The sequence below is a fragment of the Microcebus murinus genome, chromosome 7, assembly GCF_040939455.1.
Source record: "Microcebus murinus isolate Inina chromosome 7, M.murinus_Inina_mat1.0, whole genome shotgun sequence".
Classification (NCBI taxonomy): Eukaryota; Metazoa; Chordata; class Mammalia; order Primates; family Cheirogaleidae; genus Microcebus; species Microcebus murinus.
Window position 1 is genome coordinate 26,915,473 of NC_134110.1, and position 121,896 is coordinate 27,037,368.

General features: G+C 58.0%; 1 protein-coding gene across 2 annotated transcripts; it reads right to left on the minus strand.

Moving 5' to 3' along the window:
* Positions 1-33,988: 33,988 nt before the first annotated feature.
* Positions 33,989-121,135, minus strand: ADGRB1 (adhesion G protein-coupled receptor B1). Of its 2 annotated transcripts, none has more exons than XM_076004972.1 (31): positions 120,507-121,135; positions 106,944-107,938; positions 96,542-96,703; positions 95,585-95,695; positions 94,995-95,159; positions 94,416-94,580; positions 93,861-94,025; positions 93,306-93,470; positions 93,023-93,124; positions 91,375-91,481; positions 90,968-91,162; positions 88,985-89,053; positions 88,204-88,312; positions 84,605-84,748; positions 83,971-84,046; positions 83,661-83,763; positions 82,082-82,125; positions 64,926-65,067; positions 58,326-58,429; positions 55,751-55,853; positions 54,601-54,751; positions 54,020-54,089; positions 52,149-52,215; positions 50,062-50,147; positions 44,526-44,697; positions 42,054-42,149; positions 39,874-39,913; positions 36,763-37,448; positions 35,615-35,650; positions 35,272-35,379; positions 33,989-34,761 (listed from the first exon to the last, which is right to left on the minus strand). In XM_076004972.1, the coding sequence occupies exons 2-31, from the start codon at positions 107,716-107,718 to the stop codon at positions 34,564-34,566; spliced, it is 4,716 nt and encodes a 1,571-aa protein (XP_075861087.1). In that variant the 5' UTR covers positions 107,719-107,938; positions 120,507-121,135; the 3' UTR covers positions 33,989-34,563. The 2 variants fall into 2 exon arrangements, with proteins under 2 accessions (XP_075861087.1, XP_012607205.1); XM_012751751.3 differs by having other exon boundaries at positions 33,989-34,764; positions 39,859-39,913; positions 120,507-120,660.
* Between the last annotated feature and the right edge of the window lie 761 nt (positions 121,136-121,896).

Here is a 121,896-nt window from a genome sequence, read left to right on the forward strand (position 1 = left end):
CATCTTTTTTACCAAAACTATTAATATTTATGTCTTCTAAAGCTTTTTATTAAATATTTTTTCATAAAGAATTGTTTCCCTTCTATCTAGAAGTCTCAATTACATATATTATAATATCAACTCTGAGAAAAATTTGGAAAGTTGAAGTAAACTGTCATGAGTCACCAATTTTATTAGCATTCATAACTATATTTGAAAATAAGATATCAAGGTATATAAATTTAAACTTATATTTGAAATATTTTAGTATTTGATAATTGACTCAGACATACCACGATCATCTTAATATAACATGACATTGAGATTTGAAATTATATGAAAATTTCATTTGTTTTCCCATTCATATTTATCTCTTTATTTATTTTGGTAGTTCACTTAGATTCCAGTTATTACTAAATTTTTTGTTAACTATTTTTATACCCTGTAAATTAGATACATAGTTCAGAGCAGGGATCAATATAGTTTTAATTGTTTTTTTTAACTCATAAATATTAACCAAGAAAAACGTGAGTATTTTAATGAGACTTTTGTTTTAAACAATGTAATATCATTTTAAATTTTATAAATATAGTAGACATTTTAGAATACATTCTGTTTAAAAGGTATTATTTATTTAGATCCATTCAAAAACAAAATTTACAGATTTCACAGGGATCAAAGTGTCCCTGGCCCAAAGTTTAGGCAAACTGTATGGAACACAGGCCAGTGTTCCCATAAAGATTTGCTGAAAGTTTTACTGACATTAAGATTTACAGGACAAAACTACAAACTTTTACACAGATGCCTTGAGGATGAACACTTGAAGAAGCAGGGGAAATTGTTCATTTTTATGTTTAAAGTATGGACAGCCATGTGAAATATCATTGGACAAAAAGGGCATGAGCTAATTCTAACAGGCTGAGTGGAACCAGCAAGGCCCTTCTGTCTGGATTTTGTTTGGCTCCTTCTGAATGTGCCTTCCTTCCTTCCAGGTGTAAGGCAGGGCCCTTCCTGGAACGGGGGTCTTACAGTTAAACAAAGTAGGTCAGATAATTACTTTATGGCCAGTTTTTACATAAAAGAATTTTAAGGTTTCATGGCTAGCTCTCAGAAAAAGGGGTTCTGGCCTTTATGTCTTGTCTTGGGGCAGAGGGATTTTGTTTCTGTGGCTAGCTTCAGGGAAGAATTGGAAGAAGCCTGAGGCAGACCGGGCAAGGTTAGATAATTTTTGCATCTGAAGCCTTCATTTTAGGATAGTTTTCTGAGCCCCATCAGCTTGATGTCCCTTGACTTTAGGCTGAAAAAACCCTTGAGTACCAATTTTTAACACCTCAAACAAGGACACAAATTTGTAACATATTTTTTTACATGAGGATCAAGATTAAGCTGTTTTAAAAACAATCAAAATAGTCTCAAAACATTTTTTCTCAACTTGGGTGTAAACTTGAGTACATGCACTATTTCTAAAGAGTAAGACTCTTTTGAGATTCTCTTTGGATTTTAACAATCACTTATTTCTTTTTCTTACCATAAATTATAATATAAAAGTTAATAGTGTAGGAATTTTTTTCCTAGGCAGAATCTATGTTACAGCCACATATGTACACATAACTGGCTAGCTTGTAAAGAAAGAGTAGGAGAAAAAGTGGACAAGACCAAGGGAAAACTAAAGCTTCCAATTTAAGCTCCTTTTAGCTACAACTTCTAGGACAGCTGTGAATCCCCAACAGGACTGTTAATCTCAGATGACAGAAAGAGTGAGTTAGAAACACATTTCTGTACCTTTCCACACACATTGAAAGCAGTGGAAATAAACTGTATCTGCAGTTAGGATTAATAGACCAAAACCAAAACAGTTTCATAAACCTTTGACCATAAGTTTCTGCTTTTGTGCTCTATCTACTTGGTGTTTTATTTATTCTAATTTGTTGATAAATAGGCATGTCTACATTTTTATCTTAAAGTTAAACCCACAGGTATTTTTCTGTGTCTAACTTGGGAGATTTAGCTATTATTAGACCAACAGTATTAAATTTCCCTACTTATTAAAAATCATACAAAGACAGATCATTTTGTCTTTTGCCAAGTTTGCAGTTTTCTAACCTTTATGTCAAATCTCAACACCTCAAGAACATAAAGATGTCCAGTAAAACCCAGGCAAAATCAAATGTATGCTGATAATTTAAAATCATTTTTACTATTACTTTACCAATAATACCTTTTTTCAAAATAATAATAACCCAGCGTATTTACCAAGCTTACTAAATTCACATGAAGAATTTGGGTTTAATTTATTCATGAGCACTCCTGTATTTTTAAGCCAGTGCGAAAACATGTAAGCACAAACATGTAGTACATGGACAGACACAAAACATAGCTAAACATATACACTCACAAACAGTGGGACACAACAGTTTTAATAAGTTTTACCCTAAATCTCTAGCCATGAGATGGCAACACAACTCACCAGTTCCTAAAAAAGACCATTGGATCCATTTTGCTTCTGAGAAAACCTGCACTTGTTTACATGTCAAACTTTAGTTGCCCTGATTAGTAACCTAATTAGGCCTGTGGATCAAAGTTTTGGGTAAAGCAATTTCCATGGCAGTTTGATTTTAAGAAACTTCTTCAGTCCTTTTTTTCCCCCTTCAGTTGAAAATGAGTTTTCAGTTTGCATTTTAGCTAGAACTGGCTACAAGGATCTCCAGGTAGACTTTCAATTGCAAATACTATATAATCAATGAGTTATCTCAACATCAACATAAAAAGTTAGCAGGTTTTAGGGTAGCCAGAAAAGAGAAAGCCTGAGAGACATTTTAATTCTATATTGGTAGGTCTACCATTAGAGCTCCGAATTTTCCTTGATGTAATTTGCCCTTTCCTAAAAACTTGTACATAAGAATTGGCTATAACCAGCTGGAGCCCTAGAAAGCCTGGCATGCCTTTGAACCTTTTCATGTACACAAATACTTGCAAGAACAGGTGCCATAAATTAGTCAGGGTTCCTAAGATGTCATTCTCTTTGTCTTTCCTCATTTTTAAAGGATCTGTTTCCCATTTTTCTTTAAAAGAAGCAACTGAACTGTAGTGTAGGATTTTGTGTCATGGATCAGAGTGTGCTGATTGTGGGTGGGGCTCCTCAATGTTTCACCACTGAGTTGGTCCCAGCCTCTTTCATGTCTCAGTTTCTTCGATGTCTAGTACCTCTGAGAGGGCTCAAAATGCTGAGTGATCAGCTCTTATGTGCGTTTCCTTGAAGAGCCTTCTTTTAATTTTTTGTTGGATCATTCCCTATAGGGCCACTCACACCTGTGGGAATCACTCCCTGCAACTGCCAATCAGGACCCCAGTCACCCTGGGATTCCTTTTGGCTGTGAGCAGTAAAATGCCTTTTGTTCTTCAGAGCTCAGAAACTTAATCTCTCATTTTCAACCAAAACGGTTCTGTTTCCTCTTTCACATATGCATGGAAAAGCCAACTGAGATTAATTTTAGGATAAAAGACAATGGAGAAGACCCTTCAGAATGTAACTCCAAATCTAAATTAGGATCCCAAATAATAATTCACAGGTAAAGAACCAGCTCTGAGTAAAGGAAGACCATTAACCAAAAACTAGGAGGGCTGGAGCTCAGAAGGACTTACCAATTCCACCAGAGGGGAAATGCAGAGTCAGGGGTACCAAAAGGGCTGAGTCAGTACCTGGCGATGATTTTGGGGGACTCCTTCTGGGAGCCTTAGTCTTCTTTGAGCCCCACATTGGGTGCCAATCTTGTCAACTCTGTAAAATAATTTAAAGAGGTTTAATCTGAGCCAAATATAAGGACCATGACACAGAGTCATGCCACAGAAACCGTGAGGAAGTGGACTTGCTGATGTTGGGTTACAGTTTGGTTTTATACATTTGAGGGAGACAAGGGTTTCAGGCAAAGTCACAAATCAGTCTGTAGAAGGCATACATTGGTTTTGGCCAGGAAAGTTGAGCCATCTTCAGCAGGGGAGCGCCTACTGGTTATAATTGGGTTTAAAGACTCTTTGACTTGTAACTGATTAAACACATGAAGCTTTTGTCTAATGGCTTGGAAGGTTTCGATAAATAAGACTTTACATCAGAGACAAGACACTGAACATGTATTTGTTGTGTAAATTGAGGACTTGCAGCTTTGTCCTTATGCCTGTTAATGGGTGACAAAGGATATCTCCATGAAGGAGAGGGCATGGTGAGGCATGTCTGACTTCCCTCCTCCTGGCAGGCAATTTAGTTTTAGGATATCCCATTAACCAGGAGGAGGTCCATTCAGTCAGCCAGTAGTGGGGGGGGGGGCTTAAGCGTTTATTTTAGTTCATAATTATCTTCAATCTTTTCATTTCTTTCCCATAAAGGAACATTCTTGGTATTCTTTTCTGAACATGTTTATGTTTTAATCTTTTGATATATGTCACCCAGAACTAAGTAAGTATCAGAGTCCAGGTGTGGGTTCCATAACCAGTGGGTCTAAATCTCTCTTTTTGTGCCTATGGTTCTAGTTATCTTTTCTTGGTTAATCAAACATTTCAAACACTTCTTAGTGCAAGAAATAAACTGTTTTATTATGTCCAAGGATTCTTCTGGTAAATAATATGGACAGGACAGAGCAGTAAGGCCTGTCTCTGCCCCAGGATGCCTGGACCCTCAGCTGGGAGGACTCAAGTATCTAGGGATGACTCTGATACTTGTCTTTAGAATCTGGAAGCTTCTTCACTTATAGGTCTAGTGTTTTGACAGGATTGGCTGGAAGTCTAGGTATATCTGGGAGTGTCCACTGGACCACCCACACATGGCCTCTCCATCTTGGCAGCCTCTGGGTACTCAGCCTTCTTGTATGCACTCAGGGCTCCCAGGGAGAGTGTTCTGGTAACTGAGGAAGCTGGAAGCCCTTTCTTGGAAGTTGTGCATTTTACCCCCAGTGGTCTTTATGGCTTTCTTCCTCACCGCTCTTCCTCCCAGTGCTGATATTTCAGCCAAGCTGGAGTAAAATGTAGCACAATGAAAGGATCTGGTTTTTCCTTAACGAGTTCTTGCTAATTTGTGGGGGATCCGGATTCTGAGCAGCTGATCTTTGTACTGGGTAAGAACCCATGTGAGGCATCCCCCACAGAAACCCTTGCCTTTGTGGGAAGAGTGGACCATTCTCTTTGATTCTCTGGTTTCCATCAAAATAATAGATCTGAAAATTAATTCAAATTAGAGGAAAAGAACCATGCTTTTGGTTAACTAAAAATCATGTGTTTACATGCACACAATTGAAAAATGGTGACAAGGAAGTGAAAAATGTGAGTGGCAATTGTGTGACAGGGACTCGGGGTGTTCATTTCCTGTCCTGGGGAGCAGGCAACATAATGGTGAAGGACATGGACTATGAAACCAGACCATCAAGTGCAAGTCCCAGCTGTGCTGTCTACCAGCTGTGTTCCCTTAGGCAAATGACTGAAGCTCTCTGTGCCTTGGCTGCCACTTCTCTAAAGTGGGAATTGCTACTGTGCCTCATGCTAGGATTGTTATGAGAATGGATATATGTAGACAGCACTTGGTAAGGATTCACCCTTAGTACTGTGTTCTCCTCAAGCTTTTCATGGTAAACATGCATTACTTATATACGCAGAAAGTTTATATGTGAGTATATTTTAAGAGTCCCCTAGGAAAGATCTGGAAAGAAGCAATAACTGCTGAGATGTTTGCCTATGAGGGAGGAATACTAGCGACAACTTATGTTTATTGAGAAAATACTCTGTACCAGACACTGTCTGATGGATTGCCACCACCATTTTGCAAATGAGGGGAAGGAGGCACAGAGAGGTGAGGAGACTCACCTGAGGACACACAGCCAGTGACTGACAGCCTTGGTGCTCCCAGGGCAGTAGGAGAGCTGAGCACATTCCGCAAGTGATGGGACTCCACAACTAACAGCCTGCAGTGGTGAGTCCACACCCAGCCGAACTCAGGATCTTCTTGCTCTGCATTCTAAAAGCAAGGAGACATGTGAAGGGGAGTCTCAGGTATTTTGAAATGTGCAGGAAATTCTCCTCTGTTCTTGCACCCTGCTGTGCAACAGATGTCAGGGCTTCTTCCTCCTCTTTGTCTGAAACTCTGTGCCCTGTGACTAACTACTCATGCCCTCCCTCTGCTACTTCCAGCTTGTCATCACCATCAAACTGCTCTACTTCTGTAAGATCAGCTTTGCAGATTCAACACATAAGTGACATCATGCTGCATTTGCCTTTCTGAGGTGATGGACATGTTAATTAGCTTTATGTCACATTCCAATAGTGCACATATACCTAAACTTAATATTGTACCACATACTTGTGTGCAACTCGACTTGTCAATTAAAAATAGTATTAATAGAACTGTAATAAATAAAATGAGATGTAGGAAGTGTGGCAGGACCGCCCCACATACTTGTGTCTTTGCTTCTGCCATCTACGGCATTTGCCACCACCACCTTGTTTGCCCGTTTGTGGCGGATGTGTTGGGCCGGCAGGAAGCAGTGTATTTTCAATGTGAAGTTGGCAAGTCTCCCAGTGAGCATCTTCCAGAAGGAGAACTGAAATTTCAGAATATTACCAGTACTATTATGCTAATAGTCACACAAATCATATCATATTTGTTAAAAGTACAATTTCTTCCTTGATTGTCCTCCTTCATATTTTTATTTCTTTTTTTAAAGCTTCTAGAGAATGAGAACTATGGGTCCCTAGAAATAAAGTTACTTCACAAAATAATTCAAATGTATTTGAATCTCCCATATTTGCATTGTAATCTCTGATGCCAAAAAAACCCCAAGGCATTGCTGAAGGTTTGAGAGCCAGAAAAGGGGAGGGGAGGGGAGGGGAGGAGAAAAAAGGGAAGGGAAGGGAAGGGAAGGGGAAAGTGAAAGGAAGGGATTTTAAGGACAGCAGCACTGGGTGACCACTAATAAAGGAAGCATAAAGAAAATCCATACAGGGGAACAAAGTGGACCTGGTTGGGGCATATGGGTTCTCTTGTCTCCAGGGTTCCAGGCAACGCTATAGCTCACTCTACTGTGGGTCGGATGCCTCTGAAGGCTGCAGGGTTCTTCTTGCCCACTCCCACCCACAGTTCGCACAGGGTGTGATCTAATCTCACCCCAAAGCACCATCTACTGGCTCAGAGGCTAAACTGGGTGTGTCATTATCCAACAAAACAAACAAAAATCCAACCGTAAGAAGCAACAGCTCTTCCAGATGTGAAGGAATCAGCAAAAGAACTCTGAAATATGAAGAATCAAGCTGAAAGGACACTCTAAAAAGGAATGCCTGTCGTCTAGCCATGGATATCACCCAAATACAGAACACTAAAATGACAGAAGAATTTCAAATACAGATTGTAAGGAAACTCAATGATATGCAACAGAAAATGGATACCCAACACCCATAAACCACACATAAAAAAAATCCAGGACTTGGAATTCACCAAAGAAATTGAAATATTAAAGAAAAATCAAGCTGAACTTGTAGAAATGAAGAATTTATTCAAGGAATGACAAAACAGTGGAATGAGTGAAGAATATGGTAAATCAAACAGAGGAAAGAATCTCAGGGATTGAAGATAACACCTTTCAATTAAACAAGTCAGTCACAGAGATACAGCAGAGAAATAAGGGAGAATAGCAGAGCCTACAAGATATGTAGGTTATGTGAAGAGGCCTAACATGAGGACTTGAACAATGGACTTGCATCCCTGAGGGTGCAGAAAAAAATACACAAGGGTTGGATAAACTATTTGAGGATTTAAGGGTTGAAAATTTTCTAGGCCTTGCTAGAAATCTATATATCCAGGTACCAGAAGCTCAAGAGGCTCCTGGGAGATTCATTGCAAATGGGAAGACACCACGACACATAGTCATCAGACTGGCCAAAATAAACAAGAAAGAGGCCCTTCTGTGAGCTGTAAGGTGAAAGAAGTAGGTAATTTGCAAAGGAAAACCCATCAGACTAAGTGCAGACCTCTCAACTGAGACCTTACAAGCCAGAAGAGACTGGGGCCCCATTCTGACTCTTTTTAAACAGAGTAATGCCTGGCCTACAATCTTGTTTCTTAAAAAACTAAGTTTCTTCTATGAAGGAGAAATAAAGACCCTTCTCAGGCAAGCAAAGATTGAGAGAATTCATCAAAACAAGACCTGCCCTCCAGGAATACTTAGAACAATGTTACACATGGAGCTGCACAATAAACATCAGTGTAAAATCATCCAAAAGTTAAAGATCAAAGGCCAGATACCACAGTGACTCAAGAGAAAAAACAAAGCAACAAAGTTCAACTTAACAGGATAAACAGAAATCTGCCCCATTTATCAATGCTTTCAATAAATGTAAATAGCTTGAACTGCCCACTAAAGAGACATGGGGTGGCCAAATGGATAAATATACACAAGCCAGGTATCTGGTGTCTTCAGAAAACACCTCTAACCCACAAGGATGCATTCAGACTCAAGGTGAAGGGATGGAAAACAATATTCCATGCAAATGAAAGCCAAAAGAAAGCTGGCATAGCAATTCTGATTTCAGATAACTTAGTCTTCAAATCAGAAATAGTAATAAAAGACAAAGATGGACAGTATATAAGCAATTCTAAATGTTTATGCACCTAACTCAGATGCACCCAGACTCATAAAGCAAATGCTACTTGATCTAAATAAAATGATAATAGCACCGTAATAGCTGGGGACTTCAACACCCCTTCAACACCCGTAGGAGACAGGACAGATCCTCCAAACAGAAAATAAACAAAGAAACAATGGACTTGAACAGAACTCTAGAACAAATGGGCCTGAGTGACAATTACAGAGCATTCTACCCAAATATCTCTGAATATACATTTTTCTCATCAGCTAATGGGACATTCTCTAGCATTGACAATATCCTAGGACACAAAGCATGTCTCAAAACATTTAAAAATATATGCATCTTCTCAGACCACAGTGGAATAAAATTAGAAATCAACTCCAACAGAAACTCTCATCTCTACACAAAGTCATGGAAACTAAACAAACTTCTGCTGACTGATTATTGAGTTAAGGAGGAAATTAAGATGGAAATCAAAATATTCTTTAAAGTAAATGATAAAGAAGACACAAGCTATCAAAATCTGTGGGAAACAGCTAAAGCTAAAGCTGAGAGGAAAATTTATATCCATAAATGCCTACATCTACAAGACAGAAAGATCACAAATCAACAATCTAATGAATTGTCTCAAAGAACTGGAAAAGAATGAGCACGCCAACCCCAAACCTAGCAGAAGAAAAGAAGTAACAAAGATCAGAGCAGAACTAAATGAAACTGATAACAAAAAAGCTGTATGGAAGATAATAGAACAAAAAGTTGGTCCTTTTAAAAAATAAACAAAATTGATACACCTCTTGCTACCATAAGCAGAAAAGAAAGGATACTAATAAGCTCAATCAGGAATGGAAAAGGAGAAATTACAACTGATACCATGAAAAGACAAAATATCATCTATGAATATTATAAAAACCTCTATGCACATAAACGTGAAACATGGAGGAAATGGACAAACACATAGAAACACACAACCTCCCTCAGCTCAATCAGGAAGAAATAGAATTCCTTAAGAGACAACTATCAAGTAGAAATTGAAGCAGCAATTAAAACCCTTCCTAAAAAGAAGAGTCCCAGACCAGATGGTTTCACACCCAAATATTACCAGTCCTACAAAGAAGAACTGGTGCCTATCCTGAAGAAATTATTCCACAACATAGAGAAGGAGGGAATCCACCTGAACATGTTTTGTAAAGCCAATATCACCCTGATACCAAAGCCAGGAAAGGACTCAACAAAAAAAGAAATCTATAGATCACTATCTGTTATGAATATAGATGCCAAGATTCTCAATAAAATCTTAGCAAATAAAATTCAGCTGCTCATCAAAGACATAATCCATCACGACCAAGTGGGCTTCAATCCAGAGATGCAGAGATGGTTCAACATATGCAAATCTATGATAGTAATTCACCACATAAATAGAAGTAAAAACAAAGACCATATGATCCTCTCAATAGATGCAGAAGAAGCACTGGACAAAATTCAGCACCCTTCCATGTATGACAAACTCACAGGCAACATCATACTGGATGGGGAATAGTTGAAAGCATTCCTACTTAGAACTGGAGCCAGACAAATTTGTCTGTTATCACTACTTCTATTCAACATAATGCCAGAAGTCCTAGCCAGAGCAATCAGACAAGAGAAAGAAATCAAGGGCATCAAAATGAGAGCAAAAGAGGTCAAATTATCACTCTTTGCCAATGATACAATCTTATATTTAGAAAATCCCAAATATTCTGCCATGAGACTACTGGAATTGAGAAACTAAGCAAAATCTCAGGTTCAAAATCAACTTACAGAAATCAGTAGCATTCCTATATACAAACAACAGTTAAACTGGGACCAAATCAAAGCCTTAATACCCTTCACAAAGGCAACAAAGAAAATAAAATACCTAGAAATATGTTTAACTAAGGAGGTGAAAGACCACTACAGGGAATAGTATGAAATACTGAGGAGGGAAATAGGTGGGGATGCAAACAGGTGAAAAAACATACCATGCTCATGGGTCAGTAGAATCAACATTGCTAAAATGCTATACTACCCAAAGTGATTCTACAGGTTGAATGCAATTCCTATTAAAACATCAACATCATTTTTCACAAAACTGGAAAAAATAATTCTATGCTTCATATGGAACCAGAGAAGACCCCCTATAGCAAAAGCAATCTTAATAAAAAAAGAACAAATAGGGATGAATCAATTTACCAGACTTCAAGCTATATTACTACAAGTGTATAAAAGCTAAAACAGCATGGTATTGGCACAAGAATAGAGACATACACCAATGGAACAGAACTGAGAAACCAGATATAAAACCATCCTCATATATCCATCTATTCTTTGATAAAGCAGACAAAAACATACACTGGGGAAAATAATCCTTTTTCAATAAATGTTGCTGGGAAAATTCAATAGCGACATGTAGAAGACTGAAACAGGATCTGCTCCTTCCACCTCTAACAAAAATGACCTCACTGTAGAGAGAATCCTACGCATGAAACAATACAAATTCTAGAAGAAAATGTTGGAAAAACTCTTACAGACATTGGCCTAGAGAAAGAATTTATGAAGAAGACCCCAAAGGCAATCACAGCAACAACAAAAATAAATAAATGTGACCTGATCAAATTAAAAAGCTTCTGAACAGCCACGGAAACTATCACGAGAGCAAACTATCATGAGCTACTCTGGGGGTGAGGCAGGAGGATCGCTAGAGCCCAAGAGTTTGAGGTGGCCGTGAGTTAGGCTGACACCAGGGCATTCTAGCCCAGGTACCAGAGTGAGACTCTTTGTCAAAAAACAAAAACAAAACCAAAAACAAAAAACAATAAGCGTCGGTGAAGATGTGGAGAAATTGGAACTCTCATGCACTCATGGAGACAATGTATAATGATGTCACTGCTGTTGAAAATAGTGTGGTGGTTCCTCAGAAAATAAACAGAATCACTGTGTGATCCAGCAACCCCACCTGTGGGCATATATCCGAAGGTATCAAAAGCACCATCTCAAAGAGGTATTTTTGTCCACTCATGTTCACAGCAGTGTTATTCACAATAGCTGAAAGGTGGAAGCAACCCAAGTGTTCACCAGTGTCGATGGATGAACCAAACATGGTCGATACACACAGTGGACTGTTACTTAGCCTTAAACAGGAAGGGGACTCTGACGCATGCTACCACATGGACGAACCTGGGGACGTTGTGCTGAGTGAATACATCCATCACAAAGGTAAATGCTGTCAAATTCCACTGATATGAGGTACCCAGAGTAGTCAAACTCATGGAGACAGGAAGTAGAAGGGTGGTTGCGGGGTGACGGGAATTGGGGAGTTGTGGCTTATTGGGTAGAGTTTCAGTTTAGGAGACGAGTTGCGCAGACACATGGTGGTGATGCTCATAGTGTGAGTGTCCTTCACGTCACTGAGCTGTTCATGTGAAAGTGCAAAGCTGGGAGGTTTTCTGTTATGTGTATTTTATCAAACAATAAACAAGGTTGTAAAACTTTAATTAAAACATTGGTGGAAAATAAAGGCAGGGATATAGGGAAACTGTTAGTAGCAGTTTCAGTTCATGGAAGCACTTTGAGAAAGCTATTTGGCAGTAACCGCTCTTCCATGCAGGCCCCATGGCCTGGGAGTCTCACTTTTAGGGACTCCCCCAACAGAAATGCCTAAGCCTGTCCCCAGAAAGGATGGTGCACAGGTGTCATTTTGTGGGCATGTGCGCTTTTTGAAACAAATAGGCTTTATTTATGTAGATTACACAATTATAGGTTCTCAGCAAAATTGAGCTGTGTGAGAGTCCAGAGCTCCCACATCGCCCTCCCCCCACAAACACACAGCCTCCCCCACTACCCACATCTCCCACCAGAGAGGTACGTTTGTTCCACTCAAGGAACCTGCACTGACACATCATTGTCACCCGCACTGACTCCTGTGTCATTAGGGAATGCTCTTGCTACATCCCTGATAACTGTTCTTGCTCTGAACTCTGCGGTGATCTGATTTCTTTTGATTAGTGTTAGTGCGATGTATTCCTCTCCATCCATTTACTTTTCATGTCATGTGTCTTCGTATTTAAAGTGGGTTTCTGGTAGACAACCTGCAGTCAGATCTTGGTTTTTGATTCACTCTGACAATCTTTGTCCTGTTTTAAACATTGACAGTGAAAGTAATCATTGATAGAGTTGGATTAATATCTGCTACATTTGTTACTGTTTTCTATTCACTGCCCTGGTTCTTTGTTCTTATTTCTGAATTCGCTTCCTTTTTTGCTTTTTGAAGTTTCAATTAATCATTCTATATGATTACATTTTTTCTCCTTTCTTAAGATACTTCTTTTTAAAACTTTTTTGTTAATTGTTGCTCTAAAGTTTGCAACTAGTCCAAGTCAACATTCAAATAACACTGTACCCATTCACGGATGGTACAAGTACTTTTTAATAAAAAAAAAAATTTCTGATTCCTTCTTCCTGTCCCTTGTATCACTGTTGTCATTCATTTCATATAGACATAAGCACACACACACACACACACACACACACGAATCTATTTACAGTGAATGCATGTTGCTACTATTAGCTTCAAGAAACTTATCTGTTAGATCAATTAAGAATAAGAAAAATAGATGTTTTTATTTTTCCTTTAATTATTTCTTCTCCAATATTATTCTTTGTATAGATTTCAGTCTCTGCCCTATGTCATGTTCCTTCTCTCTGAAGAATTTCTATTAACATTTCTTGCTAGGCAGGTCTACTGGCAATAAATTCCTTAGATTTTTGTTTGTTTGAGAAAGTCTTTAATTCTACTTCACTTTTTAGGAATAATTGTGCAGAGAATAGATTTCCAGAGTGGTGGCTAATTTCTCCCAAAGCATCCAATATTTCCCTCTACTCTCGCCTCTCTTGCATGGTTTCTGACAAGAATCTGGCATAATTCTTACCCTTGTTTCTCTATAGATAAGGGTTTCCGCCTCCCACCTCCCAGACCCTTGGCCTCATTTATTTTCTGAGACAGACTCTTACTCTGTCACCCAGGTTAGAGTGCCCTGGTGTTAGCCTAGCTCACAGCAAGTTCAAGCACCTGGGCTGAAGGGATCCTCCTGCCTCAGCCTCCCGATTAGCTGGGATTATAGGAGTGAGCCACCACGCCTAGCTAATTTTTTTTCTATTTTTAGTAAGATGGGGTCTTGCTCTTGGCTCACGAGGGTATCGAACTCCTGAGCTCAAGCGATCCTCCCACCTCAGCCTCCAAGAGTGCTAGTGTTACCTTCGTGAGCCAACATGCCCAGCCTTCAGCTTTGATTTTCTGCATTTTGAATATGATATGCCTGGGGATGTGCCTGTGTGTGTGAATTGTTTTTGTTTTTACATTTTTCCTGCTGGGTATTCTCTGAGCTTCCTCGATCTCTGGTTTGGTGCCCTGGCATTAATTTTGGAAATTCTCAGTTATTATTGCTTCCAGCATTTCTTCTGTTCCTTTATTTCTTCTTTTTCCTGTATTCCCATTATACAGGAAAACGGGAATACAGCTTTTGTAGATGACCCACAGTTCTTGGATTTCCTGTTCTATTTTTTGCAGTCAATCCTCTTCCATCTTAGTTTTGGAAGTTTCTGCTGGTGTGTCCTCAAGTCCAGCGATTATTCCTCATCTAGTGTCCAGTCTAGGAATGAGCCCCCCAAAGGCATCCTTCACTTCTGTTACTGTTTCTGATCTCTAGCATTTCTTTTTTATTCTTTCTTAGAAGTTCCAACTTTCTTCCATTTTACATCTGTTCTTGCATGCTGTTGGTCTTTTTCCAGTAGACCCCTTATAGTATATTTATTGTAGCAGCTTTATATTTCTAGTCTGATAATTCCAACATTTCTGTCATATCTGAATCTGGATCTGATACCTATTTCATCATTTGAAACTGTGATTTGATTTGATTTTACTTTTGCCTTTTACGATGCCTTATAATTTTGGTTGAAAGCCAGATGATGTCCTGGGTCAAAGGAACTCCAGTGAATGGGCCTTTAGTGGTGTGACCATATGGTGCTGGGGGAGGGGAGGCACTCTGTAGTTCCACAGTAGGTCTCAGTGTCTTGGGGAACCTGTGCCCCTGAGCTGTGACCTTCCCATATGCTGCTCAGTCTCCTCCCAGCCCCCTCACGTGGAACAGGATGGAGAGAGTGGGCTGGAGTTGGCACTTTCTCTTCCCCTAGGACATTCAGGCTCTGACAAAGCCCAGTGGGTCGGGCCCTGATTAAATAGTTTCTCATGAGCGGCCTCGTGAGGAAGGACAGAGCGCTCTGGCTTATTTCCCTTCCCCCTGTGAGGGGCACCAGGGGGATTTTTCTCCAATAGTCCCTGTATGAACCTGGTAGGACTCCTAGAGGTAAACTCACAAAAGAGTGGGTTCCGCTCTGAATGGGCCTCCTTGGAGTGTGGAACTCTCAGACTTGTCCACACGGAGCCTCCAGCGATGTGTCAGCTGCAGGTTGGGTTTTCCTGACCCGGTCCTGGTTCTTGGGGAGGTGTCTGCTCTTCGGTCTGTTCTGGGAACTTGTGATCTCTGCATTTGCCTGTTTGTCTGTCTCCAATTTTGGAGGCAACACTTTGCCCTGTCACCTCACTTCTCTGCCCGGTCTAAGAACAGTTGTTTATTTTTGTTTGTTCCACTTTTGACTCTTCCTTAGGACAGAGTCATGACTCCCAAGCTCCTTGGACTGGAAACTGGAATATGCACTTATTTTGCTTCCTAGGGATGAGACTGTGGGATCATGAGGTGTGGGCATATTTTTACAGTGCTGCCAAGGAATTTTCCAAAGTGGTTGTGCCACTTCACATTCAGTAGTGTGGAAGAGTTCCAGTTACTCCACATCCTCACTAGCTCCTGGAACTGCTAGATTTTAATTTGAGCCACTCTGTTGCGTTGTGGTGGTGTCTCATTGTGTATCTGACTAATGAGGTTGAGCACATTTTCATTCCATGCTGTATTTAACTTCTCTTTAAGCCCTTTCACTTTGGACTTACCGGAGACTCTTCTTGCTTTCTGAGGTTAGGTCTATTGGTATTTGGCTTACATTTCCTCTTTACCTTACGCCTGCTACTCTTTGCCTGCTCTGCCCACTGAATCCTGCCCCAGTTTCTGGGGAACTCAAGCCTCCTTGTGCTCTAACTACCTGTGAGAATAATTAAGAAAGTACCAAATTCCAACATCCTCTTCCTATAATGACTCACACCCTCTAACCTAGGGGTCCTCAAACTTTTTAAACAGGGGCCAGTTCACTGGCCCTCAGACCCTTGGAGTTTGCACACTATGGGCCTGGGAGGAGTAGGCTGCTAAGCCTGACAGTGACAGGCAGCAGTGGCAAAAACACGCTGAGGGCCAGATAAATGTGCTAGGTGGCCCACATGTGGTCTGTGGCTGTAGTTTGAAAAAGCCAGAGTCTAACCTCCCAGCAAAGCTCCTTGGATTCCCATGTGAATAGACCCTTAGGAGCCCAGCTGGGTCTCTTGACAAGCCTGATTAGGCCCAGGGCTCATGCTGAGTTCAGCACCATCTCAAGCTGGGGCTCTGCTATGCTTTGCTAAATCAAGGCACAAAGAATTTCAAATTGTGATTCTGTGGATTTTTATTAACCAGATAGTACTAGAGATAGAAACTGATTCTTCTTTGTCATGGCTATAGGTTTCTTCTGAAACACAGTCAGAATTTGACTTCACAAATACCCTCAACCAAAATGTAACTATTGAGTGACTGTCATGAACACCTGACATGGGGAGCTGGTTATTGTGAAGCCACAGGCTTGATTAAGGCCTCTAGATAGTTGAAGTTGTCATGTACCATTGTGGTAATAAAAATCTATATCTTAACTCCAACAGAAACACTCTACAGAATGTTGTACAAAATAAACAACCTACTGCTGAAGGATTATTGAGTCAAGGAGGAAATTAAGATGGAAATCAAAACATTCTTTTAACTAAATGTAAATGGAGACACAAGTTATCAAAATCTGTGGGACACAGCTAAAGCATTCCTGAGAGGAAAACTTATACTGATAAATTCCTACATCCAAAAGACAGAAATATAACAAATCAATAATTTAATCAATCATCTCAAAGAACTGGAAAAGGGTCAGCAAACCATTCCCAAACCCAGTATAAGAAAAGAAATAACCAAGACCAGAACAGAACTAACAGAGAAATTGACAGCAAAAAAACTATATGGAAGAATAATAAAACAAAAGTTGGTTCTGGGCCAGCATGGTGGCTGACACCTCTAATCCTAGCACTCTGAGAGGTTGAGGCAGGAGGACTGCTTGAGGTTAGTAGTTCAAGGCCAGCCTGAGCAAGAGAAAGACTCTGTCTCTACTAAAAATAGGAAAATTTAGCCAGACAACTAAAAATAGAAACAAAAAATTAGCCAGGTGTGGTGGCGGAGTGCCTATAGCCCCAGCTACTCTGGAGGCTGAGGAAGAAAAATCATTTGAGCCCAGGAGTTTGAGGTTGCTGTGAACTAGGCTGACTCCACGGTACTCTAGCCCAGGCCACACTCTCAGGTGAGCCCAGGTGAGACACTCTCTCTCTCTCAAAAAAAAAATTGATTCCTTGAAAATATAAACAAAATTGACTTACCTTTCTCTAGATTAACCAGAAGCAGAAGAGAAAGGACATCAATAAGCCCCATCAGGACTGATAAAGGAGAAATTTCTATTGATACCCTGGAAAAACAAAATATCATTTATGAATACTATAAAAATCTCTACACACATAAACTGGAAAACACAAATAAAATGGACAAATTCTCAGAAACACACAGCCTCCCCAGGCAAAATCAGGAAGATAGAGAATTCATGAACAGATCGATATCAAGTACTGAAATTGAAGCAGGAATAACAAACCTTCCTATAAAGAAAAGTCCTGGACCAGATGGTTTCACACTCAAATTCTACCAGAACTTCAAAGAAGAACTGGTGCCTATCCTGCAGAAATTATTCTATAACATTGAGAAGGAAGGAATATTCCTCAACACATTTTAAAAAGCCAACATCACCCTGATACCAAACCTAGAAAAGGACTGAAAAAAAAAAAAAAACTACAGACAAATATTCCTTATGAATATGGATGTCCAAATTCTCAGTAAAATCTTAGGAAATCAAATTCAGCTGCTTATTAAAAAAAAAAAATCAATCATGACCAAGTGGGCTTCTTCCCAGAGATGCAGGGATGGTTCAACATACGCAAATCAATAAATTTAATTCACCACACAAATATAAGTAAATGTGTCTGCAGGAGCGTGAGTGGACCTGGAAGGTCCTCTGAAACCATGTCACACTGAAGGAACCAGCGCCTCTTACAGCAGAGGGAGAAGAGGTTCCAAAGTCCTGACTTCAAGTCCCACACCTGCTACCTCCCGGCTGGGTCTCCCTGAGGAGATCACTCAGCATATCTGAGCCAGATTCTTTAATAAGAAAAGCAGAGATTAATAACAACCACAGAAACCATCTCAGGGATGCTGTGGGGCTACCTGACGCAGAGGATGTGAGGTACTTGGCTCACAGAGAATGCCAGTTGGCTTGGGGACCCAGAGAGTGAAGCTGGGTCTCCCCTACGGTCAACTAGCTAGCCGTATAGTCAACTCTCAGATCAGATCATGCAGCTATGGAGTGGACTTCCCTAGAGGTAGTGAGCTCCCTGTCACCAGAGGTATTCAAGCCAGATTTAGATCTGTACCCTCTAAACCGGGAGCCACCAGCCACATGAGTGCTTGAAATGTCAGTAGTCTGAACTGTGATGCGCTATAAGTGTAAAACAAAATTCAGATTTCAAAGATTTATTACAGAAAAAATATAACATATCTCAGTATTTTATATTGATTACATATTGAAATGATGTACTTGGGATAAATTAGATTAAATAAAATCTTATTAATTTTTACCTTTTTGATGTGGCAACTAGGAAATGTCATATTACATGTGTGGCTTGTATTGTACAATATTTCAATTGCACAGCCCTGCTCAGAGTCCGGGGTGGTCAAGGTGTGTTTCCCGGAGCTGCAGCATCCGCATCACCTGGGAACTGACTGGAAATGCAGACTCTCAGGTGCCGCCCCAGCCCCACACACGGAATCGGAAGCTGCATTTCCACACACTCCCCACGGGATTGTGTACACACTAAAGTTTGAGAAGCCCGGCAGAGACCTTGCTGGAGGTCTCAGAGGGGTCCCCATCTTCGCGCAGAGGGGGTGGGAACACCTGGCCTGAAGCCCAGCCCGAATCATGTGACCAGTCCTCTCTCCTGAGAGATGGCTGGGTGGGGCTCCCAAGCCAGGCCAGCAAAGGCACTGTTGCTGGAAACTGTGATGGTTTGGGACAGACACACCACAAAAAGTCAAGCCCCATTAGCTGATTCCATCAGAGTGAACCTTAGGATGTTTGCACATGGTGCTGGGGAAAGGCCAAGACTCCTTCTGGGGGTGACTTGAACCTGGAAGTAACCTTGGACCTGCAATGGCCATTCTGCTGCCCCGAGAGGTGGCCCTGGGGTTGCTGGAAGCCAACACTGCCTCTGGTCCAGAACATCCCCTGGCTCCTCGGTTCCTCAGGCCTCCATAAAGTCCCCCTTTTCTGACACGCCTTGAACTGGGTGTCAGTTTCTAGCACCCAAGGGGGCCCTGCCCACTGCACGCCCATGGCCTGCTCCTCAGATCTATGCAGGAAAACCAGAACACTCAGAGGGGAGACAGGGCCACCAAGCACAGGCAGAGCTGGGGACCTGACTGGAGGGAGAGGCAGGGGTTCAGGGTGAGCCTTTAGGTCTCTGCATGGGCTGGAGAGCCCTTCCTCCTCAGTCCCAGAGCCTTAGCTGCTCTCACAGGTGCTCTGACTAAAAGACTACATTTCCTAGCATGCCCTGCAGGTATATGTGGCCATGTGACTAAGCTCTGGCCAATGAGATGTAAGCAGAAGTGTGGGTTGGAGATTCTGGGAGCCTCTTTGAGGGAAGGTGGTGGGTCGTGTTGGTCAAAGTCAGGACTTGAGGGCCAGAGCTCCAGAAGCCAAAGACTACAGCCCTTGTCCTCACCCCAAGAGGCAGTCCATTCCCAGAAGGTCATTAGCAGGTCATTCCCAGAAGGAAGCAACCCACAGGGGTCAGAGCACTGGTGAGGAGCCTGTGACCCTAAGTGTGAGGCTTGCTGCTTGTAAAGGTAGCCTGGAGCAGGAAATCTGTTTCTATAGCAGGAAACCAAAGCTCAGAGGGAAGTGACTTCGCAGACTGACAGGGTCTCACTCCACTCCTCTCCCTCTGGTCCCACAGCCACTACCTTAGAAGCCCAGCCCAGGATGACTCCTTCCTGCTGGCCTGTGGGCCAGCTTCCCTTCATTCTGGCAGCCTGCTTCTGAAACAGCTCTCCACGGCCAGCACTGAGGCCCAAACTTGAGAAGGGGAGGGCCCAGGGAAAGCAGACGGCTCAAGGCTGGAGTGTTCTCAGGTGCATTGGCAGCATCACTGAAGGGCTGTCAGCAGGACAGCGACATGGTCCGATGGCCCCGGCTCCCTGTGGGAAAGGACTGGGTGCCAGAGCAGGAGCAGGGGAACAGGCAGACCAGAGGTGGTGGTGGCTTGGCCTGGTGGCAGTGATGGGGATGGCCACAGGTAGAGCTGGTGGCCTGATTGTGGTGGAGTAGTTGAGGCAGGCCCGTGAGGAGATCAGCTGCTTCTCCCCACGGAGCCAAGTCCCTAAGATAGGGGTCGCCACAGAGGATAAGGAGATTGATAGACAGCAGAGAGAAATAAAATAATACACAGAGACGAAGGTATAGTTTATAGTTTTATATATATATAAAAAGGTCAGATATAACATAGCGAGGACTACCCAGGAGACTGGGGCATCTCCACAAACGCCAGCAATATGGTTAGATTCATACAGGTTTTTATAATCGCAGACATCAATTACCAGTTGTCAGGGCAACATATTTGCATATCAGGGAATGCAGTTGCTAGGGGATACAGGTAGTGGGTTAGGGTCAAAAGTCCTCTCAAGGGGCTTCTAATCTATCTAGGTGAACAAACAGGTACAAAGTCTTTCAGGGGCTAGCTTCTAAGTTATAAGAGGTAGTTGTCAATTAACAAAGGTAAAACTAAAGAGGTATAGTGACTCTATATATCTTTGATTAGTTATGGTGGACTTAAAGGTAGACAGACAGGAGAGAGCAGGAAGCCCATCTCTATAAAACAGGCTGTTTATAACAACCGGGGCGCATCTCTGGGCAAAGCGCACTCATTGTCTCCGGCTCCCATCCTGTGGGCCATATTTGCCTTGTCTTTCAAGACACAGGGAAGCTCACAGATTTTGAGATACCGGGAAGCCTTCCTGGAAAACATCCCTACCGGAGATTTGAGAGCTCTCCCATGATAGCAGCCTCTAATAAGTGAACCATTGAGTCCACACATTCCTTCAGGGCAAAATCCTGCAAACTCCTGTTTCTGCCTTTAATATAGTAATGTAGGGTTATACAATAAAATAATGGTCTTATGAGCCACATCTCATTAATTCCTCAATCTTATTTCTTAACACCTGATGGACAGGGAGGGGTCAGGGAGGGACGCAGAAGGTGCAAGCGAAAGAGAGGCCTCAGTGTCACTGCTGGGCATCTGGCCTGCTGGTGGCGCCATTTCTAATGTGAAGATACCCCCAAACCTTCATCAAGAGAACTTTTAAAGAGAAGACCCCTCTCCTAATGCCTCACTTTGGTTATAATAACAGGAGCTTCGCTTACTGGGGGCCACTGCCAGCTGAGAGGCAAGCACCTCCCCCTGGGTCTCCACTGCGGGAGGCTGTTCTGGAATTGGGATTTGTCGGGGCAGGGCTCCCGTGTCAATGACACCCAGAGGTGACGTGGACCCACTGCCCTCCAAGTGCACACCTGACCACTCCTGCCTTGTTTCCTTGGGCTCCCACCACACAGCAGCCTTCTCCCAGCCATAGGCCCGTTGTCCTGGCTGGCCCTGTCCCTGGAAGCTCTCTCAGCCCTCGTCATCACCAGCTTGGCTTCTTGCTGTCATACACATTACCTCAAGGGTCTCCTCCCTGACCATCCTAGCTAAGGAAACTTCCCTGCCATACCCACCCTAATAACTTTCTGTCACAGTCTCTGTTCTGTTTCCTTGATACTCTTGGTTATTCATGGTCTTCCGAAATGCTTTTATGTGAGTGTTGTTTTTAACTTGAGTGCTCACTTGTTTATCGCCTGCCTTCCTCATGAGACAGTGAGCTCTTTGAGTGCAGGGAGGCTGACTGCTGGTTCATAAAGGGCTCCTGAATGAATGGATTGTGGCACTTCAAAGATGTCACTCAGGCTGAGTACCTATTACATAGCAGGTGCCCCAAAAATGCATACAATGCATCCGTGGGCTTTTGGGGCATTCCTACCATGTGCCAAGGCAACATGGCAGGTCCTGCCACACATATCAGTTCATTTGAACTTTCTAAACAGCCCTGTGGACAGGAATCATGTCCATTTCACATATCTGGAAACTGAGGCTCGCAAAGGCTGAGACCTGGAGGAAGGCACTCAGGTAGCAGGAGGTAGAGGTGGAAGAGCCAGGCTCTGCCACATGCACTCATGCCCAGGCATAGGTAGGGGCCATGTGTCAGCGCTCTGGTCCACAGTCCCAGGTGAGATCAGCATTGGGGTCACCCAGCCTGAGTGCCAGGCATGTGAGTGAATGTGCCACCAGATGATCCTGGCAGCCCATTATCAGGTCATCCTGGCCTTCGAGTCTGCCCAGCTGAGACTTTGTGGACAGTTGCCTGTGTATCAACCCCAGTGTGTCCTGCCCAAGTTCCTGAGCCACTCCCAGGGAGCTCAGTTCCCAGACCCAGAGAGGAACTCTGTACACCGAGGCAGGGACACTGCGGCTCCTAGAGACTGGACAGTCCCCAGGTGGCAGGCAGGGCTGGTCCGTGCAAACAGGGAACAGGTACTTTGAGGGAAGGATGTTTGCTGGCAAAAGCAAAACCGCCACTCAGAGCTCTAGCAACACCCACTTTCCAGGGACCCTCAGTCTCCCAAAGCTTCTCTGGCCAACTGGGACAGTTAGGGTGCGGGTGAGGTACAGAAAGGAAGGAAGGATTTGGCTGTGGCCCTGGCTTAGTGTTCCTGCTGGACCTGGTGTCCCTAGGCCCGATCTGAAGGGTCCTTGGGATAGACTGACCCTTGCCAGCAGCTGGCCCTCTCAGAGTCCCCCAGGCTGGAGCGTCCCTGCTGGCTGTCTCATGTTCTGGGGGCTTCCACATTCACAGGTTCTCAGGTTGGCCGGTGGCCCCTGCCGGAAACTCCTGGGGCATCGCCTGCGGGATTAATTTGTGCGCCCACTGGGCCTCTGGGAGAGGCTGAGCAAGCTGGTGGCCGGCAGCAGCTGGCGGGCGGCACACCTCCCTCCCGGCGTGCCAACGTTGCCTAGACACAGGGCAGGGCGCACAAGCGGCCAGTACCGGATCCCGAGGTACTCCATGCCCAGGCTGAGAAAGAGGTGGTCCAGGCCACGCCCCCCTTTCCTATTCATAGTCCCTGCTCTGGGTCAGGTGAGCTGATCTCTGGGAAGGTGAGCCAGGTTGGGCTCAGGTTGGAGCCGGCTAGCACCCGCTCACACCTACCGGTCACCCTTGTGCATCGCGGGGCCAGCGGGTGTGCAGAGGCTGCCCTCGGGTGGAGGGGATCAGACTGGGCCCACAGCCCTCGTGCCTTGGCCTGCTGGCCCGGCCCATCCGGATCAGGGATCTGGAGTTGTAGGGCACACCGGATTCCCCGCCCCAACCACAGTCCAGCTTCAGGGGAGCGCGCCCCTTTCCGCGGAGCTGCTGGCAGAGCGGGTGTAACTGGCTCAGCCTATTCCTGCCCATTCCTATCGATTCGATTCGAGGGGCGCGGGCTGCCTCTTCTGGGGTCCCGCTGTCAGCCCGCAGCCAGAGCGGGCCGGGGCCCGGTTGCCCGCGCAGCGCAGCCCTTGGGCCTCCGAGCGCCCCGTGTGCGGGCGCTGCGGCCTCTCCAGCGCGCTCGGGCGACACCAGGCGGGCGCGGCGGGTGGTGCAGCTCGGCCTGGCTCCCCGGGAGGGACGGCTCCAAGCATCCTGGCTGACCTCTTCCTTCGATGGACACCGCGTCCAGGGAGCTGGGGGTATCGGACTGGGCTCCAGGTGGGAGGTGGGCGCTGGAGGACCGAGCAGAAAACTCAGGCTCAGGCCACCTGAGCAGCACAGGGCGGCTGGGGAAGGGTCCGTGCTGGGCGCCCAGTGCTGACTTACCGCTGTTGGGGTGGAACTAAGCCTTCGGACACTTTGCAGGGCTTGGTTAGCCCTGGCTTGGGGTCTAAGAGTGTGGCCCCCATGGGGGAGCGAGGCACAGGGAAGCAAGGCCACTGTGCCAGACGTTGGCCATTTGTCGCCAAGATCTGCTGACCACCCTCCTCCAGCCTGCTGTGTGTCTGGGGAGGAGGCCTGTATGGCTGTCACTGGACTCCCTTACCCTCTGGCTTGTGTTAGGTCTGCCCAGTGGGGAGCCCTGGCAGGATGTAGAGTGAGGGGGAGAGATGTTAGTGTACTTAGTCTCCCAGCTCCCTCCCTCAGGGTCACCTGGGCTGGCTGCATGCCTGGACCACAGGTGACAGCTCCTGTCAGGGGTCCTCTCCACACAGGTGTTTCTGGAAACCGTCTCCTCTTCCCACGCCCTTCAGGGCTAGGGGTGGTAGTGAGGGAGTCCCTGCTTTTGCTTGCCGTGGGGAGCTGCACCCTCCTTTGAGGCTTCCCTGCTCCTGCCCACACCTTTCTAAAGTGCCCCTTTATTAAGCCCTCTTCAAATGGCAGGGGTGGCCCTGGGGTGCTGGCTGCTCCAGTCCCCCAGAACCGCAGGCCAGGGAAATTGGAAAGGGACCCTGGAGCGGGACAGCGGGGCCCTGACTCGAACTTTGTCCAGAGTCTGACTCATCTTCTCCCCCTTGATTTATCTATGGGACAAGCGGGGCCTTCTCCCTCCAGAATTCCCAGGTTGTATTTCTGGATCAGGTGAAGAGGAGGAAGAGGGGAGGAAGACCAGCCAGGCCTGGGAGATTTGTCTTCTGAAAGGGGGCCCACCTGGCTTTGCGGGTCACAGCGCCAGACACCAGAGCAGGGGCTGCAGACTAGAGCACCCACGGCGGCCACACAGGTGGGACTGGGGACTGCTCTCGGGTCTAGAAGGGACAGCCTCACCTGGCTCCAGCCCTCACTCCCCTGGTAGCATGTGGCCCAGAGAGGCAGCCCTCCGCAGAGGAGTCAGAAAGCCCGACTTTTGCATGAAATCCCTCAGTTTCTAAATACTGGGATTGGTTCGAAGAGTAAATTATTTTAAATATAGATTTAGGGGGCACAAGTCCAGTGTCATTACATGGATGTGCTGTATAGTGGTAAAGTCTGGGCTGTTAGTGTGGCCGTCACCCAAACAGTGTGCACTGTACCCATTAAGTAATTTCTCACCTCTCACCTCCCCACCCTCCTGCCCTTCCAAGTCTCCAGTGTCCATTGTCCCACGTTCTGTGTCCCCGTGTACCCATTATGTAGCTCCCACTTACACATGAGAACATGCAGTATTTGACTTTCTGTTTCTGAGTGATGAGGTATTTCACTTAAGATAACAGCCTCCGGTTCCATCCATGTTGCCACAAAGACGGGATTTCATTCCTTTTTCTGGCTGAGTAGTATTCCATGGTGTATACACCCCACGTTTTCTTTACCAATCTTCCACTGATGGGCATAGGTTGATTCCAAATCTTCGCTATTGCGACTAGTGCTGTGACAAACATATGAGTGAGTGCCTGTGTCGTTTTGATACAATGATTCCTTTTCCTTTGGGTAGATACCCAGTGTGGCGTGGCTGGATCCAAATGGTTGTTCTATTTTTAGTTCTTTGAGAAATCTCCTTACTAGAACAGTAAATTTTAAACCCTGTTTCAGCCAGATCTGAATCCCTGGCCACCACTCTGTGACTTGGAAAATATAAGTGCCCTGACGTTGTTTCTGATCCTGTTTTCTTGTGGGGTTCCCTGCTCAGAGTGTGGGCTGAGAGCCCCCAGGAGACAGTGAATGTGAGAGCCCAGAGCCTGGGCTCACCTGGGGGATTTAGAATCCCACTGGCACCTGTGCGCACAGTTGGAGCCGCTGGTGGTCCTGATTTGGAAATGCCCACTCTGCAGACTGCCTGTCTGCATGGTTAGCCACTCCAGCCACTCCAACAGCCCCAGCTTCCCTGACCCCTTCCCAACACCAAAGCTCTCAGCAGCCACCACCCAGAACTCCTCTTAGCAGTAAAGGCAGAGAAAGCCAGAAGCAGATCTGGAAGCTGCAATTTGGGCTCATTTCCTGCTGGTGACGCCCCCTCCGCAGGCCACTGTACCTTGGCATAATATAGTCTACCAAAAGAGAAGTGTGCTTGGATTTCTAAATGTCCTTTTGAGATGAAGAGCAATATTCCTGTGCAGGTTATGTAGCTATCATTTCAATCATTCACACTTTAGTATCTTTTAATGATTATTTTCCAATTATCATGTCACAGGTCAGTGCCCTAAGGGGTTTTGTTGATCTGAGGCCTGAGAAGGGGAACTGTGTGTGTAGGCTTGCTCCGAGCTGACTCTGGAAGCCCCATCTTTGGCCCCTGTCACAGTCCGTGGGGCCTCTGTGGGCTAGCCTGACACCCTCACCACCACAGCGTCCCTGCGAAGGCCTGCTTGACGGCTTCCAAACATCTGTTTACAAACTAGCATTTGGAGACACAGCCCCTTTGCCTGGGGGGCTGCCCAGAGTTCTCTGGGACAAGCCAGCAGATACCCTGCCAGTGGCCCTGGGTTGCCACTTTCCTTCCATGGGGTGGGTGTGTGCGGAGCTGGCTTTGTTCTGGGCAGAACCACTGGCTGCCCTGGGGGTTGATGGGAAAGCACCTTCCCCTGCCAAGAACCCTCCGCTCCCCACGACCTGTCACAGTGCCTAAAACAACACCATTGTGTCACTCTTTGGAAGAGGGTGAGGAAGCAGCTTTGAAAGCTTAGTGGCCCAAGGCCAAGAAAAGGGGTAAAGATAGAGACAAACTTCCTTTTGGTGTCTCTGCCTGCCCTCCCACTGTCCCAGTCCAGTTCTCAGGGTGGGGTGGGGTGGGGGGAGGCCGGGTGGGCCTGCACCCAGTGGAGCAGAGAGCACAGCTCCCCAGCTGCTCCTGGAGACTGTGGGGGGCGGGGCATGAAGCAGGTGCAGCTTTGGAGTGACGCAGCCGTAGTCACCTCCACCTGAGACTGCCCCGGCCTGGCCTGGACCCAGGCAGACTTTCCTTTCAGTCAGCTCTTCAAGAAGTCCAGGCCCAGATATTTTACGTCGCATGAGGTCTTACTTCTTGTTTTGTCTTTAGTTTGGAAACGGAAACTGCTCTATTTTTTCCGACAGTGCTCCACCATTACAAATACCTTGTGCTTGGTGTCCCTCCTGACAGGTGTGCTGCTGCGGCCTGACGCCTGTGTGCAAACCCCCACACCGGCTTCCGCCTGCGGCCTCAGGCACGTCGCCCACCCTCTGCCTCCGTGTCCTCTTCTGTGAAGGAAGGGCATGATGATAGCACCTGCTGCCCCCGAGCCTCAGCCCCTCATAGGTGCTGTGGTAAGGACGCAGGTGGCTCCTGTCCTCACCGAGGCCCCCTTCTTTGGGAGCTTCCACCGGGAGCCCCAGTGCTACCCCCAGCGTCCCTGCAAGCCTGGCGCATGCACGAGCGGTGCTGCATCAGACGAGCGGGGCCTGGCGCCGCTGCCCTTCTCAGCCTGGCCCCACTGGCCTCTCCGTGCCGCCCACCCGCTCACTCTGACGGCCGCTCCTGCAGTGGTGGCCTGTTCCTGGCACATCGCAGGTGTGCCTGGAAGCAGGGAAGGTGGTCTGTGGACCGTCCCCAGTGTGCTCTGGTGGGCCCCTTCCAGTCCACCTGCAGTCAGATCCCACAGGCCATGGCCCACCCTGAGGGGGACCAGCCCCCAGGCCAAGGCCTGGTGTAGGGCATATGGTGACTTTGGAGGGACTCAGAGCCAGGGGTGGGGTGAGGTCAGACCCGTGAAGAGGGAGCCCCAAGCCTTGGTGCCAGCCGCCCTCTGGCAGCCACAGGCAGAATCGCCCAGAGGCTGGCGAGAGTCAGGGGTGGGGGACAGGGATCCAGGGATCAGGACATTTGGAGGATTGGCCAAGCAGGGATCCAGGCCCCAGCAGTGTGTCTCTGGCCATAACCCTTCCTAGTGACCTGTTAGTGACCTGGGTGGGCCAGAGCAGCACCCCGGGGGCAGGCCTGAGAGCTGGGCCACTCTTCCTGCCCGGCAGGTGGGGCTCTGTGGAGCACCTCAGTCCCCTAGACCTCCGAGGGCTGGCGCCCTCCTGTACCATCAGCAGCAGCCTCCAAACCTGCCCCTGGTGCCGCCCACCTCCACCTCCAGGCTCAGCCCAGTCCCCTGCTCCAGGAAGCCTGTAGGGTTGGGGGCCTGTCCTTGCTCTGCACCCCTTCCTGCTCTCCAGCTCCCGTCCCCTGGCTGTGCCCCTCTTCCTCTCTGACAGTGCAGGCCCCAGGACCTGTCATAGCTCCCCTTTCCTGCCCTGGACCCCCAGCCTCCTTGTCCACAGGGAGGTGAAGCGTTGTCCCTTGGGGGGACTGGTTGGAGTCCATCACTTGCTTTCCCTCTAATGGCTGGGGGTCCCTGAGCCTCAACATGGGCTGGGAGGGCTCAGGGAGGACAGAGAGGAGAGGTGGGTGGGGGCAGGTGGAGGAGCACCCCACTCCCGTGCACACCAAGAGACCAGCCAGGGACTGGCCCCTGTGTCACCAGCACCCAAACCGTCCCGGATTCCTGGTATGTGGCCCCTGGAGTTGCAGGGGAGAAAGCCCAGGAGGCTGCTGAGGGGGTGCTGCTTCCTGCCTCCCTGCCACCCCCTCCTGGGCGGGGTCCATATGGTGTTCCCAGAGAGCTGTCTTGAGCCCACAACACCTCCTCTGCCTTCCCGGGACAGCTGGCCCGCGGGGGCACCCAGCTGCCTCGCCACTCTGAGCTGGGGTCCCTCTTCTCCCAGGAGGCCGGGCATGGGTGTGGGGAGGGAAGGCCACCTGCCCTCAGGAGGTCCTGTGGCCGTTTGGAGCCAGTGTCCTCTGAGATTGGGGCAGATGTCTGATTTTGGTTGTTCTAAGATTCCATACATTTAAATAAAAGTTTCTAGAATAGTAAATTCTTAGATTCCATAATTATAAATTCCAGAATCCCAAATGAAAAGAGCTTCCATCCCCGGTGGGCTCTGGACACTTAGAACGAGCCAGACTTGCCAGGCCCCCCGACCCAGTGGCCCGGACTCTGCGTGAGACCCTGGGGTGCTGGCAGCTGCCATGCCTGGTGGCGGCTCTGGCTGGGCTTCCGGCTCTGCCATGGCCTTATTTGGTGCCGTTTCCGCTGCGCACGAGGCGGGTGACTTGTTCACGAGCTATTCGGGGATGTTCCTGCCTCCTGGTTATTTTTGGGCCTGACAGGGTACTCCGGGAGCCCGCTGCTTCCTAACACCTCGACAAGTGCCGAGTCACAGACTGCTGGCCCTGGAAGGCTCTCGGAAACCAGCCAGACCTTCTCCTGAGGCTCCTGTGGGGAAACTGAGGCCCAGAGGGGGAGGGCCTGAGGCAGGGCCAGAAGCGGGCCTGGCCCCTAACTGCAGCCGGCCCCGGGTGCCCAGGTGGTGGGGGCACAAGGCTGAACTTCCCACCCAGGCCCCTGTGCCAGGGTCTCACCTTCCTTTGGGCCCCTCCGTGGGCCACTCTGAGCAGACCCAGCTGGGGACACAGGATGTCCCGGTGGATAGAGGCACACCACACGGGGTCCAGGGAGGGGACCTGCACCATCTCTGAGGGGGACCCCAGTTACAGGTGGGTCCAAGGCCCCCCAGTCCACAGGAAGCAGGAAGCAGAGCAGTAATGTGGCGGAGGCCTGGGGCCCCTCCTGGTTCAGTGCGCTCCAAGGCCTGGGAGCAGCGCTGTGGGGCACTCCTGGCTAGTGGAGGGTTCTGGAACCAATCCTGGAGCAGGAAGCACACTGCATTTGCTCCTGTCTGGAGTCAAGCCCCATGGGAAGCAGGGCCAGGGGAGGTGGGTGGGCTCAGCATGGAGGGTCCAGGAGAGGTGGGGGGTGGACCCTCTAAATGGGCATGGAGCAGCCACACATGGGTGAGAGGGTGGCCAGTCGGAATGTACAGACAGGATGAGTAAGAACTGAGGAAGAGAATCTGCTGAGGGGAACGGGAGCCCTCTCAGACTGCAGTGCAAACCATGTAGGTCAGACTTAAGGAAGGACTTCCTGACAGCAGGCTTGATTGCTGCTGGGTGGGGGCCAGGCAAGTGGGGTAAGGGAGGTGCCTGTGAAAGGCTTCGTCAGAAGGAGCCTCTAGCCTGCCTAGAAGCAAGGCCACTCGGGGCAGGTGCGGGGAAACCTTAGGCACTGTTTGTGTCGGTGACAGGAAGGAGAAGGAGAGACAGAAGTCAGGTGAGAAGGAGCTTCCTCCACATCTCAGGAGTGTGGGTGCTGACAACATGCACAGTGCCTGGGCGGCTGCTGCTCCTGTTGGCTCCACCCCCCAGGTGACTCAGAGACTCTAGTCTTTGTCCTTATGTATCCTTCCTTCCATTCCTCTACCCATCCATCCATCCATCCTTCTATTTATTCATCTACCCACCCATCCACCTACCCGCTCATCCATCTATCCATCCATCCATCCATCCATCCATCCATCCATCCATCCATCCATCCATCCATTGATCTGTCCATCCATCCATCCACCTACCCACCCATCCACATATCCACCCATCCATCCATTGATCTGTTCATCATCCATTTACCTACCCACCCATCCACATACCCATCCATCCATCCATTAATCTAACTAGTCATCGATCCATCCATCCATCCATTCATCTAACCATTCATCCATCTACCTACTCACCCATCCACATACCCCTCCATCCATCCATCTATCCATTCATCTGTCCATCCATCCATCCATTCATCCATCCTCCAGACACTCTGTCTGTAGAAGTGGGAGACAGAGTAAGCTGGTGAGATAATCATTTCCAATCCCATAAGCACCAGCACCAGCAACGGAGATCATGGTGACTGCTGTCTTAGGCATTGCCACCACCAAAATCTCTCTCCACCACCATCACTACCATCACCACCATAATCAGTTCTATCACAATCACCACCACCACCACCATTTCCTGTCCCAGATCTAGCCACAAATCTATCACCACCTTTGGCCTCCCAGTGTTCATGCCACTCATGGTGGCCACCACCATTCTCAGGCTCATGGCCCTCCCTAGGGCGGGGTTAGGTGCTGATGATGGCAGGGGAGGTGCTCTCAGCTTCAGCAGTGACAGGCTGCCAAGGAGGGTGGCACTTACACAAGGAGGCCGAGACAACCAAGAGAACACAAGGCCCATGAAGATCTTTCTGATGATGTGGCCAGCTCTGGAGTCCATGGGAGAGAAGTGGCTTCTGGTGGAGGGAATGGCAGATGGAGATGCCACTGCTGGTCTTGGGAAAGCCAGCCATTGTGGGGATGGTCCAGAATTAGAGCCAGGAGAGCTGGGTTCCTGGTGCAGCCTTGCTCTCCTGCCTGTGGGACACTGGCAGCATCCCTTGGCCACCCTGAGTCTGGGTGTCCTCAGCTATAGTTAGGATCATGGTCCCTGCCTGGCTCAGAGCACATGACTCTGAACAGCTGGCTGAGGTAGAGAGGGAAATCAGCCCCAGTCTGAGGGGAGGCACCTGCCTAGCTCTGAGCATCTCCATGGCCCTTGACCCAAGCACCAGCCAGCTGTGCCACAAGGTGACTGTGCAGACCCGAGCAGGGATCAAGGGTTTCAACAAATCCTGTGGGGCCATCTCTGGCTGGCTCCCTGCTCTGAGAGACACGGAACAGACAGTAATTTCTGTGATGAGTCATCGCGAGAGGATGTCGTGGAGTGTCGAACCGCTGTGAACACTGGGGCAGGGACATGGGATGTAGCCTCTCCCAGCACAGACCCGGCCTCCTGGGAGGGAGGGACACATTGGAGGAGAAACCGGACTCTGGCCACAGACTGAGACTTGACCATGCTGACACAGAGTCCTTACTCCAGTCACACACTGAGCCCTGATCCTGGCCACACACTGAGCCCTGACCCTGGCCACACACTGAGCCCTGATCCTGGCCACACATTGAGCCCTGATCCTGGCCACACACTGAGCCCTGATCCTGGCCACACACTGAGCCCTGACCCTGGCCACACACTGAGCCCTGATGCTGGCCACACACTGAACCCTGACCCTGGTCCTGCACTGAACCCAGATCCTAGCCACATGCTGAGGCCTGGCCCCAGCAGTGCACACTGTCCTGAGTTGTTCCCCTTGAGTGCAGGAAATGTGTGGTTTGGGTCCTTGTTGCTGTTTTTTTTTGTTGTATTTTGTTTTGTTGCAGCTTCAGTTGCAAGTGGTGCTGGGTGTGAGCAGGGGCTGGGGAGGTCAGGGAGCTACCCTAGCCACTCCACGAGAACAGTGGTGACCCGAGTGCAAGCCCAGCCCTCAGACCCTGGCCTGTGCCGTGTGCTTTCTTCCGCAGGAGGGGAGCCGGCCCTGGGTGCTTTCTCCACATGCCCCCAAGTTCCTCTGTAACTGCAGAAAGATGAGGACATGACCGTAGCCCACAGCTTGGCACCGGAAACCCAGGGACTGATGGGTCTGGGATTCGGGATCTGTCTGGGTTCAGAGAGAGAGTGCGATGTGTGTGACATTCACTGAACATCCTGGAGGGGCCACAGTAACCTACGTGAACCTCCCTGCAGCCCATGGACTCGTGCATTCTGGGGTTCAAAAGGACTATGTGGAGCCTGGCTCAGTTTTGGTCAGGTTTTGTTGCCAAATCTCACCAAACATTCAGGTTTGGGGGCGTTTTGATCTGTGGCTCCGGGACTGTGCTTTCTGACTGCCACCACCGGGCCTGTGCACCGTCTCCTCTGGCCACTGCAGACACACTGCCCTCCCTCCCTGTTGTCCACTCACCACTCTCCCACTCAGCGCGGTCACCCGTGGTCACCTTTGCTCACTGGTGATCATCCACGATCACCCTCAGTCACTGTGGTCACTGCCCACCATGCCCACCAGGCACCTTCCCCATGCCGTCCCCACTGTGGTGAGCCCTCGGGGGTTCACACCCATGTCCACACACGGGACATGCACAGGCGCTCGACAGAGAGGGCGTGACGAGGCCCCGCATGGCCTCAGAGGGCCGAGGCCAGGCCGTGCCCGCCTTTGTAGCTGGGCTTGGCGATGTTTTCATTTTGGATGACATGGTTGGGGGCCAGAGTCTTGGGGTCCTGGGGCCTCCCAACGGTCCACCCTGCACACCCTCTGTCCTCGGCTGGCAGCCTCTGTCCACTGCCTCTAGGGGCCCAGAGGGAGCTGGGAGTTGTGGGGTTTGAGGAGGGGCCCCACGGGGTCAGCCCCTGCCTGTCTAGGCACAGTTGCTCGGGCCCTGGTGACCCCCAAGGTGGGGAGCACGGTCTGAGGGAGGAGGCCTGGCTAACCCTAGTGTCCCCCAGCCTGGCTGCTCCTCCTGCTCCCGCCCAGCCAGACTTCCTGCCAGGGCTCAGCCGCCCCCTGCTGGACAGGCGGAGAGAAGCAGGACGCGCATCTCAAAGCTCCTCAGAGACCTGGGGGCCCTGGGACAGGATGGGGTGGGGCAGGGCAGGGAAGCACCTCTGATGTGGGGGCTCTGGGCATGTTCACATGTGCCCCTCACACCCGCCCCCAGGCAGACAGGATCCCGGCCTGGGGACAAAACTGCCCAGGGATGGAGTTCGCCTGGGGCAGGCAGAGCAGGGCCGGGGGCCACGGGAGATGGGGACCCACTGAGGATGGTGGGATGCAGGCAGGAGCCCTGAGGCTGAGGCTCCTCCCCCCACTGGCACCTGCTCCTGTGCTTTGTCTCCACTGTTGACTGTCCCTCCTGAAAATGAACTCAGGGGACAAGGATGTCAGATGTGTCCCCACCGAGGGGCTGAGGCTGCCTGATGCCCACATGCTGGGGGACAGGAGGGAGGAGTGGGGCTCCCTGGCAGATTGGACACCTGGGGGGCCACATGACTGCTGTCCTGGGAGTCCAAAGCCCAGATGTCCCGGCCCAGGGCAGGGCGGCAGGAGCTGCAGGGCCTACCTGGCCTCCCCTGGCCCTACCTGCGGAGGACAAGGGGACACCAAGGCCAGTCAGCGAAGCTCACCCCGGCAGCCAGGGCCCTGCCAGGGCATGCTAGCTGCACAGAGGAAAGCCACACAGGGAGGATGTGGGTTTTTAATTCCTTTTATTGAAGAAAAGAAAAGGAGAGAAAAAATAGATTCCCCCCTGCTTCTTCCTGGAGGGGGCTCAGTCCTGCCCCTGGGGGCTGCATGGGTCAGAGGGCTGTGCTCTCCGCCTGGGTCTGGGGGCCCAGGGCCCTGGAAGGTGTAGGGGCTGGCTGCTTCCCGAGGGGTGGGGGTGTCTAAAAAACGGTGCCAGGCCGGCCGGGCTGAGCAGCAGCTGCTCGGGCAGGCATCCTGGGGACGCTGGCCACGCTGGGCCCGTCCACTGTCCTCGGCCGCCAGCCCGCCTGCCTACCGGGGCTCGGCCCGAGGAGGGCAGAGTCTGAGGCACCTTTGGCCTCTGGAGCCCTGTGACTGGCCTGGCCACCGCCTCCTGTCCTCCATCTGGCTCTGGTCCCAGCACTGCGGGCCCTCTGCCTGGCCACCTCCGTCCGAGCGCCCTGAGGCTGGGGCGCGGGCTGGCCCGCCGCCCGTGAGCGTGTCTGTGCCCGTCCTGTGGCACAAGTGGGCAGAGCAGCATCCCTCCTCCGTGGCCCAGTGCGTGGCCGCCGCCCGCCCGCTCAGACCTCGGTCTGGAGGTCGATGATGTCCTGGCCCACCAGCGGGATCGTGGCACCCGACTTCTCCCACTCCACGTTCCTCAGCTCCATCGGGGAGGGCGGCAGTGGCTCCAGCTCCTTCTTCACCCACGTGGGCGTCCCGTGGGCTTTCCGAAGGCTCTCCCAGGGCCGCTTGTTGGGTGTCTGCTGTTTTTCTGGCTGCTGGGGTCCCGGCGGTGGATGAGCAGGAGACAAGGGAGGTAGACAGGAACCACGAGAGTGAGGAGGGACCAGAGCCGGCGGGAGGATTGCAGGGGCGGCGGAGCAGAGGGGCAGCGGTGTGAGCACATCACCCCCCAGACTCTGCCAGGGGTGCAGCTCCCAGGACTGGGGCAGGGTCTGGGGGGCTTGCAGGGAAGGGCAGCCTGGAGGCCCCACCCCTGTCCAGCCCCCGTATAGCCCCCTAGCCCTGGGAGCGGGCTCCTGCCCAATCAGCACCTCCTGCCCCAGCCCTGGCGTGGCAATGGGCATCGTGTGCCTTCCTGCCCTGCCACACCTGCGTGCCCTGCTCTCCTAGCATGGCTGGCACAGGCCCGTCCTCAGGAAAGATGGAATGAATGACAGCAAGTGAATGAGTGAAGGGAGTAGGTGGGAGTGGGCAGAAGTGGGGAAGAGGGAAGAAGGCAGCCTGACCCAAGGGATCCCCCACCTGCCCCCTGCCCTCCAGACCTTGGTGTCCGGGCCCAGCACCTCCTTGTCCTTCTCTGCAGCGTGCTGCAACTTCCGGTTCAGGTCCTGGAACATGTCCTGGTGCCTCTTCCGGGTGTGCATGATCTTCTGCAGGCGGCAGGGGTCAGGGTGGGGGGCTGGCAGTGAGTCCTGAGCCAAGAGGGGGGCACCGGCCTATCTGCCCCACCCACCCTGCCCCTGGCCCCTGGGGACTTGGCCCTCAGCCCTTCTACATCCTGTCTCCCCTCCCCTCCGCGCCTGCTGGAGTTGCCTGAGCTGCCTGGCCATGGGGGTCAGAGCAGGTCTGGCCCTAAGTGCCTGGGGAGGCGACTTCAGGACCCACCTCAAAGTCCAGTTCTGCATACCGAGACTTCCGCCGCTGCAGGGAGAAGGGGCTCGTGAGCATCTGCAAAGGGCTCCCTGAAGTCTCCCAGACCACAAGTCCAGGGCTCCCTTTGCCCAAGAGTGGAGACCAGAGTCCCTCTAACCCTTCGTCTGCGTTCAGGAGACCTGGGGATGTGTGTTCTGGGTACACGCCAGGTGCCCAGGCTCCAAGGCAGGCTCCCTTCCCCGGAGACACAGGGAGCCCAGCCAAGGGCTGCGGGCACAGGGTGGAGCCCCTGGGGCTGCAAGAAAGGTCAAAAGACGAGGCCCCAGGTGATAGGGACAGGTGGCAGGTGTATGTCCCAGGGCAGTGCCCTCCTCCCAGGCCAGTCTGAGGTCCTCCTAGGCCAGGTGACCACAGAAGCCCTTGCCCTCCTCCCCCTCCAGCTCAAAGGGGCCTGTGTGCCTCTAGGCCACCCCCCACTTGACGCAGCCCCCCCAGCTACACACTGGGTGTCAGGGACCAGCACCAGGACTGAGCAAGGGTCTGGTTTGGCCTGCCCGGGACATGTTCCCCAGGGCCAGGGAGTTCTTGACGCAGAGCCACATGCTGGGCCCTGATAGAGAACTTGGGGACACAGGGCGGCATCACCAGAGGCTGAGAGACAGGAGGTGGAAGCTGGCCTAGGTGGGGCTGGGAGCTCCCCAAGGTGCCGCCTCGTCTCTGAGCCCCATGTCCTGCAGGCTGGGTGAGGCTCAGGGACGCTGCAAGCTCCGGGTCATGCACACAGACTTGCTGTCCTGGCCGCCCAGTGAGCTAGACTTGCTCCTCACGCAGGCGCACACTTGGCTCGGGAGGCCCTTGAGCCCCTCTGAAATGGGGCAAGACCACCCTTTCTGGGCCTGGGGTGGGGACCACATTACAACAGGCATTTCAAGCACGTGCTGCACACAAGCTCCCCATGCTGAGGGCCCCGCAGGGCCTGGGAGCCAGGCTGGAAGGCAGAGAGTGTACACTTGCGTCCCGGGCTAGGGCCGGCCACTAGCTACCCCACGTATGCCTGTGCCCCTTCTTACTGGCAGGGGTGACCCTGGCTGCCACAGGCAAAACCCTCAGCGGCCCCACCTGCCCTGCTGGCCGGGTCCACCCACCACCCTGCCCCTCACCTCCAGGGAGCTCACGGACAAGGTGGAGACATTCTCGTTCTTGGTCCCCGTCCCCGTGCTGGGTCCTGGGTGGGCTGCAGGCTCCCCTCCTGCCTCCCCCAGGCTGGGGGGTGCAGGCTCCAGGGTGGGTGGTGGGGGCAGGGGCTGCTGGGGTGGCGGGGGTGGAGGTGGCGGAGGTGGTGGAGGCTGGGCGGGGGGTGGCTCGCGGGAGGGTGGGCTGCGGGCAGGCAGGCCGGCGTCGGGCGCCGTGCTGAGGTGGATGAGGCGGGTTTGGGGCATCTGGTCGATGTTGATGCTGTACTTGGTCTCCTCCTTGGGCTTGGGCCGCAGCGTGGCCGTGGCTGTGGGCAGGATCACGTAGCTCGTGTCCAGAGCCTTCTCCTGGGCCCGGCTCAGCTCCGAGTCCAGCTTCTTAAAGATGTCCCCATCGCCGACAAAGGAGGACTTGGGCGCCTTGTCCTTCTTTAGGGTCAGCGAGTGGTTGGGGAAGTCGGGCAGGGGCCCGCCGGGGTAGCGGGGCGAGCCGTGCAGGTGCAGCTTGGACACGTTGGCTGGCAGGCTGTTGAAGTTGGTGGGTGGCCCCTTGGTGTGGGCCAGCTTCAGCTTCTCCTCCTCGGGCAGCGACGGCCGCTTTAGCGTGCCTGTAATGGTGGCTGTGCGGCAGGCCGCGATGTCCTTGTTCAGCACTGCAGGGGCCGTAGGGAGAGACAGCAGGGACAGGTGGAGGGGGTCAGGGCAGGGCAAGCGGTCCCCAGCAGGAGATGGACCAGTCTGGCCCCGTGCTGCTGCCTCCTCCTGAGAGCCCTGGCCAAGTTCTGCTGGGCCCTGGCTTGGGGGCTGGCCTCGGGCACGTGTCACCCGCTTGTGCCTGAGGCTTCGGCATCTGTGGTTCCATTGCCTTTTCAGATGCGACTGTCACATGGGGTGCCTCTCCCGGAACGCTCTCCAAGAGGACAAATGGCTGTCACTCACACACTGCCCTCCCCAGCAGTCAAGGGTGGCCCTCGGTGCCTAGAAGCGCAGGAACACGGCTCCCCATGGTGGCCAGAACAGCCTGTTCCCATGGGAGAGGCCCCGCCGCCCCCGCCTGCTCCTGACGCCCACGGCCCTGGCACCACGCTCTGAGTCAGCGAGGGGAGGGTGAGCCCGGACTGGAGATCAGCAGCTCCCCAGGTGGCTCTGAGGCCCGGCTGGGCTCCCTGGGGCCCTGTACCTTCCGTCACAGCTCCTCCTGTGTCAGCCACGCCTCATGGCCTGCAAGCCTTGGCCTTGCTCTCAGACTCCGCCCTGAAGCCCACCTGGTCCTAGGAGGCGCGTCCCCCCTCCTGCACCCAGCAACCTCTCTCTGCGCAGTGGCACCGGGCCCAGGCTGCCCTGACCTGGGCTCCGGTTTGCCCCACATCCCACCTGCCAATCAAGTCAGCTTCCACTGGCCAGCAGGGAGAGCCCACAACTGCCACCCCCGCCCGATGGGTGCCCACCCTCCACACCTTCTCCTCTCCAGGGTCCCACTCTCCAAAGACGCAGTCAGGGCCCCTCCTTGGGAAGCCTGCCCTGATCTCCGCACCCCTGCTGCATGCTGACTGGTGACTGGCTCCCAAGCCACACTGGGCCTGGTCCCCTCCTCCTGCCTGGTCAGCTGCCCAGGCCAACAGCCACTCACAGTCCTGGCCATGCCTTTCTCTGGTCCCCTCAGAGTGCCCAGGCTACCAACCTGGGTCCTCTTCCCCATACTCTGGACGGCAATACTCTGCCCACCTCAGCCCCGCCCTCGCCCCTCACCCACCGCCACCTTCCCCACCAAGGCTGTTCACCCCTGCCCAAGGGTCAAGGCCACCTCATCTGTCCCAGGGCCACCCCACAGCCCACTAGCGCTGGGGGCCCCACCTTCCACATCCCCCACACTTTGCTCCCATAGGCAGAGCACACAGTGGATGGGCACGGGCACCTTCCCGGCACACACCAGCTGCAGACGGACATTCCTTCCAGGCCCCAGGTCCCTTGCTGGGCACCTCGGTCACCTCTACTTGCAGGGCAAGGTCTCTCCCTGGACACACTCAGCACTGCCGCCCGGCCCCCACCCTGCAGCCCCCACCCTGCCCGGCCCCCACCCTGCCGTGGCCACTCACCACATACCCACCCGCTGCTCACAACCCAGACGGTGCCACGACCACCTCGCTAAGAAGGAACAAGGGCTGGGAGAGGCCAGCGCACACCCAAGCAGGGCTGGGCCACGTCACTGATGCCCCAAGTCTTGGGGTCACCTCTTTGGGAGTTTTAGGGCTGGATCCCTCCCCACCCAGGCTGTCCCAAACCATCTACCAAGACCAACTCCAGGGAAGGCGATCCTCAAAGTATCTGACCACCTGAAAGAGCATGGCCACTTGGCCCCTCCACAGCCAAGAAAGACACACCTGCCACTGCCCGGCCATTTCCCAGTGCTGGGGAAAGAGCAGACATTGTTGCCTGGTACTTGGGGGTGCGGGGAGGAGCTTCCTTTCTTCCAGGAAGCCCAGTGCAGGCCTGGGGCTCAGTGCCAGGCCCTTCCCCCCACTTCCTCCCACTGCCATTGACCCCCCAGTCTGAAAGCTCGACCCGCCTCTCCCCAACTCTCCCCCCTGCTCAGACTAAAGATGAAGAAATGAAGGCGACACAGACATGGGCTCTGGAGGAAGACCAGGCGGGAGGTGGGTGGGCACGGCTAGGGTGGAGGAGGGTGGCCCCGCGAGGAGGATGGCGGGTGGATGCAGGGGCTGTGGTGCTGAGATGGGGCTGTGCTTGTAGCCTGGAGGCCCATCGTGGAGGGAGGAGGTGCTGGATCAGGCAGGGGAGGCCTCTAAGAGCCCCACCATCACCTGCTGAGCACAGGTTTCAGGACAGTGTTCTGGAAGCTTCTTCTTATGCCCCACAGACCCTCCTGTAGCCTCAGGGGAGCAAGTGGGGGTGGGGGCATGGCAGCCGAGGCCACTGCATGGGTCCTGAGTCTCCCACTCAGATCAGGACTGCCGGGGGAGGCGGGCGTGGATGAGATGGATGCGATGCGCAGGGTGAAGAGAAAGAAGCAAGTGGGCCGGCTTGGCCACCTGTCGCTCTCACCTGTCAGGCGCTCACCTGATCTACAGGCCAGATCCACATCCTTCTCGAAGTCGGTCTGCAAGACAGAGACAGCAGAGGGGGTGAGGGCCACGGGCTATCGCCTGCAGGGTGGCGCGAGGCAGGGGGTGTGCACGCGTGTGTGCAGGCACGCTCATGAGGGTGAGGGGTCCACACGCTCAACATGCCCATGTGGTGACTGTGCCTGAATGCTTTTGCCTGTGTGTGTGTGTGAGTGTATCTATGTGTACGAGCCTGCGCATTTGTGTGCGTGCATTGTTTATGCGTGCGAGTATGTATATACGGGAGTGCCTCTGTGTCTATGAATATGTCTATGTGAGCGTGAGAGTACTGTGTGTGCATGTGTATGTCAGTGCATGCATGTGTTTCTGTGTGTGTGTGTGGGGGGCACACGTGTGTTATCCCTCCAAGTTGTCTACGGAGCAGCTGACCCCAGTCCCTCTGGCTCTGTCTCCCCATCCCAAGCTTCAGGAGCAGCCCCAGGGCCTGCAATATCAGAACTGTCCTCTGTCCCTACATCCCTCCAAGGGACTCCACACCAGGGCCACCTGCTGCCACAGCCCTGGGAGGGAGAGGCAGGGCCCAGGTCAGCCACCCCTCTGGCAGTGGCATGGTCTCGGCTGCAGCACTGGCAGTGCAGGAGTGGGTGGCTCTTGGTACCCATCCAAGCCTGGGCATGTCCTTCTCCAGGGGCCACAGGGCTCCAGGGGACAGGCTGGCCCTTACTCTCAAACCTGAAGGTTCCTTCCCTGCAAACACAGGAACTGGGTTGGCTGAAGACAAAGCCTTCCCTCTGGGGGTAGAGGTCAGGCCAGGAGAAGCGTCAGAGGAGGGGGAAATTGTGTCCCAAGAGACAAAGTATCTGTTGGGGCCCGTGAGACCTGCTCCCTTCCAGATGGAGACACTGAGGCTGGGGGCTGGTGGGCACACTTGGACATTGCTCAGTGAGCGGGAGGTGGCCTGCTCTCACCAGAGGACCTGGCCCTCCCCCACTGGGGCTGGATGCTGGCATCTGCTGAGGCCCTGCCTGTGACCCTCACAACCACCATGAGGCAGCTGGGCACTCGAAGACCTGGGGACACCTCCTGCTGCCAAGGTCACTCTGTGCTGGTGGGCAGCAGACTCCCAATGGCAATTCAGAGAGTTCACTCAGGTTGTGACCAGGGCCTAAAAGGTGGCCTGATGGGGTGGGCATCAGGGAGGGCCCCCTGAAGGAGGTGACCAGCCAGAGTGGGCAGGGAGCATTGTCTGGGGTGGAAGTGCACTTCAACGGAGAGGGGCAGGAAGCCACTCCAGCCGCAGGCTAGGTTGAGACAAAGCCAGGCCAAGCAGCTGCTGGGGCCCTGGGGCCTGCAGGGCCGAGGCAGGGTGTGTGGTTCCACCCTGCACATGAGCCTCCAAACACACATGTTGAGCCAAGGCAGGAGGACCACTGTCAGGGGCAGGTCAGGTGATGGAGGTGGCAGGAGGAGCCCTGGGCATAGGGCTGTGAGCAAAAAGGTGCTGAGGCTGGGGTGTGGCGAACTGGGGGTGTCTTTGGGGGATGACAGAGGGACATTTACACACAGGAGCCCAGTGCTTGGGGGGTCCTGGGCTGCAGCCCTCCCTGTGCAAGGTCCTGGGTGTGGATGGGCCTGAAGGAGGGCAAGACCACACTCACACAGCCAGGGGTGGGCAGAGGGGAGCCCAGGGAGGTGGTGGTTGCCAGGGCACAAGCCAGTGGACAGGTGGGAGGAGGGAGGCAGCAGGTGGAGGTGTGGCAGGAGTGGACAGGCCAGGCTGGCCCCAAGGCATAAACCGAATGAAGCAAGGTCCTTCCCTGGGCTGAGACTGAGGGTGGTGAGGGTGGGCAGGGGAGATGTCAGGGGGCAGAAGGGCAGGTGACAAGCAGAGGGTGGTGTCTGGCCAGAAGGAACCACTGTCGCCAGGAGGTGGGCATGGAGTAGGCACCAGCCTCCACCCAAACTCTTCAACTCAGCTCTTCCCAGCTGAAAAACCTGGACCAGCGATTTCACCTTGGCAGGTCTCAGTTTCCCCAACTGCAAACTGAGTTTGGAGTTCTTCCTAATGGGGCTTCCAGGGCCTAGCAGAGGTCTGGGCACAGGGAGCATCTGGAAGCACCTGGTGAGGGGTGCCAAGGAAGAGGTGGTCTGCATCCCCCCCACTCCTACTCCTACCATGAGCTGGGCATGGCCGTTCTGGAAGGAGCCCCCGGAGTCCCCGTTGCCCTCCTCCTGCCGATCGACCACACGGCATTTCACAGCGTCCTGGACCTGGGGAGGGACAGCCAAGAACATGAGTGGGCAGCCACCCCTCACCCGCACGGAGTCACAGAGACCCCACCAAGAGCAGCATCTGTGGGAGGAATAGGGGCCCCGTGGCAGTGGGGGCTTCCCTCACAGGGCCACCACTTCTCTGCAGTGTCACAACCCACCCAGTGGAGACGGGACAGAGATGCCCACAGCAGAAGAGCCCGGCCCTGCTCCCCCACTGCACCCGTCATAGCACAACTCAATCACACGGGGCTCCTGGCTGCAGTCCGCCAGTAAGGACCTGGCACCTGTCTGAAGGGGATCCAGGCCTATCCTGAGTCACCAAGAGCCTCAACTTCCTGGCTGCCCTGGGCGCTCCCTGCCCTGGAAGTGTCCGTCAGGGCAGCGAGGGCTGTGCCATGGACGGCCAGCCCTGCTCCCTCGGTCAGCTGCATCCTAAGAGCAACACGCCCGCTAATGACGGGAGCAGGCCCTGTGGGGGTGCAGGGGCCAGCCCAACCAAGCAGCCGGCACAGAGCTTGTCACCAGAGAGGCTTGACAGCTACACAGGGGACGTTATCGAGTCAGGACACAGGAGGAAACAGCCGACCGTCCATCTCCCACGCGGCAGCCACCTGTCAGCTGCTCTAGGCAGAGCCTCATCTTCCAGAGCGGAGGCTCCGGGCGCAACTCTGTGCAGAGGGAACCGTGGCTCCCCGGAGGAGGCCTGAGCAGAAGTTGGGAGAGGTAGGAGGTGGATGTGCCGGGGTGCCTGGCTGCCAGGCACACACCACCCATGGCCACCCGTGGGCCCTGTTCCTTCCCCTCAGCGTGTGCAGCCTACCCCTCCTACCAGGCTGAAGGGGACGGAATTCCAGAGAAGGCAAGAAACTTGCCCAAAGCCATGTGGCCCGTGAGAGGCAGGGCCAGGTCTGAAGCCAGGGTCTCATGGCTTCTGGCTCTCTAACACCAGCTCAGTCTCCTAGGCCGCCCACCAGGGCAGGCCTTCTTCCAAGCCTGTCCCTCAGGAACCAGCCTGCAGATATCCGAGCACCTGCTGTGCGCCCGGGCACTGGCAGACCTGATCCAGGAGAGGCAGATCGGAAAGTGCCTTCTCTGGGGGCGTGAAGAAGAGCTGAGACTTCCAGAGTCTCTCCTGTCGCCTCTCCAGGACTCTCACCTGGCTAGCCTCAGCCCTGGAGACCCAGAGTCTATCGCACAGATGAGGGACTTACTTGTTCACCTGCAGGAACGTTCCACGCCCACAGGGCCAGCTGGGCTGCCTGGCCTGGCCCATCTTCCTCACATGTCCCCAGTAGCCTCCCACAGGCTGAGGCCTGGGCAGGGCTCACGGCCCCTCAGCACCTGGCCAGGCAGCAGGGCCCCTCCCTCTGTGGGCCTCTCTGAAGGCCCTGGGGCACGGAACCTACACGCAGGGCTGGGAACTCACGGAGGCTGCTGGAGAAGTCTGGCCCTCAAGTCCCTGTCCCACCCACCATGGGAGGGCATGGGGTCTCCTGGTCCCTGACCCCACGTTCTTAAGTTTCTTAGCAATGAGGCTGCATATGTCCCACCCCCTAGGCGCTCTGCCTCCTGTCATTGGAGCCTCTCCTCTCCACTGCTCCCCTGCTCCTCCATCCCTGCATCCTTCCCTTGGAAAGTCCCCTGCTGGTTGTCGTAGAAATCTCTCTGATTCCTGTCTTTTCTATTTTGCCGGAAACGGCCTCTATTTGTTCTCTTTGTCCTCCTGGATCTGTGTGCTCTTGAAAAGGCCCTTTGCCATCTTCCTGGGTGGTTCCAGGGAGGAATGGGGGTCACCCACCCACTCCAGGCCTTCAGCCACATCCTGGCTCTGACCTAGAAGCAGGTGTCTTAGTCCATGGATGTCACATGCATGTGTTTTCACATTTCCACCTCTGCAAGATGGGATACTTCACCCTAATCACTGCCACCAGCCATGTGCTAGGTGGGATGCAGTTTGGTGAAAACCTTCTATTGACGCCTCTTGGAAAGGTCCAGAAAATGCTAGAAGTAGGAGTCTCAGCTGCTCTGAAAGCGGTTTCTCTCTGCCACTGGTGCCTGCATTCCTGTAGGCCCCACCTGCCCCTGTCCCCATGGCCAGCTCCAGGCAGCAGGGCGTCCTCAGGAAGAAGTCATTATGTTAAGTCATTCCTGGCAGCCCGGCTGTGTGCTGGAAACAGGGCCAGCCGCTGTCCCATTGTTGATACCCTTCATGAAGTAAGTGCACGCCCTGTCTGGATCACTGCAGCCTAGAGCAGCATTGAGGGCCTCCCAGAATCTCCCCACCGAGGGCACTGGGGAAGAGCTATCAGCCACATGGCAGCCCCGAGGGCACCATGGGTGCCAGTGCCTGACACGGGCCGGGCGAGGACCCACCTCTCTGCGCAGGATGCAGTGCACCATCACGATGACGAAGCCCTCCAGCGAGTCGAACACCGCGAAGAGGATCTGGAAGAGGGCGGAGCGGCGGTCGGTGACAGCGAGCACAGCCGACATCCAGGTCAGCGCCAGCAGCGGCAGCACCACGCAGGAGCTCCACAGGGAGGCCCTGGGGACGGAGGGCGTCAGCGCTGCCCCGGCCCCGCCGCCCATGCTGGGGAAGGGGACACCCCACCCCACAACCCCCAGTGGAGCACCGCCTCTTGTCACTGGGGGCTGGGGCCAGGCCCCTTGTCCTCTCTAGGGTCCATCTCCCTCAGGGTCCCCCAGCCCCTAGGCTGTGACCTGCACCCTCTCCCCTCCCCAGGGCTCCCCACCCAATCTTCCCCACACCCTGCCTCCCCTCTCTCCTGAGACCCTAGGCTGGGGAGAGGCCCTCGGTCAACACTGAGGTCCCAGCACCTCCCTCAGGAGCCTAGAGGTCCAGGGGGCCTGAGGGGTTGGGCAGGGGTGGAGCTCTTAGGGACAGAACAGGCTCCTGAGTCCAGGACAGACAGGGGAGGGTAGGAGGCTGGAGGGGCTAGGGCCTGGAGCTGCTGGCTCTGTCCGGGGCCCTCAGCCAGCCCAGGCCCCAGGCAAGGGATCCAGGCCCAACTGCAGTGCAAGGTGGCTTGGGGGAAGGGCATTTGGCAATGGGGCAGGGGGCCAGAGCCCCAGAGCTCAGAGACCGGGGGGGAGAGAGAAGCTGCAATGGGACAAGACAGAAGACAGACGGATGGACAAGGCCAGGCAGGGGGTCGGAGAAGACAGACAGACAGTAACAGACAGGCCAACAGGTGTTTCCTCATCTGGCAGGCCTGCTCTGTCCACCCCCTCCCAGCCCCCCCCCCCGGCACCCTGCCTGGACCTTTCCCTGTGGCTGTGCCCCCCCAGGCCTCGCTGGGAGCTGTGCAGGCCTGGCTCTGCCTGCACCACTCCATGTGTGGCCTGAGCGGGTCTCCCCGTCCTCACAGTGGACATCCTCACAGAACATTGTGCATTCTCAAGGAGCTGTGGACAGAAGGTACCACTGGCTGTTTAAGGAATGTGCCCTGTCCCCATCCCAGGCACTGTCATAACCCTGGGGGCCAATAGCCTGGAGACCACTCATGGGGCACCCAGGCCTTGCCCAAGGGCCACCAAACTCACCATCATACCAGGGGTGGGGCTGGCATCACACTCACCCACCGTCCCCTTAAAGGAGAAGCAGGGGATGGGACAGAAGGACTGAGTAGGGGGTGGGGTTGGGCGCCAGGTGGCCGCTGGAGCACCAGGGCTGGGGAAAGCAGTGAGGAAGACTGGGGTCTGGTCAGGACAAGGAACCCCAAAAGCAGAGGGCAGAGGGCTTGGCAGGGGGCCAGAAGGCAGCAGCTGCCTCCAAACTGCATGCTCTGTTTTTCCCTGCCCTGCTCCTCCCCACTCCCCGACCTGGCCCAACCATAGCACCACTCCCATCTTCGTGGGGCCCAGCCCAGGGGACACCTTGGTCCTTGTCCTTGCCTCTCTGGTCCTCTGATGGACACAGCCAGCTATGCCTGCCTCCTGTAGTTTCCTCCTCGACCGGCCCTAAGTCCCAGGTCCTCCACCCCAGGCCTGACCCTGCTTTTCTCCAGCAACGCTGTTCTGAGAGAGTCGCCTGTCCCCAGCCTCAGTTGTCACCGCATGGCTGTGGCTTCGACATGTGCAGGCCCAGGGTCTGAAACCACAGCCATTGACTCACAGGAGTGCATAAGATAGAAACTCCTGGTCCTGCCCCAACCAACATACCCCCAGGTCTCAGGGGACAGCTGCCCTGGCCACCCACCCTCCAGTTCAGGCCAGAGCCAGAGTCGCCCCGAAGCACCCCCAACCCTCCTGGGCACAGCACAGGCTCTAGTCACCTCACAGGTGACACCTCCCTTCACCCCCAGACAACTGCGGGGTCTCTTGGAGGTCCCCCACCTCCCACAGGTGCTTTTTACATGGAAGCCCTGCCTACGCAGGAGACCCTGCCCTATTTCAAAGGCTGCTCTGCTGACACTGCCTGGTCTGCACGCCTCCCTGGCACTGCGGTGGCAGGCACGGGCCTTGTCTGTTTGCTCCCTGCTGTGACCCTGCACCTGGTACAGTGGCTGCCACCAGGAGGCCCTGCACAGATGTTTATATAACCAACAAAAGACTCAGTGACACCCTGAGCAGGGCTTTCCCGGCTCTGGGCCTCCATGGTGGGGGGCTGGCTCATCTCCCTCCTCCCTGCAAAGCAGGCCTCTGTGAGCCTCCCCCAGGGAGGCCTCGGCCCCATGAGACACCTTCCCGCTGCCTCCCTAGGTTACCGCACTCACAGAGCCCAGGTCCTGCAGCTGCAGAAACACTTTGCAGAGGCCAGGATGAAGTACCCGGAAGGTCCAGGGCTGCCAAGGGAGCTCTGCTTGACAGATGCCCCCAAGGTCTGTGTGGGAGGGTCACCACATCAGACTTGCTGCCTGACCTCCTCCACTAGGAGCAGGTAGAGCCCCCAGAGCACCCACGGTGTGGCTGGCACCGACACAAAGAAAAGGCAATGCCAACCCCAAAGAACAGCGTCCTCCCCAGGACAAGGCGGGCCACTGTGGACCCCGGGCACAAGCCAGCCCACCCTCTTCGCTTGGCCCTCTGGCCACATCCACCCAGGCTAGTGACCACCCTGAACCTGCTCCTGGGGCAGGTCTCACAGCTCCACGGCCAGTGCCCTCTCCCACGGACAAGAGAACCCTCGGGGCTGGGAAGCCGAGACGCTGGAGGCCAGCTTCCCCCAGCTGCACCCACAATGCCCACCTGCCCTGGGGCTGCCGGGTCACACTCAGCCCTGGGCTGTGGCTGCCTCTCACTCTCTCACACACGCACACAACACTCACATATACACACACACACCTCTACATGCTCAATGCTTGCAAGTGCACACACACACACACACGGAGGCACCCAGTCACACACATGCACACTCACTTGCACTCACAACACACCCAACCACACACTTGGACACATGCATGAACCCGGCTGTGCTCTCACACACATAGGCACACACACATGCGCACACTCAGGTACCTATGCCCACACCAGGTCACGCCCTCACACACACACACTTACACGTACCCAGCTGCACTGCACTCGCACACACACTCACATACACACAAGTGCACAGCTGCACACCCAGCTGCAGTCACACATGCACCCGGCTGCTCTTCTTTGCACAGTCTCTCACAGGTTCTTTAACACTCACACGGCCCACACGGGGCAAAGGTTTCCCACCAGGCAGGTCCCCTGCTTTCCCTGCTCTGCCACAGAGATGCGGAAGCCTCAGGCCCAGGCACCTGCAGTCTGGGCTCTGCACAGGCGGACGGGAGTGGGGTTGGCAGGCAAACACCTCCAGAACCAACACACCGCAGCATGCAGCCCAGCCCCACACCAGCCCCTTCCCAACTGCAACCGCCTGCCACTGCCACACCCTGCCCACAGCCTGCTCCCTGCCTCGCGCCTGTCCCTGGTGCTGCCAGGCCCTACGGTGGCCTTGCCGGGAGAACGGAAGAGAGCCTGGGGAAGTAGAGGGGGTGGTCCAGGAAACCCAGAGTGGACAGCAGGAAAGAAAGAAATGAAAGAAAAACATAAAACAAGCAAAACGTGAGTTAGAAGAGAGCAGAGCCCTGCAGGCAGGGCCGAGGCCAGGAGGCACTAACATGGCATTACTGGTGGCGTCGGAGGTGGCATCGGCGGCAGAGAGGACTCCACATTCGGCACATTTGAGGGCACGCCCAAGGGGGGGCTGGGGCAGCTGACTGCAAGTGAAATTAAAAGGCTGAAACAAAAGCGAGCCCACTGTTCTCGCGGAAACCAAGGGGTGCAAAACAAAAGAGCAAAACAAACCACATGGGAGTCCAGCCTGGAGCCCCCACAATTCGGCCGATGGTCCTGGGGGCTCTCGTCCACCTAAGGAACCCAGACCTGGGGCCACAGGCTGCACAGGGCCAGGTGCGCAGGGAGGGGGACAGTGCAGGTGTCCGTGCACTGTGTTCAGCTGAGGGAGAACTCTCTGCTTCTGTCTGCAAAAAGCAGCAAGTTCCCAGGGGGAGGCTGCTGCCGCCTTCCCCTCACTTCCTGTGTATCCACAACGGAGATGACCCACACAGTGGCGTGCCGCAAGTCCTCGTGGGCGTGTGTATGCATGTGTGTGTGTGTGCATGTGTGCTGGGTGCCTCCCCGTCTCCAGGCCATGCACAGCCACATGGTGAGTCTGGGTGTTCCTGAACGCGTGTGCGCAGCGCCAGGCTGGCACTGGGGAGGGCAGGCAGTGCACAGGGCATCCATGACTGGGCTCAGCTCCAACAGCGACTCGTCCCCCCATAAACCTCAGTTTGCTATCAGATGGGAGCGTAATAACAGAATCGCCTCGACGGTTACTCCGAAAAGTAAGCAGACACATCAGCACCAGGTTCGCTCAAGGGATCACTGCCGCCTGTGCCACTAGGCAGTGCCTGGCGCTCAGATCCTGGGGTGGCCACTGTCTCAGGAGCGTGTGCAGGACAGTGTGCTCAGAAGCAGGCGGGGCGAGGCCGTAGGGAAGCCTGCTCCAGCCTCCACTTGCAGGCCCAGGAGGAGGCGCTACAACAGGGCCCAGACCCAGGGCCCCCAAGACACCCCACGCCAGCTCAGCTGCTTTGTAACCAGGGCCAGAGCCCACCACCCAAGGGAAGGCTTCCTGAAGCTTCTGTCCACTGGGGGTAGGAGGAGCCGGGAAGAGAGAGTGAGACAGAGACAGAGACCGAGCGACTGAGCAGGACGGGCACAGAGGGAGGTGGGGACCCCACACAGACACCAGCCGGCAGGGGGACACACAGAGCAGGGGAGGTGAGGCGGGGGCTCATAGGGAGGGCAGGACATAAGGGGCTCGTGAGCCCGTGGTCAGGCCCCACGCCACGAAGCTCTCCTTCTGTGACCAGAGCCCCGTCCATGAAAGGAGGAGCAGCAGCACCGTCCTGAGCGCCCCCCTCGCCCTCACCTGGGCCCCACCACCTGCAGGGCAGTGTGCCCTGTGGGCTCAGGTGCCCCCAGCCCCACCTGACCCCTGAACCGTCTTCTGTGATGGAAGTACCACTAGGACCATAAGCCAGCTGCACAGAAAGGGGACACCCCCTGAGGGACACACAGCAAAGCTGGCAGAGCTGGAGGGAGGCCTGGGAACGGAGCACCTGGCCTCCGGCCTTCCTAAACAGTCAGCCTCACTGCTCCTCAGGACCTTACAGGTCCCACCCTGTCACAGGTCAGATGGAGAAACTGAGGCACACAGTGAGACCAGGGCTGGCTGTGAGCCTAAGCAGGCCTTTGAACCCTGTGCCTCAGTTTCCCTCCTTGCTCTGCGGTCCCCGGCCCTGCAGTCTCAGACTGGGTGATGGAGCATCCTCCATCACCAGGGGGCTCTGGGAGGGCGGGCTCTGGGTCTTCTCGACTCCAGGCAGGTGAGGAGCGAGGGCCCGGGGCCTACCCTGCCCGCTCCTTCAGCTTCTTGTCCGTGATGCCGTCTTTGGACACCAGCTTGTTGAACACCAGGATCCCAATCACCATGTTCACCTGCCGGGCAGAGAGGTGGGATGTGGGGGCCAGGGGACCACTGCGTGTGCACGGGCCAACTGCAGCCACAGCGACAGCAGCCCCCATCCCACCAAGGGTCACCACCATGCAGACCTATGAGGACCCTCAGGTGACCTCCAGCCCAGCTGCCTCTCCGTGCACCACCCCACACCATCAGTTCCTCTGCTCTGCCCCTCACGTCCCTCCAATGCCAGGGAGCTCAGCATCCCCAGGGCTGAAGATGCCCTCCCCAGCCGGTACCTGTTTCAGGGGTGCCCTGCATGCTGGCCCAGCCGGGGTGCATTCCTCCCACACTCTGCTCTATGTAGACCACCCTTCCCTCTGATGGCTTCCTCACCTCCCCGACACTCCCATGGCACCAACTGCCCCCTCCCTGGCTGGGCACCTGCACCCAGAAGGTTCTTCTTGCTGTCTTAAGGTCTCTCATGCTGCTGCCCAAGCTCCCACCAAGAACTGTTCCCAGAGCACCCCTGTCAGCTGCCTCCACAGCTCTGAGAACCTGGGATCTCCCCTCTCTTCTGGCCTTCTCTGCTGGCATGGGGCAGAGTCCTGGCTCACACCCCACCCCACCCCAATCCCATTGCCAGAGGGTCCCTAAAGGCCCCCCTTCAGGCTCCCACTCTGAAAGAAAGGAGCAGCTGGCACCCTGAGGTGCAAAGACAGGTCACCTCAGGCCCATGTTCTTGCAGTGGGAGTGTGGGGGACCCTGGGACTCAGTGGGCCCCTGGACCAGGGACCCCACACCCTGCGGCCCAATAGCTGCCTGAGCTCCTGAGTCCACATGCAGGGCCCTGAAGGGAAAGTCCCCAGACTTCGACACCAAAGGCTCAGCCGGCCTGATGGGTGGTGTCTTTCATGGGCAGCCTGGCTTTCTGGGCAGGGAAGGGGGACGGGCACCCTGCCTGCAGCAGGCCCTGCTGGGCCCCAAGTCCAGGGCTCAGGCTGCACCATATGTCAGTGTCAGCCCCTACCCTCCTGATGTGCCCTGAGAGGGGACGTGTGAGGTTGGGGGCTCCTGCCTCAGGTCTTCCTTCCCCAGTTCCCAGGTGCTGAGGTTAACACCTGGAGGCATGGACAGGCCTGTCGGACTCGCCTGCCTCTGTGCCTTCAAGGAATTCCAGCAGCCAGGTGCTGGGGAGGGGCTGGGGCCACCCAGGGATGCAGCCCCAGGCTCCTCCAACTTGTCCCCTGCAGGGTCAGCCCCCACCCCTGCTCCTCTGCCCTGTCCAGCCTGTGCCTGGTCCCCACTAGGAGGTGGCGCAGCCCTGTGGAGACAGCACGTAGCAGCAGGAATCTGTGGACATGGACACCGCTCCTGGGGGTGGCAGGGGAGGGCAGGTGAGGGCGGCTCCAGAACCCTGACGCTACACCAAGGGGCACAGGCTGGCCCAGCCCATCTCATGGCTGGACGGAGTGGGGGCCAGCGACCTTGGGCAGGTCCCCCAAGTTCCTCTTGACCCGTGGACAATAACCCTGCATGCACCTGTCACAGCCTTGTACTCCTCATCACACAAACGTGGGGAACCAGTGGGAAGAAAAATCCAAAGCCCAAGAAGGAAAGGTCCTTGCCGCTAGGCGGTGGGCAGCATGGCTCAGCAGTGGGCACTTATGGTCCCGCCTGTACACTCCCCCTGGCTTCTGTCACCCATCCATCCACCTGTCCCCACTCCTCCCCTGCCTTGTGCTCACCAAACCTGCACGGATCTCCTGGCAGGTGGTAGTTGGTGCCTACTAATCAGGTGAGCTGATGCTCACAGGTATGAAAGGTGCTACCCTGGTCTGGCACCTATACTCTGAACACCCTGAGGGCAGGTCAGAGAGGGGCTGTGGATGCCACCCACCCCTTGGCAATTAAGGTGACCCTGAAAGGGCAGAGGGTCTACCCCAAGGCCTGGCTCTGGGGCAGGTGAGAGCACCAAGGCTCTGGGAGGCGAGGGGCCAGCCTGGGACAGTGGGGAGGGGGTCCGGGCAGGTCAGTACCAGCACAACAGCGGCCGCCGGTCCCACGAAGGCATAGAGCAGTCCCCCCTCCAGGGAGAGCCAGCAGCTGGGGAAAGACAGGCCATCAGTGCCACCCCCACACCAAGAGGGTACTGCCACCCCCAGAGAGGGCACTGCCAGCCCCAGAGAGGGCACTGCCAGCCCCAGAGAGGGCACTGCCAGCAGCTGGGGGGAGACAGGCTGTCAGTGCCACCCCCACACCGAGAGGGTACTGCCACCCACAGAGAGGGCACTGCCAGCCCCAGAAAGGGCACTGCCAGCCCCAGAGAGGGCACTGCCAGCAGCTGGGGGGAGACAGGCTGTCAGTGCCACCCCCACACCGACAGGGTACTGCCACCCACAGAGAGGGCACTGCCAGCAGCTGGGGGGAGACAGGCTGTCAGTGCCACCCCCACACTGAGAGGACACTGCCACCCACAGAGAGGGCACTGCCAGCAGCTGGGGGGAGACAGGCTGTCAGTGCCACCCCCACACTGAGAGGGCACTGCCAGCTTCTCAGCAGGGAAGGAGAGAAGCTGGGAAGCAGTGAAAAAAGCCAACACTTATTAAGCACCTCCTGTGTGCAGGGCAGTTCACATACATTCTTCAGCTTTAGAACCCTCCGGAGCCCCTAGGCAGCCATCATCACCCCATCTTACAGATGGGGACAGACCCAGAGCAGAGTATGCACCTACTTAGAGCCACACAGCAGGAGGACTGGGCTGGCAAGTCAAAGGTGGCCGGACACTCCCTCCTTCCCTAGTCTTCTTCCTGGGGCCTTGGGCACACCCTCCTTCCTGACATGATATGGATGCTGGGCTGGATCCCCGGCCCACTCACCTTAGGCCTGTGGTCTCAGCAGCTAGCCCTGTGCTCACACATCTGGCCTGGCCCCTCCCCACACCCAGGCATCAGCCCCACCCTCCTCACTTCTCTGGACTTCCCCCACAGTGCCCACAGGAACCTCAAACCCAGTGAGGGCCACTCAGCTTTCCCTCTGCCCTGAGCAGCTTCCCTCTGCCTCTCTGCCCTCTGGCCTATGTTGTCTGTCAAACAAACTCCTCTTCACCCTCCAGAACCCTGCTTCAATGTCCCCGTCCACTCCTGATTCACCCCTTCCTCCAGCAGGTGGGATGTCCCCTCCTCTCATCTCTGGGAACGGTGCTCAGATTCCCCTCCTGGTGGCCACTCCCTGGATCCTCATCAATGCCCGATCCCCAGCACTTCCCAGAGAGGGAGGCACTCCAGGGCCCTGTTGAATGCTGTCCCCTGAGACCCCACTCAGCCAGCACAGTCACCTCCTCCTGACTCTCACTCTCTACTGTTCCCTCCCCATAGGCGTGGCCCCTCGTGGCTTCAGTTCCCTGCCGCCCTCACCTGGTCCTCCTGTCCCATCCTGCACCCCAGACCCTCTCTCCCCACTTCCGAACCCATACTGCCTCAAGGATGACCCTGAGCCTCCTGGCTTGGCATGTAAGGCTCCCAGGACCTGGCCTCGGTGACCCCATCTGTGAAACAGGGCTGCAGCTCTCACCCTCATGCAGTCCTCACTCTCGTCAGCACTGTGCACAGGGGGGCTCCCCACTGATCAGATGAGGAAACTGAGGCTCAGCTGGGTAATGGGCCTGTCCAAGGCCACCTAACTAGGAGGCGGCAAGCTCTGACAGCCCCAACCCCACTGCTCTTGATCCCACTGCCCACTGCGCTGCCGTGGAGGAGCTCACTGGCCAGAAGGAAGGGCTCAGCCTCCAGCCCCTAGGGCCCCCCCCCAGCCTCTGCAAGCTGGTGCCTGGCCAGCCCTCACCCCCCAGGCGGCATAAGTCTCTGGGAGGCCGTGTGAGCATCCACCACACCCCACCGTCCCAACTCACTAGTTCATGGTGCTGTACCCTTTGGCCTTGGTGAATCCTACGGAAATGGCCACGACCAGCGCAGGGAGCCCTGGAGAAGGACCAGAAGAAAGGGTGTTGGGCCCCACCCAAGCCCCGACACCCCCACCTCTGCCCAGCCCTGCCTGTGGAGGGCAGGGGGCCAGGAAGGTGCCGCTGAAACCCCCGAACAGAGGGTGAGGCTGAGTGTGAGGGGACAGGTGGACAGACCGAGGACCGCAGAGCTAGGCATGGGGCCGCCAGATGAGCAGGGAACACAAGGGATGCCGCCACATTTGAACTTCACATAAGGAATCATTTCTTACTATAAGCAGGTCCCAAATAAGGCGCAGGGCACGCTTATACAGGGAAATTATTTGTTACCGGACAGTCAGATTGGAAGGGACGCCTTGGGTTGTACCCCGTGACCCTGCGGAGGGCCCAGAGGGAGGAGCCCACCCAGCGAGCAACGGAGGGCCGGGGAGGCCAGGGGCACGAGGGGGCTGCAAGGGGCAGAAGGAGCAGCAGGGCCAGGGGAAGGACGGGAGGCTCCAGAGGGAGGCCCCCGCCCGCCCATCGCTTACCCCAGCCCAGGCAGAGGAAGCGCTTGCGGATGAGACGTTTCCGGAGGCGGCCTGTCACAGCCATGTAGGACTGCCAGGCCTCGGTGAGCACCCAGCAGAAGGAGGACAGGAAGAAGAAGTGCAGGAATGCAGCCACCAGGGTGCACACCACCTGGGCAGGCAGGTGGGCGAGAGGACACTGGGCAGGCGATCCCCAGCCCCACGCCTGCCCAGCACCCGGTGCCCTCCCTCGAAGTGACTGGCCAGTTCCCCAGGCAGGAAACAACCCACCCTGAGGGACTGCTGAACACATAAGCCCCGGGCATGGGTGCTTGTATGACCCCATCCACAAACTGCCAGGGACAGACACCGTCCCTCACTGCCTTCCTCAGCCCTCACGCACAGACACACTGCTCTAAAGCCCCAGCTAAGCCTACCCATTCAAAAGTTGAGGAATCCAAGGCCCAGAGAGGGTATGTCACACCCCAAGGACATACAGCAGGGACCAGACAAGTTCACAGTGGCCATGAGCATCTGCCATAGCACTCAGCAGGGTCCGGGAGGCCAGGCCTGCCCTCTGACTTGCTGCAAACCCTTGCGATGTATTTTGTCTCCTACATTGTTAGCGTGGCCCCTTCAGGAAGCAAAAGACCCCGCCTGAATGCTGGGCCTGCTGTGTTTAGCCGGACAGGTTGTAGAGGCCACAGGGTGGGAACTGGGGGTGGATGTACCTGGGGAGGGCAGGCTAAAGGGCCCCACCGTGAGCTGCCAGTCTCAGGGCTGGCCAGCGTGGTGGCAGGAGTGGGGAGAAAGAATTTAAGTCAGAGCTTGTCACGGTGGTGACATTCTCTGGCCCTGACACTTGAGCTGAAGCTGAAAGGACACAGGCCGATTCCACTCCGATGGCTGGGTAGGGACTGAGCTGATCTCAAAGGGCCAGTATAGCTGAGACTCTGGGACTCAAACTGCCCTTCTTGACCAGCTGACCAGCTCCCGCTGGGCTGCTGCAGCCACAGGAGAGCAAGTGACTCCACATGGCTCAGGCAGCTCTTCCTGCTCCCACCCCTGCCTGCCTGAGCTCCCAGGGATCCCACAGTCCAGGCCCCTGCTCGGTCCACCCTCACTCCACCTGAGGACACTGGCATATGTGTGGCAGGGAGGAGCTGCCTACCTTGTTGCGGGTCTGGGTCTGCCCAATGAGGATGAGGGCGTTGGAGGAGATGATGGACAGGCAGAAGTTGATGAGGATGACAGACCGCTCTGAGCGGATGTACCTGAGGGAGAGGACAGGGGGCCAAGATCAGTACCCAACAGGGCCTCATCTGCACAAGGACTGCGATCCTGTGGCCCACACAAAGACCTCGGCCCCATTTCCTCCCTGCAGTCACCATCACCACCACCACCACCACCACCACCACCATCAGCACCACCACCACCACCACCATCATCACCACCACCACCATCACCACCACCACCATCAGCACCACCACCACCACCATTACCACCACCACCATCACCATCATCACCACCACCACCACCATCACCATCATCATCACCATCACCATCATCATCACCACCACCACCACCACTACCACCACCATCACCACCACTACCATCATCACCATCATCACCACCACCACCATCACCATCATCACCACCATCACCATCATCACCACCACCACCACCACCACCACCACTCCCACCACCATCACCACCACCACCATCATCACCACCATCACCATCATCACCACCACCACCATCATCACCACCACCATCATCACCACCACCACCATCATCACCATCATCACCACCACCACCACCACCATCATCACCATCATCACCACCACCACCATCATCACCATCATCACCACCACCACCATCATCACCACCACCACCATCACCACCATCATCACCACCACCACCACCACCATCACCACCACCATCATCACCACCACCACCATCATCACCACCATCACCACCACCACCACCACCACCACCACCACCACCACCATCACCATCATCACCACCACCACCATCATCACCACCACCACCACCACCATCACCACCACCACTACCACCATCACCATCACCACCACCATCATCACCACCACCACCACTACCACCATCACCATCACCACCATCATCACCATCACCACCATCACCATCACTACCATCATCACCATCATCACCACCATCACCAACATCTCACTATCACCACCATCATCATTACTACCATCGTCACCACTACCACCATCACGACCATCACCACCATCATGACCATCACCACCCCCTCCCCCACATCACCATAACTGCCACCATCATCGTCATCACCACCACCACCACCACCACCACCACCACCACCACCACCACCACCACCACTAACCCTTGGGGACTGAGATCCACCCAGGTAGGGCACAGAGGGTATAGGGCTGAGCTTCAGGGGCTATTACATGGCCCTGATGTGCTGCATGACTTTGGGTAGGTCATGTCCTCTCTCTGGGTTCCCACGTCCTCATGAGATCATCAGAACAGTCCCTGCCTGCAGCTCACTGGGGTGCAGTAATGGCCAGTAGGGCTCAGCAAGGCAGACACTTGGAAAACTGTAGGCACAAAACTTCCTGAAAACCTCAGCACATCAGAGCTAGAGTTCGGAGCTCCTCATCCCCGTAGCCCTAATCTCCAGATGTTTTGGGAAACTGAGGCCCTAGGGGGAGGGGCTGGCCCAGGGAGAGGAAACGGCCATGTCTCCCTGCACAGCCCAGTAAGGGAGCACTGGATGCTCTGCCCTCAGGAAGGACAATTGAGGGCACCTGCTGTTAGCCACTATGGGTCACCAGGAAAGCTCAGGCCACCCCTCCCCAACTGATCACATCGACCTCTTGTTGCTTGACCTTGGACAGCAGCCAGGCGTCAGTTCTGATTATCGGCTGACATCGGCGCTGCCCAAAGAACCAGAGCAGTCAAGCACAGTAGCCGCACATCCTCTGGACACACAGAGTCCCAACTAGGTCTTGCGGGCAGCTGCCCAGCCAGTGACCTTGAGCTCACACTTCCTATTCCAAACGTCTACTCAACAGGGCTGGAAGCAGGAGCGGGGACAGGACCTGCCTGGCCAGCACAGGCCTGCAGTCACACTCATGCCTGCCCTGTGTGCTCACACAGGAGCCTGTACACCCAGGCTTGTTACTGGCTCAAATATGAGTTCTCATTGCACATCTCTCCACACCTCCTGGGCTCCAGTGAGACCCCGAAAATCCATAGGCTGGCACTCGGGATAGACAATACCTGCAGTGGGTACAGGGCTGAGTCCCTGCAGCCCTGGGAGGAGCTGTTTGGAACTGGGGAGCCAGCAGAGGCCCTGGACTCTGAGGCCTGGTCCTTGGCCCCAAGGAAGGCTGTGGCCTTGCTGGTGCAGGCATGAGGACAGGCAGGGAAGTCAGGCAGCATGGGGGTGTGCCCAGCTGGGGGTGGGCTCAGGGCTGGCATCTGCCAGAGAAGGTGCTCATGGGACAGCACAAACTGGGACTCTGCTTCTGTGTTGCACAGTGTGGGCACAGCTCGAGTGGTGGGAGCAGCTGTCAGGACCCTGGGCCAGGGTGAGGGGCCATGGAAATGGTCGCTGTGGGGCTGGGGTCAGTGGCAGAGGTGGAGGCGAAGTGCTGCCTTGCTGGTGGCAGTGGCTGGGAAGACAAGAAGGGAGGGAAGGGACAGAGCTTAGTCCTGAGGGCCCCCTGGGTGGCACCCACCTCCACACGGACACGTAGATGATGACCAGCATGAGCAGGGTGAGCGAGGACACGCCGCAGCCCACGATGAGCGTCACGGACGGCAGGGTCGCCTTCTCCATGTTCTGCGGGTTCCCAGGAGACAGCAGGGAGTGAGGTGCGGTGGCCTGGGACACCCAGGGCTCCTCTCTGTGGTGGAACCTCTCCTCCGCTGCCCTGCCCCTCAGTCAGCCCCAGCCTCCTGCAGAGGATGATTCTAGAACACACCAAGCACTCCGAGGAACTTCTTTTCTGGGCTGTCCCCTTCTGTTCTGGGAGCCCTTGTCCTTTGCTGAGGGCGGGGCCTTCACCCCCACCCTGGTGCAATCACAGTCAGGTGCCCAACGACCAGCCCTTTGTCTCCATCACGGCACGGACGCCCCCATGCAAAGCACAACCCCCCCCATCTTGTGGGTCAGGGAGGCGCCAGGCCCAGTCCTGCCTCAGGAACGTCCCTCCTCACCTCAGACAGCCCCCAGTGTCCGCAGCCTCTGCTGTGCATCCACCTGCACCTGCGACTCCCCAGCCCCACGTGTTGCCCCAACACCCCGGCACCAAAGTCCTACCTCGCTCCTCCCATGCCTCTGCGGGGCAGGGGCTGCGCGTCTCACCGTCCCCAACAGCCCTTGGGGCCCAGCCTCCAAGCCTGCCGCTCCAGATCCTCAGAGCGATTTATGAAATGCCACCAGAGCCACCTCTCTGCCCTGCTCAGACCCTCCCTGACTCGCTGGCCCAGGCTTCGTCCAAATGTCCCACCTGGCTCCACAAAGGCCCCCGGCTGGCCCTGCCCACCTGCCAGCTCCATCTCACCTGACAAGACCACCTGGGCCCTACCTCACAGCTCTGTGCCAGCAGTCCCCCACCTGGAATACATGTCCCCATCTTCCCGTGGCTGTACCTCTGGCAACTCCAATCCTGGCTCGTCCTCTCCTCAGAGGGTCCTGGGCCGGTGACAGACTCCACCACTCCCTCCCGCGAGCCCAGCGCAGCCTGAGCACGCCAGGCTGGCCCACCTTCTGCACAAACATGTCCACCTGGCAACTGCACCGCCCATGGTCAGAGTCATGGGCCTCACTGCGCCCCCAGGCCTACGGCACACTGCCCGGTGGGCGGACGGAGGGAAGGCCTGGCCGGGTGCAGAGCTCGAGGCAGCTCCAGGGAGTAAAGAGAAACAGCTCTGCAACCCTCTCCTGGCCTGAGGCCCTGCGGCTCTGCAGTGGCGGGAAGACAGAGCCTGGGGGAGCAGGGTTTCCTAGGGCTCCCCTACTCCACCCCTGGTCTGTGGCCTACAGAGCAGCTCTCAGACCCCGCTGACCCTGGCATGCTGCGGTGACGCTCTCCCATGCCATGCGCTCCTGAAGCCTGTCAGCCCTTCCCTCCCTGGGGCCAAAACCCGAGCCCCAGGGTTTGCCCAGCCCACCCACTCCCTCAGCCATGCTGCCCCTGCTCTCCACGCGCCCACTCTGCACTGCCCTTCGGCGTCACCTCCTCCAGGCAGCCTGCTCTCCCTCCCAGGCCCTGCTAGTGTTAGCGCTCCAGCCCAGGTCCCATGCTGGAGGGACTGCCTGTCCCTGCGGCTGAGTGCCCTCCATGTCCACGAGCCCCACCCATCCTGCCCAGTTCCGTGGGCGGCCCTTGCTGCAGCCTCCCCCAATGTTTGGGGTCTGCCCATACGTAGTCCTTCCACGTTCATGGTGCACCTTGCCTCCCCCAGGCTCTCAGCACCCCTGGCTCCTCCCCCACAAGGCCCAGCTGCCTGCTGACGGCTCACGTGCGAGGCCTCGGAGGTGGCCGCTCCACCTGAACCAGAGTGTGCCTGGGGCACTCCAGGTGGGCGGCTCCAAAGCCCCTGTGGTGTGAGGGCCTCTCCCACTGGCCATTCCCCTGCCTCCAGCTTGGACCTCCCGCCCCCAGTTTCTGGGTGCTCTGCCCCCTGCCTCTCTCCCCTCTAGGCCAAGGTGAGGATTGAAGTGGCCCTTGGGCTCCTCCTCAGGGTGATGCAGGCCGCATGCCCAACGTGCACAGATGTGCACCAGATACCCCCATACCTACCCTCGCCTCCTGGCCCTCCTGGGTGCCTGGATGGCTCCTCCCCCACACTGGGCCCTTTGCTCCAGCTGTGCCTCCCTGGAACGAGGCCAGACTCCTCTGTTCGCAGAAGCACTGCCACCCCACCAGGCTCTTGAAAGCCACCACCTCCAGGCAGGCCCGTCTGATTAACCAAGGCCTCTCAGTTCTGTAGGAGACCCACACTGTGAGCCAGGTGGCCTCGCCTACCTCAGCCGTCCCTCACAGGGGACTCTGCTTAGGCACCTTTCTGCATGAGCTCAGGCCTCAAAACAGTGGCCCCTGGGACCAGAGGCCCATCACCCAGAGACTACCAATGCAGAACCTGAGGCCCAGGGCTAGGAGGATGCCAGTCGGATAGGGACAGGTAGGGGGCAGGATGACCCCAGCAAATGTTTCCAAGACACTAAGCTGGCCCAGGGCCGGCCATCCACGAAGGTCACGGGCGGCTGAGTAAGTGGCTCTCGCCTGCTCCATGGCTGGCTCCAGCCCAGATCTCCGTGGCCATCTGCTTCCGTCTGCCCTCATTAGGCCTGGCAGCCAGAGCCCGCCGGCCCTCCCACCTGCCTGCCTGCTCCCTCCTCCTCCCGCCTGGCTCATCAGTCACCCCTGACAGCCCCAGCTCCGCAGGTTCCGGGTGATGCAGGGAGGGCACAGGGGACAGCCTGGGCAGGCAGGGGTGTCAGAGAACTCTAGGACTCCTCAGGAGGGCGAGAGACTGGCCCCAGCTCACACAGAGAAGAGGCAGAGCCAGGCCAGCCTTCTGCGGAGACCAGCTCCCACACCAGGCTCTGGGCCACCCCAGGGCCATTGCATATGCCGATCCCGCTGCTGTGCTCTTCCATGACATTCATGGGGCCGGACCCCCTCCCACCGTGGACATCACCACCCACAGAGGCCCCTCCATCTCAGTCTGACCCAGCTCGCTCTCTGCCAGCACCTCCTCTTGGCCTCCTCAGGGCACTGGTGCCCCCCACGCTTTTCCAGGTTGTTTACACGGTTATTGCCAGTTTCCACCACACAAAGTCCCAACTGCCAGTCTTCTCCCCAGCCCGCTCTGCACCCTGTGCCCCCAAAGACGGATTTCCATCCTACACTGCCTACCACCCTCATTCTGGCACTCCTCCAACACCATCTACGCCCCCAAGCCCCCCAAACATCCACATAACGTGCTCCTGACTCCAGTCTAGACTAAGCCCTGAACCCTGGCATAAGATGAACCCTGACCCAGGTCACACCCCGACACCTGAATCCAGTTACACACTAAACCCTGACCCAAGTCACACGCGAGCCGTAATCTCAGTCACACCCAGAGCCCTGACCCCGGTCATACACTGAACCCTGACACCAAGGGCATGCTGAGCCCTGACCCTGATTCCAAATGAACTCTGACCCTAGTCACAACCCACTAACACAGTCTCACGCATGGCAGGAGTAATGCCAACAACAACAGCCCCATACAGACTGTTTACTACATGCCAGCTGTGCGAGTGCCATAAATACCTCACCTCGTTCATCCCCAATACACTCTGGGACAGGTGGCACCGTCCCCCTCACAGGTGTGACTCAGAGTGGTTACTCAGCCTTCCGGCAGCCGCAGCCCATGGTGGCACAGCCAGCATCTGCACCGACACTGACACTCGGGCTCCAAGCCCCTCGCTTCACAACCCTACCACTGGGGTGTGCCCCCAGCACCTCATCTCCACCACCGCCTCATGACTTTGTTCCGGACAGCAGTCCTGTGAAGCCACTCTGTCCCTGGGATGCCCATAGCCTCTGCCCACTCAGACCCAAGTGCCCATGCCCAAGGGGCCATCCAAGCCCAGCCGGGCCCACGCCAGCCCAGCTCACCTCCCTGCCTGCGGGCTGCGCTGTTCTGCCCTCACTCCTGCTGGTATCCCTCCTGCACCCTGACCCACGGCCATCCTCTCTCCCCTCCTGCCCTCCCCACTGCCCTCAGGAGGACGCTCATGCCCCCTCACTGGCCCCAGGCCTTGCTGATGGTGCCTATCTCTCTGCCTCCCCTGCCCACTGAGCCCCGTGCCCATCTCCCACTCCTGTGGCAGGGCAGCATCCTGCCTTTCTCATCCTCCCTGGAATGGCTGTAATCCTCCCCGCAGTGCTCAGCTGGTGAACTCCTACACACCCCTCAGTATCCCACTCCGAACCTCCACCTGGTGCACTGCTCCCCAAACCATGCCCAGGTGGGAAGGAGGCTCTTGCTGAGCTCCCAGAGCCCGAGCCCCAGCCTTGCTTCAGCCCAGGCCTGTCTGTGCACACCTCTGCCCCATCAGACCCCGTGCCCTGTCAGGGCGGGCCCCAGGCACTTAGAGGGTCGACACAGGAGATGAGGAACAAGTTAGTGATGGGCTGCACCACAACGGCAGTCTCCCCTCCACAAGGCCGCTCTGTACTCAGCATCTAGGGGGCCAGCCCTAAGCAGGGCCAGAGCTGCCGGGGACATGGAGGTGGTGTGGGAAAGGACAGGGAGACCCTGGGGAGCTCTGACGCAGCCCCTGGGGGAGGCTGTGCCCACCCTGCCTCCTTCCCGAGCTCGATGAGCTCATGCCCAGCCGGCAGCTAGAGCCCAAACCGAATCAGATACGGTCTACCCTTGAGGGAGCCACAGAACCAGGCAGAGCCGGCCACTTGCCCATCCCACAGGTGAGGACGCTGGGGCTCTGTGAGGCCAGGCTGCCAGCTACCATGCCCCAGCCCTGGATGCCACATCTGGGACAGCACCCTGCAGCATCCGGCTCTGTGAACTCACGTGGGTAGGCTGGGCCGATGCCAGAAGCCCCTGGGGAAGCCAGGACTCTGCTCGTCTGCCTCCCCGTCCCGCAGGGCAGCGCCCCGATCTGCCCATGACGCCGCGCACAGGTCAGCCTTCCTGGAAAGGCCTCTTGGAGTTTCCCCAGCACCAGCCACTCAACAGCCCCTCTCTGCACATGCTGTCCAAGCCAGGCCACTCCAGAGCGCAGCCCTGGTGACCAGGGACTGCTCCATTCCAAGAGTTCTCCCTACGTCACATGGTTCACTCCTTACAGCCAACCCTGGGTAGTACAGGGTCCCCTCCATTTTACAGGTGAGGAAACTGAGGCTCAGAAGGACTTGAGGCTGGTCCAGGGTCACAGCATATAAGACTCAACCCTGTGTTAACAGATTCCCACAATGACATCCCACGGGGAGACACCAAGCCGGGAGAAGTCCTCTCTTGCCCTAGGTGCTCCTCCCACACCCTAAGGAAGAGCAGCTACCCAGAACCTCAGGCTGGGACCCAGGAGGCTGTGCAATGAGAGTCTGCTGCTTTAACTTCAATGACCACCTACATAGAAAGCCACCTCCTCCAGGGAGTCTCTAGGATGGCTCTGGCTGCTGCCACAGGGGCAGCAACATCCACAGTCTTGCCTGAGGGGACAGCCTAAGGGGGTGCAGCAGAGTCAGGGCCAGCCAAGATGTGCCTCAAGACCTTGAGCAAGACCTCCTCCGGCTTCAGTGTCCCTGCCTGTCAGTGGAGTTTAGTGACAATGGCCTGTAGGGTCCCATCTGGCTCTGACACTGTGGGAGACCCCAGCTGACAATGTCACCTGCCTTCCCCACTTTCCAGAGAACAAAGAGGGGTGGCTGGAATGTTCTCAGAGAGGCCTGGAGCTGTCTTCTGCATGGAACCTGGGGGATAAGCTACGCCACCCCCAAACACTCAGGAAGGCCATGTCCCCCTCCCCAGTGGGCCCTGCATACCTGCTGCCCAAGTCCCTTCCACATGAGGTCTAGGGTGAGGGGCTCAATAGCCCAAGGACCTGGCCTGCCTGGGGCCAGGGGGTGCAGCCCTGCTGGTCCTAGGACAAGAGAGCCCACCAGCCCCAGTGGGCAGGGCCCAGCACCCAGGGCCCCAGCCTGAAGGCTGGCGGTCGCCATAGAAACCGGCAGCCCCCACAAGAATCCCAGGAACAAAAAGGAGGCCCAGAGATGAGGCCTGCCTGGGGAGGGCTGTGGACCTGGGCCAGGACCCCTGCTGCGGGACACAGCCACCTCCTCCGCAGGCCAGGCTCTGCTTGGAGTAGGTGGGAAAAGCTCGAGGAAGGTGGCAGCTCCTGCTGCCTCCTGCCCCTGGTAGGCCAGGACCCACCAAGTGCATGTCCCTCTTCCAGGAGATGCCCTCCCCAGCCCCAGGGCTCAGGACCCAGCCTGTCTCTCTCCCTGAGGACCCAGCTCTCTCCAAGGTCCCAGACCTCCAAGGAGAGCAGAGATGGTCCCCCCCATGGGTCACTTCCCAGGGGTCCGGGCTCCTCCCAGGCCGTCCCCAAGTCCACACCACCACCCACTCGGCTCCCACCACCCTCCTCAGAGGTGCATGGCCGGCTGGCCAGGCCACGGGTGGCTGCTGGACGCTGCGACCCCTCTGAGGCAGTGAAGGGGCCGCCCCGCCACACACCCGCCGGCCGCCCCACGGGGCCCTCCCGCCGCCCCCGCCCGCCCGGCGCCCCTCCCGCCGTCCCGGCAGCGGGGTCTCACCGCGTCGGCGCTGAGCTGGGCTAAGATGGCGAAGGTGGAGAGCCGGTCACAGAGGCAGCGCGTCCGGAGGGCGTCGAGGGGCACCGTGCGGCAGCCGCGCCACGACCAGGGCCCGAGCTGCGGGGGGGCGGAGGAGGAGGGTCTGGGGGCGGGCGGGACACGGGAGGAGACAGGCGGCAGCGTCAGCGGCGGCGGGGACGCGGGCGCCCGGGCCCCCAGCGCGGCTCCGCGCCCCGGCCCCCCCACCCCCGGCACCTGCGCCCGCAGCCGCGCGCCGGCCGCCACCAGGCCCCGGGGCCCCGGCGCCCATGCCGCGCTCCGCGCCCGCCGCCGCCGCGAGCCGAGCCGGGAGCCCGAGCCGAGCCGGGAGCCGCCCGCGGGAGCGCGGGGCGGGGGCGCGGGGAGGGGGCGGAGCGGCTGGCCCGGGGCCCGGGCGCCCGCGTCCCCACCGCCCCGGCTCTCCGGCCCCCCGCGGGCGCTCGTGGAGAGAGCGGGTGTGGCCGCGGGCGCGGGGCGGCTCAGAGCGGGGCGGGGGCGCTTCTGAGCTCTTGGCCCCACAGCCGCGGGCGCTGGCTGGAGCTGGTGACCTTGGGGCCGCACCATCCCCCACATCCGCCTCCCCGGAGCCCTGTCCCCCGGGGCCCAGTCCCCCAGGGCCTGCTCCTCCTCTCCAGGGACTGGCACAGCCTTCCCCGCAGGGAGGCGTCTGGAGACTTCCCTGCGACCCGACCCAGGCCCCTGCTGTCTACAAGCCCATGACTGCCCCCATTTGCATTTAAGCACAAGACTTGTCATGTTCTTGGTGCACCAGCGACTGAACTGTTTTGCAAGCCGCTCTTCCTCCTCCTGCTATTGAGCCAAATCTCCCCACCCTTCAAGGCAGGCCTCTTGTCCAGAAACTTCAGAGTGTCCATCCCTCACAGACCCGGCCTGCAGCTGAGCCTGCCCTCCTCTCGCCTGTTGGGGTTCGGCTTGCAGAAAGTGCCCAGAGAGGGCCTCTCTGAGGCTGAGTTCACAGTCCCCAGGCCTGCCTAGTGGCAGAGGGGCTCCTGAAGAGATGAGCCAATAATTGAAAGTTGAAACTGCAGTTGCAGGAGCCACACCTTAGAGTGGTCTCCTTCTGAACCCAGGCTGTAAGAAGCATCAGCCCTTCCTAAGTAACTGGGACCTATCTCCTACCCCAGGACTTCAGGAGAAAAGCCTGGGTCTTTTGGTCTGCCTGTGGTCTGCCCTAGAGCCTTCATGCTGCAGTTTCAACCGTTCCCAGTCCAGGAATGAGGAGCTGCATGGTGCCTTGCAGAGCCCTCAGCTCACCCCTCTCCATCCCACCCCACTGCACCAACAGGGGCTCTGAGGCCCAGAGCCAAAAGGGACCTGCCTGGTTGCACAGCGGGCTGGTACTCTCTCCAGCCTGCTCTCCCCAGAGGAGTGCCGCCCACACATACGGCCCTGAACCCCACGCACAAGCGCACAAGCGGAGTGCTGCTGCAGATCAGACACCTGGCATTGAAGTGCACCTTGGCTGCACCCTAGCTCTGTGACCTTGGGGAGCTGCCTACACCACCTCTTGCTTCAGTTTCCTCATCTCTAAAATGGGGGGTGGGCACTCAGCACACCTGGCGCAGTGCTGAGCGGCACAGGGCTGCGCTCAGGGCACATGCCTGTGGATCCCCAGCTCCAGGTGTCCGATGGCCCAAAACAGTCTCTACTGAATTTGGGGCATTCTTGCCAAATCTCCTTCCTTGTTTCCCTCCATTTTCAGCAGCCCAGGGAAGCAGCAGCAGAACTTTCTGAGATTCAGGCCCAGGAGAGAAGGGACGTGCTCCAGGTAAGCCGGGAGACCCCTGAGAATGCTCTTACTATCTGCTTTTATCTCATAGTCTCCCCCACACACTCGGGGAGAGACTTGGTCCTGTCTTACAGAGAAGAAAATCTGTGGTCCAGATCACAGGCCAGGCAGAGCTGGGAGGAGGGCCCAGGAGCTGGCCTCAGGCCCTGCAGGTCTCACTATGGGCTACCTGGCCCTGGGAAGCCCCCTCCCCTCTCAAGCATGGTGTGAGGAAGCCAGGACCTTGTCCCATGGGGCCAAGGCTCAGTGACCCCATGCTCATCCATCCTAGGGGCCTAGGTAAAGGAAAGACACCGACACAGGCAAGAGCCATGAAGGGCCCTGCACCTTCAGAGACACCTTTGCCTGAGCCCATGTGAACCTCACAGGCCCCAAAGGGCAGCCACAACACCATCCTCAGCCACCAGTATGGAGGCCAGGGACCCAGGCTACCCTGCGTAGCTCCCCACTGCAGGCCCTGTGTCCCCAACACAGCATGGCGCAAAAGTCAAAGCCCAGGGCTGAGACCCCTTCTCCCTCTCCTGCTGGGCACAGAATAGGACGCTGACCTAGGCAGGACCTAGGGGTATGGAGGGAACAGGAAAGGGAGCGAAGGGTGCCTGGAAAGTCCTAGAGCTCCCAGTGGCGCTCCAGATCCTGCACCCCGACCAGAGGGTTTTCCAAGATCTCGCTCATGTGCACCAGGCATGCCCTACTCGCCATCTCCCCCATCCCCTGCACCCTCCAGGGTAGAAGCCACTGACCCCAAGCCACAGGGGAACACATGAGGCAGAAGCCAGAGACCCACCAGGGGCACAGAGTCACGAGGGCCTGGCTGAGTCCAGCTCCTCAGGAGGGCCTGTCCTCATGCCTGGCATGGGCGTGTGGCTGCAGTCTATGTCTGACCAGACACCAAGAGGGCACCAGAACACGTGAACTCCATGGAGGGAGAGTCCTGAGGCTGGTTCTATCTCTGCTGCTGACTGGCCTGTCCACAGCTGCTCTGAAGGACAGGGCTCTGTGGGCAGCGGTACTTCGTTCAAATCCCAGCTCTGTCTCTCACAGACCAGGCATGGGCACTGCCTCAGCCCTCTGTCTGAGTGGAGGGTCCCGAAACCCAGCTGCCCACCTGTGTGACGGTTGCTAGAAGACTTCCATGGGACAGTGCCCTGAGGCCTGGGGTGCGGGGAGCCTGCCTGGCTGGGGCCAACTGGGGCCAATAGCCTGGCAGGTTCCCAGCCGCACTGGCGAGTCCACAGGACGCCAGGCTGACAGCTGCCCGCCACTGCCTGGGAGGACGCCAGCATGGGAGCCAGTGCCTAGCCCGCAGGGCTCCTGCCATGGGCACTAATTAGCTTATCAGCCTCCTGGGGTAGGGGGAGAGAGGGGCTGCAGCCCACACTGCTGAGCGGTCAGGCCAGGGCCTGCCCCTACAGCCTCAGCCTGTGGAGGGCCCGGGGAGGCCCCTGTCCCTGGTCTGGAGACCTGGCTGGTCAGGCTGGTGGCTCAGGTGGCAGGCAGCTGCTGGCCACTCTGTAAGTGTGTGGCCCCGGGGGCAGTGGCTTGGGGGCTCATGCAGACCCTGCAGGACTGCAATGCAGGTGCCCAGCCCCGGCCTCTCTGCCCCTCCAGTGTCCTGGTTTCAGCAGGCCTGGGCAGTATATCAGGGAAGCAGTTTCTGTCCCCCAACATGTAGCCTGGGGACAGGGACCCTCTCCTTGCCCTTCCCTGCCCTCAATAATAATGGCTTCCGCTCTGTGCTAAGGGCTTTCTGGCATTATATTATTAGATCTTTGCAATAACTCTCAGGTCAGCTTTGTAGATAAAGAAACCGAGGCTCAGAGAAGTGGTGATTGTCCAAGGCTACCCAGCAGGACAGCAGTAGGGCTTACATTCCAGTTTTTATCTGTTGGGCTGCCCCCTCCTCCTGGGGCCTGTGACATCTGAACCCTGACTGAGTCACAGGTCTAAAAGGGGCCTCAAGGGCAGCGTCATGCTGGACAGAGAGCCTGCCTGCTCTAGGCCATCCCAAGCCAGGAGAAGAACCCAATTAGTGAAGGCTTCCCAGAAGTTACCTTCCTTGCTACACCGGACATCGGCCAAAAACTGGCCTTTAGCAAGACGGATGGAGGGGTGGTCCCTGAATCCCCTTACTTGGGTCTTAGATACATGTCGACCTGGGGAAGGTAGAAAGCCTCAGCCCTCCTTCTTTTAACAAAACCTCTAGGAGGCATACTCTCATACCAGATCCCAATTCACATCTGTAAGTTCTTCCCCAAGTCTGACTAAAACCCTTCCTGCTACAGGGGACACCTGTTCCCATCTCTGCAACACAGGCAGGTCACTCCCTCCTTTTGCATACAGCGATTGCTCCCACACGTGGGAGACCATTTGCCACCTCTTTTCTAAGCTACAGAAACTTGGAATATCTGGGTCACAGAGCCAGGCCCCCCCTTCCTGGGCCCAGGCCTGAGAAATCTGGGTCAGTTACACCTGCTCCCCGCTCCTTAGGCCCAGGGTGAGAGAAGGAGCTGGGGCAGTGACACCTCTCGGGACCAGAAGAGCAGGGGTCCCTCCCTGCCTGAGAGGAGTGGGCAGCCAGGGGAACCTGGGCCCCTCAGACAGGTCCAGGCACTGGCCAGCCCTCTGTAAGCCACTAGTGACCCCCACCATGGGGACTCTTCCCAGTCAGCTCCTGCCAAGGTAGCCAAGCACCTCCACAACAAACTCAAGGGGCATTTCCTGTTCTGTTTACCCGCACACCTGTGGCCCCCAGCACATGTCCTGACACGCAAAGTCCTGAGGCTCCAGTGGGGACAGGGTGCTCAGCCAAGACATTGTGCTTGAACGGAAGAAAGAGCTCTGCCAGCCCACCCTGACCTCAAGCCCCTCTGCAGCTGACCATCTGCAGGTCCCACTGGCCTTTCTTTCTAAATGCACAGAGAGTTTAAGCACTGCCCACCCTCCTCAGCCACCAGCTGGCACCCATTGCCACCATTCCCCCGGACTACTGCGGCCACCCCTGCCCTCCTCCGCCTGGCCTCCTACAGCGCCAGCATGGTCATCTAAAACACGTCAGGCCACACAGCTCCCAGGGCCCACAGGGACCTGCCAAAACCTCCATGACCCAACCTCCCCACTCTATCCTCCGCTACACTTGGGCCATGAGCCTCGACTCCCTGCAAACCACTCAGGAACCCCCTAAACCCAGCAATAGCCAAGGCTGCCAGGGAAGCCCCCAACCCAGTGTGGACCCCACCCTAAGCTCCCAGAGGATGTCCTAGGTGAGGGTGGTTCAGAGAAGGCCTCACCAGCTGGCCGTCGTCATGGGACATCAGGGGACAGTGATGGAGAGGGCACACTGAGAGCCCATCCACCCACCACAGCAGTGCCTTAACTGCATTCATGATGCCTCTTCCCAGCCCACGAAGCAGGTGCTATTATGGGACTGTGCGCTGTCGGGGTCCCCTTGGATTTGATGGGCTAATTCACACTCTAGTGTGAATGACTCATAGAGTGTCCTCCCACACAGCAGAAAGAAGCCAGGAGTGGGCACAGCATGCCCCAGTGGGGAAATTCAGGTGCTGGGCAGGGAGCTGAAATAGTGTCTCTGCAGGCAGGGGCTTCTAGGAGTCTCCAAAACTAAGCCAGGCCTTCAAGATCCTTCATGGGCTGGCCTCCACCTGGAGCCCTCTAGGCAACACCTCCACCACCATCTGGGTGCAAGCCCCGAGTAATCACACTTCATCCATCAGGAGTGCCCCTCCCAACCCCACCTTCTTGGCCACAGATCAAGACTGGCATCGTCTGCTCCTCCGGGAAGCCTGCCTGGATAACCAGGCTTCCCACCTGTCCTTCCCATGAGCTCCTGCATGTTGCACCTGACTCCTCAATCAGACCCTGCCCTGCTGCTATGTGGGGCTCCCCTCCCTGCGTTCTGCCTCACTCAGCAGCTCACGTGACCATCTGCCTGCACAGCCCAGCACACATGCACCCTCTCCTGCCTCCTATCTTGGTTGGTCCCTCTGACCACATAAGCCATGTTCTTTGGCTGATCCAGCCTTACTCTTAGGCTTCTCCTGAGCCACTCCTCCAGGAAGCTTCCCTGACCTCTCCCTCCATGTCCAGCCCCCAGCTGGCTGCCAGTCTGTGAGGATCTCCAGGAGCCCACATCAGCTCCAGCCCCTCCCAGCACAGGGCCCCAGGGCAATGCCTAGGGTCTGGAGGGGATCCTGGCCTTTGTGACCCACTGATGCTGTGGTCTGGACACCCGCCTGACCTGGATCTTGCTGAGTCCCAGCTGCCAGGTGAGAAATGAGCTCCCTCCGGCCTGGTGGCCCTGCCTCTGAGGCTGGCCCTGGAGTCTCTCCTGCTGCTGACCGTGTCTGAGCCTCACTCGGCACCGATGGGTCTGTGACCACAGCCTCCAGAGCATCTCGTGTTCCCCACCATGCGAGATGCCAATCTCCTGCCCGGCGCCAGCCACACTGAGTCAGGGCTTCTAGCCACAGCCCTGTCCCTGGGCTAGAAACCTGGCCCTCCCAGGGTCCCGTGGCTCTTCTCTTGACACACCTGGGCAGGGGGCCCAGAGGCCCAGGGCTGTCTGCCGGGCAGACGGGGGTCCTAGAGAGGGTGGGAGGCTGGGCTAAGGGGCTGGGGTCCTGCCCACCCTGTTCTACCTGCTGACTCCTCCCCAGCTCAGGGCCTGGCACTCAGAAAGCCTTTCCTGGGCCTGGCCCCTCACTCAGAACCTCACTTGCAGCCCTCCTCTGCCTGACCCATCACCCACTCTGCAAGCTGAGGGGCCATTGCCCGGATACCCACGACGCTCATGCTCTGGCCCCTGGTGCCTGGCTGGAAGGTCAAAGGGATGGTACATTCACTCACTCACTCAGCAAGCGCCTCTTGGTCTGGCCTGTGCCCACAAGGGCACATCTCTGGGTCTAGAAGATCCCAAACCTCCCCCATCACAGCCAGCCCAGGCTCACCTCCTCTGAGATGCCCTCTCAGACTACCAAGGCCTCGCAGGTGCTTTCCTCTTCTCTCCACCCAATTTTCCTGTCCACTCTGGCTGGGCCCCCACAACTGCTGCACTGACTCATTAACTGTGCCATGGGCAGGTCCTGCTGCCCACCGGGGGCACGGGCTGCAAATTCACCTAAGAGCTGAGACAACCACCAGCAACACCTGTCACCATAGCCTCCACTTCACAACTACCACCAAATCCAACCACTACTAGCAACACAGCCACAGTACAACCACTACTACCACCATCACCACCACTGTCATTACTACCATGTCACCACCACGACCAATACCATCATCAGTCATCAACACCACAATCATTACTACAAATAACACCATCACCGTCACCACCACTACCAACAGCATCATCATCAACACGTTCATTATCACTGCCACCACCTTCATCACCAACATCATCACCATCATCAGTAGCACTCTGATCACCACTCATCCCCACCATCACCATCACCATCACCATCACCATAATCTCTATCATCACCACTACCATCATCATCACCATCACCTTCACCACTACCACCATCACCACCATCACCACCACCACCACCACCACCATCACCACCACTACTACCATCACCACCATCACCACCACCACCATCATCACCACCACTACTACCACCACCACCACCACCACCACCATCATCACCACCACTACTACCACCACCACCACCACCACCACCATCACCACCACCACTACCATCACCACCACCATCACCACCACCACCACCACCACTACCACCACCACCACCATCACCGCCACCACCACCACCACCACCACCATCACCACCACCACTACCACCACCACCACCATCACCGCCACCACCACCACCACCACCATCACCACCACCACCATCACCGCCACCACCACCACCACTACCACCACCACCATCATCAATAGCACTCTGATTACCACTTATCCCCATCATCACCACCACCTCCACCACCATCACCACCACCACCATCACCACCACCATCACTGCCACAGCCTTCTTCCCCATTACTGTCCCTTCATGGGCACCACAATCACTACCTGATCACCCACAGTCCCAGCATCACCTGCACTATTAGCAACATCACCATGCCCTCATCACCACCACTGCCACCACCTCAGCAGATCTGATGCTAACCTGGTACCACCATCCCAGGCATTCAACAAGCATTTATCCAGCACTCACCATGTCCAGGGCAGTGTAGGTGGAATCAATCTTGCAGAAGGTCTGACCACCACCATCACCATCAACATGTGGCAATTGGAACGCAGGCAGCCAGACCACTACCAATGCCCATCATTGCTGACCAGCCCCCAGGCATCTCCCAGCTCACCTGACTCCTGAAGACTCAGTCTGCTCAGGTGACCTCAAGGCCATTCCACAACTCCCTGCTTCCAGGCACCTCTATACGAAGGCCAAGGCAGGAGAATGGACACCCATGGTCACTTGGCTAATCTGAAAATCCTTCCTGTGTCCATCCCAAATCCTGCCTTGCCACATCCCAAGTTGCCCCCCCACAGAAATGAGAACACAGTCACCACCCTCCCTCTACTGACAGCAGGGACCAAACCAGTGCATTGTCTGGGAAGCTGGGGTTTTGATTGACCTTTCTGAAGCAGTAAGTGAGCGGCTGCACCTCAAGCAGAGTTCCACAGGCACTGGGCAGGAAAGGGAGGAGGCTCCCTCCCTCGCAGGCACGTCCCCATGGCACCCTCTGCAGCCAGCCCTCCACCTGCCCATCACACCTCTTCATGGCAGCCCTGTGAGGTGCACTGGGGAGGAGCCTTCACAGTGGAGGAGGGGGACGGGGTGGGGGCCTCCCCAGACTTAGGCAGTGCCGGGCGGGAGCCGGGAGATTGGCATCTTTCATAGTGGGGAACATGAGAACCCTGGAGGCCCCGGTCACAGACCTGTCATTGCTGAGGGAGGCTCAGATGTTGTCAGCACCGAGAGAGGCAGGCAGGGCCACCAGGCCTGAGGAGCTGGCTGTGATGGCTGCTGGGGGCCACCTGAGTGTAAAGGAGCCTGGTGGGCAGTGCAGGGTTGCTTAACCCTGCCGGGGACCTCAGGTGACCATGGCCACCATTCTGAACCCTGGAAGAGAACTGGGACTGTCGGATGGATCAGGGCTGGCGGATGTCAGGGCTCACCTTCTCTCTCCTAAAGGGAGGCATGGGGGTTCAGGTAAGGTGCTGATGGGGTCCCCAGCCTGAGCAGCCCCGCCTCCCTCCAGCTCTCTGCTCCCCGACTCCCACCTCGCTTGCTGACACCTTGCTGGGCAGCACTCCACAGCCCTCTGCCTCCAGGCCTTTGCACGCACTGCTTGGGGCCTGGGTGCATCTGCTGCCCTCCTGCCCAGTGCCTCCAGCTCACTCTCCACAGCCAGCCCAGGGCCAGCACCCAGCAAGCCCACTCTGAGTTGGCCTCATATCCCCAGTGGGTGGGGTGGCCCGGCCACACCCCTCTGGACCAAGGGTGGCACTCTGCCCGAAGGGCTCACTGCTATCCCCTAGGAAGCCTTCCTGAACCAGCAGGGCAATGGTGGCGCCTACTGGCTGAGCAGTTCCTGGCTCTAAATGACTGACACGCTGTGCTATTGAACAGTCATGGCAGCCTGTCCTACAGACGCAGGCACCGAGGCTCAGGAGGTGGAAGGCTCACCTGCGGCCAGGTCACCCCATCAGTAAGGAGCAGGGCCAGGATGTGAGCCCTGCCCTGCCCCCTGCTGAGCCACCCTGGGTGCCCATGCCTCGCCAGGTGCCTGGCTCCCTACTTGGCCTGGCCCAGCGAGAGGCAGGAGGACAGATGGAACACATGGTGGGAACGGTGTGGCCAAGATGGAAGCCTGCAGCAGGTAGGCCTGGGGAGCAGTGGGCAGGCTCCCAGGGGGGAGAGGACAGGGGTCTTGGCAGGCAGGTGGGGGTGGTACATCTGCTGTGGCCCACCTGACCCTCCTCCACGGCGGAAGCCCCTTCCCAGCCATGTCTCCAGGGGCTGCAGAGCCAAGCATCTGGCAGGCTTTTCTAGAAGAAAGAGAATAGAGGGGGGTGGCGGAGGGGAGGGCGGCAGCTCTGGGCCCTTCTGGCAGCTACAGTCGCCTGGAGGCGCCGTGTGGGGGCTGGCAGCAGCTTCCTGGATGGGGGCAGGGCACACACTACCTCTCTCTACAGTGGCCCTGGAGTGGGTACCCTCCGTCCTGTTGTACAGCTGAGGAGACTGAGGCCTGGGCTCACACAGCCAGAGTGGCCAGAGCCTAGGATTCCTCAGCCAGAGGGAGGGGGTGTCCTGGCCTGTCAACCCCAGCTGTAAGATCCACAAACCCCCAGCCCTTGGGACACAGTCACCCAAGCAGGCACCCACAAGGCAACCCACAGCCATGTCTCAGGCAGCCCAGGCTCCGTGCCTCCTTGCCTTCCCTCCTCAGGGGACCCCTCGCCCCATCTCTCAGAGTAGGAGGCGCTGGGCTCCTGAGGGCCAAGTATCCCTGGTGGATGTCCCCTGGGCATGCAGTGTGGAGGGCACATGTGTTCAGGCAATGAATGAGTGAGTGAATTAATGAGTGAGATGGAGCACATTCCAGTTCTGAGCACACACCTCAAGTCCATGAGAGCCCTTGGGGCTGTGCTCTGCTGGAGTGGGGGCCATCAGGAAACAGGGACACACCTCGGATCGGGGTCACCATGGGGAGGACAGGGCATGGATGTTGGAAACAGGCAGAGGGCCTCCTGGAGAGCATGGAGGGGCACTGCGGGGACCTCAGGAGGGCCAAGGGGCTGTCCCTACCCCAAGCTCACACCGTGGGAGCTTGTCTGTGGGCATGACCTCGTGAGCCTGCCCACTCCTTCCAGCTCTCGCACGGGCAGTGAGCCCCTTCACAGGTGTGGAAACTGCAGTGCAGGGTAGGCCACTGCCCGCCCTGCTGCCCACCCGAGGACTCCCAGGAGAGATGCAGAGAAAGCAGGCGCTGGAGCAGCAGCCAGGGCCAGGGGCTCCCGCCTCTGAGAGCAGCACTCCGCCCTTCCCCCACGCTTGGGCCCCCGCCCAGTTGGGGAGCAAAGCACACCCTCCTTCCGTTGCTCACTCAGGGGCGTGGATCCTGAGGTCCTTCCCAGGCCACCAAAGAGGCCTTCTGTGTTGGGCCTGCCCCTCCGCAGCGCTCCCCTCCTCTGCCCCCATCGGGACCAGCCGGCGTGGGAGAATCCGGGCTGGGAACCGGCTGCTGACAGTGCCTGCAGGACCCTGCCAAGTCTTCCTTCCGCTCCCCGCACTCCTGCCCTCACTGCCCTCTCCAAGGAGACCAGGAAAGGGGTGGGAGGGGCTGAGGCTCTTAAAGGGACCCGGATGTTCGCTTGGGCAGGGACCCCAAGGAGGGCCAGGCCTGGGTCCCAAGTGTCTTCCAGGACAGTGGCCCCTGGCCTGAGCCTTCTGTGCAACGCAGGCCTGGGGGCTGCACAGACCAGGCTGGAACAGTCTGCAGGGTGACCCTGGGCTTGCCAGAGAGCACTCTGGGCCTCAGTCTCCTCAGCTGTGAAATTGGTTAACAGAGAATAAGGAGGCTGAGAAAGGCCATGTGAGATGAGGCCCTGAACAGTGCCTGGCCCCAGGTGGGGCTTCTGGAAAGGAGCTAAGCGAATGTCCCTTTCACATGTCCCCCCTTAACTCCCAGCCTGTCCCAGGGTCTGCTCTGCTGGCTCAGGACCAGGAGAGGCCCACATCAGACAGAATAAGGGTACTGAGAGCTCACCAACCAGGGAAACTACCAACCCAGTTGAACAGGAGCATCCTGCTTGCAGGACTTCTTAGGGCCTTTCTAGTGGATGCGTGTGTGGACCTGGAAGCACACATGTAAAAGGCTGCCCTTCCCAGAGCCCTCATGGGGCTGGCATCTCGCAGAACAGCTCCACAAACACCTGTGTAGCAGGATGAGGGCTGAAGGCCTGTGCCCTGACTAACGTCCCCACTCTGGGCCTCGGCTGAACCACTTTTCAAGTGAGGACACACCTGAGGATCTTTCTTGCTCTGACTTTTATACTCTATATAACTTTGAGTTATTTATTTTTTTTAAAAGGAGTTTTAAAAAACTGCAAACCCAAGGTGCGGGGGCAGCAGCAGGGATGGGGAGGGGAGGGGAGGGGCAGAAACCTACCTAATGGGTACAATCAGGTGACAAGCACATATAGCCCTAACTCACACATTACAAAAAGTGACCATGTAACAAAAACATTGCACCCTCTAAATACTGTGAAATAAAAAAATAAAATACATACTGCAAAAATAAAATAGTAATAAACCAAAAAACAAAGAGACTGCAAACCATCTGTAACTTCCGACGTGTGAAATACCAGGGAGCTGTCCATTCAGGACCACAGAGCTCAACTCCCAATATGTGCTACTGGCCTTTATCAACCAGTCACCCAACTCCACCCTTTCTCTGCCCATCATCCACTCATACACCCATTCATCCACCCACACATCTACCCACACACCCATCCATCCACCCACACATCCATCCATTGCCCACCTCTCTGTCTACAGTGGGCTAAATAGTGTCCCCCCAAAATATATGTCCAAGTCTTAACCCCCAGAACTTGTGAATGTGATCTTATTTGGAAATAGGGCCTTGGCAGACATAATTAAGGATCCTGAGATGACATCACCCTGGATTTAGGGTGGGCCATAGATCCAGTGACTGGTGTCCTTATAAGAAGAGGAGTGGACACAGAGACACAAGGGAGGAGCCAGGTAGAGACGGAGGCGGAGACTGGAGGGATGCTGCTCCTAGCCTGGGAACACCAACAATGCCTAGAGCCACCAGAAGCTGGCAAGGCCAGAAAGGACTTTTCCCTAGAGTTCCCAAAGGAGGATGCCCCTACCAACACTTCGATTTCCCAATTCTGGCCCCCAGAACTATGAGATAATAGATTTTTGTTGTTTTAAACCACTCCGTTGTGGTGATTTTGGTTATTTGCTGTGGCAGCCCTGGGAACTGATCAGTGAGAAATGATGGAGGAAAGGATGGCAAGTGGGCTGTGGCTGGGAGGATGTGTGGATGGGTACAGATGGGGGTGGACAGAAGGAGAGAAGGTGGGGGTGGCGGGAAGGATGGGAGAGTGTCATTCACGCAGCCATCACATGGCTTGCCCATTATCTCCCTGCCACCGGGGAACCCACACCCGCACTCCTGAATCTGGGTCCAGAGCACCTTCCAGGACAGCTGTCCCTAGCCTGGGCCCTCTGTGTGAGACAGGCCAGGGGCCGCACAGCCAGGCTGAAACAACCCACTGGCACACGGCCAGCTACCATGGGTCATCCACACCCTCACTGTCCACAGCACCCACCACAGATCCATTTGTCCATCTATTCCTGCATCTGGCCGCCGGTCATTACACTGCTCATAAACCATTATTGATCCACAACAGGACAGCGCTCGATTCTGGGCGTACAGACATGACTTTGACATGGCAGCCACTGCCCTCCACTTGAGACACACAGGCTGAGGATCTATACAGGGATGTGCTAACATATGGGTGGTCTCTCCTGGTCTGAACATTTGGGAACTCTGCAAGGCCCCCTTTGCTCCCCATTTCTCCCCCAGCTCCCTTTTGCCCAGGACCCCACTACTACAAGCCAGGCTGGGGCAGGAGTGTGGGGGAGCAGGAGCCCTGGAGTCATGCTGCCAGGCCAGGGTTCAGGACTGGATGATCCAGGAGGTCTGGGCTCGAGGGTGGGACTTGGTCACATACCTCTGACTGCTGGGGCAAGGGGTACTCCAGGGGCTCTCAAGGCCCAGGGATTACAGAGCACGAGCAGGTGCCTGGAGTGTGGCTGTTGGGCCCACATGTGCGAGTGTGTGTGTAACTGGGGGTGAGGCAGGCAGAGGGTCTGCACTGTGGGTGGAAGCCTCTGACGCATTCTTTCCAGGATGAGTGTGTCACATGGTCAACTGTTACATGCAGCTAGAGGAGGAGGTGGCCCTGCAAACATATAGCATATACATAATGCACGTGACCATGCACAAGTCATTCCAGCTGAGACACAGAAGTAGGACTCAGCCTGTGACGAGGATCAGAACACAGTGTGCAACCAAAATCAGGGCTTAGTGGGCAGCCAGAATCAGGGCTCAGCCTGTGACCAGGGTCAGGGCTCACTCAGTGTGTGACAGAGTCAGGATTCAGTGATGATCAGAGTCAGGGCTCAGTAAGTGACCAGGGTCAAAGCTCAGTGTGACCAAAGTCAGGAAGGACTATGTGTGACCAGGATCAGGGCTTAGCCTGTGACTAGGGTCAGAACTCAGTGTGTGAACAGGGTAAAAGCTCATCTGCAACTAGGATCAAGGTTCAGTTATGGATCACAATTATGGATCTAAGAGGTCACTATTTCTCAGTGGATGGTCAGTGGACCCTCATTCCCCTGCCCCTACACACCACTGCACTGTCCACATGCAGAATCCCTCCCAGGCACACGACTCCTCACCTGAGTGCACACACAGACCCGCACCTGCACAGACCACGCCCCGGCACACTGTGGAGCAGACCCAGGGTCAACAAGGAAACACAGCTCCTTGGGGCTGTGCAGGGAGGAGCCACCCAATTCGGAGAGGGTAGCAGGTGAAGGGTAGGAGGAAGGGCTGACTCCCTGACTCCCACCCTCTTGGACTCCAGGATGCTCAGTCCAGGGCAGACAGCCTCAGCTAGACTGCAGGCCCTCAGGACCTCAGCTCCCTGCAAGCAGCGGGTGTGGCTCAGAGCCCAGGCTGTGTCAAAGATCAAATAGGGACTGTGGGTTCAGAGCTGCCAGGCCCGCTCGGCCACAGAACTACTCAGACCACACTGGTACCTTCTCCTGTCCTCAAGGCCCTGAGCCCCCAGGCATCTGAGACCTTCACACTCCAGTGCATCCACACGAGGGGAGGAGGGGCAGGTGGAGGCCACACCAATACCCAAAGAGGTGGCCACATTCCTCTCACTGCCCTGACCCCTAGCCGAAAGCAGGCAGACTGGCCACAGGGACAGGAAGTTAAGTCTCCCAGGGGGTAGGATCTGCCATGGCTATGCAGCATGTCCTCCTGGCCACAGCCTGGTCCCTAGGGCGGTGACCTTGACCTAGCTGGGATTACCAGGGCCCTGGCAGCCTGCTGCCCGGGATGGAGGTGGGGTGGGGAAGGGATGATGGGTCACTCCTTTCTGAGAGCAATTTACTACCAAGAGCTTAAGGCCTTGGTCTGGGGACTTGATCCCGAGGGACCGATCAGAGGTGTAGGCAGAGCTGCCACCCGAAGGCGCTGGTCCTGCAGCTGTTTACCTTAGTGGGAAGCAGGAAGGCTCCCAAGGGCCACCAGGAGGGGCTGGTTGGGTGAGCCAGGGGACCCACCCTGGGAGCTGCAGCTGGTGAGCAGCCTGAGGGAGGGTTCAGGGTGGTGGGGAGGGGTGAGACGCGAGCAGCCCACAGCCGCAGCACAATCTCCAGCCCTGAAAATGCAAACCACAGGGGCCGGCCTGTGCGCTTCGAGCACCCACCGGGTGCCTTTTCTTTTTCCACCCTTTTTCCGATTTCTTTTTGGACAAAGAGCTTGTGCTACTTGCGCAACCCAGAGCAAAGATCAGCCGCAACCAAAGCCACAGAGCTGCCCCCTGGCTGCGGGGCCGCTCCGCCTCTCCCAGCCCCAGAGCTGAAAGGCCAGCGGAGTCCACAGAGGATGAAGGAGAGTTCAGGAGGGCACATGGCCTGCACACTCCCACTCAGGGCCTTCACGCTGGCTCTTCCTTCTCCCTGGACACCACGCACACAGTGTCACACGGGCCAGGTCTCTGCTGGCACACACTTCACAGAGGCCCCCATGGCCCCTGCTTGGAAAGGAAGCTCAGCCCAGCTGCCACCAGGCCCTGTCAGCTCCACTTCCTGCACATGCATGATCTGTCATTGTCACACTGTTTTCCTGGTCACTATCCCTCCTCCCTGGGGAGAGAAGGAGGCCGAGGGCTGGGACCTCCTAAAGCAGGGACATTGCCAGTGGTAGAAACCAGCAGAGGAAGGATGGTGGGCTGCAGGGTGGATGGTGGGGGTCACAGAGGATAGATGGGGGCTGGTGGGGGGGTGGCTGTTCCATCCCCACAATAGCTCCCACCATCCGGCCTCTCACCACATTGCAGCCCCTCTCACCCCTGCACCCACCGTGCACCTTTCCCAGAGCCTCAAGCCTCGGCCTCCCCTCCACTACCAGGTCTCTGGCACCAGCCACTCGGGAAGCCTCCCCTGACTTCTCAGGAAACACACCTGTCACTGTACCGCCCACTGCACAAGGGGCCATTGTGTGTGCCACCAGCACCCAGGTGGCCAGGCTGGCCACACTCACTCACTAGGCCTGGCAGGGGCGTGGGGAGGCATGGGGCTGGTGGGGCCAGAGCAGTGAGGGGCTGGGCCTGAGGGATGTAGCAGCGGGAGGTGGTCAGGTGTCGGTCTCAAGCCCCACCTTCCTGGCCAGAACCTCCCTGACACATGGGCCAGAGCCCGTGGGGAAGGCCCAGTCCACCAGGCTCAGTGGCCGGCAGGACCCAGCTGCCAGCTCTCCACCCCATCTCCCGAAATCCCAACCCAGCTCACCTCTGGAGACACTCGCACTTTTGGCCTTTGCACAGATACAATGAAGCCCCCTCCTCATTGCCCCTGGCCTCACAGCTGGGAGGACACCCCCACTCTGGCACCCCGAGCAGGGGCCTGAGATCAAGGCCCATAGCCCGGCCACTCTGTGAGGAAGCTCCCAGGGCATGGAACCAGTGTCCACCTTGTCCTTGCTGAGCCGCAGCACCCGAGGCGGCTGGCGCCTAATCTCTGCTTGGGAACTGAGCAGAGACCACATGGCCATGTGACATGGCTGAGGACCCAGGAGCCCACGCTCCATCTGATAGCTCTGACCCTCCAGTCCCACCCCAAGCTGCCCATCTGCTGCGGCGATGCTCCCTAGCTCCTGGGCACCGGCACCCACCCTCAGACCTGAACACCAAGACGTGACCTGCTCTTGGCATGAGCGCAGGCCAGGACGTCCCTGCCCCTCACCTGGCCCAGGGTGGACCTCCATACCCCCTCCTCCCCTGCCCTGTATACTCCCTGGGAGGGAGGGGGAGGCAGGGTGTAGGCTTCAGAGCCAGGCCTGGGCAAGGATGGCAGGGAGGACCAAGCAAATACACGGATTGGGGGTCGGTGGCCCCTGATCTGAAACCCGCACACATACCCCGCTGGCCAGTCCCCCTGGCACCCCACCCCAGAGCCCTGAGACCACAAAACCCAGGTGAACTTACACATCTGTCTCATCCCACAGGATACAGGTCTGGTTGGTGGTGCCCTGGGAGAGAGGGGGAGAAGTCAGGGCCCTGCCCACCCTGACCAGCTTCCACCCACTGGTCACCTCTGGGACCCACCTACAGGTGTGCCAGGTGCTCTGCCTGGGCGGGCCCCAAACCAGGAGAAAACTGAGCCCAGAAGGGAGACAGGAGTGGCCCAAGATCACAGGACCTGGTGCCACTCCCACTGCCCACCGTGTGGCCTTGGCAGCTCCTGTCCACTCTCTGAGCCCAGATACGATGGCAGGCTGGGCAGCAGTGGCCGGAGCCCATCTCTGATGCCAAGTGGGGTAATGGGAAGACCCTTCCCTTGGACAGAGTGAACAGGGGTCAGGCAGGCACTTGGTGAGGCCTCAGCAAAGCCTCCGTGCTGCTCTGGTGTCCGGCATCCTACGGGCTGCGTCCAAAAGCGTGCTCAGAGTGCCACCCTGTGCTGCAGCAGTGGCCTGGAGCCGAGGGTGCCTGCCCCAGGCAGCTCTGGGAAGGTGCCCTGTGCTAAGCTCCTTGGGGCTGCACACGGGGTGGCACTCTGGGCACTCACGGGAATCGCTTAGTCCTCACCCAGGCTTGTCTGCTCCCACGTGATCAGGGAAGAAGCCCAGGCACACAGTGGTGAGGACACTCCCCCAACACCCACAGCTGGAAAGAACGGAGCAGGGCTCTTCCCAGGGCTTCCTGCATCCCTGGCCTGGGGCCCGAGACCTGGCACTGCCCTGTCCTGGTTGGGTGACACAGGTGGCTTGCCCCCTTGGGGTCCTGGCTCTCAGCACATCCAGGGGCATCTCGGCTCCTAGTTCTCTGAGGCCCGACAGGGAGTTCCTAGGAGCAGGGCCCAGGGGGTGCTGCAGGAGGCCCTGGGTGAGCTGTGACAGTGCCCACAGGCCCCAGAGAGCCAGGGCCACCTCCTCCTCGTACCCAGCCAGGCATACAGCCCAGGAAGTAGCACCTGTCTGGGGTCACACAGCAGCGGTGGCCTGGAGCCTAGAGCACCTGTCCCAGGCGGTTCTAGGAGGATGCCCTCATTCTGAGAGCCTCTGGAGCCCACACGGTTAGGCCTGGGGGTCTGCCTTGGGGCCTCCTGCTTCACAGGCTCCCAGGTACCAAGGGGCACTGGGCTTCCCAGGGCAGTATGGAACCTACAGAGGCAGGCCTGCTCGCACAGCCATGGGCCTGGGCTGAGGCGTACAGGGGCCAGGAGGTGCAGGAAAGGCTCTGTGTTGGGAAGGGATGACCTCTCTTCCCTGGGAAGACAAGTAGGCTGCCGGCCCCGGGAGTGGAGTGGTTAGACTCAGACAGTGGAGTCAGATGCAGGTGAATTTAGGGCCACATCAACCTGCTGTGTGACCTGGGTGAGTCACTGAACCTCTCTGAGCCTCAGCTTCCCCACCTATGATTCAGGGATAAAAGCAGTTCTCTTGCAGGTCTGCCATGAGACCCCAAGGCATTAATGCCTGAGAAGTGTGATAGGATTCACAGGAACACAGCGTGCATGTGTGTGCATGCAGAGTGTCAGTGCACACACATGGAAGACACTCACGTTGTACATGTGGGCAAACTCAATCTCCAAGGGTGTGCGCAGGGAGCGAGGGGGCGGCTTCACAGTCACAGAGATGACCTTGGAGTTCAGGACAGTCGTATTCCTGGTGCAGAGCCAGAGGAGCAGGTGCATCAGGGGAGCTGGCCCTGAGCGTGCCCTGCAGCCCTTTTCTGAATGCCCAGCGAGGGCCCCTGCACCCCTGGCCACCCTCTGTGCCACACCCATTGTCCCCACTCCCCCAGGCTGCCCTCGGTCTCCCCTGTGTCCTGTGGCCGGGGTGCTGCCCGCCCTGCTGCCCCACGCTGCCCACCTCTGCAGGGCCAGGAAGCTGCCCAGGTTTCTGTAGAGCACGGTGCCCACCACAAACACCGACGAGTCATCAGCCTCTGGAAGACAGAGCGCCGTCACCTCCTGACCTGTAGCTCGGGGTGGGGGCTCACCAGCCTGGCCTGGAGCCTGCCCTCCCTGGCCTCTGGCACCATCTACAAGGTCGTGTCCACAGCCCCAGCAGGTGAGGAGGCCCAGCCCCACCCCTGGACACAGCACTGCAGCTGGGCAGCTGAGATGACTGCCCAGGTCCCAGATGGGAACAGGTAGCGCTGAGCCCTTCCTGAGTGACCCCTGAGAGCTGTGGGACAGGCCAGACACAGCTTTCCTTCCCAGGAGTCCCTGCCGTGTGACTCCAGAGAGTCCCTGTCCTTCCCTGCAGGAAGGTGGTCCATTTTGTCCCCTCAGCAGACTGCCTGGGCCATGGGGTGATCACAAGCACTGCCCCCAGGGAGGGGAAAGGGGGCTTCCCAGATAGGGGGACAATTGGGACATTGAGAAGAAACAGGGACACTGCCCCATCTGTGAGGCAGAGGCTAGACTGCAGAAGGCACGTCCCAGGCTGGTGGGCCCTCACTCTCCTGGGCGGGCCCCTCCCACCCCCTGGGGCCCCTCACCTGGCAGCCCCGTGGAGAAGACACTCTTGGACACAGTGACCCTGTCCTCCGGCACCCTGGCCCAGTCCCCTGTGGCCCGCCAGCCCTTCATGGGGAGGCTGACGTCAGTGGCTCCGCTGGCCGGGAGCTTGTGGATGCTGAGGACTGGTGGGGGCAGGGGGAGACAGAGACAGAGGGTCACACTCCAGGGAGCAGGCTGGATATGCAGAGTGATGCTGCAGGGGTGGATGAGCCGTGTCCCCAGACCCCAGTGAGGCTGCAGAGCAGGGACAGCAAGAGGCGGCTGGTGTGGGCGGGGCCAGGTCTGCTCAACACCGCCGAGAGAGGCCCTGGTCCTGATGAGTCCGAACTGCAAGGGGGTCCTGCCCCACCACCCCCCAACCCATGGCCCAGAACATGGCCAAAGGTGGATTCTGAGGTCCACTCTGTGGCCATCGAGGGATCCGAGGGACTGGAGCGCCCACCTCAGTGCCCCCTCCAGTTCTGTCCACACACTTCCCTCACTCTAGGACAGGATGGGGACATCCCCACCTCGCAGAGCCAGGGAAGATGGCCCCAGCCCCACTCAGTGGGGGCAGCGGCCTTAGCCCCATGCAGGCCCATGAGCTCCTGCCTCACGAACGAATGCAGTCCAGGGCAGGCTCTGTCCCAGGCATGGTGCTCCCTCTCCAGCTCCCCACCACCCCACGGCTCCCTCCAGCATCTAGGCCCATGGCTGAAGTGGCAGCAGGCCTAGGAGGACAGGGCAGGGCAGACAGAGGGCCCCCACTGAGAGGCTCCCTGTTCCTCCTCACCCAGCACTCCATGGCCTAGGGCGGGGCCTGCGCTGAGCCGCCCAGGTCAGACGTGGGGGACAGCCAGGCCTGGCCCTGGTAGAGCTCTGGGGCCTCCCTGCAGGGTGTCCTGCCCACCAAACCCAGCCCATTCCCACACTGGGCCACCTGCCCTTGCCTCATGATGCTCAGGGTTACTCTGCAAACCCTCACCTGGCCCTGTTCTCCCTGGACTTGTGTGGTCACCTCTGGGGACCTTCCCCATCTTCCCCACAAGAGCCCATGGGGGCAGGCACAGGCCGTCGTCTCTGGGGCACAGCACCCAGCACGCGCTGGCCTTACTGCTGTGCGCTTCACCAGTGGGTGAGCAAACGAAGGCACCCATCCACCCAGCACACTTACTGAGTACCTATCATGTGCCAGGAACTGTAAACAAAACCGAAACCCCTGCGGGAGTCACTGCGGAGTAGGGGAGACAGACAGAAAGCCAGGCAGAGGGAAAGAGATGGTCCCTGGTCTGCTGGGCGGTGGTGACCATGGGGACAGGGGATGCTCCCAGATAGGGCAGTAGGGAAGTCCTCCCTGCAGAGATGACCTCCAGAGAAAGACCTGGAGAAGGTGAAGCTGCTCATTCCTGGATGAATGTTCTTGGAGAAGGAGTGGGGGGAGGAGCGGGGAAGGAAGAGAAGGGGAGGAGGTAGTGTCAGTAGTGCCCAATACTGCCGAAGGGTCCAGCATGGGGTGCCAAGGGCTGACCCACAGAGATCTGCATTCTAGATGCCCCTGGTGACCCCATGGCAGCAAAGGGCACCCGGTGGTTGGAGGGGCAGGAGCAGAGAACCGGTAGTGCAGAGGGAGCTGCATAGGGGCAAGGGCAGAGGAGATGGCTGGAGCAATGTCCTTGAGTGGACAAAGGTGGGAACCCAAGGCATGGGGTCACCGAAGGAGCAGCAGAGGATGGAGCTCAGGTACCGGTGTGGGGCTGGGCAGGTGTGCATGGGCCATGGTCTCCCACTGGCTTCCAGTTCTCAGCAGCTGATGGTGGGGGGCTGGGCAGATCAGCAGGGGTCTGGGAGAGTGAGTGAGGGGCTGAGAACAGGGTGAGCAGCCCTGTGGGCTGCACAGAGCACATGGGGCATGCTATGGTTTGAATGTGTCCTGCAAAAGGTTCTGGAAATTGAACCTCCAAATTCACATGTTAATGGATTTGGGGGTGGGGCTTTGGGGAGGTACTTGGGATTAGATGAGGTCATGAGTGACCCCAAGATGGCACTGGTGGATTTACAAGAGGAAGAAGAGAGACCTGAGCCAGCACACTTGCTCAGTCTCGCCATGTGTTAGCCTCCGCTGTGGATGATGCAGCAGAAAGGCCCTCGCCCAATGCCACGCCATGATCTTGGACTTCTCAGTCTCCAGAACCATGAGCTAAGTAAGTCTCTGCTCTTTACAAATGTTCTTTATGAATGACCTCTTCTGGGGTATTCAGTTACAGCAACAGAAATGGACTGGGATGTGGCACAGGGAGTACTGGGGTGAAGGGGGTGTGTGGGGTCCACAGGGTCCGTGGAGTGTGGGGTACATGAGGTGAGCAGGGTGGATGGGTGATGAGGGGTGACCAGGAGCCCAGGGCCTCCTGCACTGACAAAGAGCTGACCCTGCAGCTCCCCCAAGGCAAGAGGTCAGGGCCCCCAGGTGCTATCCTGCACTCCCCTCCCCCCCCCACCGTGTGTCCACAGGCATCTCACCTAGAACACGGCAGGGGAGGCAGGAGAGCACCTGGAATGCTGACACTGGGCTGGAAAGTCCCAGGCTGGCCAGCCCAGGGCCATGCTGACCCCACTGGCTGGGCGACTTTGATAGCGCCTGAGCCTGAGTCTCCCCACCTGTGAGAGGAGGGCCTGGCCCCCACCTCAGAGGTGCCCCAAGCTCTGACCCAGCTTTGGGATCCCAAGCTCCCAAGGCAGAAAGGAGTGCCAGAGCTTGGACCACCTGCTTGGGAGCCGTGCAAATGTCTGTCTGGCCCAGGGCAGCTCTGTCCCTGCTGCTACCAGGGCATTAGCATAGGGGCTGGGTCAGGCCCAGGGTGTATGTCCTGACTAAACTCAGCGGGTCTTGGTCACATCACTAGAGGCTAAGCATCCCACCATGGAGGTGACAATTTTCCCTCTTGATGCTGTTTGGATCACAGCTGTGACCAGTGCCCGCTCCTGGGTCCTCCCCTGTGAGGGAGTCCCCGACCTATGCAGGGAAAGTTTGGGAAATGTGGCCCATGAGAGGTATTTGAGGGCATGTGGTGACAACAGTGAGGTAGCTTGCTGTGCATGTTTATGATGACAGCTGCCATTTACAGCAGGTCCCAGGCATTGTTCATCTCAGCACTCCCTGCAGCCCCTTGAGACGGGCACCATCATCATCTCACTTCAGAAATGAGGAGCCCAAGACCTGGCCGAGCCATGGGGCCAGCTGGAGTCCCGGCCCCTCTGACAAGGCACTTCTGGGACCGGGGAGCAGGGAAGGGGCCACACCACCTGCTGCCAAACCTCAGCACAGGGGAGGTAGCTGGGGCTGGCTGTGGGTGGGCTCCAGGGGCGTTCTGGGACTCGAGGCCTGGCTGGGCCGAGCCTGGGGGTTCCCTCACCAATCCCGGGAGATTCGGTCTGTGTAACTGAAAACAGAACCAGCTCAGAAACCGGCCCCAGAGTGGCCTGCACAGCGGTCTGGCCGCTGCCTCTTGATGTAGACAAGGAAACCAAGGCAGAAGGGCCCTGCCCAGGGCTGCAGAGCAAGGCACGGGGGTGGGGTGGGCAGAGGGAGGGGTAGACTCACCCAGATTGTCTGTCACCTGGTACGCGTCCCTCAAGTCCTTCATACGGAAGCCAATGACGTCCACGAAGTCCTCCACCAGCCGGAACAGCTCCTTGGCGTTGGGGCCCATCTGGGGAGCAGGCTGTGGTGAGCAGCTGGAGGACGCCGCGGCGCCGCTCTGCGAGGCCACCTGCTCGCCCAGCTGGGACGCGGCTCGCCTCCCCTGGCCCTCCGCCCGCCTGCCTTCTCTGCTCCTACTGTCTCTGGGCCCTGTTGGCCATTTCCTGCCACTACGAGGAAGCAGGGCCGGTGACCTCTGAGTACCCACCCCGTCCTGTGGACAGGAATGCGGAGGCCCAGGGGGCTGCTGTGCTCCGGCCCCGTGGGGGGCCCAGGCTCGGGGAGGGTCTCTGGGTATCACAGCCCCTCAGTGCTGCCCTAGGGACAGGAGTGGCAGCAGGTTCAAGGTCAGCCTGGGAGGGACGGAGGCAGACTGCTCCTCCCAGAGATAAGACCCACTAGGTCCTGGTTGCCTCGGTGTGCTCTGTGGTGGACATGCCCCCCCCCCCCAGCCTTATGAGATGAGCTGCTGTCTTTTGACAGATGAGAAAACGGAGGCTCGGAAGTTTACTTGGCTCAAAGTCACACAATCGGCAAGAGGACGTGCTGGGATTTGAACCCAGAGCCTTCCAGAGTGTATAGTAGGCCCGACCCTGGGCGAGCCTGCTTCTTAGGGAGGCACCGGATGTGCCTGTATCTATCCGACCCCACCAGCCACGAGAGTCCCAGACATGTGTCATACCAGCTGGGCCTCCTCCCACTTGTCCCGGTTCTCCTCTGCCAGCAGGTTGCTGATGATCTGGACAAAGTTCTAGGAAGAAGAGGAGGAAGGGCCAGGGAAAGAGAAAAGGTACCAGAATCATGGCTCAGTGTGTGACTAGGAACAGGGCTCAGCATGTAACCAGGGTCAGAGCTCAGCATGTGACCAGGATCAGGGCTCAGTGTGTGACCAGGATCAGGGCTCAGCGTGTGACCAGGATCAGGGCTCAGTGTGTGACCAGGATCAGGGCTCAGTGTGTGACCAGGATCAGGGCTCAGCGTGTGGCCAGGGTCAGGACTAAGCATGTGACCATGGTCAGGGCTCAGCGTGTGACCAGGGTCAGGGCTCAGCATGTGACCAGGGTCAGGGCTCAGCATGTGACCAGGATCAGGGCTCAGTGTGTGACCAGGATCAGGGCTCAGTGTGTGACCAGGATCAGGGCTCAGTGTGTGATCAGGATCAGGGCTCAGTGTGTGACCAGGAACAGGGCTCAGTGTGTGACCAGGATCAGGGCTCAGCATGTGACCAGGGTCAGGGCTCAGTGTGTGACCAGGATCAGGGCTCAGTGTGTGACCAGGATCAGGGCTCAGTGTGTGACCAGGTTCAGGGCTCAGCGTGTGACCAGGATCAGGGCTCAGTGTGTGATCAGGATCAGGGCTCAGTGTGTGACCAGGATCAGGGCTCAGTGTGTGACCAGGGTCAGGGCTCAGCATGTGACCAGGGTCAGGGCTCAGTGTGTGACCAGGATCAGGGCTCAGCGTGTGACCAGGGTCAGGGCTCAGTGTGTGACCAAGATCAGGGCTCAGTGTGTGACCAGGGTCAGGGCTCAGTGTGTGACCAGGATCAGGGCTCAGCGTGTGACCAGGGTCAGGGCTCAGTGTGTGACCAGGATCAGGCCTCAGCGTGTGACCAGGGTCAGGGCTCAGTGTGTGACCAGGGTCAGGGCTCAGCATGTGACCAGGATCAGGGCTCAGCGTGTGACCAGGGTCAGGCCTCAGCATGTGACCAGGATCAGGCCTCAGCGTGTGACCAGGGTCAGGGCTCAGCACGTGACCAGGATCAGGGCTCAGCGTGTGACCAGGATCAGGCCTCAGCGTGTGACCAGGGTCAGGGCTCAGCACGTGACCAGGATCAGGGCTCAGTGTGTGACCAGGATCAGGCCTCAGCGTGTGACCAGGGTCAGGACTCAGCGTGTGACCAGGGTCAGGGCTCAGCGTGTGACCAGGATCAGGGCTCAGCGTGTGACCAGGGTCAGGGCTCAGTGTGTGACCAGGATCAGGGCTCAGTGTGTGACCAGGATCAGGCCTCAGCGTGTGACCAGGATCAGGCCTCAGCGTGTGACCAGGGTCAGGGCTCAGCGTGTGACCAGGGTCAGGGCTCAGCGTGTGACCAGGATCAGGACTCAGCGTGTGACCAGGGTCAGGGCTCAGCATGTGACCAGGATCAGGGCTCAGTGTGTGACCAGGATCAGGGCTCAGCATGTGACCAGGGTCAGGGCTCAGTGTGTGACCAGGATCAGGGCTCAGCATGTGACCAGGGTCAGGGCTCAGCATGTGATCAGGATCAGGGCTCAGCGTGTGACCAGGATCAGGGCTCAGCGTGTGATCAGGGTCAGGGCTCAGCGTGTGACCAGTGTCAGGGCTCAGCGTGTGATCAGGGTCAGGGCTCAGCATGTGACCAGTGTCAGGGCTCAGTGTGTGACCAGGGTCAGGGCTCAGCATGTGACCAGAATCAGGCCTCAGCATGTGACCAGGGTCAGGGCTCAGCATGTGACCAGGATCAGGGCTCGGTGTGTGACTAGGACTATAGCTCTATGTATGATCAGGGCTGGGGTTCAGCCTATGACCACGGTTGGGGCCCAGGCTATGGCCAGGGTTGGGACTCAGCCTCTGGTTGGGGTCCAGGATGGCTCCCCAGCCCCTTTCCCAGGTGCCCCTTCTCCAGGATGGCCCCCTGGGAGCCCACCTGCACATCCCCAGGGGTGGGGCTGTAGTACGCCCTCCGGAAGATCTCCGTCATGTTCCTTAGGACATCAATGGTGGAGAGCAGGTCCCCGCTGTAGCTTGTCCCATCCTGGGAGATCTCCACCAGCGTCTGGATGACCTCTGAGACCCCCTCCCCCGGCAGCCCTCGCTGAGCCTTGGCCAGGTGCTCCCGGGTCTAGGGAGGGTGGAGAGGGCTGGATGCCATCACCTTTGCAGGACATGTCCCGGCAGGTACCAAAGACCTCCCCTGCCTAAAGAACCCTCCGCAGCCCCCAGCCTCATGTCCGAATGGTAGGTGTGCCAAAGGGACGGAGCTTCTGGGGACAGGGCAGAGGAGGGCCCTGGAGTGATGGGGGCGGGGCTGGAAACCCCAGTGCCGGCCCTCACCATCATCTGGATGTTTCGGTAGTCGATGGAGACACAGCGGATGTAGGTGGGGGTCTCCCAGTAGGCGATACCTTCCTCGTCCAGCTCACAGCGTCGCAGAATGAGGCCTGGGGAGACCCCCCATTTCTCAGGTGGACATTCACTGCCCAGCACAGGACCCACACACAGGGCTCCCAGGCAGGAGACCCTCTGGATAGAATCTTCCACACCCCAGGGCAGGGGTTTGGCCATAGCCTCACACCAAGAGCACAGCCAAGGCAAGGTCAACCTGGCTTCACTCCCTCATTCAACACATGTCAAGGATGCCTGTACCAGGTGCTGGGGCCCATCAGATACCAAACCTTTGGGGACCCCACTGTGCAGAGGTAGAACTCTCGGCCAAGCCAGAGAACTTCAGAGTTCATCCAGGGCCCCCCGTGGAGCCCCTTCCAACCCAGAGTCCTGGAGAGCCAGCGCCTAGGACCCTTGCCTGGCTGCATCCACAGGGCTGCAGGGGCCTCTGCCTGGCCAGGAGATACTGGCACAGCCTCGGGGTGGGGGGGGGGGGTGAGTGACATCAGGCAGCAACAGCCTCAAGCACAGGCACACCCTCTGACACAGACCTCACTCCCAGGGAATCATCAGAGAAGCAGGGATGGCTGAATGCACACAAGACGGTGCTAGCCACAGAGCAGCATCGTGGCCCTGACACCCAGCAGGAACCACCGGGCAGGGACGGAGTGTCTGCCCCATGGCTTGATTTAGGTGGGGCTAAAAATAAGGGGCACTGAGAGACGTGGCCACACACGCAGACAAAAGGCCAGGGAAGGCACACTCCCACGTGATGCTCCTTTTCTTCATTTTGTTCCTCAGGGTTTGCAACAGCACCACGAACGTGCACTGTTGTGTCAGGGAAGAGGGAGGGAGCAGCAGCTGTGGCCGGCAGACACAGCACGCCACGCCGCCCCGCCCGGGACCACCCCCACCCTTCCCCACAGCACTGTGCAGAGACCTACGTTGCCTCGTTTTACAGACAAGAAAATTGAGGTTCAGAGAGATTAAGCCACTTTCTGAAAGTCATACAGCAAACGAGGGCAGAGCCAGGGTTTGAACCTGGGCTCCCAATCGCCTTGCCTGCTGGCACATACACCACCCACATCCCTTTGAACCAGGGGGGTCAGGGGAGCCCCACCCTCTGTGTGGCCAAGCCCCTTCCCCAGGGAGCCCACCGCACTTCAGCCACCCCTCCCAGCCCCCCAGCCCCTCCTCAGGGTGGCGCAGGAATTCAGACTATTGGCCTTCAAAGGGGGCCTCCACTCACTGGCCCTGCAAGCCCAGGGCAAAGGCATTAACCTCTCTGTGCCTCAGTCTCCCACCTGTAAATGGTGATGACTTCGTGGCAACATTGAGGCTTAATGGACATCTCATGTGAAGGGCCTGGCATGGGTGCAAGCCCTCAGTGAGAGCACAGGATGCAGTGGCCAATGCAGTGGCTGCCACAATGTCCCCACACTCCTAGCTCCTGGCCAGTGCTGCCTGCGCCAGCACACGTGGTTGTCAGGGCTCTGTCCACGGGCTGACAGCTGCTCGGAGCAGGGCCTGCGTGTCCCACACATATCTCTATGAGGACCGGACAGGAGCCCCCACACCAAGTGTTCTCGGCCCTTACCTGTGGCATTTCGGGGACAGCGGACAGCAGCCACCTCTCCTGCAGGGGTCTCCTTCCAGATCACGGCCCCAAAGTTGTCCTCGTCACAGATCTCATGGGGCTCTGCCGAGGGGCCAGAGTCAAAGGGGGTGGCAGGGGTCAGGAAAGGGGAGCTGAATGTTGGCAGCAGGCTCAGGAAGGCCAAGACCCCTCGAGGACATCTGCTGTCACGCCCAAGCCCTGGGCCCACCCAGTCACTCCCAGCCCTCCACCCAGAGCCCAGCTGTGGTGTGGGGAGTCTCACCAGGACACCGCTGGGTGCCACACTGCCGGTACTCATCCTGGGGGCCCTGACAGGCTGCTCCCCCGAAGAAGGGCCCAGAGCAGATGCGCTCCCGCCGCTGGCTGCCACCCCCACACGTGACACTGCAGCTGCCCCACGATGCCCAGGCTTGCCACTTGCCATCCACTGCAGGCGTGGCCAGACATGGAGCCACAGGGACGCAGGGACATGGGGACCCAGACAGCACAGGGATGGTGACAGAGAGACCCAGGAGTCCACGCCACACAGGTAGAGACATGGGACATGAGGACAGGGAGACGCCAGGACCCAGGGTCAAGAAGTTGTGGGAGAAAGCACATTGAGACCAGGAGAGGAGAAACCAGAGGTCAGCTGGATACAGGGTGAAACAAATACCTCACATACGCCCTGCTTCCCCACGGTGGCCCCACGCCCGCTGTGCATCCCGCTCCCCCATGGCCACATGCCAGGGCCCACTATAACCCCACAGATGGGGCTTGTCCCCTCCCTCGAGACTTCTGACCACTAGGCCCCCACCCGACCCAGCGCGGCCCTGACCTGGGCACTGCTGCAGGAAGCAGTCTCGTGTCTCCACCCAGTGGCCTTGGCACTCGGCGCCCCCGTAGGAAGGCCCGTTGCACTCGCGTGTGCGCTGCTGCCGGCCCTGGGAGCAGCTGGCGGAGCAGGCGCTCCAGCTCGACCACTCGTTCCAGTTTCCGTCCACTGCCCGGCCCGGGGGAGGAACAGGACAGGAAGCCAGCGTGAACACCCAGTGCCCCACTCACCAGCCCGGGGCTGCAGTGTGAACACCCCACAGGGCCACCACCCCAACATCCAGGCTGAGACAGGGGTATGAACACTCCAGGGGCCACCCCACCATGCAGCCTAATATGTGGTTGAGGACACACCCTGGGGACCCACCACATAACACCCAGCCTGGGACATGGGTGGGAATGCCCCAGGGTTACACTGCAACCTCCTTCCTGGGCATAGTCAGAGATTCTAACCTCTGAGCAGCCTGAGGTTGGTGTGGGGTGGGCCAAGCTGGGCTCCTGGAACTGGCTCTCCCCCTGCTTCCCCTCCCACCCCCACAGGGCCCTCCCTCTCACTTACCAGGGCACAGGGCAATGTTGCAGAATTTGGTTTGCTTCTCAGGGCCCTCACAGGGGTTGCCTCCAAATTGTGGGGGCCTGCAGGTGCGAGTGCGGTCCCGAAAGCCTCGGCCACAGGTGCTGGAGCAGAGGCTCCAGGGTGACCACTCATCCCAGGCACCATGCACTGCAGAGGGACGGGAAGACACTGCTGCCCTCTGCCCACCTCTGTGCCCAGCCCCGACACTGGCCCTGGCCCTCCACTGCCCTCTGACCCCAGCCTCTGCTGCCCCCAGCCCCCTACTTCCCCTGGTCCTCCAATGCCCTATGTCCCCCAGCCTGCTGTCCTGGACTCTTGCTGCCCTTGGACCCCACCTGCTGACTCCAATCCCCCACTGCCTCTGGCCCCCCACTGCCCTCTGCCCCCTATCCCGCTGCTCCCAACCTCTGTTGTCCCCAGCCTCCCACTGTCCTGTGCCCCCACCCTACTGTCTTGGATCCCTGCTGCCCTTGGACCCCACCTGCTGACTCCTGCCCCTCACTGCCCTTTGTCCCCTACGCCACTGCCCCAGACCTCTGCTGCCCTCGTGGCCCTGCCCACCTGGGCACACGGCGGAGTTGTTGCACAGCCGCTGCTCGCGCAGGGGCCCGCTGCACTGCGTGCTGTACGAGGAGGACACGCAGAAGCGCGTGCGGGTCTGCCAGCCCTCGCCACAGGTGCTGGAGCACACACTCCACGGGGACCACTCCTCGGCTGCCGGGTCACCTGAGGACCACACCACAGCATCATGGGCCTGCGTGTGCCTGCCCACGGGGCCGCAGTCAGACCTCGGAAGGACTCCCCGGAGGAGGGCCGCCCCACTGGAGCAGGCAACGGGGCTGGAGCCGGAGCCCCTCGGCCTCCAAACCAGGCCTGGTCTCAAGGGCTGGCCATTTTCCCCACAAGGCTGGGAGGTTGTAAAGGCCAGCCTGTGCCCTCTCTGGGCCCCTGGGGTCTGGCCCAGGACAGGCCGCTTCACCTCATACCAGTTCCCCTGAAGCCAGTCTGCCTGGAGACAAGAGCCCTGCACCCAAGAGGTTGGTCTAATTATGGCACATTATTAAAGTTATTACTTATAACCAGCAGCAATTACTAACTCATGGTATATTCCCAAAGACCTGGTCCCACCCATCCCCCTCCCACCAGCTCACCAGTCTGCGGGGCTGGGAACCCAAAGTGCTGCAGCTCGTCCCCCAGCTCCTCGCGCCGCCGGGCATCCGTGGACCTCAGGGACTGGCTCCGGGAGTTGGTGCGCCCAGCGGCTGCAGGACGGTCTCAGTCAGCACCCGTCCTGGAGCTGGCATGGGGTGCTCTCTGCTCTGGCTCCTCTCTAGACTTGGCCACAGCAGGCAGCACCTGCCAGCCAGCACCCAGGCCACCTGGCCCCACTGGATAGTTGGGAAATCAGGGACCAGCCCCCATGTGATCAGAACGCCTTCCTGTGGATCCTGTGTCCCTGTCCAGCACCCTTCCCTCTGCCTCCAGGGCCACAGGCTGGTGGTCACCTGGAGGACAGCACCTCTACGTGGCTGTGCTCTCCCCTGCTCACCGTCTCACCAGCACCCACCACCCTCCCGTGGCTGGGCCTCACACCCCACGGCCCTCCCCAGGCTCCTGACATGGGATCTTCTGCCCAGGAAAGTTCATCAAGGGAAAAACAACCCAAAGAATGACAGTCTCATTACAACTTGATTTAACTTTATGGAAGCAGCTAAAAAATGCATGAGGTCATTAGAGTCTTATTAGAGAAATACATTCTGGAGGCAGGATCCAGCTGAGGCAGCTGACCTGACCAGGGGTCCCTAGGTTGCTGGGAGAGGGGGTAGGCCCCGCAGCCAGCATTCTGCATGCACCCCAAAAACTCCAACCCACAGATGAGCAGCCCACCCCATCTAGTCCCACCGGGCCCCAGACACCACCCTTCCTCCTTCCTTGGGCTCTTACCTCTACTAAGCCTCGACCCCACCCCAGCCTGGGCTCAACCCCATGGCCCCGCCCCAAATTCAGGTCCTGCCCACCCTCTTCGCATCCTGCCCCTCCCCCTGTATGCCCCGCCCCGCCCCGGCCCCTCCCTAGTGCCCGCCCACTCCGCGCTACCCAGTACTCACGGCCGCAGGCCTTGCGGTTGCACAGGCGGCCCTCCTCCAGCACCCCCTCGCAGCCGCCTCCCTCGACGCCCGGTGCGGGCAGGCAGGTGCGCGTCCGCGTCTGCAGGCCGCCCCCACAGTCCCGCGTGCACTCGCCCCACAGGGACCACAGCTTCCAGCCGCCTGGGGGGAAACCCGAGGGCGGGGTCAGGGCGGGGCCGGGGACCAGAGGCCCAGACAGGGTCCGTGGTGCCGCACTGCACGGGTCACAGGGGCAGCGGTGCTGGGGAGGGCCTGGCCGAGGAGGGCCTGGGGTCCGGTGCCTTCCCAGCTTCCGGACACCCTCTGGAGGGCTCAAATCCCACCTGAGCCAGGAGGTCCCCAGTGTCGGGGCGGGCAGGGTGCGCAAGGGATGAAGAATGGATGACCGCCTGTAGCAGGCATCCTGGTGACAGAGCTGAGGGCAGAGGGGCCTTGTGGTTAAGGCTCTCAGTGCCCACAGCTGGAAGCCAGCCTTCCCCGACCCCCCATCTAGTTTCTGGCCCCTGCCCTGCTCCTCAGAGCCTCAGCTTCCTCATCCACTCAGCAGAGGGCCGGGCCTCCACATGCCTCTCCCCAGCTGTGACCTGTGAACCACTGCCCCCACCCCACACAGGGACATCAGAGGTGGCCAAGGTCCCACTCCACATGCCTCTCCCCAGCTGTGACCTGTGAACCACTGCCCCCACCCCACACAGGGACATCAGAGGTGGCCAAGCAGACCTCAAATCCAGGGCCCAGCCCCACCATGCCTTCTGTGGACTCAGCAGAGCTGGCCACCACTGAGGGTGCCTAGGATCAAAGGACAGCAGATGCCCCTGGCTGCCCCGTTCAGGTCTCTCATGGGTCTTTCTGCACCCTGGCCCTGACAGTACCCCCTCCCTTCACTGACCCGTGTTCCCCCAACAATCCAGACCCCGTCCCTGAGGGCCTGAGCCCCCTGGTGGACCTAGAGCACTGGGAAGCCGGTGGGAGGCACGGAGCAGGAGCACCCCACCTGTGGGCAGTGCGTGGAGACTGCATGGGGACCATGGAAAGGCTGCGTCCAGGCCTTCTGCCCACGTCCCTCCCACTGCATGGCACTCTGGCCTCTGCCATCCGATTGTCTCTAGTGGTGCCAGGGCCCACGCACTCCCACAGCAGCAGGCCAGGGCGGACTTTCAAAGGGTCAGCAGCCTTCCCTGAGTCCCTACTCCTGGCCAGGCTCAGAGCCAGGTATTCGGCACCCAGTGTCTCTGGGGAGGGGTCCCTAACATCACACAGCTTAGGGGATGAAGAGGCTGCTGATGGCATTGCCAAGGCCCATGGCTGGGACTCACTCTTGAGCTGCAGCCTCTGCCCTATGCTGCCTGCTGGGAGCACCGAGGGCCAGGCTGCTTGCTCCAGGCTAGAGCAAGGGAGCCCCTACCCCAGGGGCAAAAAACCAGGCTTGCCAAGGGGCAGGTCACACCTGGCCCATCAGAAGGGCCTCTGGGGCCTCTTGCAGCCTCGGTCTTATCTGTGGCTTAGGGGAGGAGCCCCCATCTCCTGCGGTGGAAATGCAGACTGCAGGAGATCCCAGGGTGGGGAGCCGGTGGTAGCCCCACCACCCACAACAGTCCAGGGTGTCACCTTCCTGGCCTTACACCCATCATCTGCAAAACAAGGATAATGGCAGACTTCCCAGGACTGACCAGCGGGAATATAAATAGCAATGAAGGGCTAGGGGTCAGGCTGAACCCCTGGGGCCCCACGTTGATTTGCAGCAAACCCATTGTCCAGACAGCTCCCATCAGGTGCTGATCTGGTCTTCCCATCTTGTCAGGAAAGGTATCCAGAACCTCTCCCCTTCCCTGCCCCTGTGCTAGGAAGGAACCAGCAGGGGGCGCCAGGAGCAAGTGGATGGACACACGGAAGGGACCTGAGCGTCACCAGCTGTGGCGGGGCGGGGCTGACCCCCTGCTGGGTGGACAAGGTGGGAAGGGGAGTCCTCCATGCCCCGTGCCTGCTGCGGAAACTCCTCTCCCTTCCCTCACAGAGGCCACACTCCCACGGGTCCCAGAGGGGGAAAGCCCTAGGGCTGAGGGCACACAGCAGCCAAGTCTCCAGGCCCTGCGCCCGGGGAGGGGGTCCCCAGCGCAGCCTCCAGCAGGCAGGTCAGCGCCGCACTTGCCCACACAACAGGCACAGGTGACTGGCTCTGAGGCCGTCTGTGGCCGGCCCTTCATTGCTGTCACATGCCTTAACTCAGGACAAGGAGACGAACCAGGACTTCAACTGGGGGTCAGATTCCCAATCCCCCCCCCCAACTAAGGCTGCCTGCCAGGACTGGCCAGGGCCCAGGCACTCGGCCTTGTGTTCTCACCTGTGGGAGGTACCCCATGCCATGGTTCTGAGACAGGGGAGCAGAGGAGCCTGGGGGGGGCAGGCCTGGAGACAAGGGCAGGGTGGCATGTCCTGCCTGTGCTCCCTCCACCCCCGCTGCCCCAGCCCAGCCCCCACGCGGAAGCCTGAGTGACGTGGAAACTGGCAGTGGGTGGCAGAGAGAGGGTGTCCAAGCCAGGCTAATCAGAGGATGCCACTCGGTTCCCATGGCAACTGCTGCAGAGTGCAGCCTTTCGGGATAGACCCAGGTTAGGCCTCAGCTGCCAAAAACACCCACTATTTCAGAGCTGGTTACCTTGGTGACCCAGGTGGTAAGGATGTGGTTGGGATGGGGGAGAAGAGATGGGGGCACACCAGGAAAGTGTGGGGAGGGGAGACCCTGGCTCAGAGGATGAAACCCCCTGGCCCCCCTAAAATCATAACCCTGACTTTGATCCCATTGAGCCCTGATTCAGGTCACGCCCTGAATCATGACCCTGAGTGCATACTGACCCCTGATCCTGGTCACACACTGCTTCCTGACCCTGGTTGTGTATTGAGCCTTAATCCTCATCATCGATGACCTCTGATCCTAGGCATAGAATCCCTGATCCCCTATCACACACTGAGCCCTGATCCTAGTTACAGACTAATCCCCAACCTTGGCCATGCTCCTGCTACTAATGGACACTCAGAAAATGGTAGCTGCTATTTTCATTATCGTTTTAGTTTTTAATGTGTGTTCCCACTCATAGCAGACACTCAATAAATGTTTGTCCAGTGAAGGCCCAGTGCCAGAGGGGGAGGCACCAGGAAGGACCCACAGTGCAGGGTGCAAAAGTGCTCAAGCCACCCTTTGCTGGGTGGCCACCATGTGTCTAGGCTGGGTGGGTTGCAAGGGGGCAGTGGAGGAATGGGCAGGGCTGGGGGTGGGCTGCCCCTCCAGGCCCGGAAAGAAGCTGCCATTCTTCCCCCACTCAATGCTCCCTCTGTCTGGAAGCCTCATTTCCATCTCATTAGGGGGATGAATAGAGCCAATTAATGGCCCGGGCAGCCCGGCCACCCAGGGGAAAGGGTGCGTGGTGAGGGGCTCTGGGCGTCCTTCCTAACCTGGTGCCCCAGACTGGAGGCCGTGGGCTCCCCAGATCCCGCACCCCACCTTGGCTGGGCTGCAGGAGCTGGCGGAGTCCCCGCCTCCTGCCTGGGACTCTTCTCTGGTGGCGGGAGCCATGTGCTTCCGTCCTCCTCCAGCAGAGGTCGCCCGAGTCCAGCAGGTTGGGCAGCACTTGGGCAGCCGGTCAGTTCCTGCCCATTCCCGCCCGTGCTCCTCCAGGCTGGGTTCCCAGGCACCCATGGCGCGGTCCAGGGCCTATGCTCCCAGCCCAGGCTCCTGGGAAGACCCCTGCCTCCCCTGCCACCAAGTTAGGGCCTATTCTGGGGCACCCAAACTCCTCTGAGGCCTTGATCCAGAGCCCCTGCAGGGATGTGCAAAGGGAGCCACAGGTGACAAGTCGGCTCCCTGAAGCCCCTGCCCAGACCAGCCCATGCTCCATAGCCTCTAGCTCAGTGGCCATGAGCTAGCCACCCAGCAGCCTGCAGGCCTCGGAGGCGGGCACCCTGAGCCCCCCACCCCCAACACCACTTCCCAGCTGAGGCTGAGAAGAGCGTGGAGGTTTGTAACGTGCTAGGCCTTCCCTGAGCCAGCTGGGCACCACCTCCTTTAAGTGTCACACAGGCCCTACAAGCAGGTAGTGTCTCATCCCATCCCCACCTCACAGAAGGGAAACTGAGGCTCACTGAGCTGGCCAACCTGGCAAGTATGCAGGGGCTCGTGGTCTCTTGGTGCTTCTTTTTCTCTGTCAGGCAGGTGCTTACAAGTCCGAAAGCTTGGGGCCCACCCTGGGCACCTGGACATGTCACTGGCCCCCGGGCCTTGGCTGTCAGGTGGGGTGGCAGAGGCTGCCAGCTACTGACTCCATACCCCTCCTTCTTTCCAGGAAGCGGAGCATAAACGCAGCCGTAACTCTCACCCCTCTTGCAGCCAGGCAGGCGCAGGTGCGCTCCGGCCTCCGAGCAGAGGCAGGTACGTGCCCAGGGCTGGGCCAGCCGTGGGAACTTCTCAGTGGATGATGGCACCCATGTGCGCACCATTTCCATGGGCCCTTCCTGCTACTTCCATCTGGAATGGATGTTGTCTATGATGGGGACTGAAGCCTTCTTGTTTTCTAGATTTTTCTAAATTGGCCCTTGTGCAAAAAAGAGCGCTCCCCTGGCTAAGAGGACAAAGCCAGAAGTCCCAGACAGTGGAGGCCCTGGCACCTTTCCCAGCCTCTCCTGTACTCCCTGTCACCCCGGGCTCCACCTGGAGTCCAAATCATCCCAGTCGATTCCTCCTCCGCCCCTTGGACCCCAGATACTCCGGACTCCACACACTCTTTACCAGGTGCGGGGTGGGGGTGGGGGTGTCCTGGACTCCTGGGGCTGGATCTGAGCTGGACCCTGGCTGTCTCCAAAGGCCTCGCAGGGGAATGTGGGGGTCACAGGCCAGGTGGGCCCAGGTTCAAGGGGTGATGGCTCCGGAGGCAGGGCAAGGAAGGGAGCTGTGCCTGACTCTGCAGGCCAGTCACAGCCCCTTGGCCAGCATCACAGCCCCCACCCCCTGCAGGACCCACCTGCCCGGCGGAGTGTGTGTGGATTCACGCCACACACCCAGACCCCAGCTCCACCTCCTTCCCTAGCCCCTGCAGACACACAGGGGCATCCCCTCACACAGGGACACACACAGACACACAAACACAGGCACACATAACCATGGACACACAGGGACACCCACAAGGACACACATAGGGAGACACAAGGACACATACACAAGGACACACATAGGGACACACACAGAGACATATACACAGATACACACAGATGACATTCAGAAACACACATGGACACACATGGAGACACAGAGGGACACACACACACACTGGCTCCCAGCCCCCAGGACTCTGCTTTTTCATTATCTTACATGTTGCTTCTGCAATAAAATTCTTTAATTAAAACATGAATATTTAAAACAACCCTTGAGAGAAATGGCCCCATCTCATCGAAGGCAGGAAAACGCAGAGAGATGGCCGGAGAGGGGCTGGAGAGGGAGAGGCAGGCCGGGCCGGCGGGAGTGGGAGCCCAGCAGCCGCAGAGGGGCGGTGGGCGGCGGGCAGCAGAGGGAACAGTTGCTCTGGCCCGAGGAGTGCTCGTAGAGTCTGACGCGTGACATGGCCATGTGGCATTTGGACAGGCCGATGGGGGGCAGGGCTGAAAATGGGCCACAGCCTCGTCTGGGCTGCCTGCTCGCTTGGACAGGGATGGGTGGACAAACCTGTCCCAGTCTCCCCGTGGTCTGCAGTGAGAGACAGAGCTCCCTGGGCACAGAGCTCAGCATGCGAGACCCGGGGGTCGGCCACCTGTCCCAGCCCAGCTGTGTTGTGTCTTCTGAATAGTTGTCTGACCTCTCTGGTCCTTATGCCACCCCATCCCCCGCAAACTCTCTGAGCAGAGCTCATTTCAGAGGAAGCTCCTGGTGGTACCAGGTGGTACCACCTGGTGGCAGCATCAAGCGGTCCTGCTGTCAGCCTACCACTTCCAAGCTGTGTGACCCTGGCCACTGCCGTAATGTCTCTGTGCCTGATTTCACTCCACAAGCATTTACTGAGTGCCTGCCACATGCCAGCTACAGTTCCACACTCTGGGGGGCACATCGGTGAGCAGGCAAGTACCCTGCTCTGTGGTGCTGACTCCTTAGCACGGACACACAGGGAACAAATGGACACAAGCAAGGGAAGTGACACAGTGTGTTCACAGGGCACATGTGCTGTGGGAAGAGGAACAGAGATAGGACAGGTCAGAGAGCCAGCTGGCTGTTGACATTTTAAACAGCACGGTCAGCGCAGGCCTCACCGAGAAGGAAACACCTGAGCGAGGACTTGCAGGAGGAAGACGCCCTTGAAGCAGGTATCTGGGAAGAGTGTTTCTGGCAGAGGGGACAGCCCGTACACAGGGTGCCTCGATGGGGAGCCTGTCTCATGGGCTGCTACAAGTGTAAACTTGCTTTTTTAAAATAAATTTTAAATTAAAAAATATATTTTTAGAGACAAGGTCTCACTCTGTCACCCAGACTAGAGTGCAGTGGTGTGATCACAGCTCACTGCAACCTGCAACTCCTGGGCTCAAGGGATCCCCCTGCCTCAGCCTCCTGAGTAGCCAGGGCTACAGGTGCACACCACTAGGCCCAGCTAATTTTTTTCTATTTTTTGTAGAGATGGGGTCTTGCTATGTTGCCCAAGCTGGTCTCGATCTCCTGGGCTCAGGTGATCCTCCCGCCTCCACCTTCCAAAACGCTGGGATCATAGGCGTGAGCCGCTGCGCCCAGCCTAGAGTAAGCTAGTTAACATGTGGATGTTTCCGGCACAAAGTAAACGCTCAACAAATGGCTGCTATTATTACTGTTAAGATCACTTTTGCTCCTATGGTCCGGGAAGCATCAGGGCCATTGGAGTCCAGGGCATGGGGACTGAGGTCTGAGCTGTCTCTGGGCCTGTCCCACCCCACCCTAACCATGAAGAGGAGCTCCCTGCTTCATGTGGCTGCCAACCAAGTGCACAGGCTCTCTACACCATGTTCCCACCAGACTGCGGCCCTGCTCCGCAGCTCCTACCTACACTGTGCTTTGTCAAAACTGCTGCACACAGCCCAGCCTCAACACACACACACCCGTGCATACCTTGCATGCACATACATACATGCATACATGAACACACAGACACACACACATACACACATACATGTTCCCATACATTTGCCTGTATGTGTTTGTGAGCACACATGTACACAATGCATGGCACACATAAACACAAAGCAGTGCACACATGCACATACATATGTGCACACACAATAGGTATGCATGAACACACATGCACAGCATACACGCACACACGTACACACCATGAATACACACATACATGGGTGCACACACCATACCTGCATACATACGTGAACATACAATGTACTGCAAACATACATGCACACACATGCACACACTATACTTACATGCATGCACACATGCATGATGCGCTGCATACATGCAAGCATGTGCATATGTATACACACAAATGCACACACGCCATACTTGCCCACAGACATGTGTGAAAACACACCTTTCCACATCCTTCTGAGCACCCCTTCCGGGTACTCCTTGTCTCAGAATCCCTATGCACACCCCAAGCTGCCAAAACTGGTCTCCACAGGTGCCTGCCTCCAATCTGTGCTTGCTCCCTGAGCCCTCTGGAGTCGCCCTGCCTAATAATAAGTGAGAATATTGATATTTCATCATCAACATTGCTTCTGCTTAGAAACACTTCACCCCAGTCCTCATTCCTCGCGGCAATCTAGGAAAGAAGCTATTTTTATTTTTCCTGTTTTAAAGATAAGGGGCCCGAGGGGATGAGAGAGCTGATGGAACTGGCCCAGGCACACACGCGAGCTAGGTCAGGCTGGGATCTGAATCCAGGCCCTGGGGCTCTGCATAGGTGGCTCAAACTCCATTTCTAAGCATCCATTGGCACCCTGGCCCTGTCCTGGTTCTCCAGGTGCCAGAGCTGCCTGTTCACAAGACACTCCCACCTGGATGACCACAGGCATCTCACACTCAAGTCCCACTCTGGCCTCCGACTCTTCCCCCTCCTGTGTCCCCCGCCTGACTTTCCCACCTTGGGTATGTCCTCATGCCTGGCCAGAAGCCTGGGAGGGGTCTATCCTTCAGTCTAGCCTTCTCCTGCCTCCATGACCACATCCTTTCATCAGCAAGTCATCAGCTCTACCTCCAAGGCTGTCCTCTTACCTCCTTTCTGCTGCTGCTCCCTGCCCAGGCCATAATCAACTCCCTCCTGGATGTCCCGGGCTGCTCCTCCGACCCAACATCCATTCTGCAATTGCAGCCCCAGCATCTTGCTCTTCTGCCTAAAGTTCTCCTAGGGCCCTTCAGTTCTCGAGATAACCTGCAACTTTACCAGGAGGCCGGGCCACCATGAGTTGCCAGGCTCCCGCCAGGGCCTGCACTTAGTAGGTGCTCAGCAGAGGAGTGAAATGCCACGCTTCCTCCAGCGCCGACTGCACTCGTCCCACCGGCACCCTCTGCTCGTCAGCGTGCAGCTATCACGCTCGGCTCCTGCCAGCTCCACACTGCCCTGAGCAGTACTCGGCATTTCCCTGGCACAGTCGCTTCCTTGCGATGCTAATGAGGACCAGCTCTCGCACACTGGGTGTGATCGTGGGCCGGGCCCCCGAGATCCATCACATCCAATTTGACAGAACAACCCTGCAAAGTCGTCAGTATCTTGCAGATGAGGGAACCGAGGCTCAGAGGGGCTAAGTGGCCGGGAGCAGCAGGGTGAGATGCAGGGCCCGGTCGTCCTGCACTTCCCACCCCACACCAGCCACCACTCCATCTTTCTGCTCCTCAAAGAGCCCTTCATGCCCTCGGCTGCATTCTCTCTCCAGGCCCCTTAGACTCCTGTCCCCGCTATACCACAGAAGCTGTCCTTGCCAAGGTCATGGTGACCTCCACTCTGCCAGGCTGGAAGGTTGGTCCTCACCCCTCCTACCTGGCTGCTGGTGGCACGTGATGCAGCTGATGGACCCATCCGTCTTGGTTTCCTGGGGCCTCACAGCCCAGGGGTACTGCCCCCCTCCTCAGGCCACCAGAGAGGCCAGCTGAGCCCCAGGCCTCTTCCCTCCCGACCCCCCACTTTCCAAGAGGGAAAGAGATCCATGGCCCCGGGACATGAACGCATCTGTGTTCCAGGATCACTGGCTTCTTTTGTGGCTCTGTGGAGCCTATTTTATGCCTTTAAAGACATTATTCTGAAGAGTCCATAGGGCTCACTGGCTCCTGGGAAGCTAAGGCCCACAGAGGTCCCTAAGGGCCCCCACTTCCCTATGATGACCCTCCCAGCAGCAAGTCCCCAGCCTGGCCTGAGCAGTAGATGCGCCATTAGCACCTGCCTGGTATTGCAAACTCAAGCCCCTCAGATGCCCCCACACCCCGCATCCCATCTCGGCCACAACCCCAGCCTCCCAGGTGCTCCAACCAAGACCCTGGGCCTCCTGCCCGCTCCCACGTGTCCCAGGCTTATGCAAGGCCGACCTCCTGCACGGAGGCTGGTCAAGCCCCCTCCTGTGCAGGCTCTGAGGACCAGCCCGCCCCCCTCTCCTACCTCATGCCTTTGCACTTGCTGTTCCCTCTGCCTGGAATACCATTTCCTCATGGCTTCGAAAACTTAGAACAAGGTCCCTGGTCCAAGTGACCTCCCTGATTTCCGAGTGCCATGGCAGCCCCGCCGTGATTGCCAGCCCTGCCCTGTCTCCGCAGCACCCTGAACGCCCAATGCCTCTGCTGCACCTCACTGTGTGGCGCCTTCCTCCCTGCAGCGGGAAAGCGGCTCAGGAAGTGAGGCTTTGCTGCTGTTTCCTCTGCCCCATCGCATGCGCTCAGTAACCAGCCACCGAGGGAGGGCATGATTTGTGTGGCCGCACCAAACACAACCCGAAACTCCATCTCCTGACGACACCTCCAGAGAGCCCACTGTGCTCACCTCCACACAGCCTGGGCCCGGCCCCAGCGTGGCCGTCCTTGCCAAGAGGCCCCTGCATCCTCCAGCCTGGCGGCCTCTGGCCCATTAGAGCTGCCCTGCTTGAGAGAAAGGAAGGACCATCGCCCGGCCAGGAATGTCAACTCCTCATCCTGGAGGAAATTAGGCCCCATTGTTCCCTTCTTCATTTGTGCATTCAACACTGGACAAGCACCTACCAGGGGCCAGACCCCATCCAGGGCCCCAGCTCCCTACCCTGGGCCCACCTGCAGTGAACATGAACTCTGTGCTCCTGTCGGGCTGCTGGCCAGACAGCCTGCGAGACTGTCACCCACCCCCTGTCCTGTCGGCAGAGCCCCTGTCCACAGAGCTGCCTCTAGGTCTTTTCCTGGCCAGTCACTCACCTGCAGCGCCATGCCCGCCCCGGTCCTGGGTCAGGCTGGTGAGGCAGTTCTCAGGGCCACCAGCCACAGCGTCTCTCAAGCAGACGTCCCCCTGGGGAGCCAGGGGGCCAGAGGCAGGGTCGCTGGTGTCACCGCCCAGGCAGGCACAGGGGGTCTGCATGATGCCACAGGGGTGCGAGCTGCGGCTGCCAGCTAGACAGGCGTCCAGCCAGCGGCACAACATCTGGCAGGCAGCCCGGCTGGGGTTGCGGTTGCCCACGACCAGGTACTCCACGGAGAAGTCGTCGCTGGGCCCACCAGGGGGGCCAAGATCACCATCATGGGGCGGCAGCTGGCGCCGCATCTGCAGGAACTGCTTACTGGCCTGCAGGAAGGCGAGGGGCGCGGAGGGGTCGCAGAGCCGCAGCACCTCGTCGAAACTCTCCACGCCCAGGTAGGTGCGGGTGGACTCCAGGAAGGAGTCAAACTGGTAGGTGTGGACACGCCCTAGGCCACCGCAGGGCGAGGGCGCCTTGGCCACCTTCATGTAGAGCGTGTAGCGTCGTGGGTCTGGGTTGCGCAGCGTCCAGGAGCAGCGCGAGGCGTTGGCTGGGAACACGGCAGCCGCTGAGAAGTAGCCAAAGAACTTGCCCTGCACCAGCGTGGCACACGGCTGGGCCCCGGGCCCCGTGTCTGCCCCGATGGCCGCACGCGCCCGGCGCCCCAGCAGCAGCAGCAGTAGCAGGAGCGGGGCAAGGATCCAGACCGGGCCCGGGGCGGCGGCCTGGCCCCTCATCCTAGCTCGCGCGGCCGCCGGGCTTCTGCGGGCTGGACAGGCAGGCACGGGCCAGGCCTGGACATGCCAGGGTCCGGCGGCGGGCAGGGGCAGGGGGCCAGGGGTGGGAGCGCAGAACAAGGGTGGGACGGGGAAAGGGCCTCGCTTCAGGTGACAGAGAGGGCAGCGACGGCTCCAAAAGTCCAGGGCCCTGGCACCTGCCTGTGGCCACCAGCAGCAGCTGGAAGAGAAATAGCAGAAGGGCAACAGTGAGCCCCTGGGAGGGGACTCTGGGCCTCTCCAGCACAGCCTGGCTCCCAGCGAGGGCAGAAGGGCTACAGCCACACACAGGCCTGGTGCCCTCCCAGGCACCTGCTTGGTCCAGCTGTGTCTGCCACCCACCAGCATGTCCACCTGCATGGGCAGGGCCTAGCCAGGGCAGAAAAAAGTGGCCCCTGCCCCACCCAGGCCTGAGCCTCTTGGCTGTGCCTGTCCAGCCAGTCAGCCTGGCATGGCTACTCTGGGCCGACCCCCTCTGAGTACCCAGAGCCTGGTTCTCCCAGGCTCTCTGTTCCCTCTCCTGGCTGTCCTTTGTCCCCACTTGCCAACCTCCCTCCTCCCTGGGAAGATTCTGCAAACCCAACAGGAAGGTAAGTGGGAGAGCCAGTGGAGGAGAAAGGTCACTCTGGCAATGCCCCTAAGGCCTGGGAGGGTGCAGACCCCACAGCAGGAGCAACCAGATCCTTTAGGTGAGGGGTTCAGACCTGTGCCTGCTGTGACTGCCATCAGCATGCCTCCTGCCTGCCCTGCTGGCCTGGGCTGTCCCCACATGCATGCTTGCCAGGAGCCTCCCCTCTGGGTGTCCCACTCACCTTCTGTGCCAGGGGCCCCCTTGTGCCCATCGTGGCGGACAGCTCCAGGCACAGGGCCTGGTGAGGGACAGGGTGTGGAGCCATAGGAGCCACTGTGCTCCACCCCCGCCTCTGTGAGGCCAGCACCATTACCCATCATTTCACATGGGGAAACTGAGGCTCAGAGAGAATAAGGGACTTACCCAAGGTCACAGAGTGTGTGGCAGAACCCACACTGGCCCCAAACTTGTGCCAATGAGGGACAAGTCCCAGCTCCAGGAGAGGGCCCTAGCTGAGTGACTGTCCACGCACACTGGGCACATGTGAGCCACATGTGAGCAGGGGTGCAGCAGAGCTGCCTGGCTCTGTGCCTTGACAAGTTCCTTTTGCCTCCAGGCCTCAGTTTCTCCACTGCCCCCAAAGCCCCTGCCCAGGGTGTCTGGCCCACCAAGCCAGTGGAGCAGGAGGGGGAGCCGCAGCCAGTCCCCCTCCCCCAGCCCACCCAGCCTCCTGGTGCGGATGCCTCCACTCTGCTGACCGCACACATGCCGGCCGCCTGCCCATGGGACTTGCCACTTCCTGCTGTCCAGGCCCAGCTGGCCAGCGACACAAGGTCAGTCACTGCTCTGCAGTCCCCTCCTGGCATCCTTCCTGCACAGGCCTTGTAGGGGGGGGGGGGCTGGTTTTGAGTAGCCTCTGGGCCTGGACCTACCCTGGGCCAAGGCTCTGAGCTGGGGGGAGCCGGGACACCGGAAACTGCCTCTTGTGGCAGTGTGGCCTCAGGCAAGTCCCTCGCCACGTTTCCTCATCTGTAAAGTGGGGGTGAGAGTCTCACTGCTCTCAGCAAGAGGGTAAGAGCTGCACTGGGGGGAGTTTAGCCAGAGAGGCGTGGGAAGTCACCCCGGCAGGAGGAGCAAGGAGGCCGGGGCTTCTGGACTCCCCCAGGTGCAGATGTGGCCAAACCCAGCCCTCTGTGGTCTCCCTTAGTGGCAAACCTTTGGGCCTCCCAAGAATGGAATTTTCTAAAGAAGCACAAACCTACAATTCAAGCTTCTCATCCTCGTGCTCTGGGGCAGACCTGGGACGACACTGCCTGTGGCCCATGCTTCCCAGAAACCCTTCTTCCAGTCCCACCCCTGGAAATGCTCAGGGGGTGGCCATGGACATGGGCATCGAAGATCCTGCCTGCCTTGGCCACCCACCCCATCTTATTGATCATGAGAAGCCACGGCCAGGGGCTTGCAACCAATCCTGGACCCACAAGGCCTCCGCCCAGCCTCGCCTTGCTGCAGAGGTGGCGGTGTGTTTACCTGGTCACAACAGCTTGAACTCAGAGCCTCACCTTAGCCCAGACCAGCCCCAGCTTTAGGGCCCTCTCCCCTAGTCCTGACCCAGGCAGCCTCTCCCCTAATGCCCCAGAGTCCGAGGAATCAGCTGCAGCCTCAGGCTAATGTCACAAAGCCCAGCAGAAACTCCAGTCCCACCTCCGACCATGGGGCCTCACTCTGCCCATCCCCAGCTCATAGTGCCAAGGAGGTCCCAGGCAATCCTGTAAACCTGACTCTGAGTCAGTGGCACCCCCCAATCCACCACCGTCCTCCCAGAGGGACCTGCACAGCCTGAGATGCCAGGGTCCACCTCTGGGTCCTCTTCCTCCCAGATCTCCCCTCCTCATCATGGCCCCTGGCAGCTCCACCCCACAGCCCTCCCAGAACGGGGCTGGCTCTGAAGGCCTGGAATGCCAGGAGCAGGCATGGGAGCTGGGATGCAGAAACACCAGCTGCCCTGGGTCTGTGGCCAGGACAAGGTCCTCTAGAGCCTCAGTCATCTGATCTGGAAAACAGGTATGGCCTAAAATAGACATTCAGCCCCAAAGGCCTGGCTGTGCAGTGCCGGGAGTAGGAGGATGTCCACAACACCTGCACTGCACAGGCCTCAGCTCAGTGACAAGACCAAAGAGTCCATCTCAGGCTTGAGGAGCGAGACAGGACACATGTTGAGCACAATCCTGTGCCAGACACTTTGTCTTCGTGGCAGCCATCCCAGGTGTACCTTGTTATGGATCCATTTTACAGATGAGCACACTGAGGTACACAGAGCAGCCATGCCACAGTGGGGCCTCAGACCTAGTACTGGGCACCTGGGCCCAGGCCCGCTGGCCAATGCCTGTGTTCTCTGGGGTTCCACAGGGGCCCCTGCAAGGGCCACCAGGGAGTGGGGAGGGAGCAGCAGGGCTCAGGCCACTCCCTGGCATCCTGACATCTCCTACAATACTTAGACTCAACTGCTCCAGCCCGGGTATTTGGGACAGGCTCTGTTGGCCGAAGGCCGTCCCAGCTGACTGGAGTTTGAGAACCACAGAACCAGCCTGGTCCTGCCTTTTCTGGCTGGGTCACAGCACAGAGATGGGCAGGAGGCCCTGGCCGTCAGTGTGGACAGCTCCTCACTTGCCAGCAGGGCACTGGCCCCCACCTGCCATATCTACCCTCTGCCCCGCCCCCAGCAGACCTGCCAGTCCTGCAGCCAGCCGAGGTCTCCTTCAATTCCACCTGCCTGGCCCTCTCCCACCGGCCGCTCAGAGCTGTCTCACACCCAGGCAGGCCCAGAACTTGGCAGGGCCAGGGACCTGGGACCACCTCCTCTGGCTTCAGAATCCCCATGACAGGCTGAGCTGACAGTCAAGCTGAAACAGGGTGGGCATCCAGGGGAGGCGTCCTGAGGGTGAGTGGGGATTGGCCCGAGCTGATCTCCATCCAGGGTCCCTCTGCCTACTGGGGCAGGGGGGCCCCGTGTGGCATCCAGGCCAGGAGGGCAGTCAGTGGGGACAGAGGGTCATAGGAGACTTCCATTGGGCAAGTAGTGGAGGGATGGTGCCCTTGCTGAGATGGGGGAGAGAGAAATGCCAACCTCTGTGGTGTCTGCACAGGTGTGTGAGTGCATGTGGCATGTGCACATACATGTGTGTGTGCACAGTGCAGGAGCGTGTGTGCACAGTGCAGGTGCATTTGTGCACATGAGTGTCCATGTGTGGGCACATGCACACAGATGTGTAGCATGCTTATCCAAGGTCACACGGCACAGGGAGAGCTCTGGGCCAGAGATGGGACCTGGGAAGGTACATTCAGCAATCCCCAAGGGTCAGCAGCCTCAGGGAAAGAGGAACAGGCCTGAGGCTCCGCCTAGCACAGTGGCACCTTCTGCCCAGGATGCCTGGGCTGGCTCACACCCTGTCCCTCAGCCACAGCTGGCATTCAGGCCCCTTCGGCCAAGAGGGTGCCAGGGGGCCCTTGGAGGGTTATACTAGACAGACTCTGAGTCCCAGCACTTAAAATCTATGCCGTGCTTCTCTGACAAGTGCCTTGGCTTCCCTGGCAGCAACTTGGCAGCCTCACCCCAAAAGGGATGTTCATGTGTCAAGGACCCTGAAGGTGGAGACCTGGCGTGGCTCATCCTCGGCCAGCCCAGGCCTGGCTGAATCCTGAACCCACGCCATCCCAGTCCTCCACAGGGAGGACAGAAATCTGCAGACCACTGGGCCACAGGCAGTGGGCTAGAAAAGCTCATGGGCTCTGGTCCCTGGTGCTGAGGAGGTCCAGTGTGGTCACTGCTCAGCCTCTCACGAGCTGTCCACAATTCAGCTATAAGACGGCACTGGCCCTCTTGTAGGGAGCCAGCACCTGTCTCGGCCCCCACTGGCCCTTATCTGGTAATGGATTTTCCCCATAACCTGCTGCCCCTCATGTTCCCAAGGACAGTGACCAATTAGTGGCAAAGCCCCTCATCTAGGCCCCCACCACTCCTGTCACTTTATTCAGGGTCAAACTGGTTGCCAGGCAGTTCTTCCTGGTGTCTAGCCTCCATCCCTTCTGCTGTAGAAGAGGCTGGCTACAGAGTGGCCTTAGGGTAGGATGGGGACTGCTGCAGGTCTCTGGGCAGGGTGAAAGGGTGGAGGCCACCATGGCTGGAAAGGGGGACTCAGAAGGGCTGGGCAGCAGGGGCCAACCATGCCTGGCAAGGGATGAGGAACAGGGGTCACTGCCAGGAGGAAAGGCGCCTGAGCCTGGGGTTCACCGATCACTGACCGCAGCCAAGGACAGGCCTGGCATGGTAGGGGTTGACCCTTCAGTCAACCTCACAGCATTTGCGGGAGGCAGGAGATCGTGACCCCAACACAGCACCCCCTCTTTGAGGGCATCACATCCACCTCCGGCCACCTCTCAGGCGCCTGTTCACACGGTGCAAACTGAACACTCCAGCTTAGCCCCCAGCCCTGGGTTCTGGTCACCCTGCAACTTGGCTCCCACTGTCCACCTGCGGGGGTGCTGTCCGAGGCCCTGCTCACTAGGCCACAGGGCACCTCCACAAGGCTCAGCAGCCACCCCTGCTGCCTCAGACCCAGTCCACACTCACAGACCCGACCTCAGGCCCAGGCCTCCTGCGTCCCCTCCCCACCCACCCCAGGCTGCCAATGGCATCCCCAGACACCAGCCACAAAAGGCACTCTGTTGTCCTGCCGGCCCTCTGAACAGTGCCCGCCTGTGTGTCCTGAGAAAAGGCTGCGCTGGGGGAGGGAGGAGGACACCCTCAGCACTGACTGCCCAGGGGGCTGGGAGGCGGGTGGCCGGCCCTCCCAGCTTAGGGTGCTCCCACCCCCCTAGGGGGCCCCAAGGCTGAGACCATTTGGGCAGCCTGATCACCAGAAGCAGAGGCAGCATCACCACCCACCTGTGGGGCCCTGGTGGGAGGACCTCTGACAGAAGACAGGCCCAGGACAGCCTGTTTGCATGTCTCAGGGGCTCAGAGCCACGAGGAGGGGACCAGGGAGTTGAGGAAAGGCCAAGCTGAGGAGGGGGCACCAGGAGAGCCTGCCTCTCTGACCCATTGTCACCGTCTGTCACTGGTAACTTGTGCTGACCAGGCCCTGTGCGCAGACCTGCAGAATAGCTGGGCTGTCCTCCATGAGCCCTGGTCACTTTCCACCCACAGCAGGGGGGCAGACTCAGGAATCAGCACATGGCAGGGCTGGCCCCCTATGGACGGGCCCCCAAGGGCACCTTCTTCCTCTGTCCACCTGCCTGCCTGGGCACAGGGGCCACCCAAGGAATCTGGCCAGAACGAGAGAGAGAGAAAGGCAGCTCCTGGAGGGTCCACTGATGGGGCCAGGACAGAAGGGGCCTGGCCTGTGCTCTGCCCGGGTATACAAACCCTCATCCCATGCCCCCACCCAGAGGGCAATGCGATCATCACCTGCACTTCACAGACATGGAAACTGAGGCCCAGAGAGGCTGAGCAACGTCCCCAGATGACTCTGGAGGAAGAGATGGGCCCTGCACCATCCCTGGCCTAGGGCCCGTCACCCCAAGCCACCTGCAGGCCCTACAGACACTCCCTGTGCTCAAGCATCCCCTGCTTTGTCTGCCCTCCCCACCTGCTGTGCTGAGCTCCCAGGGACATCTCAGGGCAGGTCTGAGGCCAGTGAGGATGGCTGCATCATACAGAAGCTCGCCCCAAGGGCAGGGCTGCCTGGGTAGGTGGTGAGCTCCCCATCACTGGAGATGGCAGAGATCCCAGCAGCAGTGGATGGGATCAGAGTGGGAGACTGATGCTTAGCCTGGACGCCCATTGTGGCAGGTCTCCTGGTTCCTGCCTTCCCCCAGCACCTGCCCTGCCCTTGCCAGCCACTGCAGCAGGACTGACCATCAACCCAAGGAGGCGGGGCAGGCATTCCAAACCCACACTGAGATGGGAAACTGAGGCTCCCCAAGGGGAGGCTGCACACTGGGAGCAAGCCCCAACCTGGGCCTCCAGACACCAGGTGTGCAGGCGGGTGGGCAGGGGTGTGTGTGAACATGGGAGAAGAGCCACAAGGCCAGGCCTGAGCTTTCAGAAGGAGCAAGACTGCAGGAGAGGGGATGTGCCCTGTGGGTGGGGCAGGCCGGGCACCAACGGCTCCAGGATGTGCGTGTGGCTGTGTGTGAACACTGCACATCTGTATGCACATGTGCACACAGAGGACGAATGGGCCCATGATTATGCAGGGGGTAGGTGTGCAAGTGAAGAGTGTGTGAGAGACTGTGGAGACATGCAGTGCATGTATGTTCCATCTCTGAGTTACAAGCGTGGGTGTGCACAAGTGGTGTGTGCTTATGTGGCATGAGTGTGCAAGTGTGTGCACATGCAGCGTGTGTTCACGTTCCTCTTGTGAGTTATCAGTGTGTGAGTGTGCATGCATGGAAGGGTTGTGCGTGTGGCATGTGAGCCTGAGTGTGCACACAGAGTGTGCAGTGCAGTACATGAGTGAGTTGTCAGTGGCTGAAAGTACTCGCAGACCACACTCACGGCGAGGGTGGGGCTATGCGTGTGTCTGGGCATGCTGCAGTGAGATCTGAGCCCCGCATGGGGACAGGCTCTCTGAGGCTGGAGAATGCAGGGGCACAGCACAGTGGGGGCAGGGTGGTTGTGGGGATTGGGGCTTTGTGGGGCGCTCTACACACTCATTCAGGTTTGCCAGAATCGGTGACATGGGCTCCGTCCACCTTTGCTCACCTTGCTGTGCTCCCAAGGTACCTAAGTTCTGCCTCTCTCCCACTCCTGTTTCAGCCAGGAGTCGGCATCCCCAAAACTGGTTCCCAGCTAAGTGTGAGGGGGGCACAGCCTGGGAACAGAAGGCTGCGTGCCTTCCTACCATCAGCCTGGGTCTCATCTCTCCTCCACCCCATCCTCCGAGCCCCCAATAATCTGCATCTCCCCCGAGGCCCTGCCACTGAGGCTCTGACCTCTGGCTGCACTGGACCAGATGGCACAGTTAGGGCCATGGGGGCCACAGGAGATCTGCTATGCACTGGGGTTTAGAAGGAAGCTGCAGGGATGGCAGCTGTACACACCCGGACTGAGTACTGGAGAGGGACACGCAGGTCAGACTCCACTGGCAGTAGGACCAAGGTGGGAGCCTGGGAAGGGCATAGAAGCCCGAGGTGAGGGCCAGGGGATGGACCCTGCAGAGGGGGAAGGGGGGGGTGATGGCCGGGGCTACAGATGAGAATGCTGCTGCCGGTTGATGACTGGGAGGAGGAAGGGTGTGCGAGGGTGCAGGTTTGTGTTTGTGAAAACAGCCATGCAGGGAAGGCAGGCAGAGGGGCAGAGGCCCACACAGAGCCCTCCAGGTGAGAGGAGCCCAAGGCCAGGACAAACACCTTTCCACAGGTCTGGTCCCCAGTCCATCAGCACCCCACAGTATACATGGGCACTTCCGTATCTAAACCATTTACAGCATAAACACATACACAGAACATTCTGGAAGGGCAACAGGAACCCATAGCAGGGGTGACGCAGCTTGGGAGGACCAGGATCTTCAGTGGGAAAGGGTCCTCTGGCAGGGATCATATTTTGTTACTTTCTCAATGAAAATGGGTTAATATGAAAAAAGAAGAGAGGAGATGTGGACAGGAGTTGGCACACTGGGCCAGGCCTCCTCAGCACGGCAGGTGCTGTCTCCTGAGGTCAAAGCCTCACCTGAGCTGCACAGGTGAGGAAACTGAGATGCAGGTGAAGGTCACAGGAGCTCATGGCAGAGCGCAGGGACCTGCACCCCTCTGGGTCCTGCCCTCCACCCGCAGTAGTGCGATGCCTGGCGGTGGGTATGTGAGGGCTCTTCCCTGGGCCCTTCCAGCCCTGATATGCTGGGAGTGAGCACACACCATGTCCCAGGATGCAAGCATCAATGCTGTGTCCCTGGAGCATGCACCTATGCATATGTGCACATGCGCACAAGAGGGGGCGCTGTGTGCACCTGTGTGTGCAGCTCACTCCATGCTTCTGCTGGCATGTATCCTCATGAGCCCACACCTGGGCAAAGGTATCAGGGTAGTGGCATACCATGTTCCAAGTGCTACTTTGCTTTGTGAGACACATGTGCTTGCACTGTGCATCTGTGTATGCTGCACGCTGATGTGTGACCCAGCTGCCCAAAGGTGCACCCACCATCTCTTTGGCGTGCCCACCAAGCTGAGTCATCAACCCTGTTTAAAACCCTCCAGTGGCTCTTGCATGGCACTTGGCACCCAGGACACAGGCCCAGGCCTCCAGGACTCTGAGGTGTGGCCCTGCCCCCTATGAAAGCCTATGGACCCTCCTCCCAACTCCTGTCTATTCCTCACACCTGCACTGCCCCAGGGCCTTTGCATGTGTATTCCCTTTACCCAGACCTTCTGCCTTCACCACCCACCTACCCACCCCTTTTGCAGAGCCCAGTTCAGCTACTGCTTCCTTTGGAAGCCTCCTGGGGGAGCCCCTCGGGGCTAGCAGGCTGCCATCTTGCTCTGGATCTGTCCTCCCCCCAGCCTTAGCACTAAGAGGGGGTTGAGAGGGGGTTGGACAGGGACCAGACCCTCCTCCTTGCCCACTGCTGTCTCCCAGTGTGCATGAGTACACGTGGACACCCACACATTTAGTGAGTGCCACTTCATCTATGTGCACACAGGCTGCATACAGGGGATCCCGGGCCCTGTGTGTGTCTACCCAGAAATCACAGCTCTGCCCAGTGGCGCCACTGCAGCCAGGGAGGCCAGAGAGTTCCTGGGGACAGTGGGAGAGGTGGGCTGGCAGGCATGGAGGGAGTAACAGATCCTCCAGGTTTAGGGGCTTTGAGAGGTGAGGTTAGAGCTTTCTCCCAGGGTGAACCCCAGGCAGACAGAGGAGCTACCCACGGCTGACAGCACAAGGTGGCTTGACTAAATCCTGCACCCACGGCCACACTCACACGACATCTGCGCCTCGCCACGCGCACACATGTGGAAGTCTGCATGCCTGCACACACGTGCCCACAGCCTGCCGGACAGACACGCACGTGCACGCGTGGCACACATGTACACATGCAGACAAACACGCTCGCTCACACCCGTGCACAGCGTGCGGTGGACGAGGGCCAGGAGAGTGGTGGGGCTCGGGTTAAGACGCGAGGCGCGTCACTCGCCCTGGCGGCAGGAGCGCACGGGCGAACGAGACGGCGCCGCGGCGGCACAGGTTACCCAAGATGGGGCCGGAGCCGCGGGCCGGCCGCGGAGGAGACGGAAGGGGCGGGCAGGGCCGGCGCGGGCGCAGCACGGGCGCCCTCTCTCGGCCGTCCGGGGCAGCGCGCCCGGCCCTCCGCCCTCCGCCACTGCAGCCCCGCGCCGGCCGCCCGGGCCTGGAGCTCCCGGTTATCCCCAGGGTATGGGCTCCGGGGCCCCAAGGCCCGCTCAGGAGGCACGGCCGGGCTAGGTCGGCGGTCCAGGGCAGCGAGGGCGCTTCAGGAGGCTGCCTGGGCCTGTGCCGCTCGCCCGGCCCTGCCAGGGACCCCGCTCCTGCCCGGCCCCGAGGCTGTGTGGCCGCAGGCCGGGAGCTGCTTCCGGACCCGGCCCGCCGGCACACCGCAGACTCAGCACGCTGCGGACCCAGCATATTGGATCTCGGGACGAGCGCGAAGGGTTGGGGCTGTAAGGGCTCCGAGAGCAGAACCTGCGTCCCATTTCACAGACGCGGCCACGGAGGACTGAGGGGGCCGGAGCCTGGGGGCACGGGAAGGGACTTGGAGGGCTCCACAACTTGACTGCGTCCCCTCCCTGGCCCGGGATTGGGATGAGTGTGGCGTGATGCAGAGGGCTACGAATCGCCCTCTCTCCGCCCCCGCGCAGGACCAAGGCGGGAACAAGCGCCCTTCCCCAGGATCGGAGGCGGCAAAGTCCTCGCTCGCGCCCCCCTCGCAGCGCCCGCCCGCGGAGCCGCGCGCCGATCTGGCGCATCCCAGGCCTCGGGGCTCGGCCCCCACCCGCCTGGGCTCAGGGCTCCTGGGCCAGCCTTACAACCCCAAGATCGAGGCGCAACAAGTCTGAAAGCAGCGCCCAGGAGCAGCGAGCAAACCGAGAGGGAGGGCGCGGGGCGCTCCGGGATCCCCGAACACGCGCAACGTCCGCCTCCGGGGACGGGGCGCCGGCGGCGGGCGCGCTGGAGCTGACTCTGCCGGCTGCCCACACCCGCTTCAAGGTCCCGACTCTGCGCGGGCGGGGGCGCGCTCAGGAACCCCCAGCTCTCCCCTTCGCCTGCTTGACCTTGCTGGGGTTCTCAAAGCCGGACCCAGCGGCACCTCGGCGTGCGGGGCGCAGAGCTTCCCTGCCACCCGTGGGTCCAGGAGGGAGAGGCTTTCCCCTCCCTCAGCCTCCCTCTTTGCCTCCTCAGCTGCGGGGGTCGCCGAAGAATGGAACGCTCGAGGGTTCTGGGGACGTTATAGTAGCCTCTCCAGCCCCCAAACATGGTATACTACCTCCCAGATATGAAAAGGGACCCTGGCCTCCCGTTCCCCCACGCCTTCCCTCGCGCGGCCACTGCTTTTCCCCCGCGGAGGCGCTCCCTCGGAGGGGGCGTGTGTTCGTGTTTGTCGGGGAGGGCACTGAGGGTCTCCTTGGATTCCAAGGGTGGAGCCGGAACGCGGACTTCCCAGCCCCCTCCCCAACACATACGCCCAGCAGCTTCTGTGGGGTGGGGGTGCACCCCCTTGCCCACCCACATGCCTTCCTGCCTTTCAACTATTAGGGAGCTGCGGCTGAGGAATCTGAGCCCCAGCCCTGGGGGAATGATGGGGAGCTCGCGGAGGGGAAGGGTGCTGAAGGGGGAGGTTAGGGTTCTTCAGGTCCCAGCCCAGGTTCTTGCGCTCCAAGAAACTTGGAAGCCCAAAATAAGAGTGGAAAGGTTAAGGTGCCCAGCGGGCCTGGGTCTGGGGTGCCAGGCTGGGCGCTAGCTGGGGCTGTCTGGGAGTGACCAAGCAGGAGCCACCGCGGCTAGGCGGAGGCACCCGGGCTCGGAGCCGCAGCCTCCGACAAGCCCTCTCAGCCGCCTAGCTACGCGGTGGTTCTCGGCTCCGCCGCCCCCTCCCGAGGCCGGAGGCACGCTCAGCCCTGCCCAGGGGGCCGCGGGACCAGCAGAAAGGGTTCCTGGAGGGGTCCAGAGCCCCCAGCCTCCCCAGGAGGGGGCGGGGGCCATGCTCCTTCCTCCAGGCAGGCTCCCGCGGCTCCAAGGAGCACGGCGCGGCGGCAGGCAGCGGAGGGCCGGCGGCCTCTGCTCACCGGGCACCCGGCCCCCATGCTTCACGCGGAGAGGGCACAGGGCCGACCCAAAGTTCAGAGCGGCTTATCCGCGCGGCCTATCCGACCGAGTAGAAAGGTAGACAAGGAAGGGAGTAGCGAGGGCGTTTGAATGTATGTTGAGGGGGGGGCGCTAAAATAGCCCTCCACCCAAACTGGGGGGGAAAGGGCCTCTCCGAGGAGTCTCCATTGCCAATGCCGGTCTATAGGTGAGGGCTTAGAGAAGGAGTCTGGGGGATTCTGATGCCGGCCCCCGCCGTGTGCGTGGGGGGAGGGATGTCTCGGGCCCCTACAATGTCTGTGGGGGGCTGTGGATGTCATTAGAAGAGGGGGCATACTCGGAGTATCTCTCCCGAGCCTGTCCGGGTCTATGTGTGGCTGTAAGGGGCGGATGAGGGGTTCCCTTAGACCCCGGCCAGCATCTGTGTGTGTTGGGGGTACAACGGGAACGCCCTCCCCAGCCTGCTCTGGGTCTGTGCATGCGATGGGGAGGGGGTGCCAGCCTGCCAGGCTGTGTGTGTGTGTGGACTGGGGGGGAGGTGAACAGCGCAGAGCCTCTCCTACGTCCAGGGTCGCCCCCTCCTCAGCCTGCCCAATGCGGGCTCTCAGGGACCTGCCAGATTCTGTCGCCACTGCTGGAGGAGGCAGGGGGCTGGCGGGGGTGGGGGGAGTCCAAACTCCCGAGCTCCGAGCGCAAACCTCGGAGCTGCGAAGAAGCCCCAAACGGCGAAGTTAGGAAGTCCGGGCGCCCGCCCCTCCCCCGATCCCCTCCCAACCTCGCTGAGCCCCCTCCCGTGGCGCCCCCAGCCGCCCACCCCCACCCCCCGGCCGAAGCCTTCCTTACCTTCCCCAACAGCAGCGGCCCCGCCAGCGAGGACTTGATCTGGCGAGTTGCAAATCCCCGGGAGCGCCCCGCGTCGCCGGCGGCCGAGTCGGGCGCCCAACCGAAGGGGGGGCTCTTCCTGCCGCCTCCGCCCCCGGCCGGCTCCGGGCTTCGCTGGGACGCCCCCTGGAGCGCACCCGAGGGCGCGCGCAGGCCCCCTCCCCTCCCCCAGCGTGCTGGAGCCCCCTGGGCGCCCAGAGGGTCCTGATGCCCGCGCTGCGGGCGGTGCGGGGCGCGCGGGCCCGGGCCGGGCCAGGACGCGGCGCGGCCGCCTGTGCTCCCGGCTCGCCGGCTCCGCGCTCGCTCCGCCGGGGCCGCCGCCAACGCCGCGCCCGCCGCCGCCGCCTGCGCCCGCCGCTCCCTCTCCGGCCGCCGCCGCTCTGCTCCTCTCGCCTGCCCCGCTCTTCTCGCCTTTTTTCCCCTTCCTGAGGGGGGGGCGAGCCGAGCCGAGCCGGGGGCGGGGCGGCGCAGGGAGGAGGAGGAGGAGGCCGAGGACGATGAGAAGGAGGAGGAGAGAGGCGAGAGCTGCTTCCCCCCACCCGGCTGCCGGCGCTCCCCAATCTCTCGCTCTCTGAAACTGGATCCCGAATCGGGAGCCAGAGACTGCATTACGGATTACATCAGGCTTTATAGAGCTTCCAGATCACACATTAGAGGGGGAGCGCGAGCGGGGGCGGGGGTGTGGGGGGCGGGGAACGCTACAAGGGGGCGCGGATAAAACGCGCACACGCGCGCACACCTAGGAAAGCCCAGCTCCTGCCCCAAGCAGCAGGAAAGCCAGGAGTTGGGGCTCTCTGCCTCTCTGCTCTCTGCCTCTCCCAGGAGCAGGGGAGTGGCTGCCAACTGGATGGATGGGTGATGGATGATGGAGGGACAGACGGATGAGTGGAGGGAAGGAAGTTGGGGGTGTGCATAGGCAATACAGGTGCGTGGGTGGAAGGGACAAGGAAGGATGGGTGAGGTAGGTGGATGTAGACGGAGGTGACAGGCAAGGGGAAGGAAGGGCTGGATGGATGGACAGATGACTGGAGAAACGGAGGGAGGGGTGGAAGGGTGGGGGTGGGAAGGTGGACGGGGTGGGTGGATGGAGGAGAGAGGTGAGTGAGGCTGGCCAGGGTGGCTGGGTAAGGGATGGGTGGCCTACAAGTGCTGGACAGCGTGGATGGGGTGCACAGATGGAAGGATGATGTGTGAAGTGGGTGGGAGGAGGTTGGCGGGCAGGAGACAGAGGTCATACTCCAGGCCCAATCCAAGGGGATCAGACGTGGGGGTGAGAGGGCCACTCTGAACCCAGAGTGGGCCCAGGGTGTTTCATCCAGTCCTTCCTCAGGAGGACTCCTGTTCTGCCAGA

Bases quoted from the DNA above. Each gene is read 5' to 3' on its own strand.
- ADGRB1 (XM_012751751.3), bottom strand. From the start codon at position 107,718: ATGAGGGGCCAGGCCGCCGCCCCGGGCCCGGTCTGGATCCTTGCCCCG. The intron at 54,090-54,600 runs GTAAGCGATGGG...GTCCTTCTCCAG, and splicing joins CTTCCTCTGCCTGGGCTGGG to GGCTCCCTGCGCTGGTCGTG. The intron at 44,698-50,061 runs GTAGGCCCCGGG...CTCCGTCCCCAG, and splicing joins AAGCTGAAGGAGCGGGCAGG to GGCCTCCCTGTGGAGCTCCT.